The sequence below is a fragment of the Manduca sexta genome, chromosome 26, assembly GCF_014839805.1.
Source record: "Manduca sexta isolate Smith_Timp_Sample1 chromosome 26, JHU_Msex_v1.0, whole genome shotgun sequence".
Classification (NCBI taxonomy): Eukaryota; Metazoa; Arthropoda; class Insecta; order Lepidoptera; family Sphingidae; genus Manduca; species Manduca sexta.
This window is the reverse complement of record NC_051140.1, coordinates 5,282,100-5,426,278: the sequence shown is the minus strand read 5'-3', so window position 1 is coordinate 5,426,278 and position 144,179 is coordinate 5,282,100. Positions and strand designations below refer to the sequence as shown.

General features: G+C 35.1%; 1 long non-coding RNA gene across 1 annotated transcript; it reads right to left on the bottom strand.

The window, feature by feature from the left end:
* Positions 1–49,211: 49,211 nt before the first annotated feature.
* Positions 49,212–96,520, bottom strand: LOC119190776. The gene is made up of 3 exons (XR_005113092.1): positions 96,104–96,520; positions 74,483–74,611; positions 49,212–49,509 (listed from the first exon to the last, which is right to left on the bottom strand). It is a non-coding gene; the product is annotated as an uncharacterized LOC119190776 (long non-coding RNA).
* Positions 96,521–144,179: the final 47,659 nt, after the last annotated feature.

The following is a 144,179-nucleotide window of genomic DNA, read 5'->3' as shown; positions in this document are numbered from 1 at the left end:
TTTTTAGTATTTTACCCATATATGTAGTCATCAAAACTGTCCTTCGGTTAGAATGCCCGTAATTTCAAAAAGATGGAATATTTAAATAGACTGCAAAGTCTGCGAAACATTGGAACAAAATTATCATATAAAAAACCGTGATAAAATCCGAAAGATAGTTTCTTTTCCAAGACGAATATGCCCTCGTAGACCGAATAAGAACCTCTGTCTATATCTACCTACCTACTTATTGACGTTTTATCGGTATAGATATAACATTACGTGTTTTATGAATATGCTACTCAGAGTTTCTGTGCTAATGCATATTGGCTGTCAATAGAGACTATTTTGATATGCATTGCGTGATGTATCATTCCCACATCTCGCTTTACTGAGTCAGATGTGGTGCAGGACCTGTGTAAGATTTCAACTAATTTATACTTCTTAAAGTCCTTGACTTCGGTATATATATAGCACATGAAAATTAAAATACCTCTCCATGTTGCTCTCTATATAGTTTCTTGTCAAAGTTAACTTTTAAACGACGAAACACGAGTGACGTCAGCAAAGCAAGTTTTTTTTTGATTCAACTAATTTATACTTCTTAAATTCCTTGACTTCGGTATATATATAGCAAATGAAAATTAAAATACCTCTCTATGTTGCTCTCTATATAGTTTCTTGTCAAAGTTAACTTTTAAACGACGAAACACGAGTGACGTCACCAAAGCAGATTTTTATTATCTCGATCAGGCTATAATAGCTACAAAATAAATATGAGCATTGATATAAGGTTTCCGTTGTGTAAGTGCAGTGGTTTGTCTATACTGAACTAGGCCTGGGGGATAAATGGGCTGGGTTTATGATTGAGTACAAGTATAATTATGCCTACAATTTCCATGTTTCATCCCAGAAGCGACAAGCAGAGGTAATATCATACAATTTTTTTAATGTTTTCTGACTAAATAAATCTAGGCTGCATCAGTGGCGTAGTCATGCGTGTGCGATAAAATAACTGGTTCGAGGTCCCTAGTTCGAATCCAGGGTCAGGCAGTGATATTTTCATTTTTCTGTCCAGCATCAGCTTGGAATCTGGAATTTGTGCTCGATATGGCGACAGACACGCCCCTATCACATCATACAACACACAGGCATAAAGTAATTACCCTGGTTGCGCCTCTTCCTCCCCTTTTGTTGTTCTGTCTTAGCTTTTGATTTAAGCACATTCATTATAAATCTGGATATAAAAAACTAAACCGATAAATACAGTACAGACTGCTGGTGGTTGGTATATGTCTTATATTCGCCCGGATAGCGACCACTGTATACAAGGTATTAAATCCCGCTAAAGTGGCCACGTAAGTGTGACGCCATTTAGGATCAGCCTATGTAAATCTAATCTACAACCACTTATTACCAATTATTAATAACATTTAGAGTACAAATTTGGTCCTAATAACGTATTATACTATTTACTGTCTTTGATGGTATTTAACAATAAGGAACAAGGACCTTGGCAACATGTTTAGCTATACATACACGAGCCGACATGTGTAAATAGTAGTTATGTAGATTATTGGCGAGTACAATCGAGTGAGGTGCTCGACTTGCCGAGATGCTGCTCGTGACGTCGCCGCACTTTCTTTGCCTTTCAACCCCACAGTATAATATAGCTTAGTAAACAAATTATTTATTTAATTATGACTTACAAGAGCCTCGGTGGCGTAGTTGTATTGCGCATACGACTACCGCATTGAGGACTCAGTTTTAAATCCAAAGTTGTGTAAGTGATGTTAGGTTTTCGTAGCTAGTATCAGCACGGAGGCTGATGTTTGTGCTCGGTATGGCGATAGGTTCACCTTTTATCTCATCGTAGGGAACATATAGTAATTACGTTTGTTGTGCCATATCCTCCTCCACGAAGAAGTTACGAATTATTTTCATGATGACACTTGAAAATAATCCGTAGACTACAGTTTAGGATGGCACCAATGTCAATATTCCAAACAATTTGGTAAATAAAGTGGCGACATTCTAATGTGGTTTGCCTAAGACATAAGAGGTTGCTCAGCTTTTTATATATATCTAGCGTGATGGTGGATGGTTAAATTTCAGTTTTGTACACTTTCAGCCGTACCCAAAACACTTCGCTGGAGATTATGATCTTCATAAATTATCTACATTAGCAGTCAGATCCAGATCAAGCCTACTGCATCCAAATGCACTGTAATTCCAAGTGTTGCCATATTTTTCACGCCGGCCGCGTCCGCGTGTGACGAAGTGCCCTCGTGGCGTAAGCTATGTGCATAAATTTGGTGAAGAGTTGCGCGGCGACATCCGAGCCACCTTTGTGCCTCTCTCGAGGGCTTTCGTCTGATGCCTTGTATCGCTCCATGATTTATCACTGCTCCAGATTAGTCATATTCCAACGTGACGTATCCACTATATTTTTATATAAAATCGAGTATCTTAAGAAAGGAACGAATTTCGTTATATTTTTTTTTTTAATTTCTGTATTTTTATAATTTGATATGTATTGTGTGTATTCTGTGCTGATCCATAGCCGTCATAGCACGCACAACGGCCCGACTTACTACGGGCTAAGTGCGAAAAAGGAGCTCAACATAGAACATAGATTATATTTTTTGTATAATATTGAAATGGGCTATGTGACGTAACCAAAAATTTACATCAGATAGTTTAAACTTTTCGTAAATGTTGCACATTCTATGGTAGTTGTATTTACACGCAGGAGTCCTAACAACGGCAAAAGCAAACTTTTGAATCTGAATTCTGAATCTTTAAAATTTCTCCGTCGCTCGTACATCATTTTATAACAAAATCTCCGTAAAACGTCGCGTCGAGCGCTACTCGTTAAGCGTCTTTCAACACGTCTGCCGTCGCGTTTCCGTTGTTAGTCGCTCTAAAAGTTGCCATTGCCAAAAAATGTAAAAAAAAAAACAAAAATCCACCGATCGGAACGTTCCAATCGAATAAATCGAATTCAATTTCAAAACCCAATTACGAGTCAGTTCTGGTTTCTTGTAACAAAACTTGTGCAGTTCGCATTCTTTATGCCAACCTGATCGAGAGCTTCACCATTTCGCATTCAGAAAAAAAGTCCATGTCACATTTCGGCCAGCATTCTTTTTGAATTCATCTCGCGAATAAATGAGGTTTTGTGTCACCTTGTTTCTTGTCAAATGGGATGACCACAGAGTATAAAAGGTGCGAAAAAGAATATCTACAAAATAAGCGAACTAAAGACACAATGCAAGCCAGTTTGGTTTATTTTATCGAATATGAATAAAATATATAGATACGTTTGACTTCAGTAGGGTGATCGATTTAGGTACCTATATTAGTGTTATTACATAATTATTATATTATATACTTATAATATGAAATATTTTGTCTTGTATAATTTCAATTATTTTGATCTTTAATTTTCGTGGTTTTTGCACATCTAATAATTAATATCTAAGTTGTTAAGCTTTTAGGCTAATTTAAATGTGAATAAACTCAAATTTAATATTAGTGATTGATGAAAGTGACCATTGATCGCGAAACAAAATGCCCTAATCAGTATCAAACCTTCTAATTGCTAATAAATGCAGTTTTTAAGTGATAAATTGCTTTTGAATATTTTTTTTATATGATACTATTTTGATAGATTAAAAGGATTGTAAATTCCTAAACGAATGCACAATTACTGTCCCGTGGCTCCTTCGTGAACCGACGGAAGAATTAGAATAATTTAACCACGATAAGTTCTGGTATGCAGTTTTAAACACAGCAATTTAGTTTTATGTAAATTGTATTATATACTATCAGGGGCCTTATTCTCTATCCGCACGTTATTTTAACAGTGCGTAACAAGCACGTAACACAACGCGTCATGTTTAGGACTATAGAAATTTGGCTTACAGAATACCATTCCACGCACATTTCTCGAAGATAACATGACACGGCCGCGTTACGCGTTTACACTATCATACAGAATAAGGGCCCAGATTTTTTGTTTTATATAAAAAGGATTTTCTAACTTCAAAATAAAATGAAAAATTACTGCTCACCTAAGAATCCATTATGATAAAATACGACTACTTTATTACGTAATATTCTGTTAAACGTATAAAAGGGTTTAAGAGTGCTGTGAAATATTACTTTTGTACACCGTGAGAAAAAAGGGGCAGGTATGCTTTAAGGGCGATATTAAAATGTTTCATGTAAATTTGAGTTCCCGCGGCTGTATTCCAGCGGTCTATGTCTTTGAGAATTTGCTATTCATGGACCGCTTTTAGTTTTAATATCCGGGTTAAGGTATCTTTTTATGTTTTATTGAATCTTTATTTACTTTTTACGTCTATTTTATGTGTACATTTGTGGATATGAAAGCTATTTTCTGTTTATTGGGTAGTTGTACGAATAATCCATCCATTCATAATATTATGAATGTTAAGCTACTCGATTATTAAAATTATGATTATAACTTTCGGTTCCGATTTAATTCCACATTTTTAAACTCTTGATTAGCCGACTTTCAGAATATTCGACATAGTTTTCCAATTTTTTTTTTAAATAGAAGATTTTGAAATGCATTTAAAATGTATTTAATTTACAAAGATCCGACATACAGAATATTTTAAATCATATTCCTTTAATCATAGCTTGCAACATTCTTTTTAAATATACATATTAAACCTAAAACTATAATCCTATGCAATCAAAATCAATACAAATACCAATATTTAATATTGTTAATGTTAATTTTGCGAAGACCTAATATTTACATGATATTTGATAAATAAGAGTGGCAAAGAGAAACGAGTTTAGTATGCTAATGAGTTTACAGTTGAGATTAATAGGTAAGGTTTTTAATAAAATTCAGCGGTTAATGAAAGACTCAAGGGTCGCGACCAGGACGAATAACAGGGGCGGAATGAGAAAAAAAAAACAAAAAGAACGACGATAATTTGAAAAAAGAATAGATTAGGTATGGATTATTCGAATTAAGAACGCTTTAGTTTTTTTTGGAGTCTGAAAAATTATGTGATATTTATTTCGTTGTATAGCAATTCAGAATTGGATACTTAGTCATGTTTTTTTCATATTCGTTTTACGAAAATATATCCATATAATTTATTATTGTAATAATGTTATGTCAAACTGTAGAACCTATTAGCTGATGGTTGGCGTATTGCTTTGAAGAAGAAATATTGTGGAATATCGCTTGTAACGACGATATGCGTACGCGCCACTAATTTAAAGGTAATAGGGGACCGGCCTATGCTTGATTTTGTACATTATTCTGTATGTAATGGTTAATAATACGAAAAAGAAGCACTGCTGCGAAAACTGTATGAAAATTGGATGAAAAATAAGCGAGCAATTCATTTTTAAAATATTGTAATGTACAGAAGTGGGCGCGATGTGGAGATATCGCTTCATCTCTTTCTTTAGCACGCGTCGTAATTCCCGATGACGTCACATGTGGGTATTTCGTCTCTTTTCTGTTTCTTGTAAATTACCCTTTCCACCGAAATTCAAAGACTTATAACTTGTTGATTTTTTACCGGATTTTAATAATTATTTCTGTGTTATAATTTATATTATGTAAATATTTGATAATAGTAGAAAACAAAAATGAGTCCGGTACCCTATTGTACTATATGTATAACCTTCTCGCAAATGCTCAAAGTTTTATCTCAAACAGATGAACGGTATGGTAACTCATAAAATATAAACAAAGAAACCTTAATTTCTATCAATATATTTTCGGAAAACAAAACAAATAAAATATTTTATTTGAAGGCATCTCGTATGCACAATGGTACACACCATTGCACTATTTCTGCTGCCCAGCAGATTTACTTTTGTTGTCCTATTTCAAGGTCAATATTGCCTTTAGATACTAAGCGTTATTAGATTTATAATATATTTTTTCAGTCTAGCGAACACAGTTCTGTACAGTTCAGTGTATAAAGATCTCTCGTTCCTAACAGTCATGAAACGTAGCTAATCCTATTTTTGCAAAAAGCTGATATTTTATAAAATAAAACAAAAAATATTTACCCTAAATCCGTACCCGTTCATTATAAGCCGTCTAGCGGGCCTCTGTTTGTTTTGATTGTATTAATTAAAACTCGAATCCGTCAAAGTTTTATTAAGATTAACACCTCTGTACTTTTCTTTTATGAACATCTTCCATATTCATGTTTGTGGGCTTCCACCGTCGCCGGACTATTTTACATTTATTTACATACCTTACCAACCTTTGGACGGTAGGGATTAATTGGTTCCAAGTATAGGTTACTGTTATATATGTCATATAGAAAGTTCTAGCGTGTGAGCAAATGAGTTAGCTGGTCTTGTGTTTTTTTGTATAGAGCTATGGAGCTACAGAGTATATAAGTATAATTGATAACGTTACAATGGTTAGTACGAACTAGCAAGCGCAGCGTCGGACGTCCATCTACGTGGTGGGCAGATGCTAATAAAAGTTGCAGGAGGTTGCTGGATGCGGGCTGCTTCCAATAGGGCGATCTGGAAATCTTTAGGGGAGGCCCACGTTTAGCAGTGGACATCCTGCGGCTGATGATGATGGCTAGTAAAGGTATGTCTGCTAATAGGGTATTGGTAATTCTATGGAGTTGGTATTAAAATGTTCCTGAATGAGGAGAGAAGGCAAGAAGGAAGGAAAAAAGGAGGATTTTTGTTAGCAGACCTTTTCAAACGTCAATTGCAGATTTTTTCGTACGAATACGGCACAGTGACTCCACTGCGCCTGGTGGTAAGTGGAGTGGGGTCCAATAGAATACAGAGTAGTACTTACTTACCTATTAGTGTAGATTGCTACCAAGGTGTATACTCAAACCACTTTGCGCCTTAATTTATTGCTGATTTTTTAGATATGAACATCCAAACTACAAATAAGTCCTAGACAGTTAAGGTTCTAGTACCCATTTCGAGAAGACCATCAGGAGCCAAGACCTCACTTTTGGATGCTAGATAAATATATGCACTGTTACTTTCAGGCCAGCATCGTAATAACGATAATAATGCAAACTTACTCAAGCCTACTCTCCATGATAAGAAAATACTTTAAACACATAATAAGCGTCTTCATCTGGATTCCAAATACCTTTATTGAGGTGTAATGTTGAGATGAAGCTATAAAATTCCACGGGCCGCCGTAAAACCTTATTAACCATCTTTTGTATACAATTAAATTGAAAACGGGTGTAGTCGTGGGGTACGCACGTGCGAGTCTTACATTATGGATATGGTGCCCATGAGTTAGGTGTGAATGGAGGATATTTTGTTCTTGGCACGGCAAAGTGTGTACACTGATGAGTAATATAACTATTCATATTTTTGAATATAACTGACTAATAGGAGAGAGATTGAAGATTGCTAGTTTTGAGACATTGAAGATCATAGTATCCGTCGATGCGCGCCATATTTTCAGCTTATACTGTTCTTACTATCCAGTAGATTATGACTGAAACTGGTATATCAAATAAATTTATGCTCTCAAAATTTGCGCCACGTTGCTAGAACAAGGGTTAGGAAATATGTCATTATTCCTTATAGAAAGAATATATTAAGTAAGTAAATATAATAATATTGTGTCCGTAGATATACGCAAAAAGAGATCTGCGATTTCACCAGCTCATGATATTTGGATTATCAATGTTTAGCCTTAATAATGGGACTATCAAACTGACAATTTCACACATCACACACATTCATACGAGACTATCTCAATTCAACGCAAAAGCATGGTTACCCGTGTATGGTAATTTTACAGTACACAATATCATTTGGATTTCATTGAGTAAAATGATTGGCTGGTATCGCCTCAGTTTGCTGCGATTACTGTATTCTTGTTGAATTATGTATACAATGGTCAGTTTAGAGGTTTTAGTTAGATTAAATAGTGTATTGTGTTATTTCACTCATAAAACTAGAGATCTAAATAACTTTCAATACATTAAGAGACAAGTTGTGTTCAGATTTGCAGTTGGTAAAGTGATAAAAATAAATTTAATTTAAACGAAAATAGTCCTTGAACCTATGCAATGACAATCATTATTATGTTTCCATATATTAAACTCTACCGTCCTTTAGAAACAGATTCCATAGAAGAAAGGACAATAAAGTCTAGACAGTATAGGCAGCTAACGATACTAGTATTAACAATGATAGTATAACAATTTTACTATATTTAGAATTACTGTTTTATTATGAAGAACCTACGAGTTTCTGCCTAAAGGCAACAAATAATTCAATCTGTTAGTGCCTTTTTTCTGCAAGACTTATCTTCTATACTTATAATAAATCTGTAGAGAAGTCAATTCTGTACATGAAATATATTTCTAAAATAACTATCAGGGGGTGATTAGGGATCGATACTGATGCCAAAAATGCAATTAGTAAAATTTTTGTCTATCTGTCTGTCTGTCTGTCTGTCTGTATAACCGTTATAGAAACAAAAACTACTCGACGGATTTTAACGAAACTTGGTACAAGTATTTGTCATACTCCTGTGCTGGTTATAGTATACTTTTCATCACGCTACAATTAATAGGAGCAGAGCAGTGAAGGGAAATGTTGGGAAAACGGGAGAAGTTACTCCATTTTTAAGCTTCCGTCGCGTGTGCAACCTTAATGGTTAAAGCTACACAGAAATCATGTATGACGGAAATGTTCTCCTTAAAATTATGTAAAAAATATCCACGACAGCATATGTCTATCTTTTATGGTTGACTCACAATAACACGTGTAACTCCCGATAGCTTAGCAGTTCGAAGCTTTCTCATTGTATTTGTCTACTCTTACGTTTATAACACTCTCAGTCATCCCTAATTAAAAAAGTTAACATTATTAAATATTCCATAAAAAAGAATCATAGAAATCGGTATAGAAACACCAAAGTTATACATGAAATACGCTAATAATAAGCCATCACGCGTGAATAATGTATCATGCTATAAGCTTCCTTCGATTTCACCAGGATCCCATCATCAGACCCTGACAGGACAATCGGACCACCTGCATACCACCATACTTAAAAAAACGTCCCGAAAAATTGAGCACCTCCTCCATTTTTGAAGTCCGAAATCCACGCGGGCGAAGCTGCGAGCGGAAGCTAGTTATTCAATAAAATTTTTAGATCGTGATTTTTAGATCGTAAATTTTTTTTATAACCAGTTCAGTAATTCCGGAGATTAGCGCGTTCAAACAAACAAACTCTTCAGGTATATTAATAGTTCTACGATACGTCCATTCCCATTAGAAAACTCAAACACATCTTAAACACTAAAATAACAGAAACGTCTACAGAAAACTAATCACAAACATCTGTCGCACACATAAAACCCCACTAAAAGATAGAAAAGGAAATAAAAAGGTAACACTCCGAATACTCAGTCAGTCCGCGGTATATTTTTCAAAGTGCCCCTCGTCGTTTTTATCCTACTTGACTCCTAATGTGGTGAATACATACATGAACAATTGCGATCTGGAGTGTTCTGGAAGAGGGCCCGGAGGAGGACAGGGAGGGGGAGGGACAGTAGAGGGTGGTATACGAGGAGGGCGTATTTTCCTTCTTTCGCAACACTTAGGAGGGAGGTGTCCGTACCACCCTTCGTTATGTTGTCTTAAGGCAGCGGTGTTGTTTTAAAAAGCGTAGGTACTGATTGTAATTGAGTTGTGTTTGGAAAATGAAACTTAATAATTTTTATTTTTGAAATTTATTGTATCAATTTATGATTTGTAGCATGTGTGAAGCTGCATAATTTTGAGTGTTAATTGTATTATTATTTTAAGGGTCCCGTAACTTAATAGGAACCCTAATAGAATTTCTTTGTTATTGGTTTGACAGTCTGACCGTCTCGCACTCTTAATAAAATAATGACCCATTCCAAAATTGCCAAAGTTTTTTTCCCTTTTTTTCATGCTATATGTTTCATTTTTTATTTATCTTTAATAAGCTCAATATTATAGCAACTTCAAAAAAAAGGTAGCAAACAAAAAATCGTTTTCAGATGACTGCCACAAATTAACAATTTTGAAATAGGTCATTATTTTATTAAGAGTGCGGTCTGTCCGTCTGTCTGTCTGTTAATAGCTTTTCGCAGGAACGCGTGGAGGTATCACGTTGAAATTTATATCAAATTCCCGAGTTCACGGTTTCGTCTACAGTCTCTTTCGGTTGTGAAACAATCAAACTTATAACTCATCGCGATCAAAACATGTGACCATTTATATCATATTTCCGTATATTATACGATTTGACAAGGGAATCAAACACTATAGCCCTTCCAGTTTACCTAGAATCATAAACTCAATCAAGAAGCAACTTCTTACAGCATATGTAGAGAAAATCGTAAATTAATTAATACCAATTTACTATTACAAACATTTTTCGCAGTTGGTGCAATAACCGTTTCTAGGGATCACATGATGTCAATAATTGACGTGCCTAGTTCTTATAGAGCTTATAGATCGTAAAAAAATGGTATTCTTTGGGTCAGAAGAACATACAAATTAGAATTAGTCATAAACGCGTATCTTATAGTAAAACATAATAAGCAAGCGATTCGTCTCATTATGAGGAGAAATAGAAGGAGAACGAAGGTGACACATCTTGGGTTCTCAGCAATCACAGTTACAAAAGCAACAGTAAAACTGCCACTTTATTCAGGTTTCCATGAGACTGTTTGAGTCAGATCAATTGTTAGGGGTTAAATTGATGGCTTTCGGAGTTCGTACTAACGTGCTGCATAAAAAAATAACAATACCAAAATAATTTCCAATTTCAATACCCGCAGTTTTTAGTAGGCGACATCAGTGGATATCGGAAGTGTTATTTGAAAAATAAAATTGTCGTTCCGTTTTATCAAATTATATCAATAGGCAGTATAATAATGATATTAAAATATTATTTAATAAATAAATATTAGGTCAGAAAAATAAGCGCGGCAAAGACAACTTGGCTCACAAGTCAAGTTACCTTTGCCTCCTTTTAAAGACCATTACGTCACTTCGCCTCCACAGAATATAAACGCGGTGGACGCTTAAAGCGGCACAGAACACATAACCGCAGAGCGGCGGAGAGCTGCTCTAATGAAACGGTGCGGTTTTTTCATGATTATTCATGCCACTTAGACGCCTTCAGCTTACAGAGGCGACTTGAAAGCGCGGTTTGTTTTCGCTCAAAATGTTTATGCTGATTCATAAAACGCTGTATGTAGCGTTTTTTTTCGAAAATCGCGTCAATTTGGTCAATGTGTCAATTCATTGGCTGTGGTGTCTTTATTGGTTTGAGGTTTATGGTATCAATCAGCTACAACCTTAAAGTACGAAACCTGTTGGTAAGTCAAAAAATACATTAAACTGCTACCTCGCTTTTTTCCAGAAGCAGAGATTTTATACCAAGATACTTTCGTAAGGGGAAACTAAATATGAAATTTAGCATACAAGATATTTAAAAATGTCGTCTACATAGAAGATTATGTTATCTAATGATATAACTCACTGAAAAAAATGTTAATAAATATCAATATCACCAAAATATCTCGCTACCCAAAATACAAGTCAGTTGCCAAGTCCTACAGCACACCCTACTCGGGTCAGGCACTCATTGGGATACTTTGACCTCTCGGAAATCAGTGTCTCCACATTATCATTCCACTTTTATATCGGATCCACTCCGCTCGCGTTTAATGTAATTGCCCGGTTACCCCACAAGTGGGCCGCGGTCCCCCACTTAATTAATTACGTGACATACGTAAAGACATCTTTTATTGCTGTGATATGTTGTTGTTATTTGCAGCTGTGTTTGTTTTAATTTTGTTGTATTTTGTCATTGGTAAATTTTTATGCAGCCTTAAAATCAAGTATACTTTTTTTAGGTTTTTTGTGTAGTCAAATATTATTAATTTTTATGGTAAAATTAATTTGAGTTTAAATTAATAGCCTTCGTATTCAAATAATAGAACTTTTCACAGTAATTGTAATGTCAGTATATATTATTTTATATAGGAAAAAATATATTGAATGATAGATTTGACATTTCCTAATGTAAGAACTCATGCTCACTTGATTCGTTGTAGTATTTGCCTACCATCAACAACCTAATATAAGTTTAGGCAATTTATATTACAATTTCAAGACTTAATATTCGCAAGGATTGCAATTCTTAAGAATATAAATCAATGAATCTACCCTCACAAATCTAAAACTACGTGAAACTGGGGCGCCTAGTCAACATTAGTGGGTTTAGTTCAAACACCGGCAGATATTCAAATTCGCCGGAATAAGGGATAAAAGTAGCAAAAACTCTGTACCCTCTGACTCATTAACATAGTCTGTGAACTTGCGGTGGATGTTGGAATACGCTTGGATAAGACATGGTATTTGAATTTCGAACGTTCATAACATGCCAATCCTGGCCACTGTTCAGTAAAAAGTAAATTACAAAGTTCGAAAATTAAAATTATAAATAGTGGAATGTTAGTTCTATTTGGTGATTACGCATTGGACTAAGAGCTAATTTTTTAATTGTCAGGTAAAAATATCCATCAAATAAATTATAACCTGACTGTATACAATAGTAAGATAAATTGACAATTTTATACATACACCTGTCATTTTAATTCGTTCGTGTTGTACTTTATGTTACGAATAAATTCTTTCTGTGATTATTAAAATAGCAATGGGTTTTTTATTCTAGCCAAGTTGGACTTAATTTAATTTAAAAATTACAAAATCCTATAAAACGCCATCACATTTGTCAACACCTATTAATGTCTACAAAATGGCAACAAAATTCTATCTTTAATCACATCCACCATCTCCAACATCTAAGTGAAACAGCGTAGGTGAGTAGTAAAAAGCATCTTCTCCGTCTGTTCGGGACAGGCCACTTGTCATAAGTTACTTGTGATAAATTGACGCCAGCGATGTCTTTCTACCCTGTTACTGTTCACCCTTATGTACAAACATCGACTGGGCCGGCTTAAGAAAAGAGGGGGGCACGACCACCTCCAAAAACTTGGTAAAATTGCAAATACACACATTATCACGCATTAATCCCCGAAGGGGTATGCAGAGAGCGCAACCAGGGCATCTACTTTTCGCCCAATGTGTTCCGTCTCATGGTGTGATAGGGGGGAGCCGATCGCCGTATCAGGTTCAAATTCCAGATTCTGATTCGGATCCGACCCGGATTCGAACACAGGACTTCACAGCGCTGTTAAAACGCGCATGCAGTACAACTACGCCACTGAGGCAGTCAAAATCGCAATGAAAATGCAATAATTGTTGAATTCTTCTCGAGTGCTTGGAAAAGTTTATCAGTAAGCAGTAACACAACACAGGCACTAATATGCTTAAATACAGTCTGTAAATTGTTCTAATGATAATTAGATTCTACATAAATTCACAAAGGAAAGCCGGTAGGAATCGGGCTATATGAATCCTTCGCGACTGGTAAATGATTACTAGTCGTAGTCGTTACTAGCAAAATTTTATCTACGACTAGGTACGTGGACACTATATTACAGATTAAAATATATTATTTATAGCTAAAAAATAGAACGGAGTACTGTAAAACTGTTGTTCAGTAGCAGTTTTATAATTCATTGGCTACTGTTGTAACACCATACAAGTCTATGACAAATTCTAATCTAATATTATGCATGCAAGGATTTTTTGTACCGATATATTGACTCCCTGCAATTACCTTAATACATCCCAAGATAATTTACTGAAACATTTTCTGAAATTTTACCCTTAATTCCGAAGCGTTAGAGTCTATTATAATAGAACTGTTCTAACGCAATCTTTGTTATAACAAGATGTAATTAATGCCCGCTCTAATGGAGTTTTGGGTTTAATTGTTGTGCTCTCTGTTAAGAGCACTTGTTAAGTAATTATTGAAATACGGATGCTTAGTAGCAGAGTAATTTTGAGGTTAGGATCGTGAGGTCAAGGAAACAGGTTAGGATAGATGAGAGAGTCAGATCAAGGGAACGGGTTACAAAGAAGGAGCTGTCTTCACTGAAAATGTGGATCACTGTTTGCTAAAGAGAAGGCTCATAGGATAACTTTATGTCAGCCTTTGTTAGGAACGCGTAGAGCTATCTAGTTGAGGTTTTTATCAAATAGACGAGTTTACGGTCTCTTTTACATGTGAAAAAATTAAATTCGTAAGCCGCGGTTAAAAGATATGATAGCATATGTCGCATATTGAAATGTGATGAAATTGATGTGTGTATATATAATTAGGAAAGAGCCGAGATTTTTCCACAAACACCGTAATAATATATCTCATTAAATACTTTTAACATTCTTTGGTATAAAAAAGATTAAAGAAAATTCATTTTCATATTATAAATCGTAAACAATATCTTAAATCAACTGGCCGGCCATTCGTCACAACGCGGGCAATCCATCTCTACGCTGTAATTTAGTTCCGCAGTCCTCCGCTAGGCGGCGCTATCTCATTTATTATGCATACTTATGACCCGGCGTAATGAGCGCGGTTCATTTTCGGGGTTTTCTTAAAGTTTGCCAAAATGTTTCCGAGGTACTGTGGAAAAATTGCTTTATAAACTTCGCGTGTTAGTTTTGTGTTTTGGAGGCTATTTTTAAATATTTATTCTTAGATTTATTTATTTGGGAAACAAACAGAACAATATTGACAAAAAATAAATGAATGAAAATTAAGGTTCTTAATCCAACACAGTTTTCACTAATAGGTAGTATGGATTATACTTAGAAGAGAGTAGACGGAAATATAGATGTTAAATACATTATCCAATACTGTATGTTAAGATAATACAAAATAACTGTCTCCTTTTTAATACTATTATTTATTATATTAATGTTCAAAATCGTCTCAAAACCTAACATTTCCAAAGCGAAACCAATAACAAAACAAACGAAAAAGGCTAATAAAAAGAAACGATCTAGAGTTTTTATCAATAAACGTACATTGGGAAATATTGATAAAATAAAGGGATAATAACAATAAAACATAACCGCCGGGGCGAGCGGGAACTATAAATTCCTTTTATTTTCTCTGGCCAGCGTCCAGCGCGGGTGCATAATATAAAGCAGGGGTAACTCCTCTTAATTCGGTAACAAGATGGATTGTTTAGTTTCGTAATTTATCATGTATTGACTTGCGTTTTGTTAGTTTCTGTATTGTTTATTTGTTTAGCGGGGAAGTCTATACCTTTGTTGGAACAGTACCTATATTCCTGATATCTATACGTTTTCAATCAATTATCTATTAAGTTCCAACGTTAACTATTACGTTTCAGGGAAGTCGCTAGCACATTACACTTACTGGTAAGTACTGGGGTACATTAGCGTCAGATTCTTTACCCCATTTATGTCAATAGTCAGAGAGTGTATTCGTTGATAGAAATCGAAATAAGCGAAACCTTATTTAGAGATAATCGAAGTTTTGTAAATATAGTTTTGTATGTAAAACTGAGAAAGAGAAGCTCTTTTAATGTTTTTTTTAACAAGTTCTAAACAAGATCGGTATCTTATTTAGATAAGTTCATTGGATGGGTATTTCTTTAAGCTATCTGACGACATAAAAATCAAGATTTTGATTTTTTTTTAAGATAACGCTTTTGAACTTAGCACGCCAGTATACTAGTTATCAATTTTGGAATCGGAAGCTAATTACAATAAAACATTGTTTTCGAATATTTATTCAAGTATTTATCTAGCTTAAGTAGCATGTTGTGTTTATTCAGAGAAAAGTAAACAGGAAAGAATCTTGTTAGTAGTAAAAGGCAGAACTCCATTATCCGACCAATTAACATACTGGCTCCAATTGCCACCCCCACCCTCACCCCCTACAATAAGTAGCTTAATCCTGTTCCTTATCTTTTACGCGCTAATGTCTTCGAATTTGCATTTTGTTACTTACAAAAAGCCCGCGAAATTTTAACTCTGTTGTATTGCCAATTTATGCGAAGAAATTTCTGGAAATATTTTTATTAAATGTTGGATTTTTTAGTTAGAAATTATTCGTTTTTTTTTTTATAAATATTTTTTCCTATGATGAGGTTTATATTTTAAAATGGCCAGTATGCGAAGTATCATGCATGCATCGAGATCATGCGATGACCTAATTTTGTACTAATTTTCAGTCTAATAGCATCTTTGCACTACGTACTAATTAAAAAAATAAAATGGTGTGCAATATGTATACAGCCAGACAGTAAGCAGACAGTGTTAAATTGTAGTACAAAATAAAATAAGAGATTGTAATTTACAACTTCAAGAACTTACTTCTTACTTTAATATTATGTACTATATTTTACTATATACTATACTTATATTATAAATGTGACAGTTGGTCTATATATGGATTTTTGTTAGAAGTAAAGGCAGAAACTACTTGAATGAATTTAGATAAAATTTTACACAGTAAACCATCTCCTGGATTAACAAGTAGGCTAGGTTTTAATTCGGTAATTTGCTTCCGTGGAAAAAATTATTTATTTTATCTGATTTTTAAAATGGGTAGCGCTGATGTTGTAAATAGAGTATTTTAGTGTATGTGGGAAAAATCCAAAAACACATGAACAAGATAGTTTAATCAAAAAGCAATTGGAAAATAGTAGTTTCAGTTCATAAAACTATAAATTTAATTTTTAAATTCAATTCAAAGTTTTGACTTTTTTATCTGTTTTACAAATATGTGAAACGAGTGCTGCCATGACATGACGTCGTCGAGGCAGTAAACTACTTGAAGTGTCAATACGCATTCACTATTTCTAATTTATTGAAATAGACAAATTGTTTGTTTTAGCGAATTTTGTAGCGGAAAAGGCCTGCAAAGATGGAAGTTGCAAGCCATTGCTTGTGATAAAAATATGAGTATAGTGAACCTAATAATAATTCCTGTCTATGTTTTAGTTAAAATCACGCATTTATACAAAATCCGACAAATCTGCGGGCCTAACTACCGACATTCATGGTAACTTTATAATGTATGAACTATTCATAATATTTAAAGCAAAATGAATTACCATATCTTCCACAAAATATAATTAAACGGCAACACAGTGCGGAATTAAGAGGGTTTAGCAAAAAAGTATGGTGGTGAATCAAAGGCGATGCTAATTGCTCAGTTGATATGGTAATCAGCGACCTCTGTCGCGACTGCGACGAACCAAAGCGAAGATTTGTTTTGCCTGCCGTTTCGCAGGGTTGGAAATACTTCATTCTTATTTTGAAGACGTATTTTTTAAGGCTACTGGTGATAATATTACGTAACACGAATCTTATTACATTTTATAAACATTATTAGCGTCCATTATTAACCTGTCTAAACTGAGAACACTTACTATAGTTTTGTCGTGTTCGGTTTTGCAATTATTATTCTAAACTTGTTCTAAATATGGAGATAATGGTTTATATAAACACTAATCTTGGTAAATACTGTCAAATGTTTGATGTGTCAACATAATGTCGTCACCTGAATTTAGTGAGCTACTAAAAATATTTGTTGACAATTAATTTCAAAGCGATCGTTTACGTTCTTTTTTCAAACTTTCGTAAACGTATCTTTTTAATTTTTCTTTATCATTTAAACTTTTTAAATTGACTGTCCGACACGCGTCGCTTCGCTCGGGCTTTTTTAATTTTGAATATATTAAGGTGATATTTTCAAAAAGTTTCCGTCCGTATCTCCCAGCCTGTTTTTTAATTTCCATTAATAATATCCGGTAATATATTCGGACGTGGCTGTTACGTTTTCAATGGAAAAGTTTCAGTGTCCATTACTGGAGAAAATTCTGAATTTGTTAATGATACTGTGGGATACATAAAATGTACTGTAGATTAATATTATGTTTAAGTTATTTATACTCAGATATATTAGTCCTCTTTTTTAGAAGTGTTAAACTCTACAAGCACCTTTCATCGACTGCGTAATAGTAACCATGCGTGTAAGTGTAGAAGTGATTACGTGTGTGTAAAATGTCGCTTAAAATTCATGCTGAAGTGTTTATTCTGATGTGTTGCAATCTGGTAAATATAGTATGAGTGATTTTGTGTGATTTTGTTTAAAATACTATGGTATACAATGGCGAAGTATGATATTTTTTGAGAGGGAATCCGACATAAATTAAAGGTACTAATAATATGCATAAATGTTTTATTAATTTTATGAAGATATGAGCATCGTAGATATTCTAGCTAGAGTAGAAAGAGCTTCAGATTAGCATAAACAAATAACTGAGTTTTATATTAGCTAATGTATGTAGTAGGCACCTATCAACTATGAAATGTTTAGAATTCCTTGAATTTATATTATGTAAATCTTGCATAAGGTATAAATCTAGTCTAAGGTATAAACACTGTATCAACCTTTAAAGCCAATAATAAGGCAATTAACAGTAATTAATTACGAGTATAATTTACACTAATGTTACTGCAAATAATTGCTGGTGGTAAGTCTCCCATATGTGAGAGTCTGCCTGGGTAGGTACCACCGCAATGTCTTTTTCTGCCGCCAAGCAGCAGTATGTAGTCACTGTTGTGTTCCGGTTTGAAGGACATTGTAGCCAGTGTAACTACAGGGCATAATAAGACTTAACATCTTATATCTCAGGATGGCGTGCGCAGTGGATTACCAAATAATACTTTCTACTATTTATAGACAATCGTATTGCTACCATCAGGCGAACGGCAAGCTCGTCTTGTCATTCAAAGCAATAAAAAAAGCGAGAAATAAAGTCTAAAGTCACGCTATATCTAAGATTTTACAGCATAATCATCAGTTCAGTTATTACGTTTCTATCATCCGCTAAATACATCATACTGCCCTTTGGCCGCTCACTAAGCAAGACAAGTAGTATCGAGGTCACTCCCTGGACGTGAAGACGCTCGCCAGCCCGGCCATAAACAAGCCAGCTTAATTGTCCAGTAAATGTCGCGGTATTGCCTTAACCTACGTTTTTATACATCGTGTGTAGATCCGCCGTGCCTCGCGCATACAAAACAGTTGATTCAGAGCGTCCGTTATCAACGAGTCACGATTGTTAAACCCATCTTACAATTGTTACTAGGCTACTTGGGAAATGTATTTCCAACTCCTGCTTGTCCTTTTTAAATCGAATTCAAAGGAAGGTTTATTTAGTCGTGGGAAAACTACTTTTTGTTTGCTACTTTTTTTTGAAGTTGCTATAAAATTGAGCTTATTAAAGATAGCTAAAAATGAAACTTATAGTATGAAAAAAAAAGGGAAAAACAAAAAGGTTGCAAACTGAAATTGGTTGTTTGACGATTCCCACAAATTGGCAATTTTGGAATGGGTCATTATTTTATTCAGAGTGCGATATATACAAATATGTAGGCTTTATATAGATAAAGCATAGATATAGATCTATACTATTAGATAAAGCTGAAGAGTTTGAACGCTCTAATCTCAGGCAATAGTGGTTCGAATTGAAGAAATCTTTTAGTGTTGGATAGCCCATTTATGGAGGAAGGCTATAGATTGCTATAGGCTATATAACATTTCGCTATGACCAATGGGACCGGAGCATCAATGACAATTGTTGCTAAACCAGGGAAAGTTTATTATTTTATAATTTACGTTGTTAAGTTTATTTGAATATAAAGAATCGTGAGTAGATAGCAAGCCACAAATTTAATGACGTTTTACATGTATACAATATTATTATCACAGTGTAAACCTGTAAGGGCGTTGGTACTTACAACACAAGTTAAATCTTACCTTACGTACCATTATTCATTATACCTACTACTTATTTTGTGATATTGCATTTTATAACTGAGCATATCGATTCAAAATCTGGTATTTGTAACATATGTTAGTTAGTTTAGTTGAAAATAAATAAATAAAAATTCATATTTATTTAATTAAAAATTCGACATAGTTATTGATATTAAGATTACCACTGTCTAAAAGGCTTGCAATGTCGAATCTGCTACGAGTTTTTTCTATCTTCATGCTTTAAGAATACGACAAATTGCGAAATATACATATATTTAAAGCGAACGATAAATTCACAAAGAAGGTGAACTTTAACGGTGAAGGAAAACATCGTGAGGAAACCTGCACATCTGAGAAGTTCTCTATAGGAATTTAGGTGTGTGAAGTCTACCAATCCGCACTAGGCCAGCGTGGTGGACTAAGGCCTAATCCCTCTCAGTAGTAGAGGAGGCCCGTGCTCAGCAGTGGGCAAGTATATAATACAGGGCTGATATTATTATTATTATTATATATTTAAATTGTTTTATTTATTTTTGAAATATTTACTACCTACTGATTTATATAACAAGCTCGTCCGTGTATTTCTATTCATTTGGTACTTCTAATACATTTATAATCTACATTACCTACTGAATTATAGTACAAGCTCGTCCGTGTATTTCTATTCATTTGGTACTTCTAATACATTTATAATCTACATTACCTACTGAATTATAGTACAAGCTCGTCGGTGTATTTCTAATCATTTGAATTTAGGCCCCCTAATACTTTTATGATTTACATTTTTGGTCAACTGCGCTTTGTTTTTAGTGACAATACTTTTTTTACACGCAGCAAAGTGACCCCATTGCATCTGATGGCAAGTAGAATGAGGTCCAATAGAATGTCGATTGACAAAAGATTACCCGTCGGCAGTCGACACAATTATTCCGGCTTATTGGGACCGAATATACACAGACTGATCCCGGAACGTGACACACTTACTTGGGCCACTATGACTTAACTCCTTGTGTACGGTTTTCGCTATCAATATAAATAAAATATCCTACCACCAGCAAAATACACTGCCGTGGTTAGAAATATCGCGAAACAGCGAAAAATACCGATATAAAAAAATTTCGCCGATTTTTATAGCAAATATGGAAGCCGACGGGTGCGTTTCGTTCTGCGGCTCAGTTGCCAGCACGCGTGCATTTGCATTTACACCATAACCGGACACAGAATGGAATTACCACATGCCACCGTTATTTTCATTTCTAGTTTTCAATTCCAGTTTGTTTTTCCATAGGCTTACTTTGGTTGGACGCGTTCGATTTACCTAAATCGTTAATATACTACTTCTATATTCGTTTTGTAGTATTAAAGTCAGTATGTAGAGAATTGTATTTGAAATATAAATAAAATGACCCCATACTGAAAATTATAAAAAGGAAAATAATCATTTTGAATTTAGAAGAAGAAAGAAAGAAAAAGGTTTATTGTCACATCTGGTGCATGCAATACGTAATACATAATGATTTATTTACTTTACGCGAATGTTAGACATTAAAATAAAACTATTTTTATTATTTTTCTCTGTTAGGAATGGGATATACTGCAGAGTAATAACGCCCTTAGAATTTATAAACAGAGCAGAGTTTATTTACTATTAGCTGAGTTTTACGCTACATCGTATGTATCACAGTAACACCATTTTTTGATCTCGTTATTTTCCATCGCTATGGAAACTGCAATGACATTTTCTGCATCAGCCAGCAAAATTGATGTAATACATATAAAACCTTCAACATCCTCAATATAAAAGCCGCGAAAAAATACGCAAAATAGTTTTATTTTAATTCATAATACACGTGGGTAAGGTTCCTGATATAATTTTTACATTCGGAACACGAAAAACGATTTTGACATGGACAGAACTATTTGCAAAACTTTGATTAATCATTCGGCTGCCATGTGATTCATTATTGTTCAAAACAATAATTTTCCTACACTAATCACATCACTGTCTTACTAAATAAGTATTTCTAAGAACCTTGTTTCAACGCATTCGTTTTCCTCAATAAAAACAATTGAATGACTATATTATGGTCAAATGATTTCGAAGTATTGCAATGTTTAGGCTTAGAGGTCATTGAAGTCGATATGGTTACTAGCAGTGCAGGATGAAATTTCCCGAAAGGGAATGGAACATGTAGGTACTATTGGTATGTAATAATAAATAATAATATCAGCCCTATATTATATACTTGCCCACTGCTGAGCACGGGCCTTCTCTACTACTGAGAGGGATTAGGCCTTAGACCACCACGCTGGCCTAGTGCGGATTGGTAGACTTCACACACCTTCGAAATTCCTATAGAGAACTTCTCAGATGTGCAGATTTCCTCACGATGTTTTCCTTCACCGTTAAAGCGAACGTTAAATTCACAAAGAATACACACATGATTTTAAAAAAGTCAGAGGTGTGTGCCCTTGGGATTTGAACCTGCGGACATTCGTCTTGGCAGTCCGTTCCACACCCAACTAGGCTTTCGCTGCTTCATATTGGTATGTATAAATTCGGTTTAAAGATAATTCGATTTTATATAAATCACAAACGGGAAGGCGGGAATCGAGTTATAAGGATTCTTTGCCGATGGTTACTAGGCATTGAGTAGTTTTACATCTTCATCCTCAGAAGATTGTATTATTTTGCTCCTAAATGGCTTTCTTATAGCTGGACGGTCATCACGCTTATCATAAACCGAACTTGCTTGACTTGTTATTTAATTATAAACCTGTTATTGTCATGGAACTTTATTCACTTGAGAACAAATACCAAAATCCCACAGCAAAAACAGTTTCGATGTTTGCGTAACCACGTGAGAATTAATAATTATATCGATGTCGATCTTATGCTAATTAGGAATAATTGAATATTAATTCAATTTGTTTAGGGTCAATTAGCAATTTTTTATTTAATTATAAATGTCAGCATTCATTATCCGTGTTGGCCTTTTCGTTGCAAAATTTATTGCTAGTGTGCTAAATAATTTAAACAACAAAATTGACCTAATTTCGGAATTAGCCTTCGGTTTATGAGTATGTGGTTGCATGGCTACAAGCCTATATAAATAAAATCCTACTAATATTATAAATGCGAAAGTTTGTGGAATGTATGTTTGTTCCTCTTTCACGAAAAAACTACTGAATGGTTTTGAATGAAACTTTACAGTAATATTGGTTGTACATCAGAATAACACACAGTCTACAATTTATAATGATTGTATGTTATTTGGTCATAATATAACGATATCAAGTAAGTCGGAAAAAAAATATTCCCGAAAAGTCCTTCACGCGAGCGAAGCCACGAGCAAAAGCTAGTAAACATCATCTAAAAAAGTCTGTCCGTTGGGATTAAAAATGTATAATTAATCACTGTAGTTTAACTAATTGAAACTCTTCTTTTCAATTTATTACCTCGTGGTTTCTAATGTTTACGCGAATGTTAGACGTTGAAATAAAACTATTTACGGAAATTATCGCGGTTGTTTATATTATACATAAATACAAGTTAGACTCATTTATAATATAATATTTGTTCATTCTCTATAGGTCCTAGCTCCAGAGAAAGAGTTATATTGTGGTCTTTGAAGAAACTTTGTATAAATAGTTGATATACTTTTAAAGTAACATGTGCGCAATATATTTTGACTAAAACAATATGTAACAGCAGTCTTTAATTAACGTCAGTTTTCTACAAACACTACTTTTGCCGAACTTATTTATACTATGGACTAAAACGAGCTTGTAACTTGCATGAAAAAACTATTATAATCGGAGGAAAGAAATGAAATGTTAAAAATTGCTAAGTAAAATGCTTTAGACATGGTATGAATTATATAATTTGTTAATGATTTACAAGACATGGTATGAATTACTATAATTTGTTAATTGTAAAATGCTACGACATTATTTATTATATGCCGTGTATCCTTCGTTGGAGGTCCTTAAATAAATAAATAATAACTCTTTAATTATAATTTGTTAATAACCTTAACTCCGCACTAAGATATATTTGTGGCGTCGTGGGTGACGTTCAACATAATTATACAGGGTCATTTTGAGATTATGTTACTATATATCTATATCTTAGTCTGTATGGTATATACGTATATCTTAGTCCATAAATGTGCAATAATTAAGCTATATTTGTCTGGATTTGAACCCGTAAATGGTTGTTACAAGCTGGCTTTGTGCCCATTTCAGTACAGATATTTTCAAACTAATTTAATAACTACTTTATGTACCTATATTTTTTATTTGTAAATGAAAAATAACAATTAAAATTGTAAGAGGCAGTAGTTACTGTAGTATCCCCAGTTTATCATCCAATTAGTATATATTTTTTATATTTTTAGTATACCGTGCTTAATACAATTAGGGTAGATAAATATTGTTGGTATAAATGTAGAATGATTTTTATTAATGCTTTATGGGAGTTAATTCGCTTATGAATGGGAACATATAACTATGAAAGTGAAGAAAGATGTTTTTATATACAACCCTGTTTTTTAATATAATTATTTTATATTTTTAATGTGTAGTTGAATTGAATATTCTTAAACGCTTCTACATTTTAAAGTTATAAGTCACATTGTTTGTCTCACAGCCTATAAAAATAGATTAAGTACAATTTATTATGAGCAAAAGATTGATATTAACACATATTTTGTGTATCATACAACGAAAACACATTGAAACTAAATTTATTCTGTGTGTAGTTCGGCTATCCGACGCTAGATGGCGCTATTAACCTAGCGAAAGGTTTATTGCGTGAATGTTAAAATCACCATTACATAGTCAATGAGTCGGGTTTCGAACAAATCTCGATTGTATTTACGCTGAATTAACATAATGTTCGGTTTTGAACTCATTCATACCATTTTTATTGTAGTTTTGAACCGAAAGTTACCTTAATCGGCAGCGCCACCAACAATAATTGCAATCGCTATGCTGTACTATGAAAGTCATTATAATTGTAGTCATATGGTTAAATGTTTACTCTTTTATACTATAATTATGTTGAGCATCATGATATATAAAATAGATGTGAGTATCTAATATAGCCGGGTTACCAATCTGCGATCGTTGAGTTGTTAGTTACCTTGAAAACCGAATCCCGCACCATACAGTAATATAAATAAAACCAAAATTACTTAAATTAATATTTTTTACTTATTATTATTCTTTTCATTTTCCCAGTACAACTAATAAACATTCACTTAATAATTTAACTAGTCATTATTTTTCCAAATTTTTTTTTTTTAAACTTTACTAATGTTAAAATTATAATATTCTTTAAAGCTTCGTTTGAATTAATTGGTTTCAAAACTTACCATGAATATAACATTATATTACGTATTTGTAATCTCCACGAAGGAATGATTGTTCTGAAAAATCTAAAGTCGAATAAAATACACGCAGAAGCAGATAGCATTGGTGGCGTAGCTGTATATGTATGGGGTACCTACTGTTAACCTTAGGCTTAGGATCTAGCTCCAGGTCCGGCAAAATTGTGTTTTTTGTCATGAAATGTTTAGTCAGCCTAGAGTTCGGAATTAAGCTTGGTAAATGACGATAGAGTTTTTAGTTGCCAAGAATGAAAGGTTGTCTCTACCCCTAAAAACGGGAAAAGATGTGGGTATGCGTACTCAGTTAAAATGTACTATCACAGGTAGTAATAATATCTATTGATTATTTTTGTTTTTTCCACGTTTGCCCAACATTGGTTTACAAAAGTTTCAATGCGTTGCTCAGATGGCCTCAAGCCATTGTTTTGTTTCAAGGCACTTGTTCAACGGATTTGTGAAACTATACGCAACGCTAGCATCAAAGACAGCTTTGGACACCAATCATAGAACAAAAAAGTGTTTGTACACACATTTTAGCACTTACCAAACGATAATAGAAGCAAATTTATTCGACATAGTACACAGTGCATGAATAATTAATACTGTGAAATTCTTGCGCTCGCTATGCGTACGGTTTGTTTGTCCGTGTGTTCGTGGCAATGAACTTGGATCGAGTTTGAGACGAACCGATTTTTCCTATGTTTACATACTTTTTCCCACGACACGATCTGTATAAAATTCTCATTCTGATATCGGTATCACGTTTCTTGCGCTATTTATTTGATTTGGATTTTTTAAATATGTTGAATAATGTCGAACATTATAGTCACATGAACTATTTGACTTTAACTATATTCCGAATTTTGAACTATTTAACTATATTCCGGGATAAAAAATGGCCTCATGAATAAAGCTTCCTATTGGTGAAAAGTTCTTCCTATTAGTTAGTAGTTCCTGAGATTAGACGTTTAAACAAGCAAACTCTTCAGGTTTATAATATCAGCATATTTATAAAGCTCGTGTCCATCCCTTCTAAATACGGTCATCTGCTGCTTGATTTCTATTTTATAATGGACATCTTGAAAGGCAGCGGGTGGATGGATGCAGCCAGCTCCAGACAGGCTAGCTGTCACTTGAGGATGTCTTTCAGCAGGACAGCAATAGGCTGATAGATTCCTGTGCTAAGCATTTAAGGAAACTCAATACACATTTGGAAGAATTTTTATGCATTCATTAGACGTTTTATCATTCTCCCGAATGGTTCGGTGACGTAAAAATATAATCGCAAGTATGAAGTCCATAGACTTCGGGAGGCGATTGAACTTTGTATGTTCTTGAGAAATAAAGCTGTCATATGTCTTTAGATCAAAAATAGTAATGGATAGCGAGACATAAAAGATAATCGTAATTGTCATAGTCTCTATGTATTATACTTAATTTCCTTTGTGTCATTCTATGAAGAAGTATATATGCATTAAACTGATTTATCCATATCAAATATATTATTACAGTAATACATTAATTGTTTAAAAATGTTTGTACTTATAAATCATAATAGCATTTCGATTCTCATTACATTTGAGCAACAAACATTCAAATACACGTTAATTATAATTTTGCATATTAACGGATATGTAGAATGAAATCAGCATAATATGCATTAGATCGGTCACATAATAGGTGTATTTGGTTTTTACTAACTAATCAAGCATGGAAGTACTAGTATAATGCGTAAGGTTCTTGCGTATAACCGGCAACGCATTGAAGTCTAATAGGCAATTAGTCAGTTGCGGATTTAGAAAATAATTGGGGTATTTTTCGGCTTCGTTGCAACTGAATATACAATTTAAGGGCACATGTATGTAAATGTAAAAGTTTAGGAAATAGAAATTTTCTAAAGTAGTGTAAAAAAATATTTTTAGGTTAGAATTTGGGTTCAATTAGCAATAAAAATTACAGTTTTGTTGTTATTTGTTATTATATACACATCTCGATATAGATCTAGATATAATATTTATGAGATGCCCTTTTCGAAATTGGATATTTAATTATACTGTACGAATAATATTGGTTGAAAACTGTACCTAGTAGCCCTAAACGAGATCTATGTAGATCCGTAGATGTTTAGCACTTGTAATTGGAATGTGTCGGATACAAAACAGAAAGAGAAATTAATAGAGGAATTAAAAGTTATTTTAGAATTGGGTGTGGTCCAATCTTGGCTACACCTTATAGTGAAGATGCTATTAAAATCTACGTAAGCAAGTTAAAAAGGTTATTAAATGTTTCCTTTTCTGTTCAATTTGTTTTAGGATACAATGAGCTTGATAATCTTGTCGATTAAAAGTCTCTAAATTGCTTGTACATTAAATTAAAAAAACAAGAAACTGTACCTGTTAGGTCTATTTATCAATACGCAAGAATTCTTAAATTAATAAGGCAACTTCACAAACTCTAAATAAATATAAAATCGAATTGAAAATAGCTCTTTATTACGTCAACGAAGGTTTGCTAACTTAGCAGAATAACTTTAGCTCGTCATTCCATTCAGTGACATAGATAACACTAAAATCCGACAAACACTTGGAACACTCAAAATTACAGAGCGTGGCCAGTAGCCCGACCAATTTGGAAGATTACACAATCAAGATAAAACGCCGTGACGTTGCCGCCAAGAAAAATGCGGTGAACAACGCGGCCGGCATATGGGCATTACGTTTCCTCATGAATATTTATCGAACCTGCGACCCCTCGGTTGCCGGCCGAGTAACGAACGCACAAAACGTACGATAGATGGTTATCGATACGTCCGTTAGCTGGATTTGTGATTGGACTCCACTATTTGGTGTTTTGACGAGCTCGGGAACGGATTTAGGCGGTTGAGTGGGGGTCGGACTGGAATTGTGTTAATTAACTTTCAAATAAATAATAATATCTATTACAGTGAGATTTTGTTATAGCACAAGACGAAAACCGAGCTTATGGGTTATCTATTAAGCAATATCTAATATCTATAAATATTTACAGTATCAGAAGAATTATGAAAACGCTTTAGAAAAAAATAGGCGATGGCTGCCTTTACATATATTAACATCATCATTTCAGCCGGGAATCGTCCACTGTTGGAGATAGGTCTCCCCCATTGAGCGCCATAGGGACCGGTTCTGAGTCGCCCTCATCCATTGGACTCCGGCGACCCTCACCAGGTCGTCGGTCCATCTCGTGGGGGGCCTGCCTACGCTGCGTGTCCCGGTTCGTGGTCGCCACTCCAGAACTTTTCCGCCCCAACGGCCATCAGTTCTACGAGCTATGTATCCTGCCCACTGCCACTTGAGTTTCGCAACTATATAATAACATATACAACATCAAATAGCATTTTATATCGTTCAGTGTTAATTATTCCATTTGTTATAATAATAGTGAATCTATGGCAAGTTTATGTATTTAAGTTCCGGCTTCCATCGATTGTCCTCGTATTTTCATGATACTGATAACTAAATTTATATATCAAGTACAATTAAATTGAAACTCGTTTCCAATGTGTATTATTTCTTTTATTATCCTTATTTTAAAACACATTTAGATATCCATGACTGCTATTCCAAACATATTATTTTTATAATATAAATAATTTGACCCACCCTGAATACAGCCCCGGTTATAAACGGACACCAAACTTGCAGTGTTTATTCGTACTAAAGACTGACAGGACATGCGATGTACTAAGATTTAACTGACTGAAAACAGGAGGTAACAGTGAAAATCATGTTTAGTTTCTTGACGTGCTGTTATAGCTGGGATTTGTATACTAGTTCTTGCCCACGACTCCGTCTGCTTGAAAGTCTATTTCTGCCGCCAAGCAGCTGTGTGTAATCACTGTTCCGGTTAGAGGACATTGTAGCCAGTGTAACTACTGGATATAATGAGGCTTAAAATCTAATGTCTCAGGATGGCGAGCGCTGTGGAATACCAAATAATACTGTGTAATTCAAGGTGTTGGATGGTTTTTCTACTGTTTATGGGCGGCCGTATCGCTTACCGTCAGGCGAACGTCAAGCTCGTCTCCTCATTCAAAGCAATAAAAAAAATGTCTTTCTTGTGTGTTCAATGTAAAATTTCTAATTCGAATAAAACGAAATATGACTATGTGTTACTTTGTCGCTGTTGGAAAGAAGGACAAGACTATATATCACATGCCTTATAGTATTGAATAGCTTTTGCCTGCGGCTTCGCCCGCGTGAAAACTTTCTGGGATAAATATCTTTTCAGGATAAATTATCAATTACCTTCAGGAGTAATACAGCATTCTATTAGTGAAAAAAAAATCAAAATCGGGTTGTAACCCCTGAGATTAGCCCGTTCGAACAAACCAACAAACTTTTCAGCTTTATTTATTAGTGTAGATGAAGGATGTTAAAAAGAGATTTGGATTTTATTCTATATTTAACCAAAATTATTGAAGTATTTCTCGGTAGAACTTTATACACTCACTTTATCCGTCGGGGGTAGGCAAATATCAAGTACTCTAATCTGCGAATCTATTATTTTATGGCCTCTGCTACTTCTTCATCATAGTTGAAATTGTCATTTTGAATTGCTAAAAGTCAAATAGTTTAAAATATTACCCCCTTATTCATAGACGTGTTTTTATTTAAGGACAGAGTAAAGCTGTGATAACAAGTCTGTTTCTCAGTGCTGACGGTATGGCAGCCTTCGCAGTGCGTAGACATAGGGCTGTTGTGATTGGCTGAGATAGAACAATATTATTTTATTATATTTATTAGTGAATTATGTTATTTGTAAATCATTTTTTCAAATAAATAATTGTAGCCTTTGGAAGTCCACTGCTCAAAATATGCATCCACTAATGATTTCCACACCAATCTGTCAGAAACGGCCTGCATCCAGCAATTTCTGCAACTTTTGCCAGATTTTTCGCTTTTTTATTCAACTAGAATTATGAAAAATAATTATATTTTTTTAAATCAATTAAGACCTTGTCGCCGAGGACATTTATATTTTGATCATATCTTTTTTTATTCCGAGTAGCTTGCAAGTAGCTGTCGACAGCTGTTGGCTGACCATCCTATAACATAGTCGTGAAACTTAGGCATTTAAAGTCTTGACAGTGATTTTTTATATTTTGCTAACATTGACGTATATTCTATAGACACGAACGTTCATATTATAAACTATTTGTTCAAAATCTGAACTCAAATGGCGGCCAAGACGTCACTGTTATAACCTATTTATTCACTAAAAATAATTTTACTTATTTGGCTTATATTTTTTATTCAAATCCAGGTTTTTAGACTTCATGTAGACTCAAGTTCTTATACCATGAGCACTCCGTATACAACCACAAGCTGTCAATATTGACCATACTAAAGTCAGTTTGAATGGATTGCAGGTCAATTCAGTAGAACACACTGAATGTTCGGAACTCCAAATCTAGTACGTAGAACATATATATCGATGTACGCGAATGATAGACATCGAAATGAAACAATTTTTTTGATTTTATGGCGGTTTTTTAAATTATAATTTTCTCCCGATTTACCCGTATTCGATTTTTTTAATTTTATTTATTTAAACTTTACATACAGTAAATGTATACAGGTGGCTTAATGCGTAAGGCATTTTCTAACAGTCATACTTTGGGTGATGCAGAGATGAGACGATGTAGGTGTAAGTAAAATAAGACAATACATATATTATATTATGATACATAGCTATAAATATAAATGATATATTAGTAACCATGTATAAGGCTTCGCCCCTGTGAAGGAGTTTTACGGGATTATTTTTTTCCGACTTACTAGATAAGTATTGATATATTATGACCAAATTATACAAAATCATTATAAATTATAGTCTATGTGTTATTATAATGTATAATCAATATTCCTGTAAAGTTTCATCCAAATCCGTTCAATATTTTTTTCGTGAAAGAGGAACAAACATACATACATCCATCTTCACAAACTTTCGCATTTATAATATTATATAGCAGGATTAGTAAGATATATTATAAAATGAATCTTACATCATAGGTAATAGAAATTATTATAATGTATAATATGTTGCCGTAAAAGGAATATATCACGTTTTTACGCCTTTGTTGAGTTAAAAGCAAGTACTGAGCTCCGGTAACACCAAAACCGTGTAAACAATTTCCTTCATTTTCCGAACAATGCAAGTAATTTTGTTGAAACAAGTGGGTTATTATGCGCCATTACTATATTGTACGGGGGTGTGTCCAAATACTCATTCTGAACTCTGTGTGTTTTGTATTTCGTCATATTTTTAATAACAGTTTATGTTTTTTTTTTTATTATAGTAACTTGTTTACTTTTTTATGGCGTGCTGGCTTACTTTTTAATTTTTTTATTCCTTGATGTTTATTGGGAGAATTTTGAGTTGATTAGTTTTCTTAAAGAGTATGCCTTGTACTGTTACAGATTGCAGAAAAGTAGTATTTATGCTACACTAACTTACTACAGATGACACGTTTAAGAAAAGATAGTTAAGGTCTGGTTACCACTCTGAGAGTAAGTTTTTTATGTTCGACTTCGTTGAAAAGACGAGGTAAAATTTACTGAATGGGATTTTTTTATACGCGCACGGCGAAATGATCCCACTGCGCCTGATGGTAAGAAGAGTGGGGTCCAATAGAATGTCGACTGACGAGAAATGATTACCCCTCGACAGACGATACAATTATGCCGGCCTGTTAGAACCGAATACGGAGACTCATTTAGGAACGCGACACACTTACGTGGGCCATGACGAGGCTGCTCATTTACTTTAAATTACTTTCAACATAAGCTGCGTGTTATTCTGCAACATTAAAAATCAAACTTCATACAGTTTGCCGCAGTACATCCTAACTAGAACCTGCGCAAAGACGTAAGCCGGAACCAGCATCAACAGATTAAAAATACTTAAGTACCCACATACGCGTTTTTCCCACACGATCACGTTTCGCGACGTTAGGTTTCCAGCGAGCGGCGCTTACGCATAATTACCAACGGAAGGAAGTGCGCCCCCCTGATCCACTCGCGATACATGTATTTGCATACGATTTACATAAATAGTGCAACGGGCGAGCGTTGGAGGGTACGGTGACGATTTTGAGCCGATGTCGGTTCCAGTTTTTTTTTTTAATTATTCTTTCTTTTACTGGCCAGTTTTGTTTTTTGTAATCTTTTGAGGCTAATTTTTTTTCGCAACTTCTATACATTTTGGCCAATTTGGTGTTAGAGGTTTTAATACTTTTTTCTTGGATACTGTTTGGTGACGAAACTTATTATTCACATTGTTTTTAATGTACGTGACTATCTATCCATGTTCTAAATATTCTAATGTATTCCTCTTGACTTGTATGGTTCCAATTCTTATGCCTAATGTAACTATATTAATTTTTAAACAGTTGAATGATTTATGTCTATGATTTACGACATATTGACATCCTTTTTATTTAAGAACTCAGTCGTTTAGTATTTGAAACGATGTGTGCATTGAATACACATTATAGATGCTTCCTGTAGTATCCAGAATTAAAATATAATATCGTGTTACAAATTGTGTGTCCAGTTTTTAAATAGCAGTGATATATGGCAATAGCTAAGACTCGCACAAGATAGAGAAAAGTGGCGTGACAAAGAAGCGGTCTATACTCAGTAGAAGGTGGATACGGGCTGATTAGATAGATAGATAGATAGATATATGGTATGGGGCACAATATGAGGTGGTGAAGCCAAGATGTCTTTATACAATCGTTAAAGCTAATTATTATGTATTAGAATGATAAACCAAGATCCACAAATGAGTTGAAGATGCGATGAACAGAAATCGGTGGAGACAAATCTGAATGCGGTACGTCCAATGATGACCACGATCCTAAGTCATGAAGGACCGATTACAGAGAGAGAATGACATAACCTAGCGACAGACTAATCGATAAGTTATATTCCCATAGTTTTTTTGTGTTTTCTATTTGCGTTAACGATGATAAAAGGCATTTTGGCTAAACCCTGGATCACGCGTATATTCGTTTCGTAAATCTTTAAAAAATCTGAGTATGTAATTAAAGTCATGACGTAATAGTTCTATAGCTTCTAGTGCTGACAATATATTAACAGTTGAACGGCTAATTGTCTAAGCGACATATTTATGCGACATTTATTTTCATATATATTTAAAATCAGCAGTTTTTTCTATGGTTTTTAAACTAGTTAAAATTTTGGAAAAAAAATGTTAATATATTTTAAGACAAATTAAATGCTTTTATAAGTAAATTGTCGAAACATATTCGTAAATAATTAATTTATTTTATAAACTTGTATTTTTTTTTCTGTTATATGTTTTTGTTCACGCAACACGTCATATAATTGGTAAATGCTGTGTGTACTGTTATTGGCATATATATCAGTCACAATACCTTATAGCTTTGTTTGTGTATAATTGTATGTATCAATATGTATGCTGTTGGTATACCTTTAAATAAATAAATAAATATAATAATATGGTTAAAGTAGTTTCGTTACTTTGTAATTCGGATGTTAGATGGTGTTTCTGTTTATGGGCGTATCGGTTACCATCAGGCGAATGGCAAGCTCGTCTCGTCAATCAATGCAAAAAAAAAAAACGAAAACCTATCCTAAGTCACTTATAAACGCATATACATTAATATGTGTATTTACTAATGGATTTGATCATATATATACTATATAGAGGATAAGTTAGTGAGTTTGTTTGTAGGTTTTTAGTAAATCTCTGGGACTACTAAACCGATTTTAAAAAATCCTTCACTAATAAGAAGGTATGTAACTCCTTATATAGACTTTTATCCCAAGGTAAAAAAGTCTATAGCGGATCTTTCATCCTGGACAAAATTTTTCACGCAGGCACAGCCGCGGGCAAAAACTATTGTTTATAAATATACAATTACTTGATGACATTATATGTCTTGAAGTAGAGTCAGCGTTATATTTATTTTATTTAAATTAAACAATAAATCCAACCATAAGGAATTTTTCCGAGATAATTCTAGGCGGTTAGAAATCTATTTAAAACTTGTGCTCTGAAGAATTTGCTATATCTTTATCATTTGGACGGAGTTATGCCAAAATGTACCAAGTAATTTTAAAGAACCCTCTGAGGATTGTTATTAATTATAGCTGAATTTTTCAATGACTAAAATAAATGAGGATGGGTTCATTTCTTGGCGTGTTTTAATCAAACAGTAAAGCATCAATAACTTATTTTTGGATAATTTCTGGCTTGATACATTTTGGCATAACTGGGTCCAATTCTTAGTACTTGATAGAAGTTTTAATAAGATATAAACTGAAAGGAATGCAATGTACGTCCAATATACCGCCATATTTATTTGTTGTAATTGTTGAGAAGTATGTTCTTTGTTTAATGCTGCAATTACTATGAAGACGTAAAATTCATTCAATATATTGACGTTGAATTTCTTGGTATTTATCACAATTGACGTGTGTACAGTCTCACACGTCCAAAATCTTTCAGATTTCAAAAATCTAAGTTATTTTATGTTTCTGTTCATTGCCATACCATATCCATAAATAAATAGATCCCATCCAACAGTCATACACAAACTCCCTAACCTGCAATCTTATTCCCTTAGTAATTTTACTATTTCCTTAAAATTATCTTCTAACTCAATTTGATATTTTCTTAAAATTCTAAGAAATTCAATGTTTCTGACTTCTGTTTATTGCTAAATATCAGTCATATACAAAGTTCTAAGCCCGCATCTCCCTTCTTACTAATGTTATAAATGCGAAAGTTTGTAAAAATGTATGGATGTTTGTTCGAATTAAACGCAGAAATAGCAGAACGAATTTGGATGAAATTTGTCGAACGAATAGACCATCTCCTGGATTAACATAAAGGTTATTTTTATCCGGGTAGTTTTCTTACAGAGTATTTTTTTTTATTCCATTTGAAATAGATGGCGCTGGTGTCGTACATATGGTAGCTGGGATGATTAAGGGACTTATGTTTCAGGAAGGGCTTTTCACGCTGGCTAAACCTCAAGCAAAAGCTACTTTACAAAGTCTATGTATCATCATGGTCAGCAACCTTAGCTTTGCCAATCAGAATAGCATCTGAGGAAGCTAATTTCTTTGCCGCCGGGCCACGGCGCGTGACGTCCACGCTTCCCGAGCAAATATTCCGCACTAGGCTGTTCGTTTGTTTCTGTTTTCGCCTGATAACGTTTGTTGTTGCATTTCACCGTACACTGACATTTTTTCAATAGAGTTCATTATCCTTTGACAGAAAATTGTATCGTTGAACTTTGTAGTATCCTAAGTACCTATTCATTGATTGAATGTCTATATTAGTTTAGGTAATCTTTACATTGCCTGTTATGATTACACTGTTTTCAAGTTTTCAATAGGATTTGAAATGAAATTAGTAGGAGTTTTATGTGCGTGATTCTACTAATATAACTACCATGTCTAGGGTTATGGTTTTCTGCCGACAAGCTACGCTCCACCTGAACAGTCGACTAAAACTGCTCCGGTTTCAGATATTTAACTTAGTATGATATAAAAATTTTATATCTTTCGATGATGTGGTACATATTATCATAGTACTTCATAATTCTCAAGGCGGTATATATCACAGTTCTTCGCAATTCAAAGCTTTGGTGCAGCGTTGTTATTATTCACAATTCTGGCTTTTATAATTAAATGCATGAAGTAGGCATTAGTTTATATAACGGTAATTACATTTTTGATACTTAATTCTTTAATTAAACCAAGTTTTCCAAATTTAAACTGACAGAATTAATGTCATAATCAGCCCTCGTGTGACAGGATACGCGGTCGACAACCCCGGCCAATCAGAACGCGCCCCTCCACCCGGAAGTGGCCAGGGTTGAGACAGACATGCTCCGCTGGCCACCGTGTGTTTACGGGTTATGTACATATTTCGTTGGTTTAACTATGACAAGTCGTTCTAAAAAGGGGTGATATAGATTTGGAACAAATAATTAACCAGTTAAAATCAGAAGCGAAAGTAAATTTTATGGAGTTATGGAAAGAACTAACAACGATAAAAAAGTCAGGTTATATTATAAGAGATTGAAGCATGTTGTAAAAAGAACTGATAATGGAAGTATACTTTTGTTGTTAGATGATGAAAGCGGCGATAACCTAGTTGCAGTAGAACGGAATGCTGAGACGAATATCCGCTGTTTCAAAACCCAAGGGCACGCATCTCTGACTTTTCTAGAGTTATATGTGTAGTCTTTATCAATTATCGCTTGCTTTACCGTTGAAGGAAAACATCGTGAGGAAAAGTGCACACCTAAGAAATTCTGTTTAAAAATTTTGAGGGTATACAAAGTCTGCCTATACGCACTAAACCTATTACTTATGTGGACTAAGGCCTAAACCCCTTCAGTAAAGATGCTCATGCCAAGCAGTGGGACAGTATAGGAGTATAATACAGGGCTGATATTATAAACCATGAAAATTATCCTGCAACGCAAATAACTCGCCCATCTTCACAAAATACTTTAAAAACACATCCATGGAATATGTAAAGTTCCAGATAAATATCACTCTCCAAATACAGAATATTTTAATAAAAATAATCCGCACGTCGGATTGCTGTAGGCGCTGTACGTTTGAAATAATAGTGCGCCTGTGTGACTCCCAATGTGAATGTAGACGGGGTCGCGTGCTATCAGTCCGTTGTTATTTCACATCGCAGCCGCCCTGTGCAAATATCCAACTACCCACAATCGTACCCTGTATAGAGTAACAGATCTGTCTGTTCGCAGACTTGTGGCTTTATCTTTTAAATATTTTATGAAGGTGTTATGATGCTTTTGCGTTGGTTTAAGTTTCTTTTGTTTAGAGGGGTTTCTTCGATCTATTATTGGCTGTAAAAGTTGATCACGATCAACAGAATGTAGTATGAGTGAAATTAATTGTTGGACGGAGTGTAACGCGTATTCATAAAGTAGTATAGAGTATACTTCGATTTTTTATGTCATAAGTGTTCTAGCATCACACTACTATGGGCTTCCAGCGTCATTCCGATGTTTATGGATTGTTTAAAGTATGCTGGAAGGATTGAAGGAGGACTTTCTCACAGTGTTTTTCATATAAAGAGTCAATACTCTTTTGAAAGAAGCCAAAAGATTCACGGGGAACGTTGTTAAAACAAAGACATATTTTCATTAAATAATATAGATTTTTTTTATATGCGCACAGCAAAGCGATCCTATTGCACGCAATGGTAAGTGGAGAGGAGTCCAACAGAATGTCTACTGCCGAGAGATGATTACCCCTCGGCAGACGTCACAATTATGCCGGCCTGTTGAAACCACATATATAGCCTATTATGGCGGGCTTGAACACCTTGTGTACGGTGGTCGGGCGGATAAAAAACTATATCCTACCACCAGCAAATGATGCTTAGGCTACGGCTGGAATCTCCCATGGCTTCTATCTATAAATTAAATAATAGTTAAGAAAACTATATCGACGCTTGAAAGGCAATCATATCTAAGCGACAAATATACCGAAAATAAATTATATTAATATTTTGACCGCCATTTTTTTCTGCGTCATTTGATTTAGATTATTGTAGGTATTGGACAATTTTAATAATATTAGACTATATTTTCATAAACTAAAAAGTTTCATATTAAAATCAAAATTTAAAAGCATACTACTCAAAAATTTACTGACTGTCGCTTAGATATGTTTTCTTTTTAAGCGTTGATATATAAAATCAAAACGTGTCGATTCTACATGCAATAAATTTTGTGTAATCTTTGAACATAGTGAGCGCAGGTTGGCTCGCTATGATTCGGAAGGTTTCATGCGATTATCGTACACCTGTCGCCTTTCCCATGGAATTTATAATTCGGCCGGGCTCACGGCCGGATTGTCCGGATCGTTTTAATTGTATTCGCAGTACACCCGGATTTATTACCGGCCCGCTACGTGTACCTATATACGGATTTAAATAATGTATACAGTTTTATTCTTTATGTATTCATCGTAAATGCGAATTTATTTTTGTTGATTATATTCTGCAGATAGATAATTGTTATGGAATGGAATAAGTTATTTCGAATTGTAAATGTTGATTCAGTCTATTTTCACTGTTAGAAGTTCGGAAAGTAGTTTCCGCCAGAGAAGAACGGGGAAGAAACTAGTTTTGCCTTTTTTCAGAATTAATTTACTGCTGGTAGGTCTCTCATATGTAAGAATCCGCCTGGGTAGAAACCGCAATGTCTATTTCTAACGCCAAACAGCAGTGTTTAGTAACTGTTATGAACGAATGGCAAGCTCGTCTCGTCATTCAAAGCAATAAAAAATAATAGTTTAAAGGTATAAAATAGGTACAGTACACAAAAAAAAAAATAATTAAGTACAGTTCATATATATACTTGCAAAAAATAATTAGTGTTGAATCTCGGGTGTCAGAGGGGGGCCAGTTGAAACGTATGCCCATACAATTAAAATTGTTTTGCAAATGGTACAATAATTTCACATCGTAAGCACCTGATTATTTCTTATAAAACAAAGAAACCAACAAAATCATGACTTACCTTAAAACTTTATAAAATTATAACTTCTTTTGGCAGCACGACGCCACGTCACGGCGGTTATTTCACGCTCGACCCCACCAGAAAACGACGCTAATTATGCGCTATAAACATGAAATAACTGTAGTTGACGACAAAACCATTTTACTTTGTTTTTTTAATAAAAGGAAAGGCCTTCATGGGTTGTAGTTAGATTTGATCGTGGGTTTGAGGAACAGGTTTGTAGTTTCTCTTCAAGTTCCGTGGATGCAGACTAAGTAATCTGAGCGACGATAGCCTAGTTGGTTGTGGAACGGACTGCCGAGACGAATGTCCGCAGGTTCAAATCCAAAAGGCACAACACACCTCAGAATTTTCTAAAAAATTATGTGTGTATTCTTTGTGAATTATCGCTTGCTTTAACGGTGAAGGAAAACATCGCGAGGAAACCTGCACACCTGACAAATACTCTGTTCTTTGAAAAGTAATCAGTAAATAAATACTAGATATAAAAGTCGCTATCAATGGTGATAATATGTAACTTTTCCTGTCTCAGTTAGTTTAATAATAATTGCTACTAATGCACATTGTGACAACGTTCAAAAGCGATGCTTTTTGATGCTACATTGTATATTAAACTTAATGTGTAATAGTAGTCCTACATTAATAAATAAATTATACGAGAACTCAATGAATCAGTTCTAGAAATTTTTATGAAAGTCTTTTTTGTGTAATAATTTCTTATCCAACTTAGTTATCAACACATGACTTCGATGCCAGTGATTAACATCATTCCAAGTCGATTTTGAGCAATTTCCGTTGTTATTTTCAGAATGTTTTTTTTTCTATTATAATAAGCTCACAAAATATATATTTTTCCTAAAAAAGAACAAGTTTTTGTAAGACACGAATAAATTAAGAAAGGACTATTGATATAAAAGTTTCCTTTTATGTCTCTTGAAGTCTCTACTGTAAAGTTAATATTGTCGAGTCGGAGTAGTGTTGATTGTCGGTATTGATTTGCTTTTTTTGGCATAGTTACAATTCTTTTAAAGGATATGGCTAATTTTCAATGAACGATTTGAGTGAAAAAGCAAATATATTTTTGTCATAATATTTAATTAACAAACAGAGGCGGCTCCAGTTATCTCTAGTATATAGGGGGACAAAACCACCCACGCGTGACCGACCAGGTGCGTACAATGTACATACGTCGTGGTAGGTTGTTATTTTTGTTAATTTCACGCACCGCGCCGCACGCAAATCGACGTGAGTAATGTACTATGCACACCTAACCTGGTATTATGTTGGCATATATAGGTTGTGTGATGGTACGGATTTGCGACGGTTGCGTGGGGGTCATGAGACTGTAATAGATATTTCGCTATACGTATGGGGGGTACCACATATTATTCTCAATTACAGTCTTTAAAAAATACAATAAATATAAAGAAAAGTCAAAACTAAATTTATTCTGAGTTTTGCGTTCCTGTATATTTCGACAATGCGTGAACGCGATAAATCGATGTCCAAAAGGTAAAAGGCGATCATTTAAAAGTACTCGTATAGTCAACTTTCGTAACACTTTTGCACAACTGGCAAGTTAGCTCTCCCATTTCGGCCTTTTTCAATGAAATCTTTGTGACGTATTGCGTCTGAAAATCACTTGCGTTTGGTTTTGTTGTATATTTTCCATATACTTAAAACTCTATAAATCAATAACCTATCCCTTTGTGAAATAGACGCCATCATAAGTTCATATACATGTAATAAAATATTACTATTCTTATAATACCTTTTTTGAAACAGTGAAAGAATGAAAACACTTACAACGGACGCGTTCATAATACTTTCTTGAAACACCTTTAATATAAGAAATAACTATGAAACGTATATTAATAACATCTCGTTCGTATGTTCTAAATCCGACATACGAAGTGAAGCTTTACTCTAGTAAATAAGTAACTGGCTTTGTATTTGAGTGAGGATTTTGTAGATATTTTACTTTTCTTGCAGATTTTTGTAGTGTTTTAATGTGTATATGCACACAATTTATATTATACCTGCCACAGTTTATTTATTGGTAATTTTGATAATGTCGCGTAATAATAGCAGATATAAAATAAAAAAGCATACACGCATTATTAATGACATTAATATAAAACTGACTGTTATTTTTATCTATACTAATATTATAAAGAGTAAACGTTTGTAGTTAATGTGTTTGCATGGGCTAAATAATCTTTGGAACTACTGAACCGATTCTTAATATTTTTTCTTATAAGGAAGCTACATTCCTCCTCAGGGATAGACTACTTTTTTATCCCGCGAAGTTATAATAAATAACACTTTTTTTAATTCGAATTTATAATTTTTAATTTTAAATTTTTATTTATATTAGAAGTCAAGACCTAAATTATGTTTCAAATGGACGCAGTTCTGAAAATGATTGTACTTACCAGTGATGGCGAAAAAGTTAAAACATCGGTTAGCTGTCTGTTATTTATATATAGAGTGTTTTGGTATGTTAAAAATCCTTCCTTCCTTTTTAAATTAAACAGGTAATCACTCACTTATGAAATAAAGAGTATTGGGTTCGTTAAAAATCCTTTTTAAATAAAACAGATAAACACTTAATTTTCCTGTCTCGGTGGCGTATTTGTATTGCGTGTTATGCTCTGAGGTTCCGGGTTCGAATCCCGGGTTTGGCAAAGTGATATTCGATTTTCTGCTCATTGTCAGCCCGGAGTCTGGAATTTGTGCTCGATATGGTATGATAGGCTCGCCCCCTATCACATCATGGGACGGAACAAACTGAAGAAAATGTGCGCCATGGTTGCATCCCTGCAATTATAATATAATTCGCTATAATACATTATAAAAGAACAGCGATAGCCTAGTTGGGAGCGGATCGGACTGCCGAGACGAATGTCCGCAGTTTCAAAACCCAATGGAACACATCTGAATTTTCTAAAGTTATGTGTGTATTCTTTGTGAATTATAACTTGTTTTAATGGTAAAGAAAAACGTCGTGACGAAAACTGCATACCTGAGAAGATTTCAATAGGAATTGTGAGGGTGTGTGAAGTCTACCAATCCGCACTAGGCCAGCGTGGACTAAGGTCTAATACCTCTCAGTAGTAGAGGAAGCCCGTTTCCAGCACTGGGACAGTATATAATACAGGGCTTACTTTATCTTATTATATTGGTACATTAACAATGTGCGGATGTCATTATGATCTTTTGTGCACAATGTTCCGAATTATTTATATTGCTATTCTGTGTTATACATTGTTTTACATAATCACTTAGATTCTTATCACGATTCTGTTATCCGGTCTTCTATATAATGGTAACTGTTTAAATTTATTATCTGAATGTGACTTGGATTGGTTGTCAATATTAGAATCATTAATTTGCAGAATGGGCTGTGATGTGATTTTGTTTGGCGCCATCTATCGGTATTGTATGTAAATTATGTTATAGAATTTATGTTTCTTTCAGTTTCTGACTCTATATTGCAAAATAATGTAGTACTTAATTTTCAAGTGAAAAATTGATAAAATTGGAAAAGTGTCAGTAACTATCGTTTTAATAATGAATGTGTTTATTGATGTAAGCATTTTTAATTACATCGGTTAACTTGCTAAAAATAACTTATGTATAAAACATTTCACGTAATTTATTAATACAATAATTAATGAAAATGAAAAGAAAATGTAACTTTTACCCTCACAACATTAAACGATATTCTTTCCAGACAAAATACATAAAAGAGAACGTGATGAAACCCGATGACAATCTGTAAATAAATTGAAAATAAACGCTAATTATTTACGAACGACGTTTAGTACAAACAACGTTAAAAAAGCTGTTCAAATCGCTTCGCGCGAGGCTCATGTATTATTTATACTCTACTGTATTAATGAACCAAGGTCGCATGAATAAATTTCCTTTTGTTACACAATGTGCACTTTCACACGGATTCTTGCGTAATTGTTGCGTTAGTTATAAGTTTAAGATAATGTTTCTTTTTGGTGTTTATTAAATTGTTATTAGATGTGAGCGGTTCTTCTACTCGGTCATAGATGGCGTTACATGTATCGGATTGGTTTAGTTCGTTTAGTTGGGATGTTTATGAAGATAGAAATTATGAATTGTATCTTTTATTAACATAAATACGTATGAATTTACATAACGCGTGTCGCATGTATAAACACAGTAGCAACTAATGTGATTACTAAATGTTACTTTGTTGATATTGCAGGCCTAAGTATCAAGAGTAGCTTGTATAAACATTATTTTAAAAGCATTTTTTTATTACTTATTTTGTAAATAAGCTTTTCTTCAATGGGGAATTAAAACAATAAGTAAACATTTATATTATAGTTAATTTATTGTTTATTATTGTGTTCCTAAAGTAGTAAAAACCTATACTTAAAATAAAAGAAGAATAAATATTTTATATTAACTATCTTAGGACAGGGTCCATGGCCTCTTAATTAGAACCATATGCCGATAAATGATCCTAAACTATTACTAATTAAAAATTCGGTCATATCTAAAAAATATTATGAATTGTAATACTATGGTTACATATTACGTGTTTCATTACATATTATGTATAATTATAAACACACACTCTCACACAATTTATCCTTAAAGGGGTAAGTAGAGACGCAGTCACTTTTCGCCATCCGTTTTCCGTCCCATGATGTGATAGGGGGTGACCCCATCGCCATTTCGGGCACAAATTTCAGACTCCGATCTGATACAAACCCAATGGCACTGCCCGATCCCGGGATCGAACCCAAGACCTCAGCTTTGCGATCCAACCTTATAACTACGCCACTGGGGCAATGACACATTAGTCATTAAATATTTGTTTTTTATAAAATGTCATAACAAGTCTATTTGTAACCGTATTATAAATTCACTAAAAACATATGTTACATTACATATTTTTATAATAAATATAATATTAAAGTCTGACGGCTTTTAACGTCGTCATATTTTTTATTTTTAGTTCTTAAACTATATTTAACTACAAAATTACTAGGGCATCATAACAAAAACAGTGCGTAAAGTAAGCTTGATACTAAAATCTCTACACTTTTATCTGGTAGCGAAGAGATCAAAAGTACACAAAGTTGAATGAAGGTAAGTTTTACCATGATGTTTACATCAAAAGTACAGTTCAGAATCCGAACCTTTGTACTCTAATCGTTTAAAATTACCTACGCATCTATAATTTCGCACACATCCGCGCCGCGTGCGGGGATACGCATCGTACATTTACCTGTGTGCGTACCTTCCGTCTCGCTCTTTTAGATACGCGCGTCCCGCTCGCACCCGCTACCCGCGCATCTATTATAGATGTTACCTTGTAATGTATATTTAACAATATTTACTTTTTGTGTTTGATTTGGACTGCTTTGTGGGTTAATCTGTTTCGGTACTTTTTAGACGTATTCTGGTGTTTGTGGCTAGTTTTTATAAAGTTTCTTATTAAAATTTCAGTCAACACTCGGAAGTTTAAGAAGTGTGTAGTAGTAAGCATGAAAAATAATATTTATCGATTGTTATTTAACTTGATTATAATTTATCTCCTGTTGTATCATGGTTGTAGTACTTTTCATCAATATCTAAATATTAAAACATAAATATAGAATACCATGTTACTTAATTAAAGTAAAACACCAACCAATACAAAATATTTCTAGCTAATCTTCAGTATAGTATTATCATATTTTTTGTATAAAAAACCATACATACTATTCATACCCACCATGATAACTTATCACTGACCAATGGTCACGTGATAAAACGAAGATCACAGCGCACATCATATTCTGTAATTAAAGATTGCAATTAAAAATTGCACAATCTCGATAGTGCGCGTATCGAGTGACCAATGATACAGGGTTTGGTCCACACACGCTAGGTCTGGTCTAGATGGGGGAGGCCAGAGGGGGGCGGTAGGCGGCGCCGCGCATGCGTGCCGTTGCCAAGACGACCGCACGTATCTGCGCGTGTGTGCGTGAGGCGAGTAAAGCACGTACGACTTGGAAGGGTGCGGGAACGGAAAATAATATTTTCGTATTGTTTTTATTATGGTTTATATGGTAATATATTTTCAATGTAGCTGGTGTAGACTTCGGTGATTGGACAGCTGCTGTGTAGTTAGGCTAACATCACTGCCTGCAGATTACCTGAAAGAAACAAAGGCATACATTTTATATGTCAATATATTTAAGTAGCTTTTTAGGGGATTTTCTAAGTGATTCTCTCAAGTAGTCTAAACCAAGCTTAAGCTGGGTACGATTTCGGTTTTGGCGAGAATATCGTTTATAAAATTTCAATAGAATAACTTTTAACAATCACAACAGACGTTTGAAAAACCCTAAAGTTACACACATCCTGAACATTTTCCACATACAAGACATACTAGTATTATGATACTGATTTTACATTTCACGTACAAATTGCCATAGTTTCTAGTAACCTAACGAAAATTTACACATTTTCCATTCACCGACAACGCCAATAACCGAGTGACGTCACACAACACATTAACATCGCGAATCGACTGCACCGCTCTGTGTACCGCATTCCGCACTCACACACGCGCGCGCATGTGTGCCGGTCACGTACATACAGCCCACTACGCCCATAGTTGTACTATCTACGTCTTGTTATGTACATTTGAGTTACAAGGGTATTTTTGAAAGCAAACCTTTCTGGAAAACACTTTTAACGGGTATCGATGGCTCTTTTGAGTTGGATAAAATTTTATTATTAGGAAAATTCTATTTTTATACTGCCCGGGTTGAAAATTTTGTTCGTAGATGTATCTTATTTGTAGTTTTAAGGTTTGATGCGTTAATTTTAATGTCAATGAATAACTATAATTATTGATATTTTATGTAAAAGTATTTGTTCAAAACGTGTTGCTTCTGAAACTATAAACCGTAAACGTAAACATAGGGGTTGTGGGTAAATATGACAGGCCTATTATCATAAATTAAGTTATATTCTGATTCTTCAAACAGCAACAGGGATTTTATGAATTACTTTAGCGCTTTAGGATTTCATACTTAACCCAATAAATCATTTTTACTACAAATCAACTATGGACCCGTTACTACCATCAGACCGACGAGCCACAAAGCATACCCTCATACTTGGTAACCTTAACAGTCCCATAGTTTCCCAAAGCCACCATCGAACGTCCAAAGCCGGACTTCTAGCCACACCACATTTTTTTAAACCAACTTCCTTAAAAAATCGATAGAGGAGCGGTATAAGGCATTGCGAAGGTCATGGCCTCATCGATCCTACACTGAAAGTGAGACCGGCTGCCACTACTAACACCGTCCCGCTGGCTATGCAGGCTGAATTAATCGCGCATACATTTGAATATATTTCAAACGCGCTGTTCGGGCGCCGGTGTCGTCGCACCCTTAAGTTTTAAACATTTTGTTGCCGGCACCGGTTTGTTTTTGTGGATTTTAGCGAGAAGACGAGTGGTGTGGGCGAATGACGGTGAAGGTGATCGCAAGAGAGGAATTGCTTAGGATATTTGATATAGAGGAGACTTCAAAAAGGTTGGAGGATTAGGAGAAGACTTAGCCGAATGATGCCGATTAACGCAGGCGAGGATCATATAGGAGAGGAAATGCTTAGGATATTGGATATTGAGGAGACTTCAAAAAGGTTGGAAGATTAGGAGAAGACTTAGCAGAATGATGCCGATAAAGACAGGTAAGGATCATATAGGAGAGGAAATGGTTAGGATATTGGATATTAAGGAGACTTCACAAAGGTTGGAGAATTAGAATACTTAGGCGATTGATGCCGGTGAAGGCAGTTGAGGATCAAATAAGAGGAGTGCTATGGACATTGAATGATTTTAAAAAGAGATTTGGAGGACTAAGAGATAAGACTTAGCTGATATGAACAATGGACCTAATCAATGAATATAGTATTTTTGCTGCCCTTATAATATTTTTTGAAAGAGAAAAACGCAACATCAATACCCCGGCAGTGCAATACAATTATTCCAGTATGTTACAGACCGGATAATGCTTGGATTTTGCTACTTGTGGCCTGGTTGCTGTCAACTGGAGGTAAGAATATTCTTTAAACGGCTCCTGTTACACTTCCTAACTACAGCCTTAGGCCCTTTGAAGACGAAATACATAGTCAATAGTATCAAACTCTGTCCAAGATATAAGCAGTTGTCAGAAAAAAGGTTCCTTTGACTCGTGACCCGACCTTCACTCGGAATAAGGATATAGAATATAGATAAAGGTTCAAATATGTTTGGCAAGTTTACTGAAACATACAGTAATAGATAGAGAATTACTTTAAACATGCGAAGATCACCTTTTAAGATGTGTTGGCGTTACCAGGTTGGATTGTTTCACCAATTAAGTTTCCTCTATGTATTTTTTTTTCTTGTCAAATAATTCATAATAATTGAGAATATTTTTTAAAAATATCACATTTTGTGTGTGAATAGGGTGGCGAATGGGGGCGAGGTTTCTCCATTTCAAACGTAATTCACCCCCTCCTCTATTGTAGAATTATAGTAAATATAAATTAAAAATTGTATACAAGTATAGAATTTGTATCGATATAGACTAAATATGACTTGTTGTCAGATAGCCATGTGGTTAAATTGTACTTCGAAATAAGGTCGGTATGAGACATTTCCGGGTCCCAGAACCTCCAACAGATGGCGGCACGTGTTAACATGCATAAATTATTATAATGTATTTTTTGTGCACTATTCTACTGCATCAAACGATAGGTTATACTTAAGAGAAGCAATATTGTAAAATCAACTATCTTTCACATAGTTGATCGCTCATTTAAATACACACCTTATATCAAAGGTATTAAGAACTGTAATTTTTGTCAGCGACTTTCTGTAGACTAAAATACGTATAGGCACATAATATACATTTGCCTCAACATTGCGGACGTTATACAAATACCTGCCTACATGATTGTCTCTACACTGAACTACGAAGACTCTGATTGTTACTAATATTTAGACTATCCAATTATATATTAAGACTATCCGATTATATATTAAGACTAAGATTAGATTAGGGATCATTCCTTTTAAAAGACTGATGGCAGTATCTTTTATTTTGGACCAGTAAAGCAATATTATTGTGCCAATATAAAAAAAGATTTTTACAGCAGCCATTAGAGTCGTCAAATAGAACACGTCTCGTGATGACGGGCTGAAACAAAACGGGCGGGCGTTTTAATAAAAACCAGAGAGAATTGACGTTTAGTTCGTGTCCGGCGCGGCGCGAAGTAGGCTTGGCAGGATGTCCTACGCGGCTGGATATAGGCTATACTATGCTATACTATACTATAAAGAGATGTTCTAAATTTAAAATTAAATATTTTTATATTAAGAATCCTTTAATCCTTGTTTGCATTTAGAAAAACCAAACACATTGTGATGGTGATTTTGATTTTTTACTTGTCCATGCTAAAAAACAACATTAAACATTTTTAAATTAATGATTAAATAACATTTGATTATATCGCTACGAGCATAATTTTATTTAATATTAAGTAAATTAAAATTTTTAGTTTCCTTAAAACCTTTGACTTTGACGCAAGCACAAAAGGATCACTGGTTAAAATATTGCCGCTTTAAATTACAATAAGTAGCTATATTTGCGCTATATCGCCAACGCAAAACGTTACCCACGTAGGACGCACGCATTCCGACATCGGACGAATACATAAATACAATATGGAAAGTCGTGCGTTTGTCACTATGTATCGCTATTCAGTTCGCGTCAACACGCAGATGTCTCCAACATTCACACGTTAGTATGAGGGCCGCTTGGATCTTCTGGACAGGAATAAAGTCTTCTGAAGATAATTGGTCGGAACTTTATGAGTAACGTTTTAAGGCTTATTTGAGTATACTGATGTGCTATGCGCAAAAGCGGTTTGTCAAGGAAACCTTATTTCGAGATAATCGAAGTTTTGTAAATATAGTTTTGTATGTAAAACTGAGATAAGAAACTCTTTTAAGATTTTTTTTAACAAGTTCTAAACAAGATACCGTTATTTAGGTAAGTTCTTTGGATGGGTATTTCTTTAAGCTATTTGACGACATAAAAATCAAGACAGATTTTTTTGAGATATCGCTTTCGAGCTTCGCACGGCAGTACACCAATGTATCCTACAAATATGTAAGAACATGGTAAGGAAACGTGCATATCTGAAAATCGTGTATATTTGAGAATTCTCCAGAAGTATTTCGGAGGTATGTGAATCCAGATGACCTGAAGTAGTTCAGCGATATGGACTAAAGTCTAAACCCTCTCAGTAGTAGAGAAGGCCCGTGCCCAGCAGTGGAAACCATTAATATAGGTATTATTATTATATCAATGTATTTGTTTGAGTACCTATTCACTGGTCATGCATGACTGATTCGTCCTGAAATGTGTGGTATTTCATTCTATTTCATAATAGGTCTCCAAAAATATCTATCTTGACAACCGTTTTCTATAGAAGTGAGAGCCTGTTGTGTTCTGGTTTGGTGAACTTAGAATTTGAGGTAATAACTCGGTAGATGCCGTACATCTAACATCTAATCATCATGCGTGGTACTTCATCGTTCAATGTTTTTAGGTAGTGGTGTTGTTATGTAGTAGCCAAGCGTGATACCAGCATGTCGATCTTGGGTCGTGTCTTCGGCTGCATTACCTCTTTTATGTTATTATCTGCAAAACAAAAACAACGAGTTACAATGGGCACCAAATAAAGAAAACATATTTAATACTCTTCATCATCATCAGTCACAGGATGTCTACTGCTGAACATGGGCCTCCTACAAAGATTTCCGGATCTAAATATTGGAAACGGCCCGCATTTTATGCATCATTTTATACTGTTGGGCTTATACAATATGCTCTTCTGGCTCATAACTTAAAGTTGGATATTATTCAAACATCTGTTAAGGAATCAAATCTGGGACCTCTTACACCACAGCCACCTCTGCAATACTCTCGCTTTCATTTTTTTTTTATACAAACAGTTTCACCGAAACTTTCGCCTACAACACCCGTGATCAAAGAGGCATTGTCCGAAAATCTTGGCGAAATTTTGACAGCCACGTCTGGCCAAAGTTTGCTGAAGACTTTAATTTGGCGTTTACCAGATGTTCGCTATGTTGTGTCTGAAGGTGAGGACAATGCGTCCCGGCGGGGGAGGGGTGGCTGCCTACCCCCCTTCCCCCGGCTCCCTCCGCCCCCCACGGTCCCCGCGGGCGTCCCTCAGGGCGACGACCTTGCTATTGCGATGCGCGACACGCGCTATACTTTTGCCGCTTTCAGAATAAGGTCATGCCCATTCAGTTTCCAAGATATAGGTTGTGTGATGTAACGTCCACGTTTTAATTTGCATTTCCTTAAGCTCACAGCGTGTTTGATTTAGATGGATTGGAATATGTGTTCGGCTGTTCCTCAGTTTAAACGTAGTTGGTAGCAGGATGGTGAAAAATGCTCAGGAATTAGACATTTCGTACGGTCGGGAATTTATCGGTGTATAATAACTGAACACTTAGATATGGAAGGTTTTTTGTGGGTTTTAATGTTGACATACGTATTTTAAAGAAAAAGAACAATAACTCATTAGTATATAACTAGAATATTGAATTTATTACAATTGCTTGTTAAGTTTTTGTAGTTATAAAATTCAAGTCAAATATCTCCCACAAATTAGTTCAATTCAAAACTAATTACAAGATAAAAAAAATATCACGTCTATCATGACGTCACAAAGATTTCAGCTGAACTTTCACGGCCAAGCAAAAATGGCTTTCGCCGACTGCGTAGTCCGCGACGAACCCGCGGCGTACGCAAGCTGTATTATGCATTAACCATGAGGACGTTTGCTACCCGCCCGGCCCGCACACGGGCGAAACAAAAACACTCACACATCTAATTAGTTGTTTGTAAACACGTGTAATGCATGTGTGTGTTCGGAGGTCATACAAGTTTAAGTTTTTGAGACTATTGACATGACTTAAATACAATTTAAAATAGTAGAAATTGTAGTAACGTGAGTTTCTGAATGCTCTTCATGACTGGATTAAAATGAAACTAATAAGTATGCCTAAAAAAATTAAGGCAATGTACTCACTGACGAAAGCACACTATCGACTGAAAATGAATACACTTTGAAACAGTAAATACGTATTATAGTAACTTGAGTTTTTGAATGTCCTTCATAACTGGATTAATATGAATCTAATAAGTATGCTCAAATAAAAATTAAGGCAATGCACTCACTAACGTAAATCCTATTGTTTTGTATAATGAAGTCTTGACGCTACGTCAAGTGGCAGGGGTTCGCGTTTTGCATACATTTTTGTTTGGGTTCCCGCTCGAGTGTTCATTAACATTTTGGCACCGTGATAGTGGCTCGTTTGTTCTACGAGTGGACGGTAATGGATTCCAATTTTATTTCTAGATTCAATTTGAGAGGTGGTTGACCTAGTTTACAGGAAGACGTGGAAGGCGGTGTTCGGATGCTTGGTATTTTGTCTGTAGATACAAGACATGTTTTAGGATCTATTAAGGGTATTTGTTAATATTAAACTAGTATATAACATGTGTTAATAAGGGTATCGTTATAAGAATGGGTAAATAACAATTTTTAAATATGGAACTCGTAGTTAGATTTATCTTTTTATACGTTATTTCCCATTGATTTCAAAGCAATATTAACGATGATTTGTACTGTAAATTTATGGTTGGAAATGAATAATTAGGATCATAATCGAGAACATTTCGCATCTAGTAACCGCAATTCGTTGAAATCAATTGATAAAACAAGGGGCTTGACAGACGTTTGCGGGGTGCTGCGGGGTGAGGCGGGGCGCGGCGGGGGCGGTGCGGGGGTGGTTCGGTTAATGAACCTGCCGAGATGCATGCCGTCGGACGTCCCGCAATAATATTAGTTCAACGTTCAAATGAAAGCTATGAATTCTCTATGGACTGATAGACTCTACGATAGAGTCATGAAACTAGACTGTGTGTGAAGTTTCAAGGTCCACTAATTTATGATCCTCCTCCGCTTACCATCATGTGCATTGGGGTCATTTTAGCTTGATCGTATGAAAACCCTATGCTCCTGATAGGAGATAATCTTTAGAAATAAAAGAATAAAATTATTCGGCAAATTTAAAATTATATTTTGATTTTCTTTTTGTTTGATAGAGATATTTTTACATCAATTTTTTCGAACGTTCTACGCCACATCAGTAGTCTATTAAAATAACTGCGCTTTGATAGAGCATTCAAAATCTATATTATATATGAAGAAGTAATGATATTGAGTTAGTCTGCGGAATATATCCAGTGTCCGAGAATTATATCTTACTGAACCAACGATAAGTTATATTAAATATACACGTGTTAATGCGACTTAAAGTTTTCATAGTAAAATACCTCAAAAGCATATTGCCTCATGTAACTAAATGCATCAACTCACATAATTAATTGATTACTGGCCAGAAAACTTAAAAAGAAAAAAATCTACAAATTATATTCTGTCATGCGTATTCAATATTGCCTGTTTGTATGGATCTGTCCTATCTCTACGTAGAGTTATTAATGGCAACTTAACGACATTTTAAGTCTAGTGTCACGTGGAGACATAATAGATAATTAGTCTAGAAATAAAATACAATAAACATAAAGCTAAGTCAATAAAATCTCTCCTAAATTCCAATATAGCTTGTAAATGTTCGTAACTAATATGGGTAGTTGGAATGTGGTGACTCGTTACAAAAATAATAAACCGATTTCGAGATGCAGATAATAATAATAATTATTATTATTTGCACCTCAAAAACAGTTTATTAAAATCAAATTTTAAGGTATTGATTTTTTAATTATGCAAATAAAAGAGACGAATGAATGTCCATAAGTTCAAAACTCAAGGACACACATCCCTGACAATTAGAAAATTATGTGGGTATTCTTTGTGGATTATCGCTTGCTTTAACGGTGAAGGAAAATATTTTGAAGATACCTGCATACCTGAGATATTTTCTATAGAAATTTTGAGGGTGTGCGAAGTCTACCAATCCGCACCAGGCCAGCGTGGTGGACTATAGCCGATTCCCTTCTCAGTAGGCCCGTGCCCCGAAATGGGACAGTATATAGCATAGGGTTGATGTTAATAAATATTGTTTAGACTAATAAATGCTCAATTTTTTTATAAATGTTCAAAAATTTTCAAATAGATCAGTAATCAGATGATAATGTCGGAACAGGACAACTGCGGGGGAAGGTTTATGTTTTAATTTTAGCGGGGTTAATTCATACGTAAATAGGTAATAAATATCAAAGAAATGAATTTCTAATTACATTATTTTGCATTATAATTGGCGTCACCATTATATAATCAAAATGTAAAAGGTACGTCAAGATTTAAAATGTTTGACAAATCATATACGTATTGTAATATAGATAGAAAAACGTTTGACAAATCATAATATAAAAATAGATAGATAAAATAGTTCAGACATTACCACATTCCTGTACCGCGCAGCCCGGCTGGGCCAGAAAGCGCGCTTGGAATGTTAATCGTCATTAATCAGGCATTGTGTGAAGGTATCGGGCTTCGGTTCCCGCCGTGCCACGTACGCTCACCGCTAATCGTTGGCAGGACCTAGTCTTGGCCGATTCAGCCAAACAAACGGTCTCACAAAAGGAACGAGAGGAGGTAACTTTATGCCTTGAACAAATTGCTACAATGGTTTTAAACAGTAAAGTCCAGAATGGAAGCAGTGTAACTGGACATAATAAGACTTAACTCTTATATCTTAGGATGACGAGTGCATTGGAATACCAATCAATACTTTGTAATTCAAGTTGTTAGATGGTATTGTGTATTGCTTACAGGTCAACGTCAAGCTCGTCTCGTTATTCAAAGCAATAAAAAAAAATGATTTTTTTTTTCAAATTGCTATAATTGGATTAGAAATCGAACTCCGAAATTGGAATGAAACTAGTTTTCGGATGTTTTTATTATAATTTTCTCCTGACATTTCGAAGACTGCAGCCTTCATAGTCACGGTGCAAAACTATTTTTATTTCGATGTCTAACATTCGCGTAAACATAAGAAATCGTTATGAAATCCGAAATGTGATTGACTTGGTTGATTGCGTGTACCCGTGTACAAGTTTGCAGTGATATAGCAACGGAATAGAAATACCGTAAGAGGAATGAGGACGTATCACAGCTCTCGCCTTTGGATATTGACATGTCTGTCTGATATTGAAATGCAATCCTCCTCTACTTAATAACTAGCAAATACTAATAATTGATTTCGATACTATGAATTATATAAACTGTCAGATAAGAACTTCAGCTAATGTTGTAGATGTTTTAAATACTAGAAGGCATTTTGAACCCTACTCCGCATAATATTAGGGACCGTAGAGTCATATTGCTCTGCCAGTATAACAAAAATTGACTATGAATATAGGTGGCTGTAAAACTTTAACGATATGAATTTATAAGTGCTAGAAAATGCAAAGAACTAGAGAAATCGGTTAATTTAAAAACGAAATCTATTGTCACTATTGATTACACGTGGTGCCCGAGTACATGCGAACAGAACTGAGTCACCAGGACATTCCCTAAAACTCAACCATCAAATAAAAATTTCAAATAAATTTCACAAGACAAATCGGGTAATGTGAAAATATCGTTACAAAAATTGCGTACAGCACGGTTTGCATTGCAGACCGCACAATGCGTCCGGGATGACGTTTCAATGGTCTCTCCATGTGGAAATTTGTATTCGTACTGGAGTGAGTCGGCGCACGGCCTTTTTGTCAGCCCTGTCTACCCTCGTAGCTTTTAATCAGTAATACAAACGCACCGCCGTTGACGAGTAATTGCGCCTATTGATATGTTATTCCAATGAGTTTTGATAGGTTAATAATGGAAGTCTGAAGGTTGGTGCGATCTGGTTATAAATTTTGTTCGAGAAGTTGTCGGTGTTATATGATGTAATATCGAATTTCGATTGGAAATTTTCCGAAACTATACCTTGATAGAGTAGATTTAAGGACGATAAAGTGGAATTGATCAATTGAATGTCTAGGAAGAAGCATCACTCGAGAGGTCCCTAGTTGCACGTATAGTGCAGGATTCCGAAGACCTGTTTAATGAATTTGAGTAAATGTTAATTTACATAAACGTATAAGCCGACCAAATACAAAAATCACACTCTTATCTATGCTCCCACATAAAATGAGTACTATCTACATTAGGTGTTAAATATCATAACTGTTCATTAAAATTTACTTAAAACTTGGAAAAGGACCTTAAATATATGTATTACATTTAAATCCACTACTTAACCAATACATTCCTTGTTATTGATATACAACTGATATAGTGTGCACACGCTCTTCATTCAAGCTCTTTTATTTAACCAATACATTCCTTGTTTTTGGTATACAACTGGTATAGTGTGTACACGCTCTTAATTCAAGCCACAAAACACGAGCTAGACCCTAATTCCGATAAATGAGATCAACATTTACTAGGGCGTCCTAATCAACAGCATCAAATCAGAGAACCAGTACACAGCGGGTAATTAAAATCGAAAATAATATCAGAAACCTGTCGAACAATAACGAAGCTAACCATTAAAATAAGAGCTGAATAATAAATGAAGTCCGGACGAAATTTAAAAAAAGCGAAATTGGTGCGCGCTTTGGGGACACTGCCGAGAGTTCTGTAGGTTTTCAGTACATTTAAAAAGTTTGTGAATACAATGGATTGAATTATGCGTACTTATTTTGTAGTGGTAAAGTTGGTAATAAGCCAAGATTTGATATTGTTTGATTAGGGATGTAAAAGTGAACCTAAAATTGTGACATTGGTAAACTGGAGAATGTTAGTTATTTCGGTTAATGATAAGTAGGAACATTCGTTAAATTATAAACTATTGTGACATAATATTCAAGAAGGGCTCTCGGTGGATGCGACTGCTGGTTTCATCCTCGTTTTTTCTTTTTCTGAGCCCATACGAACATGTCTCTATTATATTCTATTAAAATATAATCTGTTAATTTTGTATAATATAGCCTTTGTCAATAACATAACGTGGGGCACCTTGAAATAATTATTTCATGATAGGTTTTATCCAGTACATTGCGGAATACTAAAAAGAGAGAAAAAAACGCGATCGCGACGGATGCATAGAAATATGGCGTCTACCGGGGACCAATCAAAATTCTTCGTCAATTAAGTGAGTGGAGATCGCGGCAAAAGGAAAATTGTAGGAAAAACTGAGGGTGGCATCGGACGTTAGAGATGTCCCTCGATGTGTACATGTATCGATGAAATTTTACTTTCGGTTTTTAGTGGGATTTATAGATAACTTATTGACGATTGGTCATATTGGTTAGGAATCTTTAATATTATTGGGTTTAAAAACATTTCAAATACATCTTATGGATCTATAGGAGGCAAAAACTTGTGAGGAGATAACTAAATAATAATATGTGTTGCAATTTTGGTTAATGACTGAAAACTCTCTCGCAACTGCTCAAACTTTAAGAACTCACTGTGCCGATTTTAATAGTCAGTTGCTAGAACTTCGTCTGTTAGATATTAGATTATTTTAGCTCCGCAAAAACCTTTGCCACATGTCAGAAATTCAAGAGAAACAAAAACTGTTATATTCATTAAATGCATACAGTGTCACGTTTTTTGACAAGTTTCCATCCACAAAATTAACTTCAAACCAGTTTAATAGCCAAGCAACTCCAAGTCGGACCAGAACTTAACTTATATCGATACTTAAAAATATCGACAAACTCGCATCACTACCCCAGTCCCCGAGCTCTTCAGATATGAAAGCTATGGAAATAAAGTTGGTGCGTCCCGCATTGTGCCGCCTTCGTCGCAAATGGATTTTTGCACTACCCACGTAAATGTTCCCCCTTATTCCTACGACGCAGCGGCATGTTAAGTCGCGTTACTGTGTTTTCATCACGATAAATACCTTCATAAATTTACTTTATGGTTAGGTGAGGTTTGTTTGTGGTTTTTCAGTTTCATGGTAATTCAAGACGAAGAAGATATTGATTCTCCTTCTTTTTTCTAATCGTTGATCTTTGGTGTGATTGTAATTGACAGGAGGATCTTACGAGCTAAAAATTTTATCCTTAAGGTTGACATACCCGAGGACCAGAGTGCTTTAAAATAATTGATTTTTAATCAGACCTAAGGAGGTGGCAGACCAGTGATTAACAAGCACATGCTATATAAGCAAGGCATTCAAATAATAGGAAATTTGTTTTTATTTCAGTACTTATCTCACCAATTACTTGTAAGTTTTTAGTAAAAATAATTTCATCACCGACTTTTAGTACTAAAGAATAATATCGCAGCTTAGCTTTAATGACTGTTTTAGTACCTTGGATTGTCTAATCAGTATACCAAGAACTACAGAAAACTAATTGAAGGAAGGAGAAGGAAGTTGTAGGTATGCAATGTAGAGGAGTGGAACGGAATAAAAACGATTGAAGAACAGTTCCAGTTAGCCTATAAAGGCAATGAAAAATTCACATTGATTGAAAGCTTTACTTAAACATAAAAATAACGTCATTATTCATAAGCTAATAGTTGAAGTTATTGATTATTATAAATCATCATCATTTCAGCCGGGAATCGTCCACTGCTGGACATAGGCCTCCCTCATTGAGCGTCATAGGGACCGGTTTTGGGCCGCTCTCATTCATCGGACTCCGGCGACCCTCACCAGGTCGTGCCAGGCCTGCCTACGCTGCGTCGTCTGGTTCGTGGTCGCCACTCCAGAACTTTTCCGCTCCAACGGCCATCAGTTCTACGAGCTATGTGTCCTGCCTACTGCCACTTGAGTTTAGCAACTCTAATTAATATTCGTTATAATCAAAATAAATAAATAAGAAATATTTCCATTCACACATTCATAATTACATTTCAAAATACACCAAAAGACATAAAATCGGTCTTTTACACCCCAACCGGTCGGGTCTTTACGACCACCAGAAGGCCAGCATGCGAAATTACTCGTAAAATACCCCACGGCTCATTTAGCTTAAACGTTGTATCTGATACCCCATTGACCCTTCCGTGTCTCCGATATCTTCTATTAATAACGAATGAAGGTCTATGGAACTTGTTTGCGATAACAAATCTCTTATGGGGTATGAAGGGAACTGGGTTTGATATTAGTTACGTTTCCGTATTAATGATAGTTTTTTTATATATTTATCAGTATTTTTATTTATTAAGGATTTGAATACACATAGTTATAGATAGATCTGAAAAAAAGTATGCACTTTAGGAATATACCGAATTTCTCGATATTTAAATAGAAGGCAAAAAAGCACTAGAAATTACTTGAAAATTGGTGACAGCAGAATTTGCAAATAAACTCTTTTAATGAATTCTATTTATTCCTCAAATTATTATCAAAATAATCTTTTTGGACATCTAAAGTTCCATCAAAGTTACAATATACAAGTATCATCTATACTGGAAGAGATAGCTAAGACCGCTAGATTCAACTTTGAGAAAGAGGTCAACAGTCGAGCTGAACTAGGCTGGCCTTAATGAACACTACATCTTCCGGGGAACAAAGTTTTTTAACCTACTATACCAGTGAGTAATTCTACGAAAGATTGCAGCATTATTAGTAGTGATTTTGGTTTGGACCAGTGACGAAGGGTGATATTTAAAGAAAAGGTAACCCGAGGCAAAAAACATCCCTCGGTTAACATATCGCGGCCTATTTAATAGAAAACAAAAACTAAGACAAACGTAAATGAAGCTAAAAGAGAAGACGGTAGGAATCGGATTGTAAGGACGCTTCGTCACTGGGTCCTTCCAATACCATCAGGATCGGCATTATATTGAATATCTGATAGATTGTCCTCATAAACTGTTGGTGCGTGATATTAATTATTTTCCCGTTCCATCAGTTTAACACAATAGTCATACTGTCAAATTAATTTTGTAAACGATAACTATAAAAACAAGAACTAAACTACACTTAAATAAAGAAATTAAAATCGTACCAACAAGGATTTGCGAAAGTAAAAGTCGAATCCTTAAGAAAACAACGTGACAAAACTCTCCTTTAGTTTGAATGTAATTTACATATTTTACTTTGTGTCAAAACGCGCGGAGATCTCGACCGTCCACACGTAAGACTGAAGCAAATTCAACGTAAACCTGTTGGTTTAAGTTCAATTCAGCTTTATATATCAAAGTATTACAAGGCGACTATTTCTACAACCCAAAAAATAAACAGTCTAGTCGACGAAAACAACTGTGATTAAAGTTTACTGTAATAGTATTTATTGTTCAACGATAACATCGAAATACTCAGTCACAGTTATAAAAAAACACCTGCCACCGGCCCTCCGTGACCTGACCACCTTAAATTTAGGCTGCAGCGTTGCAGGTCTAACAACCTCATACTAAAACAGAATATCGATTACTTTCGCTACTATAATGTAATCCCCCGCCCACTAGTCGTTTTTTAACTCGGGATGATAATATAGTGGTCTCTGTCTATCGTCGGGGCGTCCCGGCCGTCGCGGCGCCTTCCGCAGCCGTCCCTCTCGCACCTCCGACCCGTATGTAAATTATACTCTCAGTTGTGTGCCACCCTCGACACCCCAGCACATGCCGACGTTTGAGCTTTACTCCGACAGCTCTCGTTTTAAACGTATCCTCATACTGGACAACCGAATGTCATATTTTTCACGAATTGTCCAAGTAAACAACACACGGGGTATGTTGGCCCAATTGTTCTTCGTCGGTGGAGTTTTGTACAGCGGGGTGTGTTCGTGGCGCGGTGACGTCACGGGTACGTAAACGACATATTTACGAGCAATAATTTACATTATATCGGTGTTAAGGCTTGCGGGCCACGCGATTGATTTTATGTCGGGCGCATCTCACATTTTCGTTGGGGTAAATCGAATCAGTTGGTACGAGAGTTATTATATAATGTTAGGTTCGCGTGCGCTTTCTTCTTTCACTTTGATTTCGTGTATTTGTTTTTTCAGTCATTCATGAATTTGAAAATTACACTTATAAATCTGACGTGGGGTGAAATACTAATGACTTTTACGAAGAAATGTAAGGTGGAGCAGCGTAACTTAGAATTATAGTCATTTTGTTCGATACTCGGAAATCTTAATCGTATTTGCGAATGGAAAATAGACGTTAAAATAACGATTGAATACTATAACATCGATAAATGTGTTTTTATATAATAGCAATGTATAGTCATTATATAATAATTCATGTTTATTCTTTCTGGTGGTAGGATATTATATTTTATATCCGCTCGGGTAGCGGCCACCGTACTCTAGGCGTTAAAATCCACGATAGTGGCCTACGTAAGTGTGTCACGTTCCGAGATGAGCCTGCTTATATGCAGGTCCATCAGGCCGACATAATTGTGTCGACTGCACAGGGGTAATCATCTCTCGTCAGTCGTCGACATTGGACTCCACTTACCATGAGGTGCTGTGGGGTCACAATCCCGTGCATCTATAAAAAAAAGTAGCAGTGCTAAGTTATAATATTCAATATTATAACAGTTACTAACAAACCATTATAAGTAACTGTAATATTGTTTTGCAAAAGGATATTTATCTATTGTTTAATTCTTGCCTAATAATTACTTGTAACAAAAAGGGCTTCAAGCAAGCATCGCATTGCATTACATGAAATTTCACAATTGTGATCTGATATTAAGTACCTTATTAAAACCAATATAAAGCTTACTATTGTACTATTATTTCTTATTAAAATAACTACAGTAATTTTCGACAGCATATATTCGTTTAAGAACAATAAGTAGGTGATCATTTTTATTCATTACTAATGAATAATACATGACATTAACAATTATGACAGTAAAAAATAGCTACATATGATATACCTTCACTCTGTTCCAAAAAGTGGGCGGACAGTAGCTAGACGGTACGCAAAGAATGCCAAAGCAAAAAGTGGTTGGAATAGCAATATAATTGTTGTCACACGTGTGTCGACCAATTAAGTTAATCAGTCGTTTTCTGCGAAAGATGCGCCCGCGCAAACGTGCCTTCGTTTCAATGGTAACTGCTACACTTTGTGGGTTTGCTTCTTATAATTGTACAATTTTTTTGCGTCCGACTAATTTTCCAAATTGATACGATTCGACTTATGCAAATACGAGATTGATATTGTCATACAAATACCGTTTTAAAATCTCTATATACTTTCGATGACGTCCAGTCACGTCATTATACAAAAATACTATTTATTTAGTTTTAAAAGGATGAACTGAGAATCAGTGTGGTAATTAAAAGTACAGGAGTACCAATTAAAACAGACAAGCTGCAGCGAGACAGCGTACAAATCACGTAGACAGTTAAGTTAGATAGCACATCGTCAGCCGCGAGACTTACTGTACTCTAGCAGATATGAGCTCCCTACCTGCGCCTGTGTAAATCTACGGGCTGTACAGTCGGCCAGAGAAGTGCTCAATATATTTTTGAAGAACAAGAAGTTCGTTGAAGAATATATATTTAAGTACCTACCCCTAAAGGGGAAAAACGTGATACTATGTAGGCTGAAAAGATCGATTACGGAGTGGAATAAACAAAAATACTGTAGTCCTTCTATCTAAATTGGATGGGCTGATTGTCATCTTTAAATTTTATGATTGCTACTTCTATTTAGTAGTGGTCGTGGGATGGTTTAAGCTGCTAGCCGATGTAGCTATCCGAGTTATTGTTAATTGTAAAAAAATACCAAAAAAATAACAAGAAAAAGTTCATTATTTAGTAAAATCTATGTCCTAGTCCTCATTGCACCGTGATTGCCATATGTATGTTCCATTATTATTTTAAAACAGCTTCTTAACACTTCTGTGCTCGAGTATACATACATCGGCTGATTTATCATATTCCACGGGTGCAGGTTGAAGCGACAATTGTAATGTAAAACCGGAGGTGGGTTCGGTATCCCCCCACAACCTGGACACAACCTAAAATAATTATTCTAATGTTTATTGATTTAGATTAGGCATTATGGTGAAATGTTTATGCTTTACCTTGGTTAGTTCATTAAGACTACGTTTTATCGGCTTCGGATGATTTATATTTCATGGGGATTATTCGTAATGACTACAAAGTCAATAGAATTATAGTTTTAGCTAAAAAAATGATGTAGTTTTATCGAGTTTAATATTCAGAAATCTATGGTACTTAACCTATTGTAAACATTCAATAATTAATATTACTATCTTTCGGAACATTTTTGTTATTATAAGTTAAATATTATATGCGTGCGAAAGTAGAGCTTATAAGTAAATGTCAGAGTCGAATTTTCTAGACAGAGACTGGCCCATAGTGCTACGGATATCGCCGAACGGATCAGAATAAATAATCCTATTTGCTTATACGTTATTCTCTCTGTACCGGCCGCTAGTGGCCTCGCTGTGGACACATGTTTTGTTGCTATCTCAGTTTCCCGATGCTCTACGATGAAATGTTCTTTATAAACGTTCGAATATAACAACTAAAATACAATAATTGTCTCTTGTTAGATTTACTTTTCTTTTATACTTATTTATGTAACAACTAACTAGCAAATTAAAAAAAAATATAATTTAGCTGTAGTTTTACTTTTAAACGATTTAAATGTTTTGTTTATTTGGAGATCCGGTGCACACCAACGATATGGAGATAGTCTCGTCCCCTATCATTTTATGGGACGGAACATGAATAAATTGGATGTTGGTCTGATTCCGTCCATCCTGTCGTGTTCGGGGACTGATGTGGCAAAGGGGCTCTGTAATTTGACCATCATTTAGATGTGATGTCATGACTATGACTATTTTTCAATCTGTGTGATTTCTATTGTAAGATTCAATAGGGTTGGTACGTTTTTGTTGACAAAAACCCTAAACAAATAATTAAATAAAAAAAGACGAACGAACGGTAGACAATTGGTGCGCTGGATGTACCTCTGCGTACCCTTTGGTGGACAAAGGCGTGTGTTGTTTTGTGGTAACAGAGATGCTATCCATACATTAGACACGTCATCTCGTCAATTAAAATGGATTTCTCCTATATCTCCTACGACTGCAGGGACTATGAGGTGGGCGCACGAGTCGTGTCGCTACACGCGGCTCGCATGCGGGTATCGCGGATGATGCACCACGACCAGTCCCATAGCCGATGTTTTTTTAACAACGGCCATCTTCGAATGCGATTGTAATTGATGGATGTGGTATTTAATTAAATATACTCGGTTTAAAAGTTCGACTTTGTATGAAGTTATTAGATTGGTGTTGTCAGGGACTAAAATGATATTGGTTTTATAGCAGTTACGAAGATAACATTTGTAAATTACCCAAATATTGGTCTCAGTATCAAGGTTATTTGCTACACGACTTCAGTATTTTTTTAATTTCCTTTTTTTTCTAAATTGGCGATGTTAAGCTAATATGACCCTTAGGTACTGTGTTGCCACTACATATAATTAGACTATCATTATGCAACTTATTTAAGTTTTATTTTGGGATGAATATATTTTTTATTCTGTAGAGATTGAGTCTTTGTGGCCTATTCAGCTTTCTATGGCAGACTTTTAGTAATTTTTCCTATATATCTAGTTTGAAGAACCAACGGCTTTTCACAGAACCTGACCAGCTATCAGACCTAAAAATATATTCAAAGGAAATCTTTATAAGGCGTCAACATTTGCAATGGCCATGAAAAATTAGCCACACATTGTCCCCGCAATGGCGTTAAGGTACTGAATGGGGCGAATTTTGCTCGTGCATGACAATGAGGCGGCCAAAACGGGCAAAGGCACTGGGTTTGACAGTGTTCGCATCTCTATAAACGTATGATTTATTGTCATCGTATAAGACAAATCAATTATCGGATGTCGTATTCGTCTACTCGCTTTTGTCTATCGAGTGACTAATTTGTGACGTGTGGTACGTAGTACTAAATGAATTTGAATCGAGGCCTTGGACAGCTCAGGCATATTACTCACGAAGTTTGTAAAATGTTATCACACACACACCATCACGCATTTATCCCCGAAGGGGTATGCAGAGGCACAACCAGGGCACCCACTTTTTGCCAAGTGTGTTCTTTCCCATGATGTGATAGGGGGCGAGCCTATCGACATATCGGGCACAAATTCCAGACTTCGGACTGATATACTGAGCATAAAATCCCACATAATCACTTTGCCAGACCCGGGATTCAAACCCAGGACCTCAGAGTGCGCAGTGCAACTACGCCACCGAGGCAGTCATAAAATGTTACGATTTCTTGATAAGCTCCATCTTCCCTGATCCAGGTCTAGAGAGGTTTTTCTTTTACTGTTGGGAAGAAGCGGGTCTGTACTTTCGAGAGATTTCCTGATAATGTCCATCTTTCCTCCTCCAGGTGTGATGAAGCATTTCTTTTACTGTTGGGAAGAAACCTGTACATCCAATTGCTTAGTTAACACATTGATCGAAAACACCATCGTAACACATACTAAGCAGTTAATCCTCTACTATACTGGATTCATTATTTCCATGTGATGCTATTCAGAACTACATTAGAACTATTTCTACATAGATAAAAATGTGTGATTGACAATTGGTGGCAATAAAGTTGTTAGGGCCCGTTTAACTTCACCGGTGAGGATCGCGATGCGTTTGACATTATTGTATTATAGAATTATAGATATATATTTTTCCTCTTACCTTCCAGCCCGAGCTGGATTTTTAGTTCATTATACTTTGCTTTTTTTTAAATTTTACTTCTAAATATGACAGCAAATGTCCGTTATTATGAACGTAACTCTTAATTCTAATTTTTATTATCATGTATCTCGACCTGTCATAAGTGCAACTATGGTCGCCTATGTGACTAATAAATTATTTCATTTATTAACTCTCTTATGCATGACTGATCTCGATGAAGAAATATTCTTTCTTTGATCAGACCAATGCTTTTACGGTATCTCAGCGGTACCCACACCGCATCCCTATAAATATGCCTCATCCAGCATTATCAATTCCACGCATTTGGAAGACAATGAGCGCAGCCCACCACGTCACTTAACCCTTTTCGCCTTATTTCACTAGCGTTCCTTTTGTTTCGAGGGCATTTCTTTATTTTGTTGTGCGCGATCTTATTATTTCGCTACCGTTGGCCGGCTCAGTTCGTTCGTTTAGTTTTTGTTCGGATTGTCGATGGCTCGCTGTGGCTTCGTGAAGAATGAAGTAATACTGCCCGCGAACGCGACCTATTGTGTATTTGCTTCTGTTTTTATTTACACGGCATGTATGATATCTTGGATAAAAATGTTCTGATTTATTGATTCTAAATACAACATTTGAATTGAGAACCTCGTCCTATTTTGGAAGTCGGTTAAAAATAATCGTTGTAGATCGAAATTATTAACCGCATGGTATTGAAATAGTGTTGCATTTCGTAGTTCTTTTGCAGTATCATTACTATTTATTGGGTATAGATTTTTAGTTAGTACATATGAGATTTTCTGAAATAAATTATATCAATGTGGGATGTTGCCAGCGTTATAGCGCGATGACCTACGAGAAGAGGCTTCTATACCTGGATGGATCGAGTAGAGAATCGAAGCTAAGTGGCTCTTCGCGAGGCCTAAATTCACTAGCGGATTGCAATACGCTTTTATATAGACAAAAACTTTAATGCAGTCGCTATTTAATGCCTCTAGGTCAATGTAGCATTTACGCAAAGCAGATTATGGAAGCCCTATTAAATTTTCTTCGTCTTCTCAAATCCTATTTTTCTCCCTTAAAGATGGGAAACCTATTACAATTCATACTATTCATAATTGTTTGGTTAAACCTCAATGTTTACTTATCATCAGGCGATACACTGTTAGTCTGACGTCTTATATACAAAGAAGCATGGAAACACAATATTTTTTTTATATTAGTAAGATATGACAGTAATACATATATTTAAAAATAAATAGCCCCACTCAATTCACAGATAAGTTGGCGGTATAACCTAACATATCAAGTTTTTGTTCACTCACATATACCGAGTGCGTGGGTTATGTAACGTTATATGATGTATGTATGTAATTATCTTTATGATTATTGTCGCGGTATGACGGGAACGAAGGATGCGAAGTTTTGTGCGGATAAACATATTTCTTGTATTTTTCAGAAATGTAGAGACGGAATTGTAAAGTTTACAAAATACTCCCTTAGTCAATATTTAATAATTAAGTTTTTTTTACGTTCAGTCTCATAACATGAGCGCCAGACAAGACCCTGGTCAAGTATGTCACTGATAATATTTATTAATGCCGGCCGCAGAAATAAATATTAATAAGACTTATTTGCATTCAGGTAATTCCATTGGAGGTATCCAGTGAGTTGAGAAGGGAGATCCCAAACTTTCTAGGAACTGTCAAGTGGAATAATCACCAAGACATAGTGAGAATTCACGTAGAAATATTTTAAAATGTCATCCCTTATGTTGCATATTAACACGTCTTGAAACGTCAGTACTAAAAACTAAATCAAATTTGGTACAGTCTTCACCTTCCTTGGCGAAATTCCATAGCTTTTCTTTTTGCGAAATGTAGTACCACATTTCCCCTTTTGCTTCAAATGTAAACATTACCAAAATAAAAACACAGGTTACAAACACAATGTAAGGTATAGGGCCCTTTTATGGGCCGGTGCGGTGTGAACAGGCCATGTCTGTGGGCTAATTAAGTGAAACATGCGCCGGCGCACGCGTTAATCACGGCACAACGTGGCGAGCGCCCCCTCCCGCGCTACCACCTCCCTCGCGGCTACACAGAGATGCTTTTAGCCGATGTTGTCCACCAACATTCCTATTAATTATATTATTTTCGATAATGAGAACGTAAAAGGTTTAGGATTTGTAGTCATTTAAATGATGTCTTTATTTTAAGATTTTTTGATAAAGAAATTTATTTGATTTTGAGTAGTTTTGAGAGCGGGTGCCGGTTATTGTTGATTAGATACTAGCTTCTTCGAATTTTAAACGAAAATAAATGTAAAGTAATGTATAAAAGTTTTTGTCAAATTGAAATACCAAGAAAGATAAATTTTAGTCAAATTCCTGAGAAACTTTTATAGGGCGCTGAAAGTTCCAAACGATAATTGACTTAATATTTTTGTAGAACTTGTAGGAGTCTGGACGCTGATTGTACACCAGTTAAAAGTGGTCGTTGTGACTTATTATAAATCGAGATTTAAACCAAATATTATCCTTATTTTCGAAGTGAAACCTGAAATACGAATATTCATTGAGATGACCGTGAACGTCATTTTAGGTTCTTGGGACTTTTTTTATTTCTTTGTATGACGAGACGAGCTTGCCGTTCGCCTGATGGTAAGCGATACGACCGCCCATAAACAGTAGAAACACCATCCAACACCTTGAATTACAAAGTATTGTTTGATATTCCACTGCGCTCGCCATCCTAAGACAAGAGATGTTAAGTCTTATTATGTCCAGTAGTTACACTGGCTACAATGTCCTTCAAACCGGAACACAACAGTGACTACACACTGATATTTGTCGACAGAAATAGACATAACGGTGGTACCTACCCAGGCAGATTCTGACATATGAGAAACTTATAATTTCCTTATCCATCGAAAATGCTTCCTATTTACTAATACAAGATTCAGTGGAACTTAGATTTAGATGAAAAAGCACTACAGAAATATATTTACGTTTCAACTTAGATCTTGTGATAAGAGTCTGCGTTACCAAGGCACTTCGCTTTAAGGGCCGTTTATATTCAGTCTGATTCGTCACGAAAAAGCTCAATCTAATTTAGGATGACAGTCAATAAGTTAACAATGCGAAAAAAACGTCACCAGTGCACTGCGGCCGATCGAGACAATGTGTCCACATTTTTTCATTGGCCCTGAGGCTTCGAACAATCGGCTGAGAGTTAGGAATTTATTGAGCCGTATTGCAAATAAATATAAAATGCACTCGCGTGTGAGAATTGCTGTCTTTCGACCGAGTTCCGTACATTAATTATAGTTGTACAGAATTTATGATGTTCATGGTAGCGTGACCGTGAAAAACTTGGACAGCAATGTTTTAAGTTATTTATTAGTTTTTGCGTACTGTGGTATTAAACTAATTATTATATGAACAATTTTAATATAACTGGTAACATTAACTGTAAATATATATTGCGAATTATTAATTATTTTGAGTTCTTCGTAATCAATAAAAAATAGGTGTTTGCTTCTAAATGATAGGATTTATTTCAAAAATAACGTATGTAATACGTAGACCAGATATCCAAAAAAAAAAATATTTGTTCCTAATTCCGCTATCAATTTCGATATTTCTTTTATATTACCGATACTGTTGGAAAATTCTCGACTTGAAAGAAAGCATATAAAATTAATTTATTTAGCCCATCATATACAATGTATACAGGTGGACTTAATGCCATAGGCATTCTCTGCCAGTCAGCCTTAGGGTGGTGCAGAGATAATCAAGGTAGGTGCATGAAAGGATTTAGGAAGATAGAACGAAAAAATTTTTTTGCAACAAACACAAGTTACATAAACATAACAAACAAACAAGCGAAACAGGCAAAAAAAAAACTTTAAATTATGTTTGTCACAATAAAGGCACCAACTCAGCAATATGCTGACAGTGAAGCCAGCGCTGATCTTCCGTTGGACCGTTTGTTGGAAATGACGTGACGGAGGACAAAAAAAAACAAAACAATATGTAATTATTTAAATTCCATTTAAAATCCAAACCCATTTCCAAACCACGGAACCCTGCTCGGTTGGATGTATTGCTATACCGGTAGGACGACACGAACCCGTCGCGCCGGTAGCCCAGGATTGATCTTAGACATCAGCTGTCTGTCTGTACGTCTCGCCAGCTCTACAGCGTGTTGTTTTGTGTTTGTTTATTTTACGTTTATGTTGAGTTTAGACGGCATTGTTTGCGAAATCGATTCATTGGCTTATTAAATGACTGTCCCCACGTTGTGATGGTCTAGTAAGAAAATGTATCTGAATTGATTGGATAAAATATTTCAGTTTTTATTACATTATGACGTTACGTTGAAGGTTAATTAACTATGCCTTAAAATATTAATTTGATGGGCATTTAAAGGTTTATTGTGAATTACAGGAACATGAAGGCTCAATCCAACACACTCCAACATTTTTTTTTATTGCTTTGAATGACGAGACGAGTTTGCTGTTCGCCTGATGGTAATGATACGATCATAAACAGTAGAAACACCATCCAACACCTTGAATCACAAAACAATATTTGGTATTCCACTGCGCTCGCCATCCTGAGACATGAGTTGTTAAGTCTTATTATGTCCAGTAGTTACACTGGCTGCAATATCCTTCAAACCGGAACACAACAGTGACTACACACTACTGCTTGGCGACAGAAATAGACATTGCGGAGGTTCCCGGGCGGACTCTCACATATGAGAGAACTACCACCAACAAAATAATTATATAAACATTAAATTTATATATAAACTATTTACAGCAAAAAGTATCTTATCCCCTATATCTTGTGTTTCAGATCACCCTGTATCGTCGCGCGAGAGCACGCGAGTTCGCTTAATGGCATCGCGGACTTATAACTAACACATCCTGTCGCGGACAGCGTGTCGACTGACTGGCGACTCGACCTCACGTCAACCGCTTTATAATACTGTTAATGCTTTATTCTAAAATAGGTAAATGTTGATTAATCGTAGATCAAAATAGGAGGGATAGGTTGTTGTTGAGTTGTCGAACGTCGGTTGTGTCAATTGTTTTATAATACTGTTAATGCTTTATTCTAAAATGGGTAAATGTTGATTAATCGTGGAACAAAATAGGAGGATAGGTTTTTGTTGAGTTGTCGAACGTCGGTTGTGTCAACTGCTTCAGAATACTGTTAATGCTTTATTCTAAAATAGGTAAATGTTGATTAATCGTAGCATAACAGGAGGGATAGGTTATTGTTGAATTGCCGGTTGTGTATGGTGGGATTTTGGAGTTCGGAAATTTGGTCTTTGGGTGCTAAAGTCTTTTTAATGCTGCAAAAAATATGGTTTGGCAATATTAGTCTCGCTTTCTTTGGATTTATAATTAATTTTAGTAGATATATAGATTTATGATTTAAAGTAATTTGGCTCTGCAATATATATGTCAGTAAAGTATGGTCAGATATTGGAAGACGCATCACTACCCTTTAAAATAGCCGAACTAATTTTGAAGAGACTTTAATTGGCAGACATCTTTTTAAAGGTTGAAAGTACATTTTATCCTAAGACTAGTTTTTGCCCGCGGCTCCGCCCGAGTGAGAAGTTTTTTCGGGATAAAAGTCCTGCTTTATTTTTACCGGGATAAAACTGTAGCCTATAGGACTCAGGAGTAATTTAGCTTCCTATTAGTGAAAGAATTTTCAAAATCTGTTTAGCCGTTCCAGAGATTAGCCCTTATAGCAAAGTAACAAACTTTTCTTATTATATTAGTATAGATAGAATTATTGGACGGCAGTTTCAGTTTACTATAGCTTAATTAGAAAAATCTGTGATCTGTGATAAACAATGGAACTAATTTCTTGTACTGGCAACGTTAGCTTTAAAACGAGAAAGCACAAGTGGCGCCCTCTAAGCAGGTTTTTTATTTTCCTGGTCAGGCTATGACAAAACTATTTTAAGGATTCTCCATATTTGTTCAACAAACTTTGAAAACTGTAACGTAAACCATACCACATATTCACGTCACTAAAGGGACTATGATGTGAGTCCCCGAGGGCGATTGCTAAGGTCAATTGGCTATCGGCTCTCCCAAAGCAATCAGCCGTCTCGCTGGCGTATTTATCTAATGACCAGACATCTACAGCGAGTGCTGACTTGATAATTGGTGGCCTAATGGATAGTATAAGACTTTGTTGATTTGATTTTAAACTTTAATTTAATTAAACAATTGTTGGTATCTTACTAACACTATAGACGCGAATGTTTGCACGTCTTTATGTTTGGATGTTTTTAAGAAGCAAACGCAGTAACCGCTGAATCGATTTGGATGAAATTCGGTATACAGAAAGACATCTTGGATTTTTGATATTTCTGAATGTCAAAGTGTAGTGTATTAGATATATCCCGAACTATAGTTTTGTTATCATTGAATTCCATTTTAGAGAAAAACAATAGACTCATTTTAATAGTCTATTGTTGTTAATGCGTTGGTTTTCACCTCAGGTGTCCAGCAACAAAACTAACCTAAAAAATCGCACTTCTTAACAATTTTCCCAATACACGATCCATCCAAAACAAATGCTAATCAACCTCTATCCAAAGGAAGCATCTTCACCCCATATTTCGAATCAAATTGGCAGTTAGTAGTGTTAAGGGGCTAGACACGCCTAGCGAGGCCGTCGGACGAAAGGTCACCGGCGGGTAATTACGATTCCCTCAAGCAATCACAGCGCGAGCGCCTTGTGATTGGCTGATGACAGATCAAAAGACGATGTCACTTGTCAAATGGAATATTTAAGTGGACGTTTGATGGTGACGTTTTTTGGTGTCTTCGCCTTAAGAGAGGTTTCTAAGGAAGTATTTAAGTACTAGCTTTTGCTCGCGGCTTCGCCCGCGTGATGGAGTTTTCGCGGGGTAAATTTTTTACGACTTACTTGATATGTATCGTTGTATTATGACCAAATTACATAAAACCGTTATAAATTGTAGCCTATGTGTTATTCTGATGTATAAACAATATAATTGTAAAGTTTCATCCAAATTCGTTCAGTAGTTTTTTCGTGAAAGAGGAACAAACATACATCCATAAATCCATCCTCATAAGCTTTCGCATTTTATAATATTAGTAGGATATAAAACAGAAATATTACTTCTTGGAAGCATTACGAAAGAAAACTTATTTTATATTTTTTTTATTACTGGCCACTGAAATAAGTTTTCCAACACGACTTTTGATAAACAACTTTGTAAGTCTTGGCTAGCTGAAACAAAATATATCCACTGCAGATACAAAGGAGATCTATTTTATTTTCAGACATATACGAAGGTCGACAAGATGTCTCGGGTGTAAACAACCCTTTAAAGTAGTGCGCCATTATCAGGGTGTTACGGGGGAGGTGGGGGATAGAGAGACGCGGGCGGGGCCGGCTAAATATCTTTTAGTATCTGCAAAACGTCTAATTTAGTAGCAAGGCTTTGATGTTGTTTCTACGATTTCAGAAGTAGTGGAGTCGAATGTTATGATTTGGTTATATGTTTAATAAACAAATATTTTGTGATGATTGTTTTTTTATGTATGACAATGTTTTGAATAGCATAAAAAGTGATTAATATCTAATAAGATATATCACACTGAAGAATTAACCGTAACGATGTTTTCTAAGAACGCTTTTAATTTAAGACAGCTAGTGGAATTTTTTGTTTATCCGATGTTGGGATTATGTGTAGTATCACATCAATTTTACAGCTCACTGCGATAATGTGCTCTATATTGAGACTACCATTGATGTCAAGCAATGCTCATTTTCCATCCAAAACCCAAAATATCTGCTCATATGTACTACAGACATAAAAATATATCGTTAAGCGACTCTACTGGTTTCGTGTTCGTGCCGGTTGCGTAAAGTCGTTCCCAGGGGATCGTCCTCTCGCTTACTTATCCATCTCTATCTGATCAACATCCTCGACGGGAGATTTCGATGCCTCTATGTATACATAAACATGTATACGTGTGAGTATGTGACTGCGGAGTTTGATGTGTCCAAGACAGTTGAAGATAATGGACATAAGTTGAATGGAATGTAGATTTCAATTGTTTGAACTTTCGAGTACCTTATTTAGAATGTGTGTAGCTTTGTGGTCTAGATATACATGTGCATAATTATATAATAATTCGCTTTACTATTAAAAAAATGATAAAGCTGCTTTACCATTTAGAACCTAAAGACACCCACATAAAATTTTAATAACCAAAAACGTAAATTCAAATCCACCGAACAATTTACACGTCGCCGTTTCGTGTGTAATATTTATGACAGTTACGAACTTGTCTCAACTGTTGAAGAATTAAAATTATGAGTTGTAGAACAACGACCCGGCCACTCCGAAGATTAAGAATTATTGTTTCTTATCTCCGCTGCGAGTCGACAACTCGTCGACTCCACGCCCTCTACGTCATTCTCTATATCTCGCGCAAATTATTTCGACAAACTTCGCCGGTGACGGTTATGTGGCGTGGCGTTTTTGACAGGTCATCTTCGGAACTTATTGTATTATAAATATTGTAATTTCGATGTGTTTTATTTAAATAACATTATTTAGACTGTAAATTATCATGTTAAACTGTTTTTTTTGTAATATAATAAATATTTTTCTTGCTACTCAAATATTCAGTGGTTTATCGACTTTCGAGATTTTTGTTTAAACAATTTTTTAATGAATATGTAAGTAATTTATAACATTTATTAAAAAAGGAAATGCTACTTTATTTATTCTGAAAGTTAACCTGGATTTTGTATAGCCATTATGCATAACACAATATATTTTATTACCAAAGTACTCTAAACAAATGACTTCTCTGTAGATGAGCTGTCAAAACCACCATCCGAAATCATTCCGACTAAAACACTGAAAACTCTACAACAACGCCTTTCAAAAACCGACTTTACATCTCTACATTACAGTTAAAAATCACGCCGCCCGAACAAACGGCCCTAAGCCACGTGATTAACGAAAAGCGTGGAAACTGGAAAATCATTTGCGAACAACACGAAAAGGACAGGTGATGTGATATTATCGGAACACGTCGTGCGTGCGAGCGAGACAGCGCTATCAGAGAAAACGGATGAAATTCGCGGATGAAACGATTTATAACAAAAGCGTTGAATACTCAAAATTAATTACACAAGTTTTGCTTTCATTTCAAACCATTGTGCGTGAGAGAAGATTCCCCAAGTATCGGTGGTTTATTCGGGGCTTTGCTTGTCCTTGTTTATTGCGTTTGTATGTGTTTTTGTGGATTTTTTTGGCGTGAAATATTCGTTGGATGTGTTACGCGTTTTGTTTATATATCGTACGTGATTAGTATATTGTGATAGTGCTATGTTTTCTTGGTTTAGGATTTCTTTATTGGATTAGACTAGATTCTTGGCTCTGTATTGTATTTTATGCTTGGTTCGTATTCAAATATTTTATGAAGTAATAGGTTAAATAAAGTTAGGTTTCTTGTGTACGTGTATACTGCTAGTATTTGGTTGTGAAAATTAGCAAAAATTTTGATTTGAGAGACATTTAAATAATAATAATTCGCTCGTCTCTCATTTGATTATTTTGTCTTTTATACCCTTTGTTGAGTTGTTCACTTAGTTTGTTATGCCGTCACTTTGTAAATGCGGGTTATTAGGCTAAGTTTATTTCTTCATTTAACTCAGGTAAAATATTATCAGGCCAAGGCGTGGTCGTGTATGAATCGTATGTAATATTATCTGACAAGGAATAATCAACATATAATTTTACTGCGAAGTTAAAATAATATTATACGGTGTTAAACACACAAAGCTTCCTAAATCATCATCATCGGTCACTTACCTCTGGCAAGACGATATCGCGCATTGCGGCGGCATCCGGTTCCGGCGGGCGGCGCCACTGTCCGCTTCCGGTGTCCGCCGCCGTGACGTCACTGCCGGCGACGGTGTGACGCATTTCCGCAGACAGACGCTGTAAATAATGTTTTGTTTCAGGTTGAAAATAATGTAGTTACACAGGTTTCATAGAAAGTTATATGAACTTACTTAATAAGAAATATATCTATCACAAATAATAAATATATTCATAAAATCCTAATACGAAGGTTTAAATTGATATTTGTACATTTAACCCCCATAATCACTATAATTTGAGATAACCTATAACAGACACTATTACAATTTATACTATAACTGTATTCTTTGTACCTAAACAACAATACAAACCTTTTTTGCTTCAAACAACGGTTTGTCATATCCGTAAAACTGTCGCAATTAATCACGAGATCCGGGAAAATACAAATCATTTTCAGTTATAAAGCAAGACAATCAACTGAGTTCCGAACGCAACGCACAAATAACGTCGAACGGAGAAAGTACTAGGGGATGGTTGCACCGCATGAATATGTATGAGGGGAGGCCGGGGCTAGGGGGACGCGTGTAAATGGAAATTTCAAATAAAAATACCACAAATATTAACATGAGCTGGATTCGTGTTTTTCCGAGTTTTTCACTGGTTTCAGAACATGTGATAACACTTTTTTCAGCGCAGATTTCCAGTTTTTACGTTCGAATAATGAGTGACGTGGGGAATGGACTGGGTTTGGGTAAACGCATTTTTGTGGTTATTTTTGGTGACTTTTCTAAATCGCCTACGTGTTGCAGCTCAGGTATGGTATGTATAAACTGTTGACATACATTTTTTATAAACATGATGAGGAAAATAAACGAAATTTGATTTTTATGATCTTGTACTTTATCTACATTGCGCACATGTCTTTGATGTGAAGTAATTTTATAGTATGTAATTCGACCTTTTATAATAAATATTTCATCATTCTCAGACCAAATTTCTCACATAGGTATTCAAGCCTATATATATGTAAATATTAATTCTTCTTGACCAAACTTCTCACAGTTTTAGATACTTACCTACAATATCATATAGTATAAAAATATGTTTGTCGCGCAATAAATTTACTTATCTAACTGGAATAATAAGAACTTTTATAATACATAATTTTTTTGCATAATGACCTAATAAATCATAATTATCGAATCTTGTACCGTGGCCGAAATACCTCGAATAACCGGCAAGTGGAGCGAATGAAAAATATTCTCGTGATACAAATCGACAAGCGTTTAATGCTATATTGTGATGTTAACAATATCTGATTGTTGTTTTTAAATAATTATATTTAATCACGGTACTTATTTGAAATGCAGATTAATGTTTGGTAAGACATAGTTTAGGTTGACTTATTGGAAATTAAAACGAACAAAAAAATTTATAATTACAATTAAAAAAAATAAGAAGTGTAGATATAACTTTATTATAACACTAGCTTTTGCCTGCAGCTGCGCATGTGTGAAAAAGTTTTTCTAGGATAAAAGTAGCGTATAGCAGGCAAGAGTAGTATAGCTTCCCAGTAATGAAAAAAATAAATATATCGGTATAGTAGTTTCTGAGATTAGCGCGTTCAAACAAACAAACTCTTCATCTTTAAATATTAGTATAGATTACGTTTGCAATATAATAAAAATTGCCCAAAACCATTTACTATTTAATGATTATTTTTTCTAGAGTCTTTAAAAGACTAATAACTACACTTTCACTATTACAAGGTACCAGTAATTGGGCCAAAATATTTCTCATTATTATTCTATGTGGCATTTCTTCCCCTATTTACTGTACACTATTGAATACACTGACACTAGATGGTGCATTTTTTAAGCACGCTGTCTGTGTTTTATTACCGTAACGAAATTCAAGTGCGCCTGCAAGATATCGGTCCTTGTGTGAAGGGCACTTCTATATGTTCTTTAACTTTGGCATTTTTTGTTATAATCTGAGAGCGTACTTGAGATAGCTTTTGTAATGTCTTACTGAAGGTAGAGAGATCATTTATTTATTGTTCGGTATTTCAGATGGATATTAGAAGATCTTAGATAGTTTACTGGTGGTAGGTCTGTCATATGTGCGAGTCCGCCTAGGTAGGTACTACCGTAATGTCTATTTCTGCCGCCAAGCAGCAGTGTGTACTGTTGTGTTCCGTTTTGAAGGACGTTGTAGCCAGTGTAACTACTGGACATATTGAGACCTAACATATTATGTCTCAAGATGGCGAGCGCAGTGGAATACCAAACAATACGTTGTAATTCAAGGTGTTAGATTGTGTTCCTACTGCTTATGGGCGGTCGTATCGCTTACCATAAGGCGAACGGCAAGCTTGTCTTGTCATACAAAAAAATGTAATTTTTAGTATAAGTTTTAGAAATAGCATTTGACCCACTTATACATGGCCCTTTCAGACCTCGAAGCTACGATTGTTATCAAATCTTGCGTTACTAAACAACTGGTCCGCAATAAATCAATATAATGTCAAAGCGAAGGTCCTTCAAGGCTACTTCATCTTTATAAAGTGTCGAGCTTTGAGTTTTTCACTTTCAGCCAATAAGAATGATAAATTACGTTCCTTGACCCCGCCGGGACCCAGTTTTTGACAAAAGAATATGTTAACTTGTACGCCTTTCATGTTTCACTTCTGTGTGTTTGATATTATGTTTTTCGTTTATGGTAAGTCTCTGTATAAGCCTAAAGTTTAGATTAATTGGACTTTGTAAAGGAGTTTTAAAAATGATACCTAGGTTCAGAATGACCTTCGATAAAACATTTTTAGGTCTAATTTTAATATGTATTTTAGATATTATTTTTTCGTATTTTATCGAGAAATTTCTTGAGACGTTACGAAACGTCAAAAACTATTAAACAATGAGTACCATTTCATTCCGCAGTTAATACTTGTACAAACTATAGATCCATTGACATAACCGCAATACTAATTTCTTAACTAATAATTTAAAAATTTAATGATTCACAGAATTTTTCACCTTCATAACATAAAATAAGCCACAGATTTCCACTACATCTATCCAGTTGTATAAGAATATGAATAAAGAACCGGCTGTCTATGCGAACGAGTGACAGCTCCCGCGGGATGCGTCGAGACAAATTGTAAAATTAAAACTCCCATGACGATATCTTTACGATTGCACGTATGTGGGGTGTCCAGAGATATTTGCATTTGGAACTAGACGATGAACGCGTGTTCACTAGCTGATTTTAAAATTTTGTTGTTGTTGATACTTTAAATAGTACTTTTGTAAATAAACAGAGGTGATGCGGTCAACAATTATTCGACAAAGATGAAACGCTATTTGTATCGGCTATATGAAAAATAACCTACGGAAGACGACTTCCGTACTAATTTTATGTTTTAGTAATTTTTAGGGGCATTTTGTTAAAGCATTTTATGTTTATCCTGGCCGTAGCATATACATATAAGGGCACAATTAGTTAATAAGTAACGTAAAAACGCTTTGAATTGTCTTCATGCTCTACATATATTTTAGGCAGCGAAATAACATATATAGTTCCATCCGCAATATATAATCAATATTTAATTTCACAACCCCACGCTATGTTATCTTTTTATCTACAATTAGGATTTCGTCACCTCCCGGCCGCCGGGGGACGCGTCGGGGACGCCATCAAAGGCCGTCCTCTCATTATACCACGTTATTGAGTTATCAAACGTCGACTGGGGAGATTAGTTCATACTTCCATACACAAATCCTATCACACAAGCTGACGCCTCGCGCTAAACCGAGCTTCGTTTTGGCACACCGCAAAAATATTCGCTCATACGAACTGAACTCTGTTGCGGCGCGCGTGGGTCGGTTTTGTACCGTGTATAGCGCCCTAAGAAAGTCGTTGGTTGTCAATACGTATAATTTGGCCCAGAGTTTAAATGCGATAATGATATGCATATTTGATTATGTTTTCGTTTTGTGACACGTGGTTTGTGGATGAGTTTATTGAGGGTTTTGTGAATGTTTTTGTAAGATTTTCTTGTTGGAAGGATATTCTTATGCCAGTAATAATATATTTCATCGAAATCATGAAAGGTTTTAAAATTTTTGTGACAGTCATAAATAGTTCCTTTTGGAAACAGAAAATCACAAATACTATTTTTAAATGTTGAATATTACAATATTTTTATTCTTACGAATTAAAGTAATACTTACTTGATATTTTTTTTCTCAGAGAAGTTTGTACATATTATGAATGGCTCGTGTTGTTTTATTAAGCATTTAGTTTAACGTAAAATGCACTAAATTTGCAAGTCAATACATTTACGTCAATTCACAGGCCATTAACACATAATTACGCAACAAAAACAATAAAAACACGATAAATCAGTTTAAAACATTCAAAAAATATCCAAAAGAGATGAATCACATCGCAATGCGACAACAAGAAAGTAATTAACACTCACCGCCCTTCCCGCCCGCACTCCGATTGGACGCGACCCGCAGACGCGCAAATTTCAAATTGGGATCCCGTGCATATCTCGTCGGTAAATACTCGGCACGTTAATAGTACCTGTAGGTATCTAGTCGACGGGTAAACATAGAGAGGGCGAGCGAATGATTCGTTAGGAGTCACTCAAGCGTTCATTCGTGAACGGGGTCGGGGGCTATATACTTGTTATGTGCTGTAATAGTAAATATTTGCATACATATCAAACTTGAAGTGTTCGGGGGCAAATACATCGGGGATTTTAAAGATGACGAAGCTTTTCGACGTGTTTGTCTTTTGTTTTTGATGAGCATCGAGCTAGGGTTCATATTTAGTGCGCAAAGCGCGATATATCGCACTTTCCCCATTCGTCGGACCCTACTGAAATCCGATCCGCGAAGTCTCTTGGTAATTAACTACCGATTTCATTTCTTGATGCATTTTTAAAAGCGTCCGACGGCTTTTTAATGGTTATTTTATGGTGACGGATCGCTTATTAAGTTTTTATGGCGGCGCGAGCAGTGACAGATGGGATGTAGTTTGACACCAGATTTGAGGGTTTGCCCGCGTGTCGTGCGGGGAACAAATAACGGTGGTTATTTTTGTGTTGCGAAATTACTTTGATATTTTAATGTGAGGGTGGTCAGGGAGTATTTTGAGCCAATCTGTATAAAAGATGTAAGTTGCATAAAAACGCATTGTAATGTGTTTCGTCATATGTTTGTTCATGCTCAAATGCAGCTATTTATGGTTTTGCAGATGTTTCTTAAATTTATACCTTTTATGTTCTAACTTAGTTACGTCTTAAAAAAGTTGTGAATTCGATTCGAGTTAAAAGTAACTTGAAAATACTATTATACCTAACATTACTAACAAAAACGTAACTTATCTTGAAAATACATAAACTATCCGTACAATAATAGCCTACATTAATATCAATCACACATACGCTATCGCGCTCCCCGAGGGCGGGGAGAAAATTAAAACAGATCATCTACACTCGCCGCCGCGTAATTAAAAAGATAAGGAATATTTTCCTTTCACGAGGTTATGGACGAAAACCCCTTCCGTGGGGAGCCAACCGGTTAACCGGTTAGAGCCCCCCGGAGACCGCACAGAATCGGCTGTTCTGCTGATTAAGTAAACTAAGATAACATTGGCAATATAGAAACGTCAAAAGTCAACAGGGGCGCGGCAAATGAAACGCTAAGTTGATTTGGTCGTATCCTCAAGGGTTGTGAGTATTGTTATCTCGGATAGTTACTGTTTGAGATGATTGGATTGGCTCTCGAGATGAGTGCTTCATTGTTTGCCTCAGTTTGTGATGACGTCGGGTTAGAGTTTAAACGGTTAATACTTTTTTATGTGTTTTAGATTTTCATTAGCTCATTGTAGTGTTAAGTTAATGGAATGGTAATCAATTACTAATAATGGTATAAATTATGTACAATTTTTTACTTTGTATACGTGTGTCACCAATTGGTAAATAAAAATCGCAGACAGAACATTTAGTAGATGTATAGAGTAGCAATAGCGTAGTGACGCTTAAATCGAATTGGAATTGTAAAGTATATTGAACCTTTTATTAAATTATAAACGATTTTAATACCAAAATCATATGTTGTATGTATTTTTTACGTAGAATGTGTTGCAAACATCTTTAATTTCGTAGATTTACGTGCAAAACGACACAACTTCCAAAACATCGAAATTAATCACATAAATATAACATCAGAATTTATCGGTTGCAAGCAGACGCAGTCAGCAAACCGGTACCTGGTCTAGTTAGTATTCGGTGCGAGTGCGGGCTCGTATTGATTGGCGCCCTCCCGCCCGGCCGGCGCGGCCCTCCGGTCCTCTAGGGCGGCCTTTTTCAAAACAATACCAGGAAGTAATGATTTTTGCTAATTTTTTACTATGGTTTCTACGTTGATTGTAGGGAGTGTTCGAATGATGTTTTGGATTTTTTATTTTTAACATTAGCTTTTGCTCGAACTTTTGATTGCGCGAAAGAGTTTTTCCGGGATAAAAAGTAACTAAATTCCTTTCCAAGGTCTAAAACTATCTACATACAAAATTTCATCGAAACCGTTCGTTACTTTTAGAGTTTATCGCGTTCAGGTATACAGACGTGGTGGGGGACTTTGTTTTATAATATGTTATGTGAAGATCTCGGCCGGTACATGTTATAATTGCCGTCCAAATGAATTTTCGACGTTATAGTATAAATTAAGAACATAGGTTTTTCTTATATTGCATGTAAATCATACAATAGTACTACTAAACGATTTTAAGCTCTATGATGTATACAAACATTACCTATGTTTTATACCAAACGTGCATTTAAAAATTACCTTCTACCTACCAAAGTGCATTTAAAAAAGAAATGCCCAGTTAAAAGTAATCTAAGCCACTATTGTATCACAGGCGACAACAAACGCATTAAAACCAAGATCTATTTAAGATAACCGATTCTATTCCCCATGACCTCGTGTCAGCTATACAAAGATATTTCAATCGAATGACATTTTCATCTCGTAAAATACTCGTGTCACACTATCTAAAGTCGCTGTAACGCGTTTCTCAAGGACTTTAGACGATCTGATATAGCCGAGGAGGGGCCGTTTTGACCCGCGGCGCCGATTCAAGGGTTATCCCCCGTATAGTGTAGTGCTAATGTACTACGTGACCGTATCTTTTGCCAACATGGCGAAGTGTACCAAAAGTGTAACTTAGGAATTTAATTTTAATATTTTTTTTATTGTTCGCAGGTAATAAGGATGTGAAATTTAAACCATCGTATCAAATAGTTTTGTTGATAGTAAAAGTTTCACTTATGTCAAATTTCGACAATGTTTTCATACTGTCTCAATATTGTCACAGATGCGAGAACTTCAAACTAGTACGAATCAATATTTCCAAACTAAAGCATCGGCTAATCGCTGGAGTTTATACACAATTTATAGCTCACTAAAGCCTGAATATCTTTAAAAAATGCTGAGTAGCAGTTAGATATGGTGTATTCGACTCCGGTCCGTTTGCAGAAACTGCCCGTAGCTCACACTAACGCGTTACGTGACCTGCCGTGTGCCAAAACTAAGCGACGCTAAAAGATAACTTCCAGATATGAAATTAAAGTTGCCGCCTTTGCCAAATGTTGATCAATTCAATTACACCAAATTGTATTTTGTCTATACTTATTGCTGAACTGCTAATAGGCGATTAATTTACGTGTGCGTTTGGAACATATGTTCCGAGGCTTGGGTGTGCTTTGGGTACCCTGGTGATTGATTGTTTCTTTCCCAACCGAATTTCGGCCACGGCGGTCAATTTCAACGGGGATCAGCCGTACGCAGGACATATTATAGTTAACAATACACAAATGCACTTTCTATTCCTTTACTCTTATAGTTCAGTGAGATGGTAACCCGACATAACTGGAGAGTTACCAGGAGCAGCACCAACGGCTTTACGTGGTTTCCGATGCATGGGGGTATCACATCGCCAACTTTCTAACTCCGAACTGCGACTGTGTAATTTTTTTAAGATGGAAAAACTCAATCACTTTTATTTTGACTGGCAGCGTGTAAAATTATCACCACTCCATCGAGGGAGACTATCCCCAGATGATAAGTGGACATTGCTCATATGAGCAGTTATAACCAATAACCTTGGGAAGTGGCAAATGGGATGTAAGATTTATGAGTATTTTGCTGCCTTACCTGAGTTTGTAGACGGTGATAAAACTTCTAGATCCTCGTCAATTTTATCTTCAACACGAAATGCAACACCAAATTAATTACGTAGCCTAATTTTTCTGTGGGACAGTGATACTTTTAAGAGACCTTCGATTCATTCTGTATACACATATACAACTTTAGACAAGATTCCATATTCATTTATGGTTGTATCACTTATATTAGATCATCAAACTTTTCAGTCTGATTAGGGCAATCGCACGTTACTTTTTAGCAATATTATATTTTGACCAGAGGTTACGTATTTCATAATGCATACGGTTGGCTTGTTTAATAATATTTGTCATGAACCAAAACTTACAACATATTTTGAAAGGCGTAGTGGGCGTAAACATCAGCTTCGGCAAAACTCTGACTCCAGCTACCAGTCGAATGTGGAAGCGAAAGCGTTGGCGGATCTTTGAGACTGATACAAGTTTTCACCTCTTGTATTTCGTAGATTTTATAAATAGTTGCTGTTATGTTACCGACGACACGGCAAAGTGGCCTCACTACACCTGATGGTAAGTAAAGAGAAGTTCAAAAAATAGCGGCAAGAGATAATCATCGCCGGAAGGTTGGCACGATTATGCCGGCCTGGTTAATTGCTTTTTCACGCTTCGCTTGAAAAACCCTTAGTTGTAGGAAGGTTATTCTGAAAAACTGTTCCACAGCTTAACAGTACAGCAAAAATATGAATATATATACGGAACCTTTTGGTTCGAGTCGGGATGGCAAAGACCATGAAGCTGTGGTTTCGCAAGCCAGCATGCATGTTTCAGTTAAGGAAAGGAGAGGATGATATTGTACACGAGATCTCTTCGGAGCAGGGACTATCACTTTTATTCACTATGGGAGTTACGATATGATTTTTACCATGAAGTCTACAACCAGCATAAATGTTCGTGTGTTGTTTACCGTTTATAACGCATAGAAATAACAATAACATTAAAATATTGTGAGAATTATCTGACAAACTGGTCGCTCGTAAACGCGTGGCGCAACAAATATTCGCCCACGCTCGCTAGTGACGTCTCTTGAACGATACGAAGGCTGTCTGTCGATAATTGCTAGCTGTAAAACTAAGTCGGTATTAATAGGTTAGGGATGTATACTCCTATCGATTTTCTCTGTAATTCGCGTTTTACTCGAGTATGTATTATTGGGCAATCCCAAGGGCACACACCTCTGACTTTTCTAAAATCATGTGTGTATTCTTTGTGAATTTATCGTTCGCTTTAACGGTGAAGGAAAACATCGTGAGGCAACCTGCACATCTGAGAAGTTCTCTATAGGAATTTCGAAGGTGTGTGAAGTCTACCAATCCGCACTAGGCCAGCGTGGTGGACTAAGGCCTAATCTCTCTCAGTAGTAGAGGAGGCCCGTGCTCAGCAGTGGGCAAGTATATAATACAGGGCTGATATTATTATTATGTATTATTGGGATCTCATTGCGCCATATAAATACAGTTAGCAGGAAAATTGGTTGGTATTTAATTCTAGCAAAAACTCCTCAAAGGATTTATACAATTAGTTTGGAAGTACTGTTCTGTGTGACTCACAAGTTTTGCGTTACCATTATAGATTTAGACACTACAAAACTAAGTAGAATGAATTCAGCCCTAATGGTAGCCCACACAAAATAAAATCAAAGCCTAGTTGTAGGCCATAGATCAATGATAAGCTAACACCGCCCGATACACGTCCGCGTAGTTTTAGCACTATTGTTTGACACAATACAAAATCCACGCCATAAAAAATCGATGGAAACACAATAGAAAGACGAGATTATCGTGCCTTATCCCCAATTTTATCTAAATACAGGCTATAATCCGGCGGGGCACAATGTGACAGAAATAATAAATACTGCGACTCCACCCACAGCGTACACAACGGTAATGAGGGTATGTTGGGAACTAACGCGACATTGATACCATGGGGCGGTGGTGGACAAAATGAAAATATATAACTAATTAATGAAGTTATCTGAAGCCAATGTGAAGATAAATGAGGATACGTAGTTGTATAGAGTCTACGCGCAGAAGACCTTGATCCCGGGTATGGTGAAAGTAAAGAATCGGAAAAAATAATGTCCGAAAGTTATAGTCGTACACATAACAAATTGGTGACTTGTGATGACCTCTTAATAAAACTAAGTTTACAGTAATTTGAAGTATATTTTTTTAGATTAGTCATGGTCAATATTATTTGTTTTTTAGATGACCAGCGCAGATGACCAATAGAATAAAACTAGAAGCTTGCTTTCTTCATTTACGCCTTAAATATTTGGCGTGATCCAGTGATGGCACCAAACAGAAGCTTAAACTATAATCCTGATTGTGGGAACCGTAACCCAAACAAAACAGTCCTGGCCAAAACACGTCTATTGCAAAAACAAAAAAACAGAGGCGTGACGCGCGAATCGTCGACCAACGGTTAATCTTCGAACAAAGCGGTGTTGGAACATTTCTGGGGATATAATGAAGCGCACGTGCTATGGGCGAGGACCGCGAGCCGACGCCACGTGGCGATCGCTATCGACGACGCTAACTGATGCTGAACAAAAAGCTATTTCACACGGACTACTGCTGGAGATCGGTGTTTTATTGTTGTGGATTTATGTATGCGAGAGTTGGTATCACTGATTTGTTTAATTCTGCTGTTTTAGCAATGGGCCTGTCAGTGGCGAAGGATCCATTCAACCCGATTCCTGCCGGCTTCCTTTATGTAGAATTTATGTCTAATTATTGTTGGAATGATTTGTAGACCGCATTTATGCATATTAGTACCTATATGTTGTATCGGGTTCCCTTTTAGAAAATTTCTCGTTTCGTCACTGGTGCCTGTACTGTGTTCTGGGTACCACTTAGAAGCCGAAATTCTTTTTTCAACTTGGCATTATCAGAGCTTGTTTGATCTGCGTCCCTTTTAACATGGTGCCTGAAGGTAAACTTAAACATGTTTAATGAGATCAATCAATCTCATGTACTTTAGAACGCTTTAGGTACCCTAAAGAATGGCCCTACACTTTATGTCGACTAAGAGAATGAACTCCAGGAAGCCGTGACTTCCTACTGAGTATATCTACAACTGAAGTATTTGCCAACTACAAACATCCAAACGCGTTGTAGAAATAAAGGGAAACCTCACGGAAATCGTGACGTCATCAACACTAAAGGCACACTCCATAAACTATTTTAAGTAAAATTTATCAGGAACAATTAATCAACGCCCAAATTTCAACTAATAGCAATACATCATACCGCACAAACGCGACATGCGTACGAATTTTTTGTAACAATAAAATAATTATACTCGTGTGACTTATTAACTTTATACATTAAAACTTGCAATTATGAACATCCTATATACGTGCACGTATGCCATGGGAAATGCTGCTCTAGTCCTCTGTAATAAGGTCTATAATACAGTATACTTAATGGCAGTTGTGTCGTTCTTAAGTGATTTAATAGAGTAGGAAAGAAATAAAAGGAGCTAGTGTGAATGTCGTATCATTTGTCGAATGCAAGTTGTTTGGTCATTATTTTATGAACGGCGCTAAATGTGGGGTCCAGTGTTTTGTTATGGGAATATTAGTTACGAATGGGTCGCAACTATTGTACTTAGTTTTAATGTATGGCTTTTGTTTGTGAGATGTGGAGCAAACGTTTTTGTTATTCGCATAGTTTTTAAGTAAAACTAGGTTAGAAATTAGTTAAGAATTTATGTTGGTTCATCAATTTTGGACCGAGACATTGTCTAAAATTTTTCATGTCTGATTATGATGATAAAGAAAATAAGAGTCAAAATTTTGTGCCTCTTACTATATTGTCAGATTTTTTCAAAGTATGCCTTTGGTATTTCACTGCGTTCGCTATCCTGAGACATGAGATGTTAGGTCATCAAGTTTAACGCAACGTTGACTATACATTGCTGCTTGGCAGCAGAAATAGATATTTCTAAATATAATTACATCTCATTGAGTTTAGATTTAGTTAACCCGCTGAGCTGAGCTAAGCGTCGATAGCCTAGTTGGTTGTGGAACGGACTGTCGAGACGAATGTCCGCAGGTTCCAATCCCAAGGGCACACACCTCTGATTTTTCTAAAAAATATGTGTGTATTCTTTGTGAATTATCGCTTGCTTTAACGGTGAAGGAAAACATCGTGAGGAAACCTTGCATACTTAAGAAGTTCTCTATAGGAATTTCGACGGTTTGTGAGGTATACCAAGCCCCACTAGGCCAGCGTGGTGAACTAAGGCCTAATCCCTCTCGGTAGTAGAGGAGGCCCGTGCCCAACAGTGGGGCAATATATAGTACAGGGCTGATATTATTAACCCGCTGAAATCTCTATACCAATTCTTCAAAAGTAATTTCGTAGGTATGTGAAGTCAGCCAACCAGCAGTAAGCTAGCGTTTTGGACTACGCCCTAGAACCCTCTCAGTAGTACAGAAGGCCCGTGCTGTAGTACATAAGTAATATAGGCCTGGTATTATAATACTGAATTATTTATCATTATTATTATTTTTAAATTTATTTTATTTTCTTTAAAAGTGAAATCAATAATAAAATCAGTCCCTATGCAACAATAACTGCTAAAACAACGCTACCATTAACAGTCCATTTACGACACAGCCCATAAACAATAGCCAAAACTACCAAAATAACTAATTTGAATGGGGCAACACTGACGCGTCACACGACAACACGAGTCCGCCAGGATTTTTATTATCTGTATAATTGTATAAAAAATTGTAATCACCATTCCATTACAAATCAAAATCGACTCTACATTCATTGGATAGAGTTCATTATTCAGAAAATTGTTGTGGGCTTTATATCATTACGCTTTAATGACGTTGTCATGCAGCTAACGACACCTTAATGCGAAGTGTTTAGTCAAAGCAAGTACGGCTTTATTGTGAGAGTGTAATGTAACGAAAACTTTTAATTTTGCTTTATGACTCGTACACCCTATCTTTGCTATCGACTTAATTTTGAAATGGTCGTGGGTCAAGTTTTAGAATTGAGTCATGAATGGTAGTTATGATAGGTTGGTTAGGTTGTGATGGGTTAGAAATTTTCTTTCGAAGTTATTTGATAGTTTATTACTACAATCATAGATTGGCTAATTAGTTATTTTAGTTGAATTGTTGTAATAATTATATAGCCGAATCTATAAATAAAAGTAAACACAAAATAAAAGAGTGTAAGTTTCGAACAATATAAAATATTTAAATAAATAAATTAAAAGCATAAGCTAGGTCATTTTCTTCAATTCTTTTATAGAAATTTAAGATTGCATGTCATGAGATTTCAATCAACAAAACTGCTTAAAGATTTTTACATACTTATGTGTTGAGATCAATATCTATCTTGACTATAAGATATATAAGAAGTTGGCTATTCATTCGAAATCCAAGGCGAATACTCAAACCACATTGTAATATTAGCATAGTCCTTATATAAATAGATATGTATATTATATAGTTAAAGTGTAGGCTAATCAATATATCCAAATTCTTCAAATAATTAAATTATGTCGCCCGAGACAGGAATTCCCATATAAGGCGATTACCGCCATCTAATGAGCTTTCACAAAAAAGCAATAAAATCAACACCCTTGGTGCCAGATTAACCGGCCGTAGTTAGTTGAGGGTTCTGTGAGGCACCGCGGGGCGCCTTTGTACCATTTTATTGGACTCCACGGGTCCCTGCCGCGTATTGTTCCTACGATCACTCTGATCAGTGGGACATGTACCCCTGACATTTGGTTGACAGGGTCGGAGTTAGGTGATGCTAGTTTACAGTGTTAGCAATTTCGTATGTATGTTTGTATGAGTATCATCGTATTTATTGTAAACGATGCGCCGATCTTTAAATAAGATGAAGAAGGAATTGTATCTTGTTTATTCTATGTCAAGCGCAATGTTTGCCTTTACGATTTTTTTATATATCTATTGAGCTGTAAGTTCCAGGCCCCAGTAAGTTTATATATTTTTTTATCAAAATATAACAGTTGCTATTTCGTTTTATGGAAGTAATCATAATTGCAGACATAATATACTTACGAACAGGTAGGGTAGTAGCAAGGTAGGTCAGGTCACTTTGTCGTGCGAATAAAAAAATATATAGAATTGAATGTCCCCACGTTCTACCTTGACGTTTTTTTCGGTATCGCTTTATCCTAACTCCAGCCCTGTTCTTATGACGAAAATGATACACCATATTTGCTAATTCTTTTCATGGCTATATCATTAGTTGGTAATAACCGCCATTGGTTATGGGGTGCGCGTGAAACCATTGTTACTCCCATAAAGAAAGACGTGTATAATAATAGTCCACCCGAATATTCTAGTTTTACGAAAATATACTGTTTTCTGTTTTAGTAGCGTAGTTAAGTACGGTACGACTGCAGTGCTGAGGTTTCGGGTTCGATCCCCGGGTTGGGCAGTGATGGGTTTTTCTCAGTATTAGTCAGGAGTCTAGAATTTGTGTCCGATACGGCGGTAGGCTTGACCCTATCATATCATGGGACGGAATACTTATGGCGGGAAGTGGGTGTGTCAGTTGCGCCTCTGCTTACCCGATAAGGGATAAAAAGCATGTGTGTAAGTGAATACTATTCCGGTTGATGATTATCAACCGGAATAGTATTCACTTACACACAAAAATCGTAAAGCTATGCTTAGTTAAAACATAAATTTACTCGATCTGCTGTAAGTCGAAACCCGCCATCTTGCCTTTTAATAAGGTTTAAACTAGGAACCGGTGATGTTTTTGACAGCTATTTAAGCAATTCTAAACACATCTTAACGCTAAAACAAGTTTATAAGTAAGAATGAAAATGTTTACGGGAGATACTATAATCATTTACGCCACAAAATTCACAACAGTCAATATTCGTACTAGTCTCGTTGGACTTTTTAGTGTTAATCCCTTCCCCTATTTATTTTTAAAGTCACTAACCATCACGCTTTACCCTTAGGGGCTTGGTAGAGAGCCACTTGTGCCGTTAAAGTTAACTCGATCGTAAACTAAAGTGGCCCCAGGCTACTGATTCCGAAGCACTCTTTTATTCCTTTCAAATAGTATTAAACATATTCAGTTATTGTTTTCAAGTGGTTTTAAAACATTTGTAAAAAGTTTTATACTGGTATGGGTGTTTGAATGGATTTTAAAAAGTAGTTAATTAAAATTTTTCTTTTTTTATTTGTTAATCTGTGAGTATAATTAGAATATGAGGTAAATTTATGTTGAAATATTATTGAAAAAATTAACACGAAAAGCAATAAAGATGGTTTAATATGGCAATAATACAGTTTAATTCTATTATCTTGTCTTTTTATTCGAACATAATGCAAGCTAAGCATTTCTTTAAGACATAACGTCAGTATAATGTAATAAATAGCACCTAATGTATAATTTCGTCACTCTCATAACAAGCAGAGTGGCGCAGTGGAAGCGTGCTGGGCCCATAACCCAGAGGTCCGTGGATCGAAACCACGCTCTGCTAGAAAACACTTTTTGTTTTTGCTTCCCGTTTATTAAGCATTTCTCTTTTTGCTTTCATCCGTTGGCAAACGAGAGTTGCATGAAGTGGAAAATTACTGAGTTATGTTTGAAAACAACAGCGGCGAGTGTGCAGACCCGTTTGGTTTATTTTATCATGGGATATTGGTAATTTCTGGCACGTGCAAGTCGGCCAATGTTTTTTTTTGGTCCGCCCGCGGCGCTGTAGTTCCTATTTTATTTTTAAAACAAGGAAAATTGTTTTTTGTTGTTGTAATTTTAGTTTCTTCGGTTGTTTGGAATTGGCCGCGAGTTTCATTTATGTAGTATATTTAGTACAGCGCCATCTATGTGCTGGTTGAGGAAACTGAATAAACATTGTATCACAGCATTCTATAAATATAGAGTTTCCCTTAACGGTAATATTTTAATAACTCTATGTAAATTGATTATTTAATTAATTTGTTCTGAACGTTTATTTTCGATGGTATAGGTTAAAAGATACGTGGCAAATTGTACGGATTAAAGACGATTTATGTGAATATGAAAAAATATTATTTTTTAAATGTTTTTATATCTTATCTGTTTAATCTTATCTGATAAGTACTAAAATATTTTATTGGCTTAGTAGTACAAGTCAAATAGCCGGATTTGGAACGAAAGGTTAAGGATCTGAATGTTAAATACATATTTGCATGCGCAAAGTAGGTACCTATTTACTAGTAGATAAAATGAGATACTCGAACAAGAAGTCTTGGCGTAGATTTAAACTTAAACCTACAAACAAAAGTATGAATTATTATTTAAATAAATAATTATTGCTACAATACTGAAGGCTGTTAATATATATAAGAAACTCTATTGCCAATTTAATATAAAACTAATAGAGACATAAATAGAGTTACAATTTAATTCTCTCCATAATGTACACTAGCGGCCGAAAATTTCGCGCACACAAGACGAGTGACACGCACCCCACCCCAGCGAATTATTATGTAAATTACAATTTAAAACCACTTGTTATCTAGTTAGCGACGAAAAATGCCTAAATGCAGTCCCCCAAATTAGCCGCCGGCTGCTCGCTACGCTGTAAGTAATCGATAGCAATTGACAAACGAAGCGTTCGACTGTCAAATTCTAGTTTTGGAAGTAACAAAAGACCGACAACATTATTTTCGGCGTTGGGAAAATAGTTTTTGTACTGCGCTCTGGAAGGGTAGAGGTTTTAGCGAACGCAAAGATTTGTTGGTAATACTACAGCCGTAGGCTCGTAATGGGGGTCTTGTTATGGTAATCCATAGCCTCGAGCTGGTAGGGTCTCTGCCGGTGCATGCGAGATTGGATTGGAGTGGCCATCGGCCTGCGTAACGAATGGTCTAATCGAGTGATGTTCATGGCCTGAAGTGTAACTTAAGTAATTCTATTACATGAATGAAAACGTGAGAACCTATATTAAAAATTATTAAAAGAAATGAAATGGAATCCGTTTAGAGGTAGTTTCAAGAAATCACGATAATTCAAAGCGCCATCTGTGAGTGACAACACCAATCTGTTTATCTCAAGTTTGATAATTTCTTATCAGACGTTAACGTTTAGCTACCGAAATATGTAACGCAATAAAGATTAGAATCTTATAACAAATAGTATAAAATCACATAGTTTCAAGGTTTATGAAAATCTAATCTCTTAATAGATATAAAATTATTTTTCGGATTTACGCAATAAAGATGAGAATCTAATAACAAATAGTATAAAACCACATAGTTTCAAGGTTTATGAAAATCTAATCTCTTAATAGATATAAAATTATTTTTCGGATTTACGCAATAAAGATGAGAATCTAATAACAAATAGTATAAAACCACATAGTTTCAAGGTTTATGAAAATCTAATCTCTTAATAGATATAAAATTATTTTTCGGATTTACGCAATAAAGATGAGAATCTAATAACAAATAGTATAAAACCACATAGTTTCAAGGTTTATGAAAATCTAATCTCTTAATAGATATAAAATTATTTTTCGGATTTACGCAATAAAGATGAGAATCTAATAACAAATAGTATAAAACCACATAGTTTCAAGGTTTATGAAAATCTAATCTCTTAATAGATATAAAATTATTTTTCGGATTTACGCAATAAAGATGAGAATCTAATAACAAATAGTATAAAACCACATAGTTTCAAGGTTTATGAAAATCTAATCTCTTAATAGATATAAAATTATTTTTCGGATTTACGCAATAAAGATGAGAATCTAATAACAAATAGTATAAAACCACATAGTTTCAAGGTTTATGAAAATCTAATCTCTTAATAGATATAAAATTATTTTTCGGATTTACGCAATAAAGATGAGAATCTAATAACAAATAGTATAAAACCACATAGTTTCAAGGTTTATGAAAATCTAATCTCTTAATAGATATAAAATTATTTTTCGGATTTACGCAATAAAGATGAGAATCTAATAACAAATAGTATAAAACCACATAGTTTCAAGGTTTATGAAAATCTAATCTCTTAATAGATATAAAATTATTTTTCGGATTTACGCAATAAAGATGAGAATCTAATAACAAATAGTATAAAACCACATAGTTTCAAGGTTTATGAAAATCTAATCTCTTAATAGATATAAAATTATTTTTCGGATTTACGCAATAAAGATGAGAATCTAATAACAAATAGTATAAAACCACATAGTTTCAAGGTTTATGAAAATCTAATCTCTTAATAGATATAAAATTATTTTTCGGATTTACGCAATAAAGATGAGAATCTAATAACAAATAGTATAAAACCACATAGTTTCAAGGTTTATGAAAATCTAATCTCTTAATAGATATAAAATTATTTTTCGGATTTACGCAATAAAGATGAGAATCTAATAACAAATAGTATAAAACCACATAGTTTCAAGGTTTGTGGAAATCTAATCTCTTAATAGATATAAAATTATTTTTCGGATTTACGCAATAAAGATGAGAATCTAATAACAAATAGTATAAAACCACATAGTTTCAAGGTTTATGAAAATCTAATCTCTTAATAGATATAAAATTATTTTTCGGATTTACGCAATAAAGATGAGAATCTAATAACAAATAGTATAAAACCACATAGTTTCAAGGTTTATGAAAATCTAATCTCTTAATAGATATAAAATTATTTTTCGGATTTACGCAATAAAGATGAGAATCTAATAACAAATAGTATAAAACCACATAGTTTCAAGGTTTGTGGAAATCTAATCTCTTAATAGATATAAAATTATTTTTCGGATTTTATCACGGTTTTTATATTATGATTTCCTCACGTTTCGACGACTTTGCAGTCTTCATGGTCACGGAGGGGATTGAGATGTTAGTCGTCCGAAAAGTCAAAGTTACAATATCTTCCATTTTTTTATTTCAATAAAAATAGTTTTATTTCATCGTTTAACATTCGCGTAAACATAAAAAATCAATCAATCATTCGTAATCAATAGGGATTTAGAATTAGATTACTTGAAAATAGAAGCTCTGAAATTTATTTTTATCTTTTAGTGTATTATCTCACACAATGTAGAGCCTAATAAAAGTACTGCTAATGGTCAGTCTCTACTCTAATTAGTATATAAAACAGATAACATTTATCATGCTTACTATGTATTATATATATTTTGATATCTCTCTTTATTTACGGTTATGGAGATCAAAATCGCTGATCGTTAATATTTTGGAACTACCTAAAAGAACACACACACACAACATCACGCATTTTATCCCCGAAAGGGTTTGCAAAGGCGCAACCATGGCACCCACTTTTCGCCAAGTGTGTTCCGTCCCATGATGTGATAGGGGGCGAGCCTATCGCCATATCGGGAACAAATTCCAGACTCCGGGCTGATACTGAGCAGAAAACCCCAAATATCACTTTGCCCGACCCGGGATTCGAACCCAGGACCTCAGAGCGCTGCCGTACCGCGCATGCAGTACAACTACGCCACCGAGGCACTCCTAAAAGAACAGAAATGCAAAAATTCTGCCATACTCATTTACTGTATATTCATAATTCAGTTTGAATAAATTAAAATGCAGTAAAAATTTACTCTTCATCACTACAACTCCCTTTAAAGAAGGGTTGAACTAGAAATGACGTCTGCAACCCTCAACCAACCCTTTTCATTAACTAGACATGTCTGCCACAACTTTATCACTTGGGTAACAGTTTAATGTGAATTAACGAAGAAATATGTTTTTACTGTCTGTTTGATTAATTCGGCTTTACCCGATACTTGATTTTCATTAGCAGTTCAATTTATTTGAGATGTTCTATTTTGTTGAGTAACGTTGCCGTGACATGTGATTCAAATTTAAATTATTGCAAATTAGCAAGATTTTTAGATATTACTTTATATATGCATTCAGCCAGTGTAACTACTGAACATAATAAGACTTAACACCTAATGTCTCAGGATGGCGAACACAGTATAATACCTAACAATACTATGTAAATGAAGGTGTTGGATGGTGTTTCTACTGTTTATGAGCGGTCGTACTGCTTATCATCAGGCGAACGAAAAGCTCGTCTCGTCATTCAAAGCAACAAAAAAAAAGGTATTCTGGCTTTAGTGAGCTATAAATCGCGCTGTATAAGCTCCAGCAATTAGCTGATGCTTTAGTTTGGAAATATTGATTCGTACTAGTTCAAAGTTCTCTCATCTGTGACAATATTGAGACAGTATGAAAAGATTGTCGAAATGTATCACAAGAGGAGCTTTTTCTATCAACAAAACTATTTGATACGATGGTTTAAATTTCACATCCTCGTACCTGAAGCGAACAAAAATATAAATATTAAAATTAAATTCTTCTTGTCATTCAAAGGAATAACAAAAATCTCATTATTAAATCATCAATATCATCAGATTGTTATTGAAATATGTTATTTAAAGTGTACGTTTGCTTCTTCTATCTTCTATTGTATCTGAACATAATACTATTTTAACTAATATGACTAGTTTGCCATCTAAAATGTTTAAATTATTGGTATACTTAAGTATAAAATGTTATTAATACACTAAACTCGAAAACTACTCTAATTATTTTTTCCGTAATAAAGTTTTACAATTTTTAAGTCGTTCTTTAAAATATTCCTTATTTAATTTTCTAACACAATTTAATCGAAACCACAAATAGATTAAACTGCAATAGATTGCGAATATCAGGATACAATAAAATAGATGTCTAAATAATATGTAGGACAAAGCCGGCACGGTATGTCACGTACTAAGTGACGCATACCAAATACCATGCGCGCAGTGAGGTCATTCACTATGAGTTATGACTTATATCTAAGCATACGTAAGACTGGGAGTACATTGCTTTGTTTAATTACAGGTATATACGGTGTTGTGATACTATAAGTGTTGGAATCAAAAGTGTTTTGGCCTAAATACTAATGTAAAGGAATTAACTTGAGCTAGATATATTTTTATATTTTTTATATATTATTTAATATCATCTATATGCATTACATACAAAAATACTCTAATATAATAATATTGCAATATATTTCATCTAAAATAAACGAGAAGTTTCAACGAAATATAAGAAATATTTGTAAATTAATTATAGAATCGGTGTATTCTGGTTGAAGGATACAAATAAAACAAGCATTTTCAAAAATTCGACTGCAATTAAAGCTTCGGCACACGGACAAAAGCGTAGGAAAGTAAAAAAACGAAAATAAAAGAAAGCATTTATTCAAGTCTTCTGATTTGAAATTGTAAATACATCATGCTTTTGTGACATCAAAAGTATCGCTTATCTAAAGAACAAAAGAATCAGGCACTTGTTTACTTACCGCACGGAGGTCGGGCACGCGATCGTGCCGTCTCTCTCGCGCGCATCTTCCGTCCTTGTCTCATTTTGACAGCTTGTGACGTATCACATGTTATCGTTTTCCGTCATAACAACGAAAACGTTGGAAGCACTTTGACGTGTCAATTATTGAAAGAAACATGTTAATACACATTTTTAATTTTATAAAACCGCGGTCTGCGAGCAGCGAGTTGGCTGAAAGACGTGGCCGCACTGAACCGAGCGTACTCTCGACTCGTCCAACTAAATTTTCAATTCAGCAGGGTCTTTATAAGGGTAGTGACGCTGTGCAAAATTTACATATCGACGTAATAAACCAGACGGATGTTTGATTTGAATTCCAGTACGCTGGCGAACTCTGTTTTTGAAATGTTTTTAATTAACACGAGTGTAAAAGTAATTTTGATTATTGAGGATATTAAATTTAATTGAAGATTTGTAGAAGGAAATGTTTTAGCAGTTATTTCTTTGGGATAAAACGGATTATATCGCGGTTTTTTATATTGTAATTTTTTTCCGATGTTTAGAAGAATGCAGCCTTCGTAGTCACGGGGCGGGCCGAGGTGTTGGTTATCCGAAAAGTCAGTCACAATATCTACATTTCACAGTTACACATTTTTTTCAAATTTTACCCTGCAGCGGTCCGATCAACACAGAATGAGTTGTGTCTCTAATATTTCTTTGTTTTAGTTTAGTAATTTATTGAATTAAATATAGTAATTAACATAAAACAACAAAATACTATAAATTCCGTTAATAATGTGTAAATCTTTTTTTCTATATACAAATTATAAGCTAATGCAAGTATTTATTGTACAAGTGCTAATCCTCCGCATATATGTATTTCAAATGAGGTGTCTTGGCTAAATATTTGTTAATCACGTGATAACTTTGTTAATCTTTATCTTTAATCTTTAGCAAAAACTTAAAATATGTTAAGTGAATTAGATTGCGGAATTATTTAGAAAATGTATGTAAAATTCTTCATTACGAACAATGTTTATTCATATATTAATTAACTTTAGTTTTTATGTTTTGAATATTTCAACTTTTTCCGGACAAAATTGAGATTAAATCTTTACTATATTATGGAAAGTTTTGAAGATATTCGACCATGGATTAACACATGCAATTATATCTCTGGAACACCTAATAGGACATTCTCTGCAAATGGACTTTCTTATATTTACTTTTTTTCATATGGGCTTGGCTTTACATTTGGCCTCAAGCCATAAATACATGGACGCTGCGTAAATAAATTAATTAAAATTAGTAAATATTGCTTTGCAAAAGTGATTGTGTGCTGAAATATAAATAAGTGAGTAATAATCCCCATCCAGTGTTTGTGAGACAATTGGAACAGTAAATAAGGTGCAAAAGTGTGACAAGAAGTATCAAGTATAAAGTGTAAATAAGTCTTAACAAACACTATAAAACTAATAATTAATATATATTTGAAAACTGTATTCATCATTATATTTCACATAATGAACAAAAGTGAGGATAAATAGTGAAAAACATAAAAACTCATTTAAAATACAAGCCAAATAGGCCGTTATTCTAATTTAAATTACAAATGACCTTTGGACCGCATCAAAGACAAAACAAGCATTGTCTTTAATAATAAATATACACTACTTTCACAATTTCACCAATATTGCATATCATCGTATTGGTCTAGAGGCAGTGAAGCAAGCCGGTCGGACGTGAGATCGAAACCTGTACATCCGGAGTTTCGTTTCTTTTTTTCTAATTTAACTTTTCAACTTAAAAAATATTGATTATTAAATGATATTATTATTATGGATGTACATATATAATTAAAGTGAAAAAACAGGAATTTATGAGAGAAAAAAAGAAAAAAGTAGAATTAAAACAAGGAAATATAAACCACCTATACCTACACTAAATTGTAAATATTAGCGCGATTATCTGTTCAAATTTTAAACTAATAATACAAAATTAGCAATGGATTCTGAACAGAACGGATATGTTACTCTGCAACGAGGGTCAAAACTCAATACTTCAGACTTGTACGAATCATTTGGTGCCGAGGACAATTCAATGGAAATCCATTCTGATCATAACAATACAGCTGTGAACATACTTGATAAAAGTGAATGTATGTTTGAGGCATCATTCTGCGAAGACGAGATGTCAAAGATCAAGCAAAAATTGGAAGAAAGAAATACACTACTAGACTATGCAAATTTAAAACTTCTCAAATTATCTTTGGAAAATGAACGTTTACAAAAAATTATTGTAGAATTAAAAGCGGAAAACAAGCTTCTCAAAGATACACCCAATGTAAAAATAGCAAATACAGATAAAGTATGTGAGGCAGAAGAATTAAGTTCAACAAGAAAACATATTTCAATTGAAAATCATTCAGTAAACACCTTACTGAATAATAACGAAAAATGCAGTCAAACATTATTATCAGATGCAAAACAAAATCCAGTAGATTTAGACAAGAGTAAAATAATTAAGAATAATGATGATTTAAAATACATACAAAATACTCTATCTGATACTAAGAAAATTTTTATCGTGGGAGGTACTCAGTGCCAAGGCTTGGCAACGGAATTAATACGAACAAGACATAATAGCATGTATGATAAATATAAAATACAAGGCCTAACATTTCCGGGCGCAAATACGGAAGTTCTCTCTGAGACCTGTGAGATTCTTAAACTTACCAAGAATGACAAGCTGGTGTTATGTGTAGGAGAAGAAGACTCGGACCCTTATAAGATCGTTCATGAACTGTATAATATATTGAAGCGAACTAAAGCTAATGTAGTATTACTGCCTGTTACTAATAATCGGCATTTAAATGTAAACAATATTAATAGGTCTATTCATTGTGTAAGTAACAAATTTAATAATTGTAAATTTCTTCAGTGTCATAATTATCATTATAGATACCAGTATAGTTATATTAAGTATATAAGTTCAAAAATTAATTATATAATCGACATAATTGATTATAATACGAAATTCATTCCTTCTAAAAACAAAACAAATAACTCAGGTACAAAGAAACTGAAAGCTTCCAATGTTAATCACTCTCACTCAGCACTACGTCAAAAAACTATAACCGAATACTTTAATGTAACAAATCGTAATAACAGAGATGGAGCTTTAAGAGATATCAGAAAACGGGATTGTGGCAACTTTTTTCGTTTATAATTTTATTTACGTAATGCATCAAAATATATCAGGTTTAATTAATAAAATAGATATGCTAGCAGTCCAACTAGAGGAGTTTTCAATGTCAAACAAGACAATTGACGTTTTATGTATTACGGAACATAATATGATGACAAGTGATCAAGATATTCTTACATTATCTAATTACAAATTGGCAGATAGCTTTTGCAGAGACAAAAGGAGAGGTGGAACCTGTATATTAGTTAAAAACAGTCACGAGTACAAAATTATTCCTCAAATTAAAGATATGTCAAAAGTAATATTTTTGAGTGTTGCGGTATTGAGCTCATACATCATAATATTATTATAGTGTGCGTATACAGAGTTCCAAAACAGACTAATCTAAAAATTTACCTAGAACTTTTCTTTGAGCAGTTAGAGAGAGTGTTACACCATATTACATGTACAAACAAAAATAAAAAAATTGTTTTATGTGGAGATTTTAATATTAACTTAATAAAAAATTTCTGATCATACTGCGCAAATATTAAAATTAAATGTTCGTAAATCTTGTGTAATCAATTCTTACAAAACGGAAATTAGAGACTACTCAAATAAATTGATTTTAAAATTTGTAAAATGCCTAGGGAGCTTAACTTTTAATGATATTTATGAACTTAGTGATCCTAATTTAGCATACAATAAACTATTAGATATATTTAAAACCTTATATGACTTATGTTTTCCTATAAAGCGCATTACAAGAACAGTTAACCAAAAACAAAAATGGATCACGAATGGTATTAAACTATGCAGTAAGATGAAGCGTAAATTATTGTGGAAATATCGTATATCGAAAACACAAGATAGTAAACATAACTACATTTCATATGCGACTAGATACAAAAAAATTATAAGATTAACAAAATATGCACAGAATAATCATTTTATTAAAACATCTATTAACAAAAGTATAGCGACTTGGAAAATTATAAATAGTAATAAAGTGAGCTTACCTCGTAAGCCTATAGGAAAAATAATACATGATGGCTTAGAAATAACAAATAGTAATGAAATCTGTAACCTGTTTAATGATTACTGTGTCGATCAAATTATTGTGAATCCAAAAAAGAAAACTGTAAACATCACAAGATTAAATGATACATTTTTTCTTAATCCTACCACACCGGAAGAAGTTTCTAAAATAATACTATCATTAAAAAATACAACTAGCACTGGGATCGATAACTTGTCGACTAATATTATAAAGAAAGTTCATAGTATAATCTGCTATCCACTATCGTTTATTATTAATTTATGCTTTGAAGAGGGAGTGTTTCCAAAGGCTCTAAAATTATCCATTGTTAAACCTATTTTTAAAAAAAAGGGCGATGAAACTTCTTTAAATAACTACAGGCCCGTTGCATTGATTCCAATATTTGCTAAGATCATTGAAAAGCTATTCACAGTCGGCTATATAACTTTCTTGAAAATAAAAATATATTGGTTGAGGAACAAAAGGGCTTCAGGAGGAGTAAATCTATTAATGCTGCAATATTTGATTTTCTTAATAACATAATGAATAGTATAGATAATAGAATACCTATTTGTGCCCTTTACATGGATATGACTAAGGCCTTTGACTATGTTGATCATGAAATATTGATTCATAAACTAGAAAGATACGGTATACGTGGCAAAGGACTAGAATTACTTTCTTCTTACTTAAGTGACCGACATCAATGCACAGAAACGACTAACATAAATATTTATAATAAATTAGAAACAAAATATCGATCAAAATTTAGAAACATAAAATATGGTGTCCCTCAGGGCAGTGTGTTGGGGCCACTATTGTTTTTGGTGTACATTAATGACCTGCCGAATAATATTAACCATCCAACTGTACTATTTGCCGATGATAGCACAATAGTTATTAAGTCTGATAAAAAATACAAATACGAAGATGAAATAAATAATACCTTGGAACAATCAATCGAATGGTTAGAGCAAAACAATTTACGTATAAATTTGGAGAAAACTCAATTTATGCAATTTAGTCAGCGACAAATGACTCAACAATTAAACATTAAATATAATAGGGTAACAATTAATGAAACAAATGCAACAAAATTTTTAGGTTTAATAATTGATAGTAAATTAAATTGGAAACAGCAAATTCAAGCTGTATGTAAAAAAATTAATTGCTCTGCTTATGCTTTATATAAATTATCTAAGGTCGTAAATCGTGATGCGGTACTTACAGCATACCATGGTTACGTGGAGTCAATCTTAAGATATGGGATAATCTTCTGGGGTAACTCAACAGATAAAAATGATGTATTTGTCTCTCAAAAGAAATGTATACGTGCAATATGTAATTTACCTCCTAGGGAAAGCTGTGAACCCTACTTTAAGTCACTGAAACTTCTCACATTTCCGTCTTTATATATTTATGAGGTAGCTGTGTTCATTAAAACCCATGGCCATTTGTTTGAAATGAGACCTCCAACTGATACAAGGTTACGAACAAGGGAAGCTAATACTTTATCTATAGGAAGGAGCAACACAGCGCTTCTGCAGAAGAGTATCTATCGAATGGGGCCAGCAATCTATAATAAACTTAGTCCAACTATTAAAGATGTGGAACAGATTAATTTGTTTAAAAGTAAACTTAAAAATTTCCTTATTAATAAATGCTTTTACTCGATTGATGATTTCTTCAAATCATAATAAATTTAATCTTGTCAATGTAATATAATAAATATAATGTGATTGTATAGTAACTTAATTTAATCTTGTCAATGTAATATAATAAATATAATGTGATTGTATAATAAAAAAAAAAAAAAAAAAAAAAAAAAAATTTGCACACCCAGTTAGGGTAGAATATGGCGAAACTTTTCAATTTATAACACCTATAAATGTACATGTACCGTATTCAGCAAATAAATTATTTGAATTTGAATTTGAATTTGAATTTGAAAGTGTCCATACTGCAACTGATGGTAAGTGGAGTGGGGTTTAATAGAATGTCGACTGACGAGAGATGATTACCCCTCGGCAGTCGACACAATTATGCCGGCCTGTTGGAACCGCATATACACAAGCTGATCACGGAACGCGACACACTTACTTGGGCTACTATGATGGGTTTTAAGATCTTGTGTGTGGTCGCTATCCGTGCGGATATAAAATATATCCGCTAAATAATAAATGTAAGTTTTGTCTCCTGAACTAATATTGGGAAGCAGTCTAATAATTTATTTGTTAGACCTTTCCCTGTTATCACTTTCTTTAGATAGAAATCACGATGCGGCGAAAAATATTTTTTTCAACTCTTATTTAAATTGTTTCTGAAGCCAAATATTTGTTTAGTAGAAGCTTTAATGATAATTGAATATTATATTGTAGCCCATGTTTCGTTTATGTATTCACACACTCAATAAACGTCTTGATTAATGGCATAGTAAACGTGTTACATGTTTATGCAAAACGTCAAGTTAGCCGATGATTAGTGGTCATTATGCATAATTACCAACTAGAGTGTACAATTAATCTATCGCTCGATTATTCAGTATTCGATTTGATTGTCTTGATAAGTTTTTACAGAGAAATTGATACCTTTTTCTTACTTTTACCAGGTTATTTTTAGTTTTTCTATTTAATTATTTCACTTCTAACATACTAATTAACATTGGAATTTCTTTATTGTAAGCTCTTACAAAATAGCCAAAGGTATTTATCAGTAGTTGTGATTATTTTGCATGCGTTTATCGATATCGATGATGTGCGATAATGTATTATTTGAAAATTGAAAAGTGACAGTTACAGTTGAAAATTCGAATGCATATTCGAAATTCAAAATTTAAATTGAGACGCAAGAATTACCGAGGACAAGCGTGCGATGATCGGAGGCCTGCCGTTCGTGGCCACTATCGATTTTTCCGTCCGCCCCCAACTTTGTTGACAAAGGCTGGTTCTTAAGCCAAATGAGATGCACCCCAAAGAATATTATGGGCAGACATCGTTCCACTATCTCTAGCTATATTTTTGTACGCGTAGATATCTGCACGAACTCATATCGGCTCTTTATTGATCTTTTAACCGTACCGTCTCCGCTACGGTGGCTTTATTAAAACGTTTGTGTTTGTTGCTGATTGTAATTTGGAAGAATTAGGGTGGATGGCGGCGACACGACACTGTCTGAAGCGGGCCTGAATATTGAACTTTTATCTTAATATTCTGATTAATTCGGTTTAAGCAAAATAGTATTTATTTTTGTGTAAATATTACAGCATTAGTATGGGTATATTGTTTATGTTGATAAATTACTTATGGTTGTACCGCAAGATGCTCAAGTATTGTGACTTGCAGTTGTGCTTAGTATTCTCAAGCCAAGCAAAATATACTAGAATGGACTAGATCACAACTATTGTGCCTGTGAGTCTTAGGGAAACATTAAATACATTTTCGGACACTGCCCTATAATATGTAAGATAAAATATTTATGTGCACAAAGTTTTGACGATTTTAACGTCACTTTATATTAGAATTTCTGTCCTATACACATTCCGTTACATAAAAAAAAACTTCAGTGAATCATACGAGGTCCCAACGTTGTTTATTTATTTACGTGTTACCGAATACATTGGTATAATGCATCTCTTTGATCCGTATGCCAAACGTTCCCAGTGTCCCTTCATGCAAATTCGCGCAGTACAAAAACAAGGGTGTGCGCGTAATGCCCTTAATGCCTGAAACGCCATTAATATTTCAAAATAAACTAGATAAAAATATATTCAAATCAGAGTGCTGCGATAATCCGATGAGAAGGTGTGGGAAAGCGTGCCATCAACGAAAATACTGCATATTGAATATAGTTGTGGACTTTGCTCACTAGTTAGTGATAGTTTGTTAATGCGAAGGTGACAAAATTTTAAGGTAAAACATAGTGTGCTTATTGAGGCGATCTTTAAGATATTTTATATATTTTGTGTTAGAATCACGCATTAATTATAATTTTTGAATTTGAATCTACACTTTGATGTTAGCCAAAAGGCCGATAAGCGATATTATTATGAATCGAAAGTCTTAGTTTCGAAAAAATGGCAAAAGCGCCATGTAAGATTATATAGTTTCTACAAATTTGTAAATATGTTACTATCTTTTACTACTAGAAATCATTAAAAAATAAAGGTCTAGTAACACGGAAGAGTACATTTTGTAAATATCTCTTCAAAATGTAAGCGTGAAATAATTAAATAACAGACACAAGTCGCTGCGCTGTCACTGTCCGCAACCGATTAAAATCTATTAGTGGTCTCCAACAAAGGGGAGAGCGCATTAAAATTCACATCACGCAGCATACGTATACGCAAACGTGTAATCTTTTTATCGACGAGCGTGGCCGTCTCGCGGGCGTGCGCTGGACAATGCCGAAATATCGATAGTCGATAAAGCGGTACGAGCATCACTATAAGCGCTGGTGCGACGCATTAGTGATATGATTTTAATTTGTGTTTTTTACGGTTTTGTGTTTTGTTTATGTTTGTTGTTTAAAGAGATATTATTGTAAAGATCTTGTGTTAGTGCAGAGATTTTGTAAATTAAAGTGTAGTTTAGACTGAATACAATGTTGCTGAATTATTAGTTAAGGTTTTCTGTAATGAAACACTAAAACAAAACCTTTAACATTTGAGATCAACCGTTTATATCGAAGATACTTATCACTTTTATCCCAGGTTTTATATTCAGGAGTGATTACATAAATTCTTATATATCTTTCTAAAGAAACTGCGTCACAGAAGACGTCCTCGTATAAGTTTATCTATAGGAAATCCGGGAGCGATCCCGGCTTACCCGTTAATTCTAGTACATACAACATAACGTATATTTATGTATATATATGTTTTACACCGAGTTTGGTAGACGAGCGTTTACACTATATGAACATATGGCTTTTATATCATACGATACGATGTTATCGGATAGAAAAGTTTAGAGCAAGTAGGCTAATGTGGAATTTATAAAATTCATTTCATTTCATAAGTTAGACCTCTAGCTTAAAATATAGGCAATATTAAACTACATTTAATTCCATGCAGTAAATTTTGCACGGAGCGTGTACAAACATACAGTCAGATAGTAAAAAATCTAAAAACTGTTTTTTTAGCGTTTATTGCACTAAAAAAAAATCCTCACACTATTTATTCTTTATTTTCTATACTGAAAAGACATCGGCGTGTTAACAATTTTATTATGAGTAAAACGGTTTAAAGAAAAGTTATAAGACGTGATGTATATCGCTTGATTGACCGAATCTGGATGGCACAGCCATAATATATTTGACTATAGTTGAATTCAGAGTAAATATTACATTGTCTTGTTAAGGCTACCAATATGTTAAAAATAATACATTGAATAAATTTATACCATAAAACTATGTCTTGCACGTAATATCATCTTCATATTACATGGCAAAATTAATTTCTACCCAGGTATTGTATTAGAGGCCTATGTTCAGTAGTGGATTTCATATGGCTGAGGATGGTGACGCACTACCTATACTTCATCTTATAGAACTACATAACTATAATATAATCCAGTAGATGTATTTCCAACATAACGATTGTTAGACATAATGGAATCTACTTTAGATCATGTGACATGTGTCATAAAAAAATCGTATCGTATGCTATAAAACGCGTCGAAAGTTGTCGCGAACAGCTTCAAATAGAATAACTCAGAACTGCAAACTCGATTAGTTTCACGAACTCCACGCGTGTTTATACCTACGGAGCCACCTAGATGTGGGGCTCGACTGAAAATTGACGAATTTGAAGTTGTACAGCACAATTTAAAGTCGTGTCTCTTCGTCTCTTGTGTTAGTTAGTTCTTCCTGGCTTTTATTTTAAATGAGAAGTATATATCTTATGTTGCGAATGTTAGACATTGTAATAAAACTGTTTATGAATTTTATCTTGGTTATTTATATTATTATTTTCTCGCGACGTTTCGAAGACTGCAGCCTTCATGGTCACGGGGTGGACTGAGGTTTTGGTCATACGCAAGTCAAAGTTTAATATTTACTTACATTTTACAATTATATATTTTTATTTTAAGTCTACAAAACGCCGGGATTAACTTAATGAGAATTATAATTAGATGGATTTTATTTATATTTTATACAGCATTTTAAATATATCGAAATAAATGTTATTAATTTTCTTAAATATGGAAATCCTTTCTACCATATTAAGGAAATTGACAACATAATAGAAAAAAAATTAGAAACATAAACTACCTTTTTTTACGTAATATGTGCTAATTACAGTAAAAATAGCATTGTACATAAATCGCGGAGTGCTGGGGAGGAAAGGCGAGCCGCGGCTACTTCCGCCGGACAACCGGACGGCCCGCCCCACTTCTTTCCACCCCCCTACTTACTCTCCGATTGGTACGTGATTTATTCTATAAAGTGGAATAAATTTATGGTAGATTAACTGTGAATTTGTAAAAAAATGTTTTAAAATTTAAGATTAGGCTGATATCGAGAATAGTTTGAACAGAACATTTGTTTTTAATTAAAGCACACAATGATTGTCCTGGGAATCAACATCTCAAGGCAATCGATGCGCATTGCCATAACAAAAGAAGTCATATTTTTTCCTTAATTAAATATCTGACAAAAACACATACTTTTTGTCAGGAAGTCCTTCAAGTTCAGTTTAATTAAAATTATTTATAATATTACAACAATAATTACTTTTTGTGTTTTTACTCATATTTTTTCGGGTTGGCAAAACCCTCTTGTTATGGTCAATGAATTTTAATGGCTTCATAGATATATTTAACGTTTGTAATTATTGTCTGGTCCAGATATTGCGCCTCGTTAACTCAAGGCCCGCGTTCAAAAGAGGTCATAATTCTGGAGCACATGTGATGAATAAGATATATTTTTATTTTGACTGCCTCGGTGGCGTAGTTGTAATGCGTACGAGTTCGACTACTGCGATAAGGTCCTGAGTTTGAATCCCAGTCCAGCCAAAAAAAAATGTAACAGGGTTTTTTCCATCTTAAATATTACTCAGTCGCAGCTTGTATTTAGGAAGTAGGTGGTGTGATAGCCCCGTGCCTCGGAAAGCACGTAAATCCGTTGGTCCTGCGCCTCATCTCTTTGCGGGCATCTCGATTGCCGTCTCACCGGACTATGAGAGTGAGGGAACAGAGAGTGCACCAGTGTATTTCGCATACATTGGCATACTCAGAATCTCCGTTGAGATTGGCCGAAAGTGGCCGCCCGGGCTGAAATTCGGCTAGGTAGAGATAATTTTTTATGTTTATGTTACAATTAGAACCCGTTCTTAGTTACAACGCGTTCTCTTTAGTTTAAGCTAGTTTTCACTAAATAGTGAGTGGTCGAGGGTAATGATAGAGTGTCGACTGACGATAGATGATTACTCATCGCTAGTCGATATACATAGTCTGGCCTGTTTAAAATCGGATATACACAGGCTGATCCCGGAACGTGACTGACCGTGGACCGTTATGAGGTCCTACACCATGTGTATGATGGTCGCTATCCGGATACCAATATCCTACCAAAAATCCACTTTTAAATGCCAGCGAATAATAATATTTGTGCAATCACTATCAATAAAATAACCCAAGATTTGTTAACGTCATTGGAAGTATCTCACTGGGAAGTATCAAAGATCAGAAACAAGTGATAATCTCTATTGCCAACAAGCTAAAAGTCCCCTAGTTGAGGGCGGACCGGACACTGCCAAACTACCCAATATAGATGTATTAATATTGTTACATGAAGTAAAAAATTTGTATATATCATTTAAAGAGAATTTACTGGTGGTAGGTCTTTCTAATGTAAGAGTCTGTCTGGGTAGGTACTATCGTAATGTCTATTTCTGCCGCTAAGCAGCAGTGTGTAGTCACTGTTATGTTCCGGTTTGAAGAACATTGTAGCTAGTGTAACTACTTCACATAATGAGACTTAACAGTTCATGTCTAAGGATGGCGAGCGCAGTGGAATACCAAACAATGCTTTGTAATTAAAGGTGTTGGATGGTGTTTCTACTGTATATGGGCGGTCGTTTCGCTTACCATCAGGCGAACGGCAAACTCGTCTTGTCATTCAAAGCAATAAAAAAATGGTTTGTGATTAAGAGAAGGTATTCTATTGAACTATTGATCGTCTTTTCATAATAAATAGTTTGTGATTAAAAGAAGTTATTCTATTGAACTATTGATCCGCTTTTCATAATATCTCTACTTGGAAGCTAAATGGTCGTTCAGTCTTTGTATGCGAGAGCTCGGCTAAGTACGTTCCGCCACAATATCTATTCCTAGGGTTAGATTTACCAACTGACGTCTTAGGACGTGTATAGAGCAATACCATGCAGTAAGTTATATTCAAAGTACTATTGGCATCGCCAATATTGATAGATGATTGTGATACTGACCTAGTTAGTTATTCTGATATACTAAACTGACAGTTCTGCAAAAGCCTGTATATAAAAATATGCGCGTATAAAAATAAATATTCAGAATTATTTCACTAAAAATATTAGCACTATTATAGAGAAAATCAATTCCCACGGTGGCTGATATCTCGCAATCAAAGAACTCCGACCCTTGTGGATTCGGCAGTGTGTTTAGCCGCTCTATCTGTTGACACATCGCGCCCCGCTAGAGGGCTGCAGTTTTTCTCCGTTTACTGCCACTTAACCGACCACCTTAACCCCATTGGCTAACTTGGACAATTTCGCCAGATTGATGTAGAGTTAGGAAGGTGCTAAATAGTTTTTTAATTTATGTTGATCGTTGGATTTCATTTGGACAAGCATTAATAATAATATTAGCCCTGTATTAGATACTGTCCCACTGTTGGGCACGGGCCTCCTCTACTACTGAGAGGGAATAGGCCTTAAGTCCACTACGCTGGCCTAGTGCGTGTTGGTAGACTTCACACACCTTCGAAAATTCCTAGTAGAGAATTTATCATATATGCAGGTTTCCTCACGATGTTTTCCTTTACCGTTAAATCAAGCGATAATTCACAAAGAATACACACATAATTTTTAGAAAACTCAGAGGTGTGTGCCCTTGGGGCCAGGGGCATTTTGACATAACGTTAATAAATGAAACCAACTCGTAATGAAGAGTTAAAGACCTCTTCTAATATTGTGACAATAATTATCCATAAATAACGAATATTTTCAACAATAACTTTACTTTCTGATTTATTGATAATTTTGTAGGTTAGAGCGAATATGGCGTGTGCGTCAGTATATCTGACTGAAGATGTCATGTCGCTGGGACGAAATCTCTTAGTGGCAGCAGTGGCATTAGGCTGTTTAAAATGAAAATGATTTTATTGATATTTATTTAGTTCGAAAATTACTTTTTTTATTTACATCTACGGTTCGAGTAACTTATTTACTGTGTTATTTTCAAGAAGGTAAGTATGCTTTATTTTAGTAACGAAATGTCAAAATGGCTCTGTATATTAACACTAGACAAACACTTTACCAGAACTTGTATATCGGTTGAAATTCAGCATAGAATGCAACACAGCCCGAGTCTAACTTTTCTTATATCTACGTACTCGATAAGTCGATATTCAGTGGCAAAGTTGAAGGAGTTTGGCAAATTCTTCAGTCGTCGATACGGTTTATGATCGCTTTATATTGCGGTTACTTCATAGGGGATTCCGCTTGTTTGTTTTATGGGTTAATTTAATGCTTCTATGATTGAAAAATGGTAGATTGGTGGTAGGATATATTTTATATCCGCCTGGTTAGCGACCACCGTACACAAGGTGTTAAACCCCGCCATAGTGGCACACGTAGGTGTGTCGCGTTCCAGAATTAGTTTGTGTATATCCGGTTCCAATAGGTCGGCATAATTGTGTCGACTGTCGAGAGGTAATCATCTCTTGTGAGTCGATTTTCTATTGAACCCCACTTAATTTAATATCAGGTGCCACTGCACGGGCATCTGACCCCACTGGGTCAGATACCCGTATAAAAAAAGATTATGAATTTTAAATGAAAAATAGATAGATGGGTTAAGACAAGGTTTAATACAAGGCTTGTAGATATTTTTGTATCGACATTTAAATGTATATTTAACTAAATATTTTCTATCATGTACTCACATGGGTGTCCCCAAATGCATGTCTATCATTTTTAAGTACTCATAATATTCGTTTTAGAACTCGATATTGATAAATAAATATTAGATAGTAATTAATATAATTAGGTACATGAAATTAATTTAATTAAAGCCATTTTTACATTAAATGTTATAATTTGAAAAGCATTATTTATTACAGTTATAATATTAGCATGACTCTGAAAAGGCGGCCCGCATGTGATCATTTTTAAAACTTATAAATATAATCAGCAAACGAGTGCGGTCACTTGCCCTCACTCCATCACAAAGATTTTTTTTTTATACACACTCGAATGCAAACACCCTGACAAAAAATATTATATCCTAACAATATTAAATAACTCAAGATTAAAAATTAGTTGGATAAAATATTTCATCATTTACATTCAAAGACTAATGTGTTTGTGAAATATACCTTTTGTGTTACTTTTTTCGCGGCTATAGGTAGTCACTATCCTTATATCTTATCAGAGATCGCCACGGTGTTGGACAAAACACGGTCGCCACATACGACATTATAAAAGTAGCTCATTAAAGTGCGTAAAATAGCTGGTCGGGGCGGACTTAGGGTTTTGGGGGGTCAATGTGGCATACTCGAAAGAAAATAGTAAAACAATTTTGTCCTTGGTTAGGCAGAGAGACGATGTTCACCCACATCTAATCAAGTTCGTATGAATCCCGCAAAAGAAGAGCCTATTATCCATTAAACTCATTAACTATATGGGGCACACATTTTCCATTAAACTGAGGTATTTTTCGAATTAAAAAAAAAATCCCCTTTTAATAATAAATAATAACATCGACCCTGTAAATATTGTCCCAATGCTAAACACGGGCCTCGTCTAATACTGAGAGGGTTTAGGCCATATTCCATCACGCTGACCTATGATTTAGAGCGGCCTAGTCCGAATTGCACGATATTTTAATTGGAAGTGGAATAAATTATCGCGGCGAGGGTTCACAGGTTCAAAAAAGAAATACAACTTTAACTTTTCGATGTTCCGTGACAATACAATTATAATTAGTTTTAACGGTAAAGGTAAACATCGTCAAGAAGCCTACATATCTGTCATATTCTCCATAAAAATTTCGGAGCAGTGTGGAGTCTGTCAACCTGCATTGATGAATAATAATAAGAAATGCCCTTAAAACTTCATATACTGCAGTTGGGAAAATAATTTTAACCGCTGCCAATCGAGGATCATTTTTTTAAATTACCTTTAAGCTTAGCAAATTTCTAATGAAGTTATCTTCGCATTGAATCATATGAGGCATTAAAAATTAGTAATCTTATTGTACCCAAGACTTCGAATCCAAATACCAACCTGATTCTGGTTCACGGTTCGCCGTCCACAAATTGGGCCGGAGTAATTACGTTTGACGGTGATAAAAAAATTAATTTTCTAATAGAGGAAGTCGTTGACGGGGTGATTGTGGATTTTTGACCCGCGGGTCATGTGTGAGCCTATTTTAATTTATATATAATTACAATAATGTCACGGTTTTTGAACTGTGAGTTGCAATATATTTTCGTATTTGTGGATGTAATTATTAGCGTATACCTTCATGTTTTTATCAGTTTATGAATTTGTGAGTTGCAATTTGATACATTTTCCGTATTTGTGGATGTAATTATTAGCGTATGGCTTCATGTTTTTATAAGTTTATGAATTAATGAAGCTGGTTGACGTCAGAAATGTACTTTATTGGTTTACCAAATGGCTAAGTTACTCAGCAATTGGATGTGATACGTCACTACTCATGAGATATGCAGTTAACATGAAGCACAAACGAGACTAAATTCTAAAATAAATTATGTTTAGTCTCGTTTTCCCATGACAACTTCTGATCCAAAAATTACCAAGTGTAAGTCGCGGGATTCTAGTTACACAAACGAGCTTGAAAGTATATTATAAAGCGTCTGCGGCCTGAAAGTTTCGCAACAAACGTAACTTCGGCCGCAAGTGTATGCAACCTTCACGCATTGTACACTGCGGGCACATTAAACAGAACAATCGCTTGTCGCTCAGAGACGCCGACTTATAAAACCATACACGAGGGGCCAACAAAAAAGGCCCACTTTTGTTTCCCTTTACTCGGCACATTTTGTCATTATTCGTGGCACGTGGACTCGAATATATAATGTTTTATTATTAGAGGTTACGACTTCACGCCTTTAGCGGCACCGACTGATAATACTTTCATTTCTTCCGAGAAGCAGTTATCTCTCAGTACGCGCTCGGCCGCGACTGTACAGTGTACATTGGCTGTTTGGATTCGCTGAAAAGTTGTATCTATGAGCTAGATGCGGACTTGTACGGTCGCTGCAGTGCATAGGTGCAGCAAATCTTTAAGCATTAATGGCATATCTAAAATCGACTCTAGTGTGGCATTTATATATAATAATAATATCAGCTCTGTATTATATACTGTCCCATTGTTGGGCACGGGCCTCCTCTACTACTGAAAGGGATTAGGCCTTAGTCGATCACGCTGGCCTAGTGCGGATTGGTAGACTTCACATATCCTCAGGTTTCCTCACGATGTTTTCCTTCACTGTTAAAGCAAGCGATAATACACAAAGAATACGCACATCATTTTAGAATAGTCAGGGGTGTGTGCCCTTGGGTTTTGAACCTGCGAACATTCGTGACAGTGTGGCATTTGATATCACGCACTTTGTCCTCGAAGGTAGGAAGTGGCCTTAGTGCACGGCATTAGTGCACCCACTTTTCTTCTTGTATATTAATTCATCATTTTCATCTTCCATTATGCGATAGGGACAGATCGTATTCCTGTATGACAATAAATATGAGTTAAAAACATGTTTAATTGTTTTTTATGCCTTGTATAGACAGACATACACATACACAACATCACGCATTTATCCTCGAAGGGTTATGCAGAGTCGCAACCAAGGCACCCACTTTCCTCCAAGGGACACACATAATTATGCCTTATGTCCCTGGAGAGGCATAAAGAGGCGCGACTGACGCCATCGATTTTTCCCCGAGCGTATTCCGTCCCATACTGTGATAGGAGATGAGACATCATCGTCATCAGCCGCAGGATGTCCACTGCTGAACATGGGTCTCTTCCAAAGATTTCCAGATCACCCTATTGGAAGCGGCTCGCATCAAGCGACCTCCTGCGACTGGCCTCCACTCTAGGTTCTGGAGTGGAGGCCAGTCGCAACTGCAGTGCTGGGAACTTAGGTTCGATCCCCGATTTAGTCAAAGTAATATTGGGTTTTCTACTCAGTGGCCCTTAGTCTGGAATTTGTGTCCTATCTGGCGATAGGCTCACCTCCTATCATATTATGGGACGAAATACGCACGGCAAAAAGTGGATGGCGCCAGTCGCGCCTCTGTGTGTGAATATGTATCTATACATAAAAAACAAAGAGCATGTGTTTTTTATGTATAGGCATCAAAATAATTTCATTTCTATTGCTAAATGTATTTTTCTTTTGATACAAATATCTAAAAAAATACAACAGCTACTGAATTAATTCGTAATCTGTATCATTTACTCAACCAATAAAATCACCCACGCTCCCACATTTACCTTTATCGTACTATTAAACGATTTGAGTGTTAAAATCATACTTTATTCGGTGAATAATATAATTAAACGTTAGCGCGATGGTGACCATTATGACGGCGCGATGGTAGATTAGTGGTCGTTGTTGGTGGCAAGCGGAGCGCGGCGTAAATCATAGTCTTTGGCGCGTCACACTGACACATGCATCCCGCTGTTAGCGCCTGAATACCCGCGCATACAGACCGGTAAGTAGGTATAAATAAATTGTGTCTCGGAGTCTCAGCAGACTTTTAGAGTTGGATAGCCTATAAAGGTTCTTATTGGGGTAAATTTCAAAGTCTGAAGTGCCAGACCAAGTCAATTCGGTATTAAAAGCTTTAAAGTATCGTAGGAGTTTTGAGGATTATTTGTTTGTATTATATACAAATAATTTGTTAAGTTATTAATATAGGTAAACGTTGAGAGATTAAAGGATTGAATTTTTTTTGAAATCGACCACTTTTAAATAGAGTTGACTGGAATTAATGGTCGCGTCTGCGTAATAGTATTTGACAGTTGCGCGTGCGCAAGTCACGTAACGTGGCGGGAGACGCGCGCACAATGCACAGGAACTGCACTGTAAATCGAATCACAGAACGTTTCGACAAATTTCATATTATAACTATTGTTTCCACTGATGACTTATTGCTTTGTTTGCTTGTTTTTGTTGTGGACGGGATGTTTCCGATATAGGTGCGATAGAATTCATTACTATTTTGAAGGTTTCATCGACTACACGTTTTAAGAGAAATTTTATTTCTTTTTCTGACTTATGAGTGAACTTTGTTACTATAAGTAGTTATTATATCCATATAAAATTAATACATCAAATTACTCATGCCCAATATAGACTAAAGATAATTTTACTAAAAAATCTATCACAAACGGCACAGTCAACCGAGTCCACCTAAAATTACACCTCCACAACCGCCCTGGGAAATAAAAACATAAAACATCTCATACAATTGTTTACACCTTCGCAAATCTAAAACACAAACCAACGCATCCACAAAGCAATTCGAACGCGAAACGAATGGCACACAATGCGCCAACAGCAATAGACCGTTCTCGGAAGACAGCGGGCGCGGTCTTATCGCGACTGTAAATCAATATATGATTACAAATTTAATGCTACTGTTGGACTATAAATCAGCGATTTTAAATTACGACCTACAAGCCACGTATCACTACGCGTGAGGCCCCCTAGTGCTGCGCCGTGTTCCGTCGACACTCGATAAATCCGCGCTCGCGTGTTGCCTTTGTAGATAATTGTTTAAAATTAATAAATCATGTGTCGATGTTTTGTTTGGTGCAGGTGTTTAACGGTTTGTTGGTGTTTTTCAGATCGATTTGAGTTAAGGTGTCTATTTCAACAGGAATGTTGGCACTAACTTCTAAGGAATTGATTGGGAGTCTTATTAGATTTTTTTTACTTGGTGGTTAAGTTACACAAATGTTATCTTTTAGTCTAAATTTGCAGTCGATTGTTTTAAAGTGGTTATCGATTCTTCTTTCTATAATACTTAAAAAATAATCGTCGATTATCGCTTATAATAAAACGCATGTTTTAAAAACAAAGACAATTTATGAAGGTGGTAATACAACTAGCACATTCTATTTTTTATTACTTTTGTCAAATATTTTATTTCAGTTATTACTTTATTTATTACAAAAAACTAACTTCACTAAGTGATTTCACCTAATAGTACCTTATATCATAAATACAAAAGCAAAACCTCCAACACTGCATTTATTTTATCGATGGAAAGCCCCACAGCGCTACTCGCTTTTGACGTTAAAATATTTTGCAAACCGAAAATCCCAGGGCTTATCGATGTCGATACAAAAGAAAGAGTAAGTGACGTCTCTCGATACTATTTCTGTCAGCACTATTCGCGCGAGTTGGATGATGGAGTGCGCACAATATCCGAGTCTCGCGCCGTTTGATGGCGGTTTATGTCGATGGATGGACGACTCTTCGCAAATTGTCCCTTTTATATCATTTTTCTATTGACAACTGCGGTGTTAAAAAGAATTTTTGGTTTGGTATTCAAAACATAATCTGTACCTTACAGTTGATTTGGTGTTAATGGTATAAGTCAAGTCCCTTTAGGCGGACCTTAGCGTCATTTTTACAGCATAAAATCATTATTAATTAGAACGAAATTGGATAAAGAACATTATTAAAACTTGGTCTCAAAATCATAAAGCTCGTGATGCTAAATGTACTGGAAAATTCATTTGGTAATGGCAACTGACCAGTATCAGAATTTTTAGATTGCCATTGGAACTTTAGAAGTTCAAACACACATTCCTTCCTGATAGAGCACGTACCTGTAACAAGTTATAATTAATAAACCTACATTTTAATGTCACATAAAACTGTGTCTTTAAGGTGCATGTTATATATTCCCGAAGTTACATAATTTTAAATCAATTCCGGCAATGAAGCATGATTACAACTTCAAAACGTCACCGATAAAGGAATCTTACTCCCGCTGTCTACAAGGAGCATGCTAACTACATCCTCAGCAAGTGTCGAACCCTCGGCGATGTTTCATACAAATCCAAGATAACCCCTCCACGGTCAGCCGTCATCGGCAGTCTCTTGTCATCCAGTACTTATCGCGTGCGTTCATATAAATATATTTATTTAACATGCGCGCCATCTGATAAGTTTTGTTTCGTTTTGTGCTGTATCTTGCTTGTCATCAACGGATCGGCCTCTGTCAGGCTTCTGGTAAATTTTGTTTTGCCATTTAATATTAATAACTGCAGCTTGCGTATTTGTGATCATTAAATGTGGTGAAAGATGGTTTAAGAGATTGTATATCCTTTTGGTTTCCAGTCGTTAAATTAGTTTAGTGGACCTTGATTTGGTAAATCTGGTTGTATTTTAGATTTAATAGTTTCGAGTTGATTGCATAACCAATACAAACAAAACACACATCACGCCATTATCACTTTAGAGGTAGGTAGAGGTATCAGGAAAGCTACTTTTTACATGTATGTATTCTTTTTGTATGTGTGTTGCGTTCTATTATGTGATAGAGGGAGAGGCTATCGCCATATCGAGTACAAATTCAATACTCTGAATTGATAAGTATTGTGCAGAAAAATCGACATTGGTCACGTTTATCACTAAGATAATAGTATCAGCCCTATATTTTATACTCTCCTATTGTATCGCACGGGCCTTCTTTACTACTAAGAGGAATTAGGCCTTAGTCCAACACGCTGGGCTAGTGCAGATTTGTCACTAATGGCTGTATTTAATTTACGGATAATCAAACAAATACATAATATTCTATGTTTGGCGCGTATTTCATTTTTATACAAATAATAATCCAATAAGCAGTACGCGGACTGATCAATAACTATTACAAGAGAGTCTAAGTTTCTAAATATAATATACATCAGTGGCGATGGGTGGCATTTGCGAAAGGGAACCAGGCACAACATATAAATTATTATGTATTATTCTAATATGCATAAATGCGGTTTGCAAATCGTTCCTTTGATAATTATATTTTACGAAAGGGAAGCCGGCAGGAAGCCACGAACATACATTCTAAGACATACAACGTTGTATCGGCATCATGTCACAAAGAACCAAAAATACATTTAATCAACCGTTAAAATGGTGAAAAAATATGTGTTTAAATGACGGCTCCGAGATCGCCGCGGGCGGTGACAATTTGTACCCATCCAGAAATTTTCGTATCGAATATTTTTCTCAAGCACCTTGACAATGAAAATCAATCATTACTGTATCAATGATGTTTCTTATCGATGACGAAGGCGTTAACTATAAGAAACAAATTGTATAAAGAAATATGGATAAAGAAAAACGGAGTTTTGAACACATATCACCTTTTGTTCTAGAGATATTTTATGTGCCTCTGTGTAGTAAAATTTTTAGCTTTTAGCTGTCATATCTCTGGAAATCAACTTTTGTCATATAGAATAATATGTTCGCATAATACCCAGAAATAATACTCGTACAATATCTTTTAATCAAAATTATTAGTGTTCACATAATGGTGCTGGAAGAAATAAAGATTATAATACGATGATATTAATCTAAAAAGACTAGCATTTGAGAAACTTAACGTCTAATAAAATGGATTCTCGTATTTGAACAAATAGCAACTACCGTACAAGATGTTAAAACCCGCCATATTGAAGGGCAAATTTTTCCGTACTTAGTCCGTAGTTGGTTGGGCTGTTGTGCGTTAATACCCGCCATAGTGGCCCACCTAAGTGTGTCGCGTTCCGGGATCAGCTTGTATATAACCGGCCGGCAAAACTGTGTCGACTGTCGAGGGGTAATCATTTCTCGTCAGTCGACACTCTATTGGACACCCTCCACTTACCATCAGGTGCAGTGGGACCACATTACCGTGGTCAAAAAAAGCTCCACCATCTAGTGAAAGCAAAATAACTCGAGTGAAGCAGCGGCATCGTTCTATATCGTGAGCACATTAATTACGCTCGAAGACAACACTGTAGTTATTTGGGATAACCGAAAACCTAAAGGTTAACTTGGAATTACAAGTTGATTTATTTCGCCCAATTTCACTGGTGTACGCATTTTTACTTGAATTATTGCTTGCCATTTAAAAATCATCGTCATAGTTTCACTTGATGACTTATGATACGACTGTAGTATATTATGTATTGTGGAGATTTCAGGGAGTTTAAAGCTGGGATGATAATAAATACTGACAATTCTGCCGTGAGAGAGGGCAGTAAGTCAAAGTAGTAGGTTAGTTAGGTTAGGGCTTTTATTGTCCTCACCGGTGAGGATCCCGACGCGTTTCTCCCTTATTGTTTATTTATAATTACATATATTCATCATTTTATTTCTTCTTTCCTGCCAGCCCCAGCTGTCTGCTTTGCTTACTTTATTTTTAATTTATTTTATTTTCAATATAAATTGTCTTTGTTTATATAAGCTTCTTTAATTAAGTAATAATTAAATATCCTCATATACCTTGACTTATCATAAGTGCAACTGTGTTCGCCTACGTGATAATAAAGCATTTTATTTTATTCATTAATAAAGGCGAACGTTTTTTTATTACTGATTTGGAATTTAAGTTAAACGAACTTTCTTCCTATCTAGGTTTCATATATTTACGTAAATTAGAAACGATTTTTTTGTTTGATAAACAGCAATAAGAACAGTAAGATAATATAGTTAACAATGTACTTGAGCAGAACTATGTTTTATGACTTACTGTTATATCGATAATCAGGACAGAATTACCCTCTGTAGTAAATTATGCAGTCCAGTTTTTTGGGTGTTTTATGATACTTTGGATGACATAGACCAGTCACCTGATGATAGTTGAAGTTTAATATTATGTCAGTCCATGTAAGTTGTTTCTTCATGGTCCTCAGAATGATGATGGCTTTTTTTAGTCACTGTTGTGTTCCGGTTTGAAGGACATTGTAGCCAGTGTACCTACTGGACCTAATAAGACCTAACATCTCATGTCCCTGGGTGGCGATCGCAGTGGAATACCTAACAATACTTTGTAATTCAATGTTTTGGATGGTATTTCTGATGTTTATGGGCTGTCGTATCGCTTATCATCAGGCGAACAGCAAGCTCGTCCCACCGTTCAAAGCAATAAAAAAAAGAGCTGATAAAATACACTCCAATGACGAATAATGTGCTAGAGTCACTGGCGTATTCATCCAGTAAAGCCGACTTGAGTCGAACTCCGCTTGCTAAACAGTTCGCTGTCTCTAATAAAAAATCAATGTTGGTATTATGTAGATTCATATTAAAAATATTAATGTGTTGTCATCTAACAAGCCTTCTAACACACAACTCATAAAGCACAACAGCAAGCTGTCACTGCAACAATAACGTTTAGGGACTCTCGGCATGAGCACTAATGACTTAGCGAAACCGCGCTCCGAAAATTAAACAACGTAAAAAACGAACCATCGATCACCGGCGGGCGCAGACAAAACACTCGAAAAAAACACACACAACGTGAAAGGATGTATGTAAGGAACAAATTAAATGCTCAGCGTGAGCCAGCCCTCACTTCTCCCAAGTATTAAAGCTGTCAGTTTTGTGTTATCCGAATGCCCGTTTTCGACTTATAACTTATGTTATTGAATATTTTCGGCGCCCCGTGTGAACTCCCATCAGTAATGAGCTCCGAGCAAACAACTTTAATAGAAAATTGAAATAATATTTGATACAATCAGTGTCTTTTATTGCCTTCTATTACGTCGGTAAATATGTGGCGGTGGTGTCGATGTCGCGACCGCTCGCGTCCGAGCCGCAGCGCCGGCCGCGGTCCGGCCGAGCGGCTCAATAAAAATGCCATCGAAACGAGCTGCCATATTCTAAAATACCAACGTACGATAAAAACAGTCGATGCGCTCAATAAAAAGCCGGAGATTATTGCCGATGCATCGACAACTCCATTACTAGACGCGACGCTAATAACGCGCGGTCATTTCGCCAAATTGAAAGCAATTATGCACTTGGAATTTTTTAAACGGCCGAAGATAGCGTCAGGTGGGCACTTGGCACTCGATACCACTTTTTTCAATACAAAGGCAATAAAATATGGCAAGTCACGCACTAAATGCCCCCACGGCTGAGGCTCGAGCAAAAGAAACAAACAGAGTGCTCAGGAAACGCGCACTCATCCTCCCGTCTCTATTTTCCCTTTGTAACATGTGTCAGGTTTCAATTTTACCAAAGTCGAAATTAGCTGTGGGCGTTAACAGATTATCTGTATTGTTGAATTGTAAAAAACGTAATCGATGATCGCGCGCGCCGGTCTCATATTGTGATCGAGAAAACATCTATTGTTAGATACTTCACTTTTTTCATGTTCCAAATTAAACGAGCGCACGAGGATTGACAAAAAATCTTGGACTTCATCAATCAGGGATGGTTTTATTGGCTACAATGGCGTTTCTTGCGATCGCCACGTGTTAACTTCTTAGAAGTTTGTAAAAATTTGTATGGTATTTTTTTTTTGTAAATGGCATCGTATTAGATGATATTCACTTTTTTTGATGGACGATTTTATCAGTTTAAGTATTTTGGATGGTAAATGGACAGTAATTAACTTGCATTCGATTCGACAAGCTGTATTGTGCAAAACATAATGTAATAATGTATGTTCTAATAAAGTAGTTTCTATATGAGCTCTACATATTTTTTATTTCAATTATAATTAACTCGAATAGAGTACGAGTACTATAGTTGATATTTAAATACCTGAGATCTTAAATAAATTGGTAATTATTTTTATTACAGAATAAAAAGGATACCTGCTTTCTACGTTTATTTTATTTTCCATCAATGAAGACATAGGAAGTTATATTTTATGAAAATTTTATATTACTACCAAATAAATACCAAATAAAGTGTTGTTAAATAAATACCAAAGAAAATAAAATCTTTTCTGCAATACCAAATAAAGTGTCTATTTATGATTTATTGAGCTACATTTATTGAGCTAAGTCTTCTTTAGGTATATACAATCATAAAAGAGCTATTCTATTATTCTAACATTTATCAACTATAGAATTACCTATTCAGAATAGAAATCATTTTAAACAAATCTAAATATGTTCAAATTCCATGTCTTCTGAAGTTAGTACCAAAAACAAAAGTCAAAAGAATAAAAAGAAAATTGTTTGATCACTAACAATACTCTATTAAAACCAAAATGAAACTGCAAATCTTTTTACGGGACATTTAGTCCCTTCTGTAACTAATCACAGGTTACCCGCCTTATCACCACACACCAATGTAAATTAGAACGGCAGTTTCACCTAATTTTGATCCATTGCCCTCTTTGTACGAAAGTAATTTTTGCGATTCTACATTAGAGCAGCAATGGATGTGATATACAGAGTTAGAAGAATTGGGTTCGTGAGGGTTGGCTTTGAAAGGAAGCTAATACGAGGGCTCGCGGTCGCAAGGGGTAATTATGGCAAATGTCCCATGTTTCTGTTGATAATGGCAACTGTAACACAATGAAGTAACAATACATTGTTCTGAAAATGTGGTCGAATTATTTTAAGTTACGATAATCTGTAAATTGTACTAGTACAATGATAATTGCGTGAGATGGCGTTAGCCTAGTTGGGTGTGGGACGGATTGTCGAGCTGAATATTCGCAGGTTCAAAAACCAAAGACCTATGACTTTTCTAAAAAAATATGTGTATTCTTTGTGAATTATCGCTTGCTTAATGGTGATAGAAAACATCGTGAAGAAACTTGCATACCTGAGGAGTTCTCTATAAGAATTTTGAGGGTGTGTGAAGTCTACCAATCTGCACTAGGCCAGAGTGGCTAATCCCTCTCAGTAGTAGAGGAGGCCGACGCCCAGCAGTGGGAATGTATATAATATAGGACTGATATTATAATCATTAATGTACAGATTAAGCTTTCGCAGAAGCTCATTAGGTCTATGTTTAATGTTTTTGTTGTAGTAAATTTTTATTTTAGAGCTTTAAGTCTATTTGGATTCTATGTCATCTTCTTACTTTAGTTGCGCCTCTGTCTAACTCTTTGGGGATGAAAGGCAGGAGTGTGTTGTGTGTAAAAAGATTCTAAAGATTTCGCATAAAGGAGTTTTGAATTAGTGGATACAACTTTAAAACTATTGCATCGAGTTAAAGTCAGGCAAATAGTTAAAACTCGTATTACAATGTAGAAAAATGCTTTATAATAAGTAAAACTCACAATATAAAATTTATTGTATTGTACGATACGTCATGTGGCGTACAAACATCTTCCAATGTGTTATCCGAAATACTTGACGCATATAACACAGATTTTACTGCATCTGACTATTTAACCAATAAATGACTAAAATCGACAGATATGACAATAAATATTCTAAAACACAGACACCGTAATACCAACTGAGCTAATTGTTATTACACTATAACATTACCATTTTGTGCTTGGAGGTTATGTTGCGCCATCGTTGTAGCACTCATTGATGGTTTTTTGTCTGTAAACCCACTCACAGGATGTTCGCCTACGTGCGGAGACAAAGCCTGGTGCATTAGCATAACTTGCGGAGGGAGGGGCGGGGTGTGGCGGTATTAATCATATCCCGGGGCTTGCGCGTGCGCATGGCCAGTGCAGGGATCTGTGCGATGCGCCAGGCGATTGTGCAGTGCCTTCAGGAATCTTGTCTCTGAGAAGAATCTGGCAATGAGGTGTCTTGATATTATTTTTACTATAATAGCCTAGCGATCGATTATATTTTCTGTTTATGTTTTCTTTATTTGGTTTGTGAATGACACGCGATAGTGCAATCCAAAAAAAATGTATTAATTGGATTAAATTAGCGTCAATTTCAAGATGATATATAGATATTTAAAATTTTCATTTACTATTATCTAGTAATAAAATAAAATGTCTTATGTTTTCATGATCATTGTCTGTCAGATTCATAATACTTAATCTTTGCATGACAAAATATCCAAGTCATTCAATATATAATTCAGTTAAAACACAACATGGCATATAGATCATCAATCTTTACTCCACAGAACTGTCTGGGACGTAATATTTATTACATTCAGCTTTGCGACAAAATTTCCTTGACACGTGTGAGTACCTTCCATTGTATTAACATTATTGGCCCCGATGAATGACATTGCTGAGTATAATCCTTACAATAATACTGTGTATTCTACTCTTAAGTCGTAGTCGAACTCAGAAGTCGGCTCGTGAATTCTGTGGCATTTAGTGGGTAATCGTATTGATAGTTTTAACAATATTTCGATTATTTCTGTAATCAAAGAAGGAAGGAACGTTAGTAAAGATTTTACTGGTTGTAAATTAGGCGGACATTATAATACGAAATTTCTCAAAAATCTAAAATATTACGTGAACTACAACATAAAATCACCTGTACAAATTGATAAAAAATATTTTTGGCTTAAAGATCCACAATCTGAACAAGATCTATCACCAAACATAACTATAATCAGCGACGTTTTCAATAAATCCCAAAAGATGTATCGACGGACTGATAGATCAGAATCATACAAAACTATAATCACATAATTCCAAATAGATTTTATTGTAACAGACGCCTTGTCTTATCGGATAGCATCTCCGTCGCTCGCAGCGTGCGCTGATGACTTGTCATTTGGATTAACCTTTTTTGTTTCATCTTCTTCGTAGATTTAAATTCTATGTTTATCAAGATAGAGTTCGTTTTAGTGTGACGCAATTTTATTTTCAGTGTCTGGGTCCTTGTTAGCATTGTTCACAGCTTTAACTTGAGAGCCGTTTAGTTGATACAAGACATTGCCTTTTTGTATGAGATGGCGTGGGTTCAAATCTTATGCAAGTTTTTTGGAACTTAAATATTTAAGTACACTTTAAAATTTCAACCGTTAGAACGAGAATTTCAGGAGACGCGCGGTATCAGGAACTCTTAATCATGTGATGATAATGTGCCAAAGCTTAATAAATTTTTTCAACTTTGCTTGCAGTTCGATACAAAAGAACAAAATATTTAAATTTAATAACGAAGATAAACATTCTTTTTAATTTAAATAGATTCCTGTCTTTTATAACGTCGAACTATCTCTAAAGTCTTTTAACGTATTTTGTTGTATCATCTTCTACAAGACAGTAATTATGTTCAACCATCATGTAGTCTATTGTGAGGTTCATTCAAACATCAAATGTGATCGTTGAATGAACTTGAAGACTGATCTCATTCATAAAACCGAACGTAATATTGTGATGTGTTTGATATAAAAGTGTTAGAGATTGTGTCTGTTCGTGTTAGATGGGAATCTATGGATCTATTTAGTTATTGATAAAAAAAATTATTTATCCATGATTTCATATTATAAATAGGCAAATGTGTTGTCTGATTTTGCCGGAAATGGTATTTGAAAACTTTGGAGAGGTAGAAAATAGGTCTTAACGGACACCAAATTTTTTTTTTTAATTACCATTTGTAAAATAAAGTTAAATGATCAGACGTTATTTATGGATGGTAAGATGAGAAAAGACGGTTTTCTTATTTATCATTCTGTTTATTTGTAAGATTAAAGCGAAGTCACAGACTCACACGAGTCAACAACAACTTATCAATGGGCGTTAACTAGTAAAATTATTGATCGCTGTATCGGAGTGCAGACGTGAGGACGGCTTTGAGGGAACAATGCGCCGGCGACTTGTGAGGGCCGGCTTTTTGTCTTCATGCCACGATGTTTTGTTTCTTATCCCCACGGACTTACAAACCGTGTTGTGTACCAGTAATAAATATGAAAAAAAAATGATATAGAAAAACAAGAATATTCAACTATTATAGGTCTAGGCTATGCCGATACATTACTTGTAAGATGCATATATTTCGAAAAACGCAGCATCCGAATTGCATCTTAAAAGTATGATTTTAGGCACGTTTTTAAGTTTAATTTTATTACATTTTTCTCGTATATTGTTAAATATTTTGACGCTTTACCAACATCCTGGCTGATATGAGAATGAAGTTATATTTCGTAGTATTTTCGACGATGGATTTTTAAATCTGGGAGGGCACATTTTGTGAGGTCGCGAGGGCGCGTTGTCGCCGTCGAACAAAGCAGTTTAATTGTCGGTTATCCGGCCATAAATCCACGCAACCTTTCATTACAGGCTTTATCGAAACGTTGTTAATTGAAACTTTGAACGTTTTATAATGTATTATTAGGTAACTCACGCCCCATTGTGAGATATAACTGATGCAGGAAATCATTTGGGCAAAGAAATCATTGTTAATATCATAATTCCGCTTGTGTATAGCAGCACTGTTCATGTACAGGGTAATTTTAACATATATTAATATAGTATAGCTGTACCTAGTCTTAGCTATATTATGTTGTTTCTTCAATGGATAAAAGCAAATATTTGGAATGAACAGCTCAACTACACTTATAAGAAGAAAATAATTAAGTTATTTAGCTTTTATATTTTTTTCATAATATAATATAGCTATACTTAGTTTCAGCTATATGTTGTTTCTTCAATGGGTAAAGTGAATACTACTCTAGTAGTTTTATAAAGCATAGATGCCGAAATGTAATACAGATCTTGTAATATTTGGGAATATATTAAATTTTTTGCAAATAAAACGACATATTTTGACGTACAGTACTGAATCGTTTAGGTCGCGCAGAGCGTAGGAAGTAATAAAATAGATTTTTTATTTGACAGAATTAAAGTTAGCTAAATATGAGTCCACGTTATCTCTATCTACTCTTTGAACAGTAACTATAATATATTGTTATGTCGTACACCATCAAAAACAATCCAAACAATGTAGTTCGCAGCAAAAAATCCCACAATTGTTTACCGTCAATATCTTGCAGATAATCTTCACAACGTCTTGATATAAACAAAAAACTAGCTCAGATACGTTCGCATCTCACCTCCGAGGAATCGGACATTGATTTATAGATGTTTTATTTGATTCGATTGTATCATCAGAAAGTCATAAATCGACCTCCCCTCTTACGCGAGACGGTGAAACAATATAACTCGATTTATTACGTTTTTGCTAGGATTGTGTTAACGATTTTTTGTTTATGCTATTGAAATAAAAAATACTTCCTAGATTGGTTAGAAGTCAAGTATTATGTAATTAGATTTTGTTAATTTTTTGTTAAGTTTCAATAAAAAATTCGCAAGTTTCTAAATCGAATATTTTATTTCATTTATAAAATAGAATATAAAGACATATTTTTGAAGGCTCCCTTGTTAAAAATAATTCCACAAATAATGCAGAATAATGCCTTACACTACTTCATCAAGCAGGTCTCAACTACATTCCGCTTCCCCCAGTCTCAACACAGGATATATTTTGTAGGATGTCTCAAGTTTTTCCTCATATTATGTCCATAGGTGATAACCGAGGCTCGAGGCAGCGCACTCGACGCGTATTAGCGGGATTCGAGACAGATTCGCTTCTGTTTTATTTCGTTATGAGTACCGTGTTTTATACGGGTAATTCAATTGTTTTGACGAGTAGTTTCATAAGTTGTGACGGGAAAATGATTTTCTTGTTTGTGTTTTTTGAGTTTGACGTCCACATCGCATCGGATTGTATGGAGTAAAATGGCAAGAGCTGTCATTTGCTCATTTCTGGATCGGCCAAGACAAACATTTTTTTCTGCTTTTTTGTACAGACAGAAAAATAACGCAGTTGGCTTAGATGCCAATTTTGTCAGACTGGGTAATAAATTATTGGGACGCGTCAGTGCGCCAATCTTTGCATTTTAAAGGAATCCAAACCGCACAAATATCGATTGCCAAATTGACCGGCAGTAAACTTCACGTAACCAATCAGTCAGGGCCCGAACAAACTTCCCCAATATCTTGGCTGCTCCATGGGGCGACCACATTTTTTCCTGTCCAAATAAATTAATACAGCCGTCTCGGGACCGCTGCGTACACTTGTCAAATTAATTTCGCCTCTCAAGACAATTTGTCTGGTGGGGACGGCGAAAAAACTTCGTCTATATCGATTGTTTGGCCATTTATCACTGATCTTTCTACGTTTGAAGTCCAAAAGTTGGCAGGGAGTGTTGGTGTTGTATTACTAAATGTTGTTATGTTTCAGTGGCAGTTCTTTGCAGGACTGCCAATTTGTTTCAATACAATTTTTTGTTAGTGTTTAATTAATGCTGTGAATTTCAAAATTCTTTTGTAGCTTAGATATATTAAAATTACATACGAGTCGATGTAATAGTTTATGTTAAGAGCTAAAAATATTTCACCATACAAGGAGCTCCTTTTTTAAATTTACTCCCCCGTGGTTATTTTAATTTAATGTACGGACCTTAAGTAACAAATTAACTAGCAGACTGAATTTATTACTATTCAGTAGTCACAATATCTGTATATAAGTTGAATATTAGACAGACTAGACACCAAGAGCTGAAACCGTAGCAAAAACTGTTTTATAGGTGATAAAATAAATAGGCGGGCGTCACGCACGGCTGCTCACCACCGTTGCCGCGTCCGAAATTAAAGCGCGCTTTTTTGAAAGCACCAATCCGCCGGTCACACTCGATAAAACAGCTTCGTGCCGATTGCGGTCTTCCCGGGTTACGTGCGAGGACGGTAAAGCAGGGAACATACGTAGCGTCAAAACGCTGTTATGGGCGGTTTTTTTTATCGCAATGCTATTAGTTGCTTCGCAATATTTTGTAAGTAGCTATTTAAGATATTATATTAAAATATTTTTTATTTATGGATTGTAAGTGTGTACTGATCTGTATAGTATTTAGTTTCCGTGTTAATCTACTAAATAGTAAGTAACCCCTAAAAATCCAGAATTAGAAATTTTAAGAAATAAACGTTAATCATGATTTATTATTATTATAACTATCGATACACAACTTTAGTACACATAAAGATTATTTTGAATGTTTCAAAAAACGAATGATCTAGAACATTGTTACGAAACAAAAATTCAAACCGCAAAGTATGTTAGGACCCTTAGACCGATATTGGTATTGCTCGGGCTCGCTGCTCCTCCCGAGGTTCACAATTATCCTCGTTAATGGCTCAAAGAGTTAAACCCTTAGACTATATTCTATACCTTGAACGGGTAACCAAAGTACCTTTTATTTCACTAAAATATAATATTTGTAAAAATTACTTTGGAACATACGTAATAGAAGCCCTTGGAAACCCATCTGATTTTAAAACTCACACGTGTACACATACACACACACATCACCGATTTACCCTTGAAGGGGTATGCGGAGGCGCAACTAGGACACTTACTTTTTGCCAAAGTGTGTTTCGTCCCGTGATGTGATAGGCGGCAAGGCTATCGCCGTATCGGGCACAAATTCCAGACTCCAGGCTGATACTAAGCAAAAACACTCAAATATACTTTGCCCGACCCGGGATTCGAACCCAGGACCTCAGAGCGCTGCCGTACCGCGCATGCAGTACAATTAAGCTACTGAGGTAATGTATTCTAAAACTATTTTTATGAAAATATAATGTAATTTTGACTTTTTGGATGACCAACACCTCAGTCCGCTCCGTAACCACGAGGCCGCAAAGTCTTCGAAACATCGGGAGAAAATTATAATATAAAAACTGTTATAAAATCCATTCAATCATTGACGTCATACAATAGTTTTATTTCAATGTATTTGTAGTCCTTTAATTGCACAGATAATGCCGAAATACTTGTCATATTTCGATTAGTGAACTTCCAGTAAACGCACCATAAATTAAATATCACCATGTATTAAAAATATTGCAAAATAATTTGTATGAAAAATTTGATGCAGGTGAAACGCTCCGAGTAATCTTTATGGTAGAATAAATCAGTCAAAATTGCGCCGATTTCAATTTACTCCTTTCATAGTGTATGAAAAATCGAACGAAACTGAACCGTATCTCGAAGAGCACGTGGTCGGCATTATGGCACGTCCATTGCATAACTATAATGCTTTATTTCAAGTATATTATGTAGTCTAACATTATTTTTCAGTTTCATAAAAATATATTCTTTATTTTTTTTATTGCTTAAAGCGATACGGCCACCCATAAACAGCAGAAACACCATCCAATACTTTTAATTACAAAGTATTGTTTTTTATTTCACTGCGCTCGCCATCCTGAGACATTAGGTGTTAAGTCTTATTATGTCGATTAGTTACACTAGCTACAATGTCGTTCAAACCGGAACACAACAGTGACTACACACTGCTGCTTGGCGGCAGAAATAGACATTGCGACGGTACCTACCTATGCGGACTCTCACATATGAGAGACCTACCACCAGTAAAATGTGATAAACCTCATAAATAAAATCGAGATTTTCTGGATCTGCAAGTCTCCGAATAAACGTGGGATAAAAGTTTCCTTTAATCTTGACGCTTACAAAAGCATCTGATAGCATGTTATCATTATTGCTAATAGCTTTGGTAGGTGAAGGTCATAGAAATTTTGATGACATCTACTATATTAAAGAAATCTTGAGAGTATTGCAGATCTTGAAGAGAGAAAAACTGCTTTATGTCGCTTTTCTCTTTAATTTAGTTCTACTTCTTAAATGTAGAGCTGACGCAACGCACTTTTTCGTGCATGTTACAGAAATGTAGCTTCTTTTTATAACCGTGCAACGTTAACTACTATTTGGCGAATCCAATTCCAAACCGATCCAATCCAATACCTGCATATAATATAACCTAGGACCATCCAGTCCACAGCAGATATGCGCCGTGTTGAGACCAAGGCAGCAATACTATCTATATCTTATAGAATCCGTAGTTTTATGACTAATAACAGAGTAGGAAAATAATTGCATCTAAATAAACAGACGTATAAACCTCTAATAAATATGTATTAGATTGTTATGTCTTGTTGAAGTAATGCAAATATTGTGAACATGCAATTTACTTGAATTATAACAGTAATGAATTTCTATTGTACTTATTTAATATAACATAAAGGACATTATTGAAGCCGCACATAATTCTAGACAATAGGAGTTTGCATACATTTTTGAGTCATACTTCCAACTGGTATGTAGAGATGGAAAATAAACTAATAATACCAGAAATCTGCGTTTTTAATAACTTTACTAGTAAAACAATAGTCAAAATTTTTTTTAACCTCTTCATTAACATACGGTTGAATACTGGTAAATAAAATAGATTTTAATAATAATAACTGGACATTATGATACTAAAATGTAACATACACAGATGGGTTCCATAATTTGTAATCCGTAATTATAGATAGTGTTGCTTTGAGTTACTGTTTATGGGCAGTTGTGGTTACCTTCAGGTGAGTTACTTGCTCATCTCGTCTTCTGTTGTTTTAAATCTAATTCGACAGTATCACAGGCTGTTAGCCCCGTCAGTTGCGAATGACAGCCGTGTGATTGTCACAGCTTGGGAATCGCCCTTTGTTTTGTGTTTTGGTGATGTCATTTTATGAATAGTAAAACGGGAGAAAGACAAACCAGTTTTGTGGTTTAGGTAATTTCCTTGAAATTATCAAATGAAATTTCAAAAACAAGTTGTGAAATTGAGCACACAATAAGTGAAATTTGTTCCAAATATGTGGTATGCTATCTTATAGAATATTTTTTGCTTTAAATGAGCGTAAAAATATAATATTTGCGTTATTACATTTAAATTTTCCTTACACTAAATTGTAGTAGGTAATATCGATTGTCAAAATGAGACGTAATAATGCGTACGTAGCACAAATACATAATCGCATGTAAACACCCTATACTCACTTAAATAGAAATATTGCCAGATTTCAAATTAAAATACACGCAAAACATGCCCCATAACGCGGTGTAACTACCGAATGTTCGCGGGTGTGATGGCTTCGTTTTGGGGTAAAGTTGCACACGTGTTGTTGGGGTAAAACTTCACGGCCTCAACAATGTGGTCGTGGCGGTTTTAGAATTGTTCCAATTAATGTTGTACTGTTGTGGTTTTGTAAGGTATTTTTGAGGCAATTAGGAAACGTTATGTTTTTTTATTATTTCGAATTTCAGGTATTTTAATCGTTTTAACCTGATGTTGGTTTTGTTTGGGGTAAAATGGCACGTTCGTATCTATTTGGGGTAAAGCGACACAGCCACAAACCAGTTTAATTGGCACGGTTTCATAATTATCCTTATTAATGTTGTGCACGATTAACTGTTTTGCTGGATTATTGAGGTTTAATGCGGTATTGATTTGTTTGCTCGGTTCTATTTGTTATTAGTTCGTGATAATACCTTTATGTATGTACGTTACAAGTATTATTTTGAGGTGAATTACAGTTAAATCGAATTAAAAGCTTGAATTATAACCAATGCCGAAAAAAAATCTACAGCTAGAGTGAATATGAATTTTCTTTTGTGTTTGTAATGACGTGGAGCTTTAGGTTTAGTATATTTATAAATAATAATAATAATAATGTTAAACTAAGAACTATTTTCCCTTGAATTTATATATTTATCCTAAAATTTCTGAGATAGAATATTATTCCAAGTAATAGACAGACATGATGCGGGAAAGCATTTCAAATGCAATTTTCCTCTTCAGTAATTCCAATCAGAATATTGTTCATGTTGCATACGGACGAATAAACAACGGACAAAAATATAACAATACTATCATAATATATAATCAGTGTTTAATTAACCGTAGTTTAGACGCCTGAAGGTTTCGTATGAAGAATAGAATTATAATAAAAAAAGCATTTTATTGACATCAAATTTATGAAAAAAATAGTATTTTAAAGCCACAAATAAAAAACTTTGAGTAACATTATCCTAAAATGCTTAGGTGATAATTATACGAAATACTATAGATATTTTTAGGTCAATATGGAACTGAATATCTCGACAAAACTTTCCAACGAAAGTAGATTCTCACCATTACGCCTATCTTCCGAAATATTGATCTTGAATGACGATATATCATTACCACGTACATTAGCTGGATGCTGCCCCGTGCCGGAACGTTCCACATTCGAGCACGTAGTTTGATCATCCATCACGCAGATCATCAGGGACCCTCGCTGTATCCCTTATTTATAATTTGATTTCAACAAGCTGTCGCGTAACCTTAGCGGTATTATTCATTGTGGTCATTTTAGTCCGGATTGTAATAAAACATTTCCATTGTCAAGTAAGTGTTACTTGAAGAACGATATTTAGACAAATTCACTCCAAATTGTGTTAGGTATACACAGTGATTTTATAGTTGTCTTGGAACCAAAATTTGGTTACTTCGAACAATTTGTAGGACCAAAAAATAGTGAATTGTACTGTTGATAATAAAAAAATGTTTTTGATAATATTTTTCACTTGTTCGAGTTTGATAATGATAGTAACGTCGCGACAATTATTAATAGTTATGAACGGCACTAACGTATTGATCGGGGTAGTACGTGAGATTTAGTTATATTACCACGAGCTCTCATTTATAAATAGTAAACATAAATTTGAATGTTTTTAAAAAAAATATTTTATTATATTGGTATTTTTTTTTAATTCTATTATTGATACAGAATTTAAAATTATCGGTTCCAAAACGACTATAAAATCAACGTGTATGATTCTGCTACAAATATTTGACGATTGAAAAATAGCTCTTATTTTAACTTATTTTTGAGTTATCCAAAAATAAAACTACGACAAACATTTTTATGAATGGAAAGCCAAAACAATTATTTTATTTTTTTATACACGTTTTGCGGTATGTCGACGAGTGCGACTCTTGGATTTCCATATTCATGAATTACATAAACTGTAACCAAGTTCATATCTCGGGAAATTCGATACAAATGTTACTTGAGATATTTTAATGTGTCTTGTTTCTTGTACAATTACCTTTCTAAATGTATTGCGGAGCTCCTTACGAGTACGATTATAACTATGTTTCAAAGCATAGGCAGTTAGTAAAATATAGGCTTTATTTGAATGTATTAAAGATTTGTTTCGTAGTTGTGTATTAGCTAAGTTCGGGACTGTGATTGGAGAAGAGCGTATAGCTGTATTGGCATAAACTGAAACCCTGTCAATTCTTGTTACTTTCAAATATTGTTTTTTTTTTAGCCTGGCTGGATCAACACTACAAACCTACCGGACTTTTCGGTGAGGGCTTTAGGTGCTCGCAACCATTGAAAAATTAAGCGACCACACTGCGGGCATCTCACTAATGGGTCACGATCTTGGCTCAGGACAGTTAATAGAAGAGGATGAGACATCAACGATCATACTAACAAACTATTCGTTTCCTGACGTAGAAATCAAGTTCCAACCTACATTCTTGGATTACTGACCAGTTAAACTGCCACTGGAACAGCATGCTATTTTGGAAATTTCTACAAAAACATTGTATGAAGTACTGAACCTTTTACGAAGCTCCATCTTGGGATAAAGAGCAGAGCAAACTAGCCAAAAACCAACATTAAAATCGCGTAATCAGTGCTGCCCTTAAACGACAGTAAATTAATTATCCTCGGGAGCGAATCAAGGAAACAATAACCGCAAACAGAAGGGTTCTCCGCAACATTTGTGTCAACATCCCTTATATTATCTACTGTGTGGATTGGAACGCCTTATTGTTTACAGATATTAGTATAGTATAGCGCTTTTGTAATGAGTTTTAAAACATAATCCTAGTAAATGCTATGGCATTTTATTTTGCGATACTTTAAATGAGCAAATTGCTTTTGGCCGGAATTTCGCCTGAAAAATCTCTATTGAAATCCTACTAAAATTGCTTAAAAAGGTACCTTGTGTGTTCATAACTTTACCAGGCTGCGAAAATTCTATTCTGCTTTACTGGTGGGAGGCTTTTCATAAGTGAGAGTCCGCCTGGGTAGGTATCACCGCAATGTCTATTTCTGCCGCCAAGCAACACTGTGTAGTCATTGTTGTGTTTCGGTTTGAAGGACATTGTAGCCAGTGTAACTACTGGACATAATGAGACTTAACATGTCCCGTCCCAGGATGGCGAGCGCAGTAGAATACCAGACAATATTTTGTATTTAAAGATGTTGGATGGTGTTTCTGCTGTTTATGGGCGGTCGATCGCTTATCATCAGGCGAACGGCAAGCTCGTCTCGTCATTCAAGTCAGCAATAAAAAAAATTATTAAATGGTTTATAAATGATTTGCAAAGAAACATCTTTATAAATTTAATATTCATTAAAAGAAAGCCACTTATTCTCTATAGTCATTCGTAGGCTCCTGGTTTGGTTAACAGAACGGCAATATACATGTAAACTATAATGTACAAGATGTCTAACCGACTTTCTTAGAATATACACAAAAAGTTCTAAGACTATATAGAGCGGAGTTTGGATGGACTAAGGACGCTATGACATCTTGTCCTATTGACATTTCAAATTAGACAGAGACTTATAACCAATTAGTAATAACTTTTGGAGCACAAATGTTTGGTCTCTAACTAACTAAATAGTATAATGAGTATGAACTATATTTTCTATCAATCAAAGGCAGTAACGCCCGCTTAAAGACTTCCATTACGTTCATTGACCATTTGCAACATGTTCCAATGTTCCCTCGATGAAATTTTCTAAAATGTGTTCCCATTATGGTCAGGATTAGAGTTAATTCGGCGCGTCGAGTCCCACCCGACTGGATATTGAACACATATGGCGTATTACTTACCCCTGAGCAGCTCCTGCTATTGTAAAATTATTGCGGGATTAATTATAAATCGTATTGAGGAATAAATCAAGTTATATTGCTTTCTATACGGTGTTTTGATCAAGGAAATCTCTGCAAGGAACTTGTATATGGTGCTTGAGTTGGGAAAGACGCTATTTTCATTACTAATATTATGGATAATTAGGTATCGAATGTAAAATATTTAGTCTATATCAACGTAACTGTGACGAAATGACTGATTCATGATTATGACGTGTTGAGACTTATTTGGCTATTTACGAAATTCTTTAGTCAGATTTTTTAAAGGCAATTGATTTTTTTTTCTATGTGCAAATACTAAATGCTTTAAGTTCTGAAACAATAGTCTGATGTTGGTTTTTCCTATTGCCTATTGGATTTGGGATATCACGTCTTCAAGTTTATAATTTTGCATTTTATTCTTTATTAGTTAAACATTTTGAATATCGCTCGTTGATTTATAAGCTGAACATCTAAAAATGAACCTCGGTATATTTTTGGTGAAGTTTGTCGCAAAGTCGATGCGTAAGTAAATACATCCTATTAGATATAAACATATTTTAATTTTATTATTTCGAAATTAAAATTATATTTACGTCTTATTTGTCTATACACAAGAGAACGAACACGCCACTATCTATTCGTTTGTTTACACTTCAAACTAGTTACGCGTCCATTGTTGAAATATAAAATTAGTATTTTTTCCAACAAAGGGGTATTATCCCCAAAAGTCACAGTTTAGAAACTTTGAAACGAATCTATAGGGTTATTTCAGTAGGTTAGTAAAAAGTGTGGGGTATTTTTGGACCGTGTTCGTACCGCGGTATGTATAAGGGACAAGCGTGTCGAAATTGTATGTTGGGGTAGTGATGCAACCCTTCCGTAGCGCACCGCGATCCGCGGACTCGAGGGATGATGTGTACCGCGACGGGGTCGTTTTGATCCTTTGCTGTCATTGTCTATTTATTAATGATGTCTTCCTAGCCGATTTCGGTCACAGTGACTAAAAACTGGACAGGCATATTTAACGTACTAAAAAAAAAAGCGGCGATAGCCTAGTTGGGTGTGGAACGCACTGCCAAGACGAATGTCCGCAGGTTCAAATCCCAAGGGCATACACCTCTGACTTTTCTAAAATCATTTGTGTATTCTTTGTGAATTTATCGTTCGCTTTAACGGTAAAGGAAGACATTGTGAGGAAACCTGCACATCTGAGAAGTTCTCTATAGGAATTTCGAAGGTGTGTGAAGTCTACTAATCCGTACTAGGCCAGCGTGGTGGACCAAGGCCTAATCCCTCTCAGTAGTAGAGGAGACCCGTGCTCAGCAGTGAGCAAGTATATAATACAGGGCTGATATTATTATATTTAACTTGAGTTAAGACTGGGCATCCTTTAGTCGCGCTTCTGCCCTTTGATGCGCTCTTACGTGACTTGTATAGCCGATTTTATTTACGAAAGTACGAGCGCACTTTGGGCACATCAACAACGACGACGTAATTATCGTGTTTTGATTATTTCTGCATTTTTTTTCTATATGTATTCTGATGTTTTTGTTGTTTATATGTTATTATATTTTATGTTTTTTTTTTTTATATTGGCTACTGGCATATAACAAAAGCTTATCTTATAAGGATTAAGCCGAGACACAACAAATATACTCACGTTGTGCCGATGTATAAAATATTATATCCTAGTTTAATTATCTTGTTTAAGAATATTGGATAGGTGAGGAATTTTAAATGTTAAAGTGTCTCTATTCATTTAAAGCCGGGCTGTTTGTTAGTCTCTTCTTTGTATAGGCACGTGAAAAAAAAACACGATTTTATTTTTATTTTAGTCTATTAAACAATGCTGAAAACTAAAAACTCATTAAACTACCTCATGTTCATTTGTGGTGCAACTAACACTCAATGTTACTTATAAAGTAGGTAAACAAAGTATCAAAACTTTAGGTCGCAGTACGCGCCTCCCTCTGGTGCAAGCGTGAAATTCGCACAATAAATGCCTTTGTATTGCGGCGGGGCGGTGTTGACTTTTGGACGAGACCGCACCGCGGCTCAAACAACTGCAACATATACTGTGTGCTCAACATATTTTTGAATCTGACACTTCTACACAGCTCTGAACAGTTTTAGTTTGTTAACTTTGAATGGTTGCATGCACACTTATTAAATTAGAACAATAATTGCAATTATATTGTATATTTATAATTAGATACGTAAACTAGATGAGTCCATCTAATTTGCGTATGAAGGAGGTTAGCTTTTGCTCGTGCCTCCGTGTACGTATACTATAGTGGCAATAAGAGGGCGAATTTTTCCGAAAAGGAACCCTTCACAACATATAGGTACTGATATGCATAAATGTCTACAAATCATTCTAATGATGAGATTCTACTTAACTTCTACACAAAGGGAAGCCATAATGAATCAAGTTATATGGACCATTTGCCACTGAGGCACATTATGTTTTAATTTCAATGTTATTACTTCGGTTACGAGATATTACAGCATAATAAATAAAAAAAAAAATATATAATAAATATGAGAGGGACCTTAGTGAGTGCAGGTTGGCCGTCGTTGACACCTTCAAAATTCTTCGACATTAAGGTTTTCTCACGATGTTTTACAAACCGGTAATTGAAATACACGCGTAACTTAGAAATATCATTTATGTGACATGGGATTTGAACCTGCAACCTTCAGTCAGTTCTTAGCCGTGTTTAAATAAGTTATGACGGCATGTTCAAGTTATTTTGAATCTACAATACAAGCAGTAATTACCGTATCACGCACATTACGAGATCACGAACCGCCGAAGCATAAATCCTGGCGGCTTCTGGTAAGGAAACGTTGACTAGTTCACAATTATTGTTGATTTACAAACACGATCGCTGGATTATGATAATGCTATTTATTATGTCAATTGCGATCATGTGACTATTTTGTCGATATGTATAACTGCTTATATGATACACGAACTACTTCTGAAACATTGTGGTTGGGTCATGCGCAGTATTAGTTTGGGCCTGGAATTGTCAAAGCACTAAACCGACCCCCTACTGCCTGGGTTTTGATAGCTGGTGAAAGGTAGGTACGATATATCTCTGTCTACCCCCGAAAATAGGTAAATCCGTGATGCTATGTTAAGAAAAAGACAATGTACCAGTACCCATCCCTGTCTATTGGAACACAAAATATTTCCGTCACTAGAAAATTAATTTGACGGTTATTAAAACGCTGCAATCATTGCAACCAGTTGTAATTTAGCTAATCGCGATCGTTATCAATCAACACAAATCCTATCTGGGTAATATTCCACAATTAGGTATTGGCGTATAATTATAACACCGGGTGAAGGCGTCAATAAATTGTGTGCGGAATTGTGGGTCGGCGCGGGTGCGCGGGCGGCTGTTATGGACTGATCGGTTCGGCTGGCGTTGCAGACGGGCGGGTGAGAAAACGCAATATATCTACTCGCTGTCTTTAGCTGCATCTAGCTATCTTTTTGCTGGTGGTATGATATACATTATTTCCTGGATAGCGACGAAGCGAAAGTGTTAAAACCCTCCATAGTGGTCCACGTAAGTGTCGCGTTCTGGGATTAGTCTGTGTAAAGGCCGGTTCTAACAGGCCGGCATAAATCTGTCGACTGTCATAGGGTAATCATCTCTCGTTAGTCGTTTTGTTGGACCCCACTACACTTACCATCAGGTGCAGTAGAACCTCTTTTTCGTGTCCTTATAAAAAATCTTGTGCTCGCTAAATTTGTCTGGATAGAAATAGAGAGTTTAGAAGCGGCATAGTAGTTTTAGGGGATGTCTCTGTTTTAGGCGTTTTCGAATTGTTCTGTATAGTTGTAATAGGGCTTCAAACTTATTTGGCTTTGAATTTTAAACATAATACCTATGTTTTTTTAGTCTTTAGGATGTAACTGTACCTAATAAATAAATAAAAATAATTATTTAGAAAATCATGAAAATAATGAATTTCCGGGAGATTGTAGTTTTCCGGCAATTTTCAATTAGCAAAAGGTTTTCTTTATCAAAAAATTATTCCATATGCATCAGACAAATAATAAATAAAGACGATTAAAACGCCACATTTACCCGCCCGTCTGCAAAAACTAGGTGAGCAAGCACAACATCGTCTAATCCCACAATCCAGGGCCAGCGGTGTTGCCAAACATCGTACGTAATTAGTATCGAGTTGATGTTGATAACATCGGCTGCGCCAGCGCTGGACGGCAGGTGCGCGGGTTCGATGTACGCGCGCAGTTCAAAGAGTTTTTTTAATGTATATTGTATGTTTTTGTAAGCTTTGATGCGCCATTTAGAATAAAGAGTTTTTATGGACACTAATGCGGAAGATTGAATTAAAAAGCTTTAATGGTAAACTTTGTTATAGACATTTGAATTCAAAATACTTATAATAATGTTTGAACGAATGAAATTGAATTATTTGACAAAATGCGTTTCACTAAGTATAGATAAATATTATCGTATGAATATCAAAGACTTACTTGACTTTCTTGGTTAGATCTACAGATATTTCTAATATTGTTTTTAAGAAATGTAATAGATAATAATTTTGACGATGCACTATACGATATGAACTTAATCACATTACAACATGCATTATTAAAATTATACTAAATATTGAACATAATTTTGACCGAAAAAACTTCACCTTTACACCATAATCATTCATCAAATCAACACCAATACAAAATAAACATTGCTTAATTTGTAAAATAAGCCTCATTGCGAGTCTCGAAAATTCTCGGAGTCCCGGACCGCGGGAAGACTCGGCTATTAATCAGCGCTGGCAACACTTCATCGCGCGATTATAAGCTTTTAAATATAGAGGGGGTTGCAGCTCAGCTCAATATAAATTAGCTGGCGATGAAAACGCCGAGCCAGGCCAGTGAGGGGATGTGTCGATATGTAGCCGATATTAATCTTTCTAAAAAATTATTGAAGACAAGCGGATTTTTCTATTTTATAACATGAAAATAAATTGTTGTGTCACAATTTGAGTTAAATGTTTACGATAAAATTATTTCAAATATGGTATTTAAAAAAGGTTTATTCATGTTTTTTTTTTTTTAAACGAGCGCGGCAATATGGTCTCACTGCATCAAATGGTAAGTGAAGTGGTTTCCAATAGAATGCTGACTGACGAGAGATGATTACCCCTCGACAGCCGATGCAATTATGCCGGCCTGTTGAAACCAGATATACATAATATGCGACACACTTATATGGGCCACTATGGCCGGTTTTAACACCTTGTATACGGTGCTTGCTATCCGGGCGGATATAAAAAACATCCTACCAACAGCAAATAAATATATTACGTGTAGGATAATGACATGTGGGTAATTGAAATATTATAGTTACATGTAAATATGGCAAAAATTTATTGTTAACAATCGTACGCATAAATATGTGTCGAAGCTTGCAACCGTATTAATGCTTATATCTATAACTTTTATTTTAATAAGTTAATTTTATAATAATTATCAAAGAAAATAGTTGTTTAGGCGTTCTATATTAGTACCGACTCTTTGGTCGGCCTCCATTATCGATGAAATTATCGGTATAACATCCCATCACTATTTAACCCTTTCCCAGTCACCGGAGCTGCACAGCCCGGGGCGCAGTGAAACAGTTAACTAAATTAAAGTGAGTGTGAAGTGTACAGGGTGAACTATTCCATTTCGTTTATTGCACACAATTCGCGGCCCTTCGGCTGCTTAATAAAGATATAGAGGCCTATTAACGAACGCTGTACTTTTAAATATATGCCACTTATGTGTCATGAGGGGTTGATTGGAGAGTTTGGTAATTTCAGTATGTAAAACTCGTAGAACTGACTGGAATGCGAAAAATATGAGAAAACTGACAAATAAAGCGATCCATTTAGTAATACACAATTTAATCAGTAATTACGAGCAATATTTACTTACTTTACTCTTCGTCTACCAAGTTATTTTATGAATGAAGGAAGAACAATAAATAATTAAATACTTTCTTTGTTTTTTTTTTTATTTTTACTCCTGGGCATTCCAGGCTGTGACAAAAAATAATTTTCTTTCAAATAATTGAGTAACGTTTAACGTTTTCTACTTTTGTCATGAATTGTTTCAAACGTCAAATCTATTTCAGAATAATTTGAATATTACTACACGGATATTTACTTTCATTTTACCTATTGATTGAAGTCTATCAAAGTATCGTGCATCGAAAATAGGTTCAAATGCATGTTTTATGGATACGAGTGATGACAGATCATCGTTAATTAACGAATATTTCACAAGTCCGTCCAAATGGATGAGCACACTTTGCTTAGGCGACGGGACGATACGTGGATGGAACACATAGCCAGTAATCCTTCATACCATTCATTCACTCATACTATTCACTCACTTATACCATTCTATAACCCAAAGAGGATTATAAGCATAATACTAATAGTCCCAATTATTATTAGCTTTTCGTTTTTAAATATAATTTAGTTTGTATTTTAGAAGGCATTTAATATATTTGCCTTACATTTTGTGATATCATTGTTGTCCTATTTCATTTTATAACGCAGAGAAATATATTCCTAGCACAAAAATTTTAAGGTGTGACAGCTTTTACGTTCACCGGGAAGCCGTTACTTTTTGTTTGTAATTTTAATACGCTTGTGTTGTGCCGTCATGTCACACAGTATGCCTTCATCTTTACCCGCGGTGTCACTCGTTTTTGCCGTTTGTTTCAGCGTGTGTCGTTTTCGACGTATCGATATTGGACGGGCGACGGCCAGTAATGGGTACTGTTTTGTGATCGTCCATATGTTATTTACATAAATACATAAAACAACACGTCCCGATGAATCCATTTGCGTGATTTGATGCGTTTCGACGTGTTTATTTTGGTGTGCCTATTTTCTCGTTTATTTTGATTATTTAACTAGTAGTTATGTAAATAAAAAAACATAATTTTTGTTTAAATTTAGATTAAAATAATGGTTGCCCCGCAATATATCAGTAAATTTATATGTAAGTAAATATTTTTTTTATATACAAAATAGCGTTGGATAATTGCCAAAAATACAATGTATTTTTGCGTCATCAAACCACGTGACCCTGTAACTAGACAGTTAAACAAAGTGCGCAGGTCACGTTTTTTTCAACGAACACACTTTTCCATTCAAAGTTGTCTTCGAGCTAAGTGTACATGACAGTACGTTACCTATTTACCTAAATAAACGGCTGGAGTTAAGTGCGATCGCTCGTAAACTCGAGAAAGGGGTATACTGTACCTACGGAATTCTATAAAATTTTATCGACATCGACCGTTGAGGGTTAAGTGTCTTGGCAGAGCTGATAATGCAGCCTACGATGTTTTGAGCGTCTCTAAGCTATATTATGTTTGGTTTATTGCGATTCTTATGGTGTAAATCTGAGTGTTTGTTTTTATGTCGCATTATGTATTTTGATAAAACTTTTATAGCGCAGGTGTCGATATTTTGGTAAAATGTGGAAGTAAATGTTGATGCTGTTTTGGTTGGTAGCTGTTTTAAAATGTAAGACGGTCGGTAGTCGTGTTTTTAACTTTTCCGAACAATTGCAATACTAAAATATGAACACAAGAAGTTTTTTTTTCACTCATAGTCAACAGCAGCGTTAACATAAGTATTCAGTCCTTTGACCCCGGACTAAGTTTTGTTGATATTTACATATTTCCTAGAACCTATAAATTATTCTTACTAATATTATAATTTATGTGATTTTTTTTGTAATTAGAGAATGCGAAACCGCTAAACGAATTCAGGCGAAATTTGGCAAATTAGACCATATTTTGAATTAACATAGAAGTCATTTTGTACTGACTATTACTCAATTAGACTTACTTATCTTTAAACTGATTATATAGCCAGGCTGACCGACAATCGATGGACTCAAAGACTGACTTCCTGAATCGGACCATCAGGCTCTATAAAAGAGAGGCCAGACAGACAGACGGCCAGGTGGGCAGATGATCATTGGAACAACATAATTAAAGACAAGGACAAATGGAAAGTTCTAGAAGAGGCCTTCACCTTCGATTAAACACGGGGGGTTCTTATTAGATATTAATAGTACAATTTATAGATACTTATTAGATCAGTTATTATATATAATAAGTTCAAGTGTGTTATCAAATTTGCAAATTAAGTACAAAACAAACAAACACACATAACGCATTTATCCCAGAAGGGCTATGCAGAGGCGCAAGCAGGGCACCCACTTTTCGTCAAGCGTGTTCCATCCCATGATGTGATAAGGGGTGTGTCTATCACCATATCGGGCACAAATTTCAGACTCCGCGCTGAAACTGAAGAGAAAAACCCAAATATCACTTTGCTGACCCGGGATTCGAACCCAGGACCTGAGAGCGCTGCCGTACAGCGCATGCAGTACAACAACGCCACCAAGGCAGTCAGTAAATTAAGTAATAAGAAATAAAGGGCTTTTTTATTTACCTTCAAACCTCATTGAAACAGCCCTTAAACAATAAATGTTAATCAATGTTATCTTATTACACTAATCCATAATGAATAGCAAGCCGGGCCCGTTTTTACGTAGTATTAGAAAATTAAGTAGTTTATAGGTAGTAAAGTCTACCAATCCGCACTAGGCCAGCATGGTGGACTAAGGCCTATTCCCTCTCATTAGTAGAGGAGGCCCGTGCCCAACAGTGGGACAGTATATAATACAGGGCTGATATTATATAGGTAGTACAATTTACTTTTCGTACAATTTTTGTTTATATAACCCACTTAAGTATAAGCAGATATTAATGTTGTTAATTGTTTTTTGTAAACTCGTTTTCGTAGTATAATTTCGATTAGGGCATAGGTTTAAGGAAGACAATCTAGTCTTA